This window comes from Phodopus roborovskii, unplaced genomic scaffold (genome assembly GCF_943737965.1).
Source record: "Phodopus roborovskii unplaced genomic scaffold, PHOROB, whole genome shotgun sequence".
Lineage (NCBI taxonomy): Eukaryota > Metazoa > Chordata > Mammalia > Rodentia > Cricetidae > Phodopus > Phodopus roborovskii.
This window is the reverse complement of record NW_026126459.1, coordinates 13,407,311-13,551,489: the sequence shown is the minus strand read 5'-3', so window position 1 is coordinate 13,551,489 and position 144,179 is coordinate 13,407,311. Positions and strand designations below refer to the sequence as shown.

The 144,179-nt window shown below is 45.2% G+C and overlaps 3 protein-coding genes, 1 long non-coding RNA gene and 1 pseudogene across 11 annotated transcripts; 3 read left to right on the top strand and 2 right to left on the bottom strand.

The window, feature by feature from the left end:
• Nucleotides 1-6,326: 6,326 nt before the first annotated feature.
• Nucleotides 6,327-12,862, top strand: LOC127225634 (septin-7-like; annotated as a pseudogene).
• Nucleotides 12,863-56,824: 43,962 nt separating this feature from the next.
• Rabl2b (RAB, member of RAS oncogene family like 2B) lies at nucleotides 56,825-66,652 on the top strand. Of its 3 annotated transcripts, none has more exons than XM_051189669.1 (8): nucleotides 56,825-56,919; nucleotides 60,779-60,808; nucleotides 61,969-62,048; nucleotides 62,850-62,929; nucleotides 64,732-64,843; nucleotides 65,121-65,218; nucleotides 65,491-65,574; nucleotides 65,744-66,652. In XM_051189669.1, the coding sequence occupies exons 2-8, from the start codon at nucleotides 60,783-60,785 to the stop codon at nucleotides 65,819-65,821; spliced, it is 558 nt and encodes a 185-aa protein (XP_051045626.1). In that variant the 5' UTR covers nucleotides 56,825-56,919; nucleotides 60,779-60,782; the 3' UTR covers nucleotides 65,822-66,652. The 3 variants fall into 3 exon arrangements, with proteins under 3 accessions (XP_051045626.1, XP_051045625.1, XP_051045624.1); XM_051189668.1 differs by lacking the exon at nucleotides 56,825-56,919 and adding an exon at nucleotides 58,458-58,602 and having other exon boundaries at nucleotides 65,124-65,218; XM_051189667.1 differs by lacking the exon at nucleotides 56,825-56,919 and adding an exon at nucleotides 58,458-58,602.
• Nucleotides 66,653-73,838: 7,186 nt separating this feature from the next.
• On the bottom strand, nucleotides 73,839-79,953 carry Acr (acrosin). Of its 3 annotated transcripts, none has more exons than XM_051189664.1 (5): nucleotides 79,813-79,953; nucleotides 78,727-78,933; nucleotides 78,239-78,522; nucleotides 75,148-75,293; nucleotides 73,839-74,591 (listed from the first exon to the last, which is right to left on the bottom strand). In XM_051189664.1, exons 1-5 carry the CDS (start codon nucleotides 79,887-79,889, stop codon nucleotides 73,992-73,994), a joined length of 1,314 nt encoding a protein of 437 aa, XP_051045621.1. In that variant the 5' UTR covers nucleotides 79,890-79,953; the 3' UTR covers nucleotides 73,839-73,991. The 3 variants fall into 3 exon arrangements, with proteins under 3 accessions (XP_051045621.1, XP_051045622.1, XP_051045623.1); XM_051189665.1 differs by having other exon boundaries at nucleotides 79,817-79,915; XM_051189666.1 differs by having other exon boundaries at nucleotides 78,727-78,993; nucleotides 79,813-79,908.
• Nucleotides 79,954-84,874: 4,921 nt separating this feature from the next.
• Nucleotides 84,875-143,806, bottom strand: Shank3 (SH3 and multiple ankyrin repeat domains 3). 4 transcript variants are annotated; one of them, XM_051189662.1, is made up of 24 exons: nucleotides 143,701-143,806; nucleotides 141,874-142,525; nucleotides 141,382-141,585; nucleotides 140,357-140,428; nucleotides 138,685-138,793; nucleotides 138,451-138,602; nucleotides 138,192-138,359; nucleotides 138,000-138,116; nucleotides 137,528-137,605; nucleotides 136,499-136,565; nucleotides 120,527-120,800; nucleotides 117,713-117,906; nucleotides 116,701-116,814; nucleotides 111,446-111,521; nucleotides 111,136-111,218; nucleotides 110,609-110,733; nucleotides 110,368-110,500; nucleotides 109,358-109,438; nucleotides 104,971-104,994; nucleotides 101,575-101,705; nucleotides 100,982-101,066; nucleotides 95,027-97,286; nucleotides 88,289-88,316; nucleotides 87,173-87,337 (listed from the first exon to the last, which is right to left on the bottom strand). In XM_051189662.1, exons 2-24 carry the CDS (start codon nucleotides 142,159-142,161, stop codon nucleotides 87,317-87,319), a joined length of 4,884 nt encoding a protein of 1,627 aa, XP_051045619.1. In that variant the 5' UTR covers nucleotides 142,162-142,525; nucleotides 143,701-143,806; the 3' UTR covers nucleotides 87,173-87,316. The 4 variants fall into 4 exon arrangements, with proteins under 4 accessions (XP_051045616.1, XP_051045620.1, XP_051045619.1 ...); XM_051189660.1 differs by lacking the exon at nucleotides 88,289-88,316 and adding an exon at nucleotides 89,897-90,013 and having other exon boundaries at nucleotides 87,188-87,337; XM_051189659.1 differs by lacking the exon at nucleotides 88,289-88,316 and having other exon boundaries at nucleotides 84,875-87,337.
• On the top strand, nucleotides 118,130-120,178 carry LOC127225966 (uncharacterized). Its single transcript, XR_007834844.1, has 3 exons — nucleotides 118,130-118,371; nucleotides 118,769-118,993; nucleotides 119,848-120,178. It is a non-coding gene; the product is annotated as an uncharacterized LOC127225966 (long non-coding RNA).
• Nucleotides 143,807-144,179: the final 373 nt, after the last annotated feature.

The following is a 144,179-nucleotide window of genomic DNA, read 5'->3' as shown; positions in this document are numbered from 1 at the left end:
GGAGATAGGAGGACTGGAGTTCAAGGTCATTCTCAGCTATATAGCTAGTTTGAGGCCAGCCTATGTGAGTCCTTGTCTCAAATTTTTAAAAGAAAATTATTTCAAATATTTAAATGTAACAAGAAATAATACGTGGAAATAATTGTAGAAAAATACAGATGCTAATTTGAAGGGGTATAATTACATTAAATGCTGCTATTTAAGTGTTTGATACATTTTAGTTTCTGAAATACTTTTAAAAATCAAGTTTTTACACATATACCACATTTCCTTTTTCCACTGTGTTAACTAAGAAAGAAGTATGCATAAATAGATGACATTTCTCTGTATTACTCATATGTCTAGGAGGCAAAATTGTAGATTTTAAAATTGTACAGTATCATTCAAGTTGAAGTTTAATACGAGGATTCACCTAAAGTACCACAGATTATCCTCTGCACAAAACACAACTAAAACTGGCCTGTCAGAGGCTTGATTGTGCAGTATGTGAATCCATACAATTAGATTATAGTGGAGCACATCTTCTCTAAGTGATCATTCTGACTTTAATCACAATTAATCGGGTAGAAGAGCAGAAATGAGCCCCTAAGATCAAAGTGAACATCAGGTGAGTCAATGAAAGATCAAAGTGAGAAAAAGAGCTTATTTCCCAAAATGAGAAGCAAAGGAATCTGTTGATGCTGAGTAATAGAATCATCAAAATGAAAAGAACATTTTAAATTACCTAATTTACCTTCCCAGAAGATTTCTCAGAGCACCCAATCTCAATTTGAACTGTTTCTGTGGTAAGGGTCTCTACATAACACATTTTCAGAAAATATGGGCTCAAATGTAATATTTTTATTTTATGCATATGGGTGTTTTGCACAGGTGCATGTCTGTGCAACACATATATGCAGTACCCATGGAGTCAGAAAGGGCATCAGATCCCCTGGGACTGGAGTTACAGACTGCTGTGAGCTAGTGCACAAGTGCTGGGACTTGAACCCAGATCCATGTCAAAAACAGCTAGTACTCTGAAGTGCTGACATCTCTCCAGCCCCTCAAATGTGCTTTGAATATTGAGCCAAAATATAAAGCCTTCTGCAGGTGGGAGGAGAGAGGTGGCTCTGTCACACTTGACTGGATATCACAAGGCTACCTCTATCAAACAACTATCCTCTAAGTCAGTGGTTCCTTGATTTGGGTTGCCCGGCAGTCATCACGAGGAAGCTTAATGCCCTAAGGTTGAGTGCACACCAGCAAAGTTCTGCTCCTCCTTGTCTTGGGTGTTGCTTAGACATTGGAAACTGTAACATCTCTCTCCTCAGCAACCAGAGTTGAGAATCATCATATTTGAAAAGAGATTTTTGCTTGCAATCATTTTTGATCCCTTCACCAAATAAATCCTTTCTTCTTTCTTAGTTGTTCCTCACATGACACAATTTCCAAATGCCCTTACTTTACTTACCCTGAATGTTAGCCATAGTGTAATTTTTTTTAATCCTCACCTTACATATACAGGTGTTTTTTGCTGCATGTGTGTCTGGAATTGGAGTTATGAGCCTCCATGTTGATGATGGTAATTGAACCAGAGTCTTCTGGAAGAGCAGTGTTGATTGCTGAGCCACCTCTCCCATAGCTGAACTTTACAAGTACAAGCAGCATGTTCTCCAGAGGACTTACCAGTGTGAAATAACTTCTCTTTCTTTGCTGTCTAAGTGGAGTTCATATTGGAATAACCAGACAGCACTTGTGAGACTACAATCAATTTGTTATCAAAATCCTTTGCATGTGACTCAGTGCTGGGCCAGGAGCCCTTAAGCACCAACATTGAAGTTTATCTCCTAATTTGCTTTTATCCCACATAACTTTCATCCTGTTAGCTTACTTTCAGCCATCCCTATCTTACTAATTTCTAAATGCATTGTTATTTGGTGTTTCTATATATGTAATAAGCTAGGGCTGGTGTTAGTTTAAAACAAATAGCACACTTACCTTGAGCACAGACTCTGAAGGACACAAAAATACTCAGGAATCAAAACAATGACATTTCAATGCAATAATTTAAAACTTAAAAATCAATGCAAATGAAATCCATAGGAAACAAAATTATCAAAATTGTAAATGTAACTTTTGTTTCATGACCTGGTGCTATCGGGCAATGGAAGAGTCATTTCTAAGCAGCACAAACTAAGTCCATCAACCCCCTAGATGTGTCTCGGTGAGTCTATTGGGCTAACAATGACATGAGGCAATTGGACAAAGCAGTGTTTTGCAACACTGTCATGATTTCTGTTTTCAATTTCTTGTTCCTTTTTCCATTTTGTCCATAGTATGGGAAAATATTTTGATATGTGTATTATGAACACACATTTTCCCTTTTGCTTAGTACTTCAATAAGGTACCTCATGGTACTAAAATAACAATTTTCCACCCACCCAGATTCATTATTTACTTATAAATTAACACCTACAACAAATGCTGGCAAGGATGCCAGGAGAGAACCCTCATTCACTCTTGAGATCGAAAACGGATGCAGCCACTATGGAAATCAGTGTGAAGAATTCCCAAAAGGCTAAAATTAAATCTACCATATTCCTAGCTATACTACTCCCTGGCATATGCCAAGGGATTCAACATCCTACTCTGCAGACACTTGACCAGCCATGTTCTTTGTAGCTGTATTTACATAGCTGGGAGATGGAAACTTAAATGTCCTTCAGCCAACAAATGGACCATGAAAATGTGGTACATGTGAATCTGGAATACTACCCAGCTGTAAAGAAAATGAAATCATGAAATGTTCAGGTAAATACATAGAACTGGAAAACATTATACTAAGTGAAGCCAGCCCAACACAGAGAGACAAATGCTTTCTCTGGTTTGTTCTTCCCATTTGTTGTCATGTTTTCTTATTTGTGTGGTTCATAGCTCGAAATCTTCAGATTGAGTATATATCCTGAAGTAATTGCAGAAGCCAGAAAAGTTAAAATAAATACAGGGTGGAAAAGGAACTCAAGATAGGGCAATAGCAGGATATGAGTGATATAAAGGGGAAAATGGGAAGGGGGGCTTTAGGATATTACAGAAGGGGAGGGAGGAGGGGAAATACAGAAGGAAAAGGAGGATGAAGGGTAAGCAGCACTAAGGATGCTCAAAATAAACATAGGAAAATAATGTTTTATATTGACCTAAAATTATATATAAGCATATGCATGTATTTATAAAGCTACACTACTTGTATGAGAAATCTCCAAGAAATATAGAATATTACTACTGCCCCTGGTTGCTCCAAAGAAGATGAATGTAAGTTCTTGTTACTAAATATGCCACATACTTTGGACACAGGACTTGGAGTAATTGGTCTTGATCTAATCCATAAACCTACTCCCAATACTAGCTTTTATGGGACCAGAAGATGCTATGAAAGGTACCCAGGTATAACACCTATTAACCACCTCAATGGCCACTATGGCAAGATATCCCTAAGGAGCAATAGTGCCACTCATATATTGGTGGAAACCAACAGCTCTCTAACTGGACTTAAGACTCAATAAACAGGAGGGAAATGATGTCTAGTACAAGAGATCTAGCCAATCTGAGGACTAGTGAGGCTATGGGTTGTAGAGAACATACTACTGCCACCTCATAGGACCATAAGAATTCCTAACTGCGAGTAAAACATATCTTTATACCTCAAGTAAGTGTAGCTTTCATCCCTCATCAAAGAAGCTTCTCTTTTCAGAAAACAGAGACCATTACAGAAAACCACAACCAGTCATGGGATGCCCAGCCCCACTGGATTCATCTATAATACAACTCCTTTGCTGAAGACCTAAGAAACATTTCAGAAGAATGGGAAGGTTGTAAGAGGAAGATGATTAGAAAGTCTCCTGCAAAAATGTGCCCCCTAGAAATGACCAGGAGTGGGGGGATGGGATGGGAGAGGGGTAGGGGACATGGGAGGGAGGGAGAGGGAACTGGGATCAATATGTAAAATAAGAAAAAGAATAAATTTATATAAAAAAAGAAATGACAAGGAAGCTCCATCCATAAAACCTCAACCAAAGGTAGGGCTCTATAACAAAGTCTGAACGATGGCAACACCAGTTAACTTGCTGTTGTGATCTGAATGAGAACACCCTCTGTAGCTCTTCTGCCGGCTATTGGCCAGAGGTGAGTCTGGGCCCAATTGGGGCTGCCTGTCCCCTTCAACCTCTTTTCCCCCCTCCCCCGCCTGAACTCCCTGGATTGGCCCCTGATCCTGCTGCTCCTGTCTCCGGTCCCCTTTGAGAGCACCCTTGGAGCTCTGATACACCCCCACCCATCCCAACCTCCAGCCTACCCCCCCCACCCTGTGCCCTACCCCACCTACGGTCCTGCCGCTCTGGTTGAGCACTGGGACAGAGGGTGGAGCCAACAGTCCACCCTACTTCGGAGACCTCTCGGAGCAACTCCGAACAAAGGAGACCTGACTATCCACGTGGGACCACCTGTAATTTCCACCGGCTTGGTCCCTGACCCCGCCTCCAGTCCTCTGCTGGAGTCCCAGGCCCCTCCCAGAGATCCGCCTATCTCTGCGGGTCCACTTGGAGTTCCTGCAGGCAAGATCCTTGACCCACAAATCCAGGCCCCTGCCAAAGAACGAGGTCTCAGCTGGAGAGCACCAGTTTCCAGTGAGATCCCACTACCCTGCAAAACCTTCTCAAGTTCCAGTCCAGCCCTCGTCCTCTTCTGCCGGCTATTGGCCAGAGAGAAGCCTCCTAGAGAGCTTGGACCACACAGAGATACAGACATTGAATCTTTGATCCACATAAGCCCATCTGGGAAGGACCATAGAGAGAGGGAAGAGACACCACCAACACCTACAGGAAGAAACTATGGGAAGAAGGCAATACAAGAGAACACCTAACAACAGAAAGACAAACATGACACCACCAGAATCTAGGGAATCTACACCAACTAGAATGGAACACAACAACAAAGCAGAGGAAGCAGAAGGGTACGACTTAAAAATCACCATCATAAAAATGATAGAGGCCCTCAAAGAAGATATGAGAAAATCCCTTAAAGAAATAGAGGAAAAAACAAACAAAAAAGTGGAAGAAATGAACAAATTCCTTAAGGAAAGTACAGAAAGCCAAGAAAAAACAATTAACCAGGTGAAGGAAACGGTTCAAGATTTGAAAACCGAAATTGAGAAAATAAAGGCAACACAAATGGAAGGAAAGCTGGAAATTGAAAAGCTGGGCAAAAAATCGGAAACCACGGACACAAGCATAACCAACAGAATTCAAGAGATGGAACAGAGAATCTCAGGCGCAGAAGATAAACTAGAAGAAATAGATTCATCGACCAAAGAAAACCATAAATCCAACAAATCCTTAACACACAATATCCAGGAAATGTGGGACACCATGAAAAGGCCAAACCTAAGAATAATAGGCATAGAGGAAGGTGAGGAAGCCCAGCTCAAAGGTGCTGAAAACATATTGAACAAAATCATCGAGGAAAACTTTCCAAATCTGAAGAAGGACATGCCCATGAAAGTACAAGAAGCATACCGAACCCCAAATAGGCTGGACCAAAGAAAAAAGACCCCTCAACATATAATAATCAAAACACCTAGCATACAGAATAAAGAAAGAATATTAAGAGCAGTGAAGGAAAAAGGACAGGTAACATACAAAGGCAGACCTATCAAAATTACACCTTCTCCATGGAAACCCTCAAGGCCAGAAGGTCCTGGATAGATGTTCTAAAAGTATTAAGAGAACACGGATGCCAGCCTAGGCTACTATATCCAGCAAAACTCTCAATCACTATAGATGGAGAGAACAAGATATTCAATGACAAAACCAGATTTTCCCAATATGTATCTACAAATCCAGCCCTACAGAAAGTATTGGAAGGAAAATTCCAACCCAAGGAAGGTAACTACGCCCACAAAAATGTAGGCAACAGATAATCCAACTACACCAGAAACCTAGGGTGAAGCAGAACAAATATATTCACAATACCACTGCCAACAACAAACCTAAATCAAACAACCATCAACAATCAATGGTCCTTACTCACCCTCAACATTAATGGTCTTAACTCACCTATAAAAAGACACAGATTAACAGAATGGATACGAAGACAGAATCCATCCTTCTGCTGCATACAAGAAACACATCTTAGCTCCAAAGATAGACATTACCTCAGGGTAAAGGGTTGGGAAAAGATTTTCCAATCAAATGGAAATAAGAAGCAAGCAGGCATAGCTATCCTAATATCTAACAAGCTAGACTTCAAACCAAAACTAGTCAAAAGAGATGAAGACGGTCATTTCATATTCATCTCAGGAGAAATCCATCAACACAAAGTCTCAATTCTGAACATCTATGCCCCTAATACAAAGCCACCCACATTCGTAAAAGAAACACTACTAAAACTCAAAGCTCATATAAAACCTCACACACTTATAGTGGGAGACTTCAATACACCACTCTCAACACTAGACAGGACCACAAATCAGAAACTCAACAAAGAAACAAAAGAATTAACAGAAGTTAGGTCTCAACTGGGGCTAACAGACATCTATAGAACATTCCATCCAAAGACAAAAGAATATACCTTCTTCTCTGCTCCACATGGAACCTTCTCTAAAATCGACCACATACTAGGAGACATAACAAACCTCAACAGATACAAGAGAATAGAAATAGTCCCCTGTATCTTATCGGACCACCATGCTTTAAAATTGGAATTCAACAACAATACAAATAGCAGAAAACCTGCAAACTCATGGAAACTTAACAATGTGCAATTGCACCACTCCTGGGTCAAAGAAGAAATAAAGAAAGAAATTAAAGACTTTCTAATATTCAACGAGAATGAGGATACAACATACCCGAACTTATGGGACACCTTGAAAGCAGTGCTACGAGGGAAGTTCATTGCACTAAGTGCCCATATGAAGAAAACAGAGGATAGTCACATAAATGAATTAAAAGCGCAACTGAAAACCTTAGAACAGAGAGAAGCGAATTCACCCCGCAGGAGCAGACGCCAGGAAATAATCAACTTGAGGGCTGAAATCAACAAAATAGAAACCAGGAAAACAATACAAAAAAATCAATGCAACAAAGAGTTGGTTTTTTGAGAAAATCAACAAGATTGATAAATCTTTATCCAAATTAACGAAAAAGCAGAGACAGAACATGCAAATTAACAAAATCAGAAACGAAATGGGGAACATAACAACAGACACAGAGGAAATCCAGACAATTTTCAGGTCATACTTCGAAAATCTGTATTCCACAAAAATTGAAAATTCAAAGGAAATGGACAAGTTTCTGGATAACTATCACTTACCAAAATTAAATCAAGAACAGACAAACAACTTAAATAGACCTATAACCCGAAATGAAATAGAAGCAGTCATCGAAAGCCTTCCAACGAAAAAAAGCCCAGGGCCAGATGGATTCAGTGCAGAATTCTACCAGACATTCAAGGAAGAACTAATACCACTACTCCTCAAACTGTTCCACAAGATAGAAACAGAAGGTTTATTGCCAATCTCTTTTTATGAGGCCACAATAACTTTGGTACCCAAACCTCACAAAGACACAACTAAGAAAGAAAACTACAGACCAATATCCCTGATGAACATCGATGCAAAAATACTCAATAAAATAATGGCAAACCGAATTCAAAAATACATCAGAGAAATCATCCACCATGATCAAGTAGGCTTCATACCTGGATTGCAGGGATGGTTTAACATACGAAAATCTATCAACGTGATCCACCATATAAACAAACGGAAAAAGAAAAACCATATGATTATCTCCCTAGATGCAGAAAAAGCCTTCGATAAAATTCAACACCCTTTCATGATAAAGGTATTAGAGAGGTCAGGGATAACAGGAACATACCTAAACATAATAAGAGCAATATACAGCAAACCAACTGCCAACATCAAACTGAATGGAGAGAAACTTAAGCCAATTCCTCTAAAATCAGGAACAAGACAAGGCTGTCCTCTCTCTCCATATCTCTTCAATATCGTACTAGAAGTTCTAGCTAATGCTATAAGACAACAAAAGGAGATCAAGGGCATCCAAATTGGAAAGGAAGAATTCAAACTGTCTCTATTTGCAGATGATATGATAGTTTACATAAGCGACCCAATAAACTCTACCAGGGAACTCCTACAGCTGATAAACACCTTCAGCAAACTAGTAGGATACAAGATAAACTCAAAAAAATCAGTAGCCCAATTTTTTCAGACGACAAAGAGGCAGAGAAAGAAATCAGAGAAACATCACCCTTTACAATAGCCACAAGCAACATAAAGTATCTTGGTGTAACGTTTACCAAACAAGTAAAAGATCTATATAATAAGAACTTTGTGACTCTAAAGAAAGAAATTAAAGAAGATACCAGAAAATGGAAAGACCTCCCATGCTCGTGGATAGGTAGGATAAACATAGTAAAAATGGCAATCTTACCAAAAGCAATCTACAGATTCAATGCAATCCCCATTAAAATCCCACCACAATTCTTCACCGACCTTGAAAGGATAATAATCAACTTTATATGGAAAAACAAAAGACCCAGGATAGCCAAAACAACCCTATACAATAAAAGAACATCAGGAGGCATCACCATTCCTGACTTTAAGCTCTACTAAAAAGCTATAGTTCTGAAAACAGCCTGGTATTGGCATAAAAATAGACAGGTAGACCAATGGAATCGAATTGAAAATCCTGATATTAATCCACGCACCTATGAACACCTGATTTTCGACAAAACAGCTAAAATTATACAATGGGGCAAAGACAGCATCTTCAACAAATGGTGCTGGCACAATTGGATGAGGGTGTGTAGAAGACTGCAGATAGACCCATGTCTGTCGCCATGCACAAAACTCAAGTCCAAATGGATCAAAGACCTTAACATCAATCCAGCCACATTGAACCTCTTAGAAGAGAAAGTAGGAGGTACCCTTGAACAAATTGGTATAGGAGACTGCTTCTTGAACATAACTCCAGGGGCACAGACACTGAAAGAAACAATTAATAAATGGGACCTCTTCAAACTTAGAAGCTTCTGTAAGGCAAAGGACACAGTTGACAAGACCAAACGGCAGCCCACTGACTGGGAAAAGATTTTCACTAATCCTATATCCGACAAAGGGCTGATCTCCAAAATATACAAAGAACTCAAGAAACTAGTCAACAAAACACCAAATAACCCTATTTAAAAATGGGGTACAGAACTGAAGAAAGAATTCTCAATGGAGGAAATCAAAAAGGCTGAAAGACGCTTAAGAAAATGCTCCACATCCTTAGCTATCAGGGAAATGCAAATCAAAACAACTTTGAGATACCATCTTACCCCTGCCAGAATGGCTAAAATTAGAAACACCAGTGATGACTTATGTTGGAGAGGATGTGGAGAAAGTGGAACACTCCTCCACTGCTGGTGGGAGTGCAAACTCATACAGCCACTTTGGAGATCAGTATGGCGGTTCCTCAGGAAAATGGGAATTAGTTTACCACAGGACCCGGCAATCCCCCTCTTAGGCATATACCCAAAGGATTCACATCAATGCAACAAAGACATCTGTTCAACTATGTTCATAGCAGCACTATTTGTAATAGCAAGAACCTGGAAGCAACCTAGATGCCCTTCAATTGAAGAATGGTTAATGAAGATGTGGCACATCTACACAATGGAATACTACTCTGCAGAAAAAAATAATGGTATCTTGAAATTCGCAGGCAAGTGGATGGCACTTGAAGAAACCATCCTGAATGAGGTAACCCAGTCACAAAAAGAGGAACACAGTATGTACTCACTCATATATGGATTTTAGACCTAGATCAAATGATCACCAGCCTATAATTCACATCACCAGAGGAACTAGGATACAAGTTGTATTCTAAGAGATTCATATAAAGTCCCTCACAGAACTGGGAAGGGACAAGTCCCCCAGACCTCAGGTATAGTGGGGGAGGACAACTAATGGAGAGAGAAGTAGGAGAAAATGAGAGGGAGGAGAGGAAGGCATGTGCGACCAGGAGGATTGAGCCTGGTTAGGAATGGAAAATAGGAAAGAGAGAGAGAGACAGAGACAGAGAGAGAGAACATAAAAGAGGGAGCCAATATTGGTTTGAAGATAAAGTTGAACACAAAGAAAGGTCGAGGGAACTACAAGACTGCTCCCAACTAACAATCTCAGCTTCCGTGGAAAGGCTATCATAAATGCCCTTCCCGGAGAGTGAGATCAACAACTAACTTCTCCATGGAGTCCTCAACTAATGCCTGTTGAAAACAGGAGCAAACACCCATACATAAACACTGAGTCAAACTAGAACCCAGAAGCAGATGGAGAGGACAAGACCATGCAGTAGAAGTACATAGAGACAGCTTACCTGAACAAGGAGGAGCTAAGGGCCACTAGACTGATAGCTGGGAAGCCAACAGGGGTCTGACTCGGACCCCCCTGAATATGGGTCTCAGCCAGAAGGTCTGAGCAGCCTAAGAGACCTCAGACAGTGGAGCCAGGATGTATCCCTGGTGCACAAAAGGACTTTGCAAACATATCCCCCATGGAGGGATAACTGCCTTATACTAGAGATAGGAGAGAAGCCCTAGTCCCTACTTCACAGGACCTGTCAGATCTACATGACCCCAACTGGATGGCATTCCCCTACATATTGTATTGTGGTGGGGGGTTGGGAGGGGAAGGTGTTTAGAGTGCATGGGAGAGGGTAGAGAGGGCAAAAGGGAGGGAAGGAGGAGGGAGGGAGGGCTTGGGGGGAGGGAGGGAGGGAGGGAGAGGGAACTGGGATCGACATGTAAAATAATAAAAAAAAAAAAAAAAAAAAAACGCTTTGACTCCAAAATTTAAGTTGAAGAACAAGTTACTGGGGAAAAGTATTTCTATTTTTGTTTCCACAGAAAATGAAAAGATGTGGATTCCTTCCAGACTAATGTGGTTTGATCACACCAGACCGCCTGAAACAGAGTACAAGCTGATCCTACATTCCAAACAGCTGGACAAAACAGCCCTACAGACTACAGCTAGGATATCTGAATCTTCTTCGAATCCCCCAAGACAGCGCCCCTTACCAGCAGGAAGTAGTTTGGAAAGAACGACGCCCAAATTCCCAAATATTGTGTATAAATGTTTGTTTTCATTTAATTGGACTTTGTTATATAAAATTAAATAAAAAAAATACTCTATATGCATAAAAAAAAAAAGAGAGAGAACACCCTCTGTAAGTATATGTTTGAATGCTTGGTCCCAAGTTGGGGGAACTGTTTAATAAGGATTAGGAGATGTGGTCTAATTGGAGAAGGTGTGTCACTGGGGGTGGGCTTTGAAGCTTTAAACACCCACACCATTCTTCTTAGTTCTCATTCTCCGCCTAGTGACTGTGGGTCATATATAAATTCTCAGCTACTGCCCATGCCTGTCTACTGGCATGGCCCCCTCCAAGGACTAACTAACCTTGTGAAACTGTAAGCAAGCCTCAATGAAATGCTTTCTTTTATAAGTTGCCTTGGTCATGGTGTCTCTTCACAGCAATAGAAAAATAACTAAGAATTATAAATATAGCACATTTAATCTTAGAGGTAGTGTTGAAGGAACATTCAAGATACCCTACTACCCACATCAACTTAAGTACCAAGATTCAGCCAATGTAGACATGGAGGTTAATGACATGCAGCAAATCTGTGTCAGTGCCAGTGAACTGTGCATAGCTCAACCAAATAACCTCAAAGGCTAAGTGGGATTTGCCAATCTCCAAATCAAGTGTGCAAAAAATTAAGAGGATTTGAATTCGCACTTAGAGTAGTAGGTGCATCTGGACTGGGAAAGTCAACATTAGTCAACTCATTGCTCCTTGCAGATTTCTATTCTCCAAAGTATCTGGGTCCTCATAGAATAAAGAAGGCTGTACAGGTGAAGCGATCCAAAGTTTTAATCGAAGAGGGTGGGGTTCAGTTGCTGCTGACCTCAGTCGATACCCCAGGGTTTGGAGATACAGTGGATGATAGTAATTGCAGAAAGCCTGTTATCAATGCCTGACAGCAGGGTGCAGTGTTCTTTATACTTCATTTCTCCAGGATGTGGACTTTAACCACTGGATACTGAGTTTATGAAACACTTGCATGAAAAAGTAAATATTATCCCACTAATTTCCAAAGCAGACACACTCACATTAGAGGAATGCCAACAGTTTAAAAACCAGATAATAAATCAAGGACATTAAAATATATAAATTTCCAGAGACAAATGATGAAAAAGTAAGACAGTAAGGTACCTCTTACTGTGGTAGGTAGTAATACTATCATCAAAGCCAATGCCAAATGAGTCAGAGGAAGGCAGTGTCCTTGGGGCATGACTGAAGTTAAGTAACACTGAAGACTGTGATTTTACCATTCTAAGAAATACATTAACAAGAACACACATGCAGGATATTGCTAATGATGTCCACTATGAGCACTACAGGGGCGAAAACCTAACAGTGGCGACTTACAATGAAGCAGATAATAACAAGAATGAAGGGCAGCTTATTAAGAGCCCCTGGCAGATGTAAGAAGAAATATGGAGCCAAGATGAAGAAGATGGAGATAAAATAGGTGCTTGAGATGACAGTTGAAGAAAAGGCTCAAAACCTGAAGGACTCAGGACTCAGAAACAGTGCCAGCAAAGCCAGGAGCAAGGGAAAAAGAATTTAAAAGTACAAAGAATTAGAGGGGAGACATCATCAGTTTGAAGTCATAAAAAGAAAACTGTGATGCTCAACAAAACATTTTAAAGCATCAGAACTCTTCAAGAATGTTGGAAAAGAACAAGAAGGCAACATCTTTTTAACTCTATTGACCACCAGTTATGTGTTACTTGCCAATATGCCAGCTTGGACATCAGCGTTTGCTGAATCCTTTTGACCAATTCGTATCCATTTTATCCATAATGATGGATTTAACGGCACAGCAAAAAATAATAATAATAAAAATAATAATAATTTTTGTTGTTCCCAAAGGAGATTAAGATGCCTTGAATTGTCTCAGGTATTCTATACTTAGAAATTAACAGCTCTAAAACCCTTTCTGCATTTCCTTTTTTTATTAAAAACATGTGTTAGAGAAACATTTTACTGTTGTATAATCATATTCTGATAGTTTGACTGTTTAGAGAATACTCTAAAATAAAAAGACTCTCTAAGGTTATTGTTGGTAGATTGCCATAATACAGTGCAAACCTCACTTCTCTATGATAATTATGATACAAAGGTTCCTTTCAATACAGGCTAGAAAATAATGTATTTAGTCTAACACAGTGGATCCTCTTTTTTGACACTTCTATTATTTAAAAATATACATGGAGGAAAAAAACCTATATATTTACAGTGCAGCTAAAGATTTTTACAATCTTGTTGATTTTTGTTGTTTTTGTTTTGTTTGGGGATTCTATAAATATATATAAAATTTAGTGCCCTTTTAGCCAGAATCTCATTACTGCTTCATTTTTTATTAATTGAATGTATTCGTTTATTTATTCACATCACAAGGACATTTACTCAACTATGTTTATAGCAACATTATTCATAACAGTTAGATCTTGGAAACAACCTAGATGCCACTCAACTAAAGAATGGATTTTAAAAAAATACAATACATTTACACAAAGAAATACTATTCAATGGTAAGAAACAATAACATCCTAATATTCACAAGCAAATGGACAGAACTAGAAAACAAAAACAAAAACCTGAGTGAGGTAATCCAAAACCAGAAAGCGGGTACCAGACAGACATAAAACAAATTATATCCAGCCTACAGTCCACAACCCCAGAGAAGCTAGAACCCTCTTCCAGAAACAGATGGAAGCAGATGCAGAAATCCACAACTAACTACTGGGCCAAACTCCTGGAGTGCAATTGAAGTGAGGGAGGAGTAATAATATGGCAAAGGAGTCAAGACCATGATGGGAAACCCACAGAATCAGCTGACCCAAGCTAGTGAGAGACCACTGACTCTGGCCTGACAAATGGGGAACCTGCATAAGACTGAACTAGACTCCCTTAATATAGGTGACAATGGTGTGACTGGAACAATATATGAGGCCATGGGCAGTGGGTCCCAAGATCTGACACTAATGCACAAATTGACTTAGTGGAGCCCATTCTATATGGAGCCATACATTGCTCAGCCTAGACACAGGGGTGTGGGGGGTGGAGAGGTGCCTTGGGCCTGCCTCAACAAGGTGATGGGACAGACTTAGTAGACTTCCTAGGGGAGGCCTTACCGCCTCCATGGAGCAGATGGGGGGGGGGGAGTGGGCAGAGAGGAGTGAGGGGGAACTGGGATTGGAATGTAAAACAATAAATTAATAAAAAAAGAAAATTTAAATGTATTCATTTGTTTTACATCCTGACCAGTTTCCCCTCCCTTCTTTCTTCTCTCCTCCCTTTCCCTACCCCCAGACTCCCACCAGCAGCAGCAAATCCACTCCTCCTCTGTTTCTGTTCTGAAAGGGGCAGGCCTTCCATGGTCTCAACAAAGCATGGCATATCAAGTTGAGGTGGAGCTAAGCTCCTCACCATAATCAGAAGCTGTACTTGTTGGTTTTTTTCTCTTGCTACTCTTTGCTCTTTTATTATTTTGGGGTCCTGCTACCCAACTCCCAAATAAATCACACACAGTCAGCAGTTCCTTTTTACTTATGCCTGGCCTTATCTTGCTTGTTTCAGCCAGCTTTTCTCCCCTTAAATTGTACCAACTATCTTTTGCCTCTGAACTTTTTTCTTTCTCTGTTTCTGTATATCTTACTTTCACTCTTACACTGTGACTGGCTGTGTGGCTGGCCGGCTATCCCCCAGCATCCTCCTCTCCTTGTTCTCTTGTTTCTTCCCCTTCTCTCCAGATTTCTCCTCCTATTTATTCTCTCTGCCTGCCAGCTCGGTCTATCCTTTCCCCTGCCTTGCTATTGTGGTTCAACTCTTTATTAGACCATCAGGTGTTTTAGACAGGCAAGGAATCACAGCTTCACCAAGCAACAAATGCAACATAAAACACATTTTTGCATCACTAAACTAATGTTCCATAACATAAACAAATGTAACATATTTAAAATAATATTCTACAACAGGGTGAAGCTTTTCTTTTGTCCCTACCTCCCACTCCCAAATAAACACAAAGAAACACATTAGTTACAAAAAGTTTAGCCTATTGCTCAGGCTGATCATTAACTAGCTCTTACTACTTAAATTAACCCATTTCTATTATTCTACATATTGCTCCTCAGTGGCTGACTTGTCTCTCTGTCGACTCTACCCTTCTTCATCCGGGTCCTTAGTTTGATTGTTCCACCTAACCTTATCCTGCCTGGCCATGGCCAACAGTTTTTGTTATTAACCAATGGGATTAATAGATATTCACAGTGTACAGAAGGATTATCCCACAGCATCTCTCCCTTTCTGTCTAAACAAAAGGGAAGGTTTCAACTTTAATATAGTAAAATTACATACAACAGAACAGTTATCAAGCAAGAATTACTGTTACAATATCCAGTCTATTTGTATTTGACCAAATTAGAGAAAATATTTAATTATCTATCTTATCTTGGTGAGTTTAAAGGTTTATATTTAATTTCATTTTTATCATAACTAAGAAAAACTATAATTATAGCTATCTAATCTTCAACTCTATCAAAGACCTGAGAAGGAAATTATATTTCCTGAGTAAGCAGGAAGTGAAGGCAAGTGACTTCCAAAAAATGTGAGAAATGACAGAAACAGCTGGTTGCCTGGAGAGTCACCCAAGCTCTCTCTGTAATGTTGTGGCATCCATCTTTGACCTACAGGCCTACCATATCTGACAGACTTTTCTGTGAAGCAGGGAATTCTGAAGGACTGTCCTACCTTGTCTTAGCATGCTTGGCAATTGCCTTTCCTGTGTCCTGCTGGCCTAGTTTGGATAGTAACTGTTAGCAATTGAGGCAAGGGCAGTTTCTTTGCTCACATGGCTAGCTTTTGCCAAAAAAGAAAATAAACTCCATATATAGAATTTCTTTGATGTCTATCATTTTCTCTGGAGTAGACATGTCTCACTGTCATGAAGCATCTAAGTTATTAAAACATTTTAAATGTCACATTCTATAGGTCTTTCAAATGTTTGAAAAATACCTATTTGTCTAAAATATATCTTTGTGTATCTAGAAAACCTAAAATAACTATAATTTTTTACTATTATAAATGACCAACTGTATTTTTGTAATTTTGTATTTAATTATACCTTACATTTTTAATTGAACTGTATAAACACAATACCTTAAACAAGAGTAGAAATATACATACAGGACAACAAATTAACTTTACAACTTGTTTAGTAATTCACTTCACATCCAAAATAAATATTAGAAAGCTTGGAGTGTTCTATAATTTGTATTGTCTCTATACCACTCACTTACATAGAGAAAAAAATTACTAATGGTTTTATTTATTTCCTTACAGCAATACCTCTACAAAAAGTTTTTTCTCCAGAGTAACACACAGACTCAAGATGTAGAAGCTATAGAAAGAACATGACATGTTTAAGAGAAACAATGAAAAATTTTCTATCTACTGCAGATGGCCGGACTCAAAAATGAGTCAGTGATTTCTCTATAACTAGGAATGTCTAAGCAAAAGATTACACTACTTTGGTGATATATCTCAGCTGATATTCTAAAGAATAAGGGAAGGTAAAATTGACTAAAATGGCAAGTTTCATGTGAAATACATGTTAATTCCATACAGAATTAGAAGGGGAAAAGCATCAGAGGAACCTGTGTTCTGTTGCTCTAGGAGTCTTGCCAGCTCTGGGATACGATGTGAGCAGAATCATAAATTTCTACAGAGTGAAATCAGTGGTCCTTGCAGCTTGCTTGTTTGTTACCTTGAATGAAGAAAGACACTTGGGAGAGGAAAATTCTTATTTTCTTGACTTCTAATCCCAGAGCCAAGCATACAGCTGGAATGGCTCCAGCTTCTTTCTAAACAAACCCACATGCATCTTATTGTCTACCCTGAGAATTCACTCTTTCTGCCTGCATTGCCTTTTGAACTGTAAATTCCATGAGCTGACTATATACACATAAAGTAATACACCATGTTATTCTATCTGTTCCAAGACTGCTTATTTCTCACCACAGTGGGAAAATGTCTCCATGATTCATTGAAGAAATTGAATTTAGAGACAACAATAAAATATTAATAAATCCTATGGGACAAAGGGGAGATCCAAGGGGAATCAACTAAAAAAAGGTGTTGGGGTTTTTGCTAGGTGGTCTTTGGCTATTGGAGAAGGAGTTTTCAGCCCAGGTAAGAAAAGTTCATTTAAACCATATTTACAGACAGAATTATGTGTGTTGTAGGTTTATGTTGCTAGTTAATAGTATGGTTCTTCCCCCCCTTCTGTATTTACATCCTTCTCCCCTCCCTAAAGAGTCCTTCTTCCCAATGTCCCTAGTCATATCACTTGTACCCTGCCATTCCCATCTCTATTGCATCACAATTCCCCTAATCTGGTGTGGTCCCTTTTTCCTTGTCTGGTTTTGCAATTACTCCAGGATATGTATTCACATCTGAAGATTTGGAGCTAGGAGCCTCTGATGGGGGAGAACATATAACATTTGCCTTCCTAGATATGAATTGTGACATTTGCTTTCCTAGATCTGAATTATATCACTTAATACAATCTTTTCTAGCTCCATCTGTTTATCTGCTGAGTTCATGATTTCATGAACTTTTTTCTTTACAGCTGAATAATAGTTCATAGTGTATGTGTAACACATTTTTATTATCCATTGTTATTGGTTGAAAGACATTTAGGTTGCTTCCATTTCCTAGCTATTATGAATAGAGCAGCAATGAATGTGACTTGAGTGTATCGCTGAAGTAGGATGTCAGCTTTGCCATATGCCATGGAATAGTTTAGCTGGGTCATATGGAAGATTGATTTATTTTTAGCTTTTTTAGAATTCTCTACACTTATTTCCATAGTGGCCGTGCCAGTTTAATGTCTCAAGACACTGAATGAGGATTTCCTCTTCACTACACCCCCCCCCAGCATTTGTTGTGAGATGTTTTGTTGATCTTAGCATTTCTGACTGGGGTAAAATGAAATCTCAAAGTTGTTTTGATTTGTATTTTCTTTATTACTAGTAACAGTGAAAAGTCTTGTGATATTCCTTAGTCATTTTTTTCCTTCTTTTGAGAACTCTCTACTTAGGTCCCATTTTTCAAATGGGTGATTTGCAGTTTTGTTTTGTTTTTTTTTTTTTTTTTGTTGTTGTTGTTGTTGTTGTTGTTGTTCTTTTGTTTTGTTTTGTTTTCATTCTTTGTTTCTTGAGTTCTTTATATATTCTGTGTATTGATCCTCTGTCAAATGCATAACTGATAAAGATTCTCTCCCATTCTCTGATATTTCTTTTCACCCAGTTGATTGTTTCTTTAGCTGTCCATAAACCTATTAGTTTTATGAAGTTCCACTTGTCAATTGTTGGCCTTAATTCTCGGGATAATGAAGTACTATTCAGAAAGTTCTTTCTTGCACCTACACCATACAGGGCCCTTTCAGCTGGGTAGAGGTAAGATGTACTGGCTTGGCTACATTGCTTCTCTGATATTCAGTTTGAACCTTGAACCCTAATATCAGTCTCTGAGTCTTTTACTTACTGAGTTACATTTCTGAGATGAGCTCACTCTGCTGCTCACTTTAAACTTCTCCAGAGATTCTAAAAATGACCTCTAGCAACGTCTCCTCAAGTGAGACTGACAGGTTGCTGGAAACATTTGCTGTTTGAGTTTATGAACTCCATAAGAAACTTTTATTTTCTTCATAAGTAAAAGAAACAGTGGTTTTATTATTAAAGTCATCTGTTACATCATTGGACATGTGGCCACCCATTCTTTTGCCATCATGCTGAGCCTGCTGAGGGGTTGCCCACTCTCCTGAAATGGAGAAATTTATGAACAAGAAATTATCATTGAAGTTAAATGGTGGCAGACATGGACAATGAATATTACGGGGCTTTGATTCCTTTATGAAATTTGTGATTGGTGAGTGAGTGGAGATGGCAAATAGTAGGCAACAGAAAACACCAAATAATTCTTTGGAAATTAAAAGCAAAAGTTAAGACCACTAAGTTGTAGATCTCCTGAATTTAGACAAATTCCTTCACTGTGTTAATTGCATTTTCTTAATAAAAGAAAAAAAAACAGCGCCAGGACTATTAATCAGTGGTAAAGCACAGGTCTACCATGCTCAGGGTCCTAGTTTCAGTCCCCAGAACCAAGGAAACATCAGGTTTCTTGTATACTAATCCCCAAGACAGAATGGCAGCATTGACTTCCTTAAAAAAAAAAAACGAAAAATGTTTTAAATGCTTCCTTTCATAATCAGACTGAAAATAAAATAGTCTCACTCAAAATGCAACACTTGCAACCTTTTTGCTATAATACACTGTTGAGAAGAAAGTTAACTGTAATGTAGGAAGCACTGTGTCACAGTCAGGCTGTCTGACTTAATGCTGATTACACCAAGAAATAAAATCAGTTAGTGATGACAAACAATGTTTTTTTTTTTTTTAATCCTTTTACATGTTGAATGGTCTTCATTTTAAGCACTCAGTTATGATTTGATTGCTGGACTTTTAAAAAAACAAATGTGTCCAAGAAGAAGCTGGAAATGGATCCCTCTCAACCCAATACTAAGAAGCTAAAGCGATGGGCAGCACACTAGAGTTGACCCTGTTGGTGGGACTCAGGTGAGCTGGCCCTGGGAGTGTGAGAGCAGGAGAGCTGACTCTGCCCCACCCCCACCCCCACCCCCACGCCCATTGGCCATGTGGTGGCATGGGTAAGGGAAAGAGGCCACCCACCCTGCCCCTTGCCACCTACCACAGTCCCCTCACCAACTGAGCACTTGGAGAAAAAGGCCCTGCACCTTACCTAGGCAAAACAGTAGAGCTGGTCCTGGTGGTGTGGGTCAGGTGAGCTAAATACCAGGGCATGAGAGCAAGAAAACTAACTGTAGGCCTTCCTTGATACCTCCTTGATGCCAGAGTTAGCCTGGGCAGTTCTGGAGAGCTCTCTGGGAAAGCTAGCAGGATGACCAAACCAGCTACCACCTAGGCCCAGAACCAGGACTACAAGGTAGCCCACCCCAACACCCACTTCATCTGTGAACTGCTGGAGCTTGTGGAGGGGCTGAACCTGCAGATCCAAAGCTGCAAGATCTCCAAGGCAACACAGGATATCCACGAAGAGACCCAGTGAGGGCACAGTATCAAAAGTGTAGCAGAAGCCAGAGGCCTCAAACCTAACCCATGACTCATTGCAATGAATACTTACAAGTAAAGATGTATAGACTAAAGGGTCTGTGTGGCTCACTGGGCCACACTACAGCTTGCATACTGTAGGGGTAGCGGGGTGGTTGTTTTAGTTTGGTTTGGTTTGGGTTAGGTTTGGGTTTGTTTGCTTTTTGTAAGGGGGTTTGATTTTTGGTTTTTCTTTTAAATTTTATTTTATTGGCACGGGGAGGTTGCAAGGGCAGAGGGTGGATATGAAGGGACTGGGAGATGAATGGGATCGGGATGTGTGACATGAAATCCACAAAGAATCAATTAAAAAGTTAAAAAGGAAAAAAAACTAAAGCAGGAAGATCATGAGTTCAAAGCCAGCTTATACTACATAACAAGAGTTTGTTATTAATGACAATCAATCCAAAAGTTCAACAATGGCAGAGTGATTAAAATAGATAATGAATATAAATTAGAGATATACTCAAACTAATGCAATTGTACAAAAATGTTTGGTTTTCAATATAGTATTAATACAATAAGCCCATTGTTATGAAAAACATACATTAGCTTTTAAGTTTATGTGATCTTTCATATATAGGTAAACACAAGTTTGTTTATGAATAGATATGAGTTGTAGTATGCTTACATATCTACATGATTTTCCATGCATTTGCTTTATATGTTGGAGTTAAAATTACTGGTGCTTCTTGCATTTTTGTTCCAATTTTAAATTTATATTTTATTTGCTGTATATTGAGCAGTGAATATTACGTTAATTGTGTAAGTAGAGAATTTTATAAGCCCATATATCTTGAAGTTTGCACCCATTTTTCTTACATGGCATACCAGATTCAGGAACCTGCTGGCATAGATAATTTTCAGAGACATGAAAAATACACAGGTATCTGTACTAAATTAATAATTTTCTACCTTCTATTTGTTTTATCAATAATGAAATCATATACTAGTTCTTATGTGAAGCAGTTATTTTGTTATACTAATCAAAAATGAGAGTGACAATACAGTGTGTCAGGAGTGCTTTTAGGCACAGTCTAAATGACATGCACAAGTTCTGAGTGTCCATTACTCAAAACATTAGTGCAGACTGTTTCAGACTTCAGAGTTTTGTCAGGCTCTGAAATATTCCCATTTACATAATGAGGCAACTAGAGAATGGAACCCAAGTCTAAACATGACACTCTCATTTTTCATATATTCTTTATACCCACAGCCTCAACAATGATATTTTGTGTATTATTTTCAGTAATTTTGTACACAAAACAAAGTTTCATGATGTATGATTTTTTTTCCACTGGGATCATCATTTTTTGTTACCCAGAAAGTTTCAAGTTTGGCCGAATTTGAATTTCAGATTTCCCATTAGGACCCTTTATTTGTGTCATGTCCAAAATCATCACTGAGATATTGAAGGATTTGATGAAAGAGAGGAGAATGGCACTGAATCTTAATCTATTGCTTACGGCGCTTCCATGTTTTCCTGTGGCCAAAGTGTACCACACAATCCACTATGTTCTCTCTCCTCCAAATTCTTCAGATGTTGTTTATGTACCACATTTAGAACTCAATCCAGCATTTGCCTATGCTGGCCTTTTGTCTTTCATATGTGCTAGATCACCTTTCCCAAAGATAACATAAACAAAGCAAGGTCAAGATAAAATTATGCACGAGCTCCTTACACAATCCTGTGTGCAGAGCTGGCCAGTTCCATTGGTACATGAGAAGATGATACCTTCACAATGGAGCTCGTTCTGTTACACTCAAATCATAGGAGATCCCACTTCCTCATAATCCTGCACTTACACCTGAATCCGTTCATTCAATCATTTGTCACAGCATTTTTGCCAATGATTCTGATATGCATAATCCATTGTTAAAATAATTTTTGAAGGGCTCTAGCAGGCTCTAGCATGGTAACCATGGCACCAGCAAGTTTTGCCATTTCCCCATCCCTCCTCCTTGCTAAACTGTTACATTAAATTCCTAAAGCTAGCCACCAAGGTCTAGTCCTTTAGTTGGCCACTTTGTTGTACCTGACTCATTCCTAAGACTGAGCACCAAGGTCCAACTATCAAATCATCAAGGTCCAGCAATCAAAATTGATTATTTTGACTAAACTACATTATTTTGACTAACCTAATTAAAATACCCAATCAGAACTTACCAATACATCCTAACTCATTCTTATACAGACCTTCCCTGCCATCTCTGGCCAAATATAATTCAACCACCTGTCTCTTTGCTTTGCTTAATAAAGAATCTCTTTGGTTTTGGTTTGTACTTAGAAATTGGTGTTTGGGTGTGCTCTATGCCCAATCCCGGGTCCAGAAGGGAGCACCTTGAAGTGCATGGATCCCTTCAATTATGTCTTATCTGATTGTGTGCATGTTGCTTAATTAAGCATAGAATGTATTGTTTAGGAAGCTATGAAAATCAAAACTAAAAGATAAATTTAGAACAGGTTTTCTTGACATTTGTTTTAAATACTATGGGGTCATTTTAAAACTCTGTTTTAAAAAGTAGGGAGCTCAGGGAGATAGAGTACTTGTGTTAGGACCAATTGTGATATACTAGATTCAATTAACAATATCACAAAAGAGGAGTGGGGTGAAATGGTTCTGTGGTTAAAAGCACTGGCCTAGCAAGTCTAATGACATGAATTTGATCCCCAGAAACCACATAATAGAAGGAAAGCACCAATTCATGAAAGTAGTCCTTTGACTACACTCATGTGCTTATGCAGGGTGCATGTGTGTGCTTGCACACACAAAATAAAATTAATTTTTCAAAAAGAAGAAGATGATGATGATTTCTATGGTCAAATAAGAATGAAAATTGTTGGTCTCCTGTCCCCATCGAGAGCACCCTTGGAGCTCTGATACACCCCCACCCATCTCCACCGCAAGCCTACCCCCCCCACCCTGTGCCCCACCCTACCCACAGTCCTGCTGCTCTGGTTGAGCACTGGGACAGAGGGTGGAGCCAACAGTCCACCCTACTTCAGAGACTTCTTGAAGCAACTCTGAACAAAGGAGACCTGACTATCCACACGGGACCACCCGTAATTTCCACCTGCTTGGTCTCTGACCCCACCTCCAGTCCTCTGCTGGATTCCCGGGCCCCTCCCAGAGATCTGCCTATCTCTGTGGGACCACTGTGAGTACCTGCTGGCATCTTCTACTGGATCCTCATCCTTGACCCCATCCCTGGGTCCCTGTCTGCGGAGAAACCTCCTAAAGAGCTTGGACCACATAGAGCTACAGATATTGAATCTCAGACCCACATAAGTCCACCAGGGAAGTACCATAGAGAGAGGGGAAGACCCCACCAATACCTACTGGAAGAAGCTATGGGAAGAAGGCAATACAAGAGAACACCTAACAACAGAAAGACAAGCATGACACCACCAGAATCTAGGGAATCTACACCAACTAGAATGGAACACAACAACAAAACAGAGGAAGCAGAAGGGAACGACTTAAAAATTACCATCATAAAAATGATAGAGGCCCTCAAAGAAGATGTGAGAAAATCCGTTAAAGAAATAGAGGAAAGAACATAAAAGAGGGAGCCAATATTGGTTTGAAGATAAAGTTGAACACAAAGAAAGGTTGAGGGAACTACAAGACTGCTCCCAACTAACAATCTCAGCTTCCGTGGAAAGGCTATCATAAATGCCCTTGCCAGAGAGTGAGATCAACAACTAACTTCTCCATGGAGCCCTCAACTAATGCCTGTTGAAAATAGGAGCAAACACCCATACATAAACACTGAGTCAAACTAGAACCCAGAAGCAGATGGAGAGGACACGACCATGCGGTAGAAGTACATAGAGACAGCTTACCTGAACAAGGAGGAGCTAAGGGCCACTAGACTGATAGCTGGGAAGCCAGCAGGGGACTGACTCGGACCCCCCTGAATATGGGTCTCAGCCAGAAGGTCTGAGCAGTCTAAGAGACCTCAGACAGTGGAGCCAGGATGTATCCCTGGTGCACAAAAGAACTTTGCAAACATATCCCCCATGGAGGGATAACTGCCTTATTCTAGACATAGGAGAGAAGCCCTAGTCCCTACTTCACAGGACCTGTCAGATCTACATGACCCCAACTGGATGGCATTCCCCTACATATGGTATTGTGGTGGGGGGTTGGGAGGGGAGGGTGTTTAGAGTGCATGTGAGAGGGCAGAGGGTAAAAGGGAGGGAAGGAGGGAGGGAGGACTGTAGAGGAGGGAGGGAGGGAGGGAGAGGGAACTGGGATCAACATGTCAAATAATAAATTAAAAAAAAAAAAAAAAAACGCTTTGACTCCAAAATTTAAGTTGAAGAACAAGTTACTGGGGAAAAGGATTTCTATTTTTGTTTCCACAGAAAATGAAAAGATGTGGATTCCTTCCAGACTAATGTGGTTTGATCACGCCAGACCGCCTGAAACAGAGTACAAGCTGATCCTACATTCCAAACAGCTGGACAAAACAGCCCTACAGACTACAGCTAGGATATCTCAATCTTCTTCGAATCCCCCAAGACAGCGTCCCTTACCAGCAGGAAGTAGTTTGGAAAGAACAACACCCAAATTCCCAAATATTGTGTATAAATGTTTGTTTTCATTTAATTGGACTTTGTTGTATAAAATTAAATAAAAAATTATATATATATATATATATATATATATATATATATATATATATAGAAAGAAAGAAATAGAGGAAAAAACAAACAAAAAAGTGGAAGAAATGAACAACTTCCTTAAGGAAAGTACAGAAAGCCAAGAAAAAACAATTTAGCAGGTAAGAAAACAGTTCAAGACTTGAAAACTGAAATACAGAAAATAAAGGCAACACAAACTGAAGGAATGCTGGAAATAGAAAAACTGGGCAAAAAATCGGGAACTACAGACACAAGCATAACCAACAGAATTCAAGAGATGGAACAGAGAATCTCAAGAGCAGAAGATAAACTAGAAGAAATACATTCATTGACCAAAGAAAATCATAAATCCAACAAATCCTTAACACAAAACATCCAGGAAATGTGGGACACCATGAAAAGGTCAAACCTAAGAATAATAGGCATAGAGGAAGGTGAGGAAGCCCAGCTCAAAGGTGCCAAAAACATATTCAACAAAATCATCGAGGAAAACTTTCCAAATCTGAAGAAGGACATGCCCATGAAAGTACAAGAAGCATACCGAACCCCAAATAGGCTGGACCAAAGAAAAAAGACCCCTCGACATATAATAATCAAAACACCTAGCATACAGAATAAAGAAAGAATATTAAGAGCAGCAAAGGAAAAAGGACAGGTAACATATAAAGGCAGACCTATCAAAATTACACCTGACTTCTCTATGGAAACCCTCAAGGCCAGAAGGTCCTGGATAGATGTTCTAAAAGTATTAAGAGAACACGGATGCCAGCCTAGGCTACTATATCCAGCAAAACTCTCAATCACTATAGATGGAGAGAACAAGATATTTAATGACAAAACCAGATTTTCCCAATACGTATCTATAAATCCAGCCCTACAGAAAGTATTGGAAGGAAAATTCCAACCCAAGGAAGGTAACTACGCCCACAAAAATGTAGGCAACAGATAATCCAACTACACCAGAAACCAAGGGTAAAGCAGAACTAATATATTCACAATACCACTGCCAACAACAAACCTAAATCAAACAAGCATCAACGATCAATGGTCCTTACTCACCCTCAACATTAATGGTCTTAACTCACCTATAAAAAGACACAGGCTAACAGAATGGATACGAAGACAGAATCCATCCTTCTGCTGCATACAAGAAACACATCTAAGCTTCAAAGATAGACATTACCTCAGGGTAAAGGACTGGGAAAAGATTTTCCAATCAAATGGAAATAAGAAGCAAGCAGGCATAGCTATCCTAATATCTAACAAGTTAGACTTCAAAATTAGTCAAAGGAGATGAAGACGGTCATTTCATATTCATCTCAGGAGAAATCCATCAACAACACAAAGTCTTAATTCTGAACATCTATGCCCCTAATACAAAGTCACCCACATTCGTAAAAGAAACACTACTAAAACTCAAAGCTCATATAAAACCTCACACACTTATAGTGGGAGACTTCAATACACCACTCTCAACACTAGACAGGACCACAAATCAGAAACTCAACAAAGAAACAAAAGAATTAACAGAAGTTAGGTCTCAACTGGGGTTAACAGACATCTATAGAATATTCCATCCAAAGACAAAAGAATATACCTTCTTCTCTACTCAACATGGAACCTTCTCTAAAATCCACCACATACTAGGTGACATAACAAACATCAACAGATACAAGTGAATAGGAATAGTCCCCTGTATCTTATCGGACCACCATGCCTTAAAATTGGAATTCAACAACAACACAAATAGCAGAAAACCTGCAAACTCATGGAAACTGAACAATGTGCAATTGCACCACTCCTGAGTCAAAGAAGAAAGAAAGAAAGAAATTAAGGACTTTCTAATATTCAACAAAAATGAGGACACAACAAACCCGAACTTATGGGACACCTTGAAAGCAGTGCTATGAGGGAAGTTCATTGCACTAAGTGCCCATATGAAGAAAATAGAGGATAGTCACATAAGAGAATTAACAGCGCAACTGAAAGCCTTAGAACAGAGAGAAGCGAATTCACCCCGTAGAAGTAGATGCCAGGAAATAATCAACTTGAGGGCTGAAATCAACAAAATAGAAACCAGGAAAACAATACAAAAAATCAATGCAACAAAGAGTTGGTTTTTTGAGAAAATCAACAAGATAGACAAACCTTTATCCAAATTAACGAAAAAGCACAGAGAGAACATGCAAATTAACAAAATTAGAAATGAAAAGGGGTACATAACAACAGAAACAGAGGAAATCCAGAAAATTTTCAGGTCATACTTTGAAAATCTGTATTCCACAAAAATTGAAAATTCAAAGGAAATAGACAAATTTCTGGATAACTATCACTTACCAAAATTAAATCAAGAACAGACAAACAACTTAAATAGACCTATAACCCACAATGAAATAAAAGCAGTCATCGAAAGCCTTCCAACCAAAAAAAGTCTAGGGCCAGATGGATTCAATACAGAATTCTACCAGACATTCAAGGAAGAACTAATACCACTACTCTTCAAACTGTTCCACAAGATAGAAACAGAAGGTTCATTGCCAAACTCTTTTTATGAGGCCACAATAACCTTGGTACCCAAACCTCACAAAGACACAACTAAGAAAGAAAACTACAGACCAATATCCCTGATGAACATCGATGCAAAAATACTCAATAAAATACTGGCAAACCGAATTCAAGAATACATCAGAGAAATCATCCACCATGACCAAGTAGGCTTCATCCCTGGACTGCAGGGATGGTTTAACATACGAAATCTATCAACGTGATCCACCATATAAACAAACTGAAAAAGAAAAACCATATGATTATCTCCCTAGATGCAGAAAAAGCCTTTGACAAAATTCAACACCCTTTCATGATAAAGGTCTTGGAGAGGTCAGGGATAACAGGAACATACCTAAACATAATAAGAGCAATAATCAGCAAACCAACTGCCAACATCAAACTGAATGGAGAGAAACTTAAGCCAATTCCTCTAAAATCAGGAACAAGACAAGGCTGCCCTCTCTCCCCATATCTCTTCAATATCATACTAGAAGTTCTAGCCAATGCTATAAGACAACAAAAGGAGATCAAGGGCATCCAAATTGGAAAGGAAGAAGTCAAACTGTCTCTATTTGCAGATGATATGATAGTTTACATAAGCGACCCAATAAACTCTACTAGGGAACTCCTACAGCTGATAAACACCTTCAGCAAACTAGCAGGATATAAGATAAACTCAAAAAAATCAGTAGCCCTACTTTTTTCAGACAACAAAGAGACAGAGAAAGAAATCAGAGAAACATCACCCTTTACAATAGCCACAAGCAACATAAAATATCTTGGTGTAACACTTACCAAACAAGTAAAAGACCTATATAATAAGAACTTTGTGGCTCTCAAGAAAGAAATTAAAGAAGATAACAGAAAATGGAAAGATCTCCCATGCTCTTGGATAGGTAGGATAAACATAGTAAAAATGGCTATCTTGCCAAAAGCAATCTACAGATTCAATGCAATCCCCATTAAAATCCCACCACAATTCTTCACTGACCTTGAAAGGATAATAATCAACTTTATATGGAAAAACAAAAGACCCAGAATAGCCAAAATAACCCTAAACAATAAAAGAACTTCAGGAGGCATCACCATTCCTGACTTTAAGCTCTACTAAAAAGCTATAGTTCTGAAAACAGCCTGGTATTGGCATAAAAATAGTCAGGTAGACCAATGGAATCGAATTGAAAATCCTGATATTAACCCACACACCTATGAACACCTGATTTTCAACAAAACAGCTAAAATTATACAATGGGGCAAAGACAGCATCTTCAACAAATGGTGCTGGCACAATTGGATGAGGGTGTGTAGAAGACTGCAGATAGACCCATGTCTGTCGCCATGCACAAAACTCAAGTCCAAATGGATCAAAGACCTCAACATCAATCCAGCCACATTGAACCTCTTAGAAGAGAAAGTAGGAGGTACCCTTGAACAAATTGGTATAGGAGACCCTTCCTGAACATAACTCCAGGGGCACAGACACTGAGAGAAACAATTAATAAATGGGACCTTTCAAATTTAGAAGCTTCTGTAAGGCAAAGGACACAGTGGACAAGACCAAAAGGCAGCCCACAGACTGGGAAAAGATTTTCACCAATCCTATATCCAACAAAGGGCTGATCTCCAAAATATACAAAGAACTCAAGAAACTAGTCAACAAAACACCAAATATCCCTATTAAAAAATGGGGTACAGAACTGAAGAAAGAATTCTCAATAGAGGAAATCAAAAAGGCTGAAAGACACTTAAGAAAATGCTCCACATCCTTAGCTATCAGGGAAATACAAATCAAAACAACTTTGAGATACCATCTTACTCCTGCCAGAATGGCTAAAATTAGAAACACCAATGATGACTTATGTTGGAGAGGATGTGGAGAAAGTGGAACACTCCTCCACTGCTGGTGGGAGTGCAAACTCATACAGCCATTTTGGAGATCAGTATGGCGGTTCCTCAGGAAAATGGGAATTAGTTTATCACAGGACCCGGCAATCCCCCACTTAGGCATATACCCAAAGGATTCACATCCATGCAACAAAGACATCTATTCAACTATGTTCATAGCAGCACTATTTGTAATAGCAAGAACCTGGAAGCAACCTAGATGCCCCTCAATTGAAGAATGGTTAATGATGATGTGGCACATCTACACAATGGAATACTACTCTGCAGAAAAAAATAATGGTATCTTGAAATTCGCAGGCAAGTGGATGGCACTTGAAGAAACCATCCTGAATGAGGTAACCCAGTCACAAAAAGAGGAACATGGTATGTACTCACTCATATATGGATTTTAGACCTAGAGCAAAGGATCACCAGCCTATAATTCACATCACCAGAGGAACTAGGATACAAGGTGTATTCTAAGAGAGTCATGTAAAGGCCCTCACAGAACTGGGAAGGGACTAGTCCCTCAGAGCTCAGGTGGAAGTGGGGGGGGGCAGCGAATGGAGAGAGAAGTAGGAGAAAACAGGGTGGGGGAGGAAAGGAAAACAAGTGCGACCAGGAAGATTGAGCCTGGTTAGGAAGAGAAGACAGGAAAGAGAGAGAGACAGAGACAGAGAGAGAGAGAACATAAAAGAGGGAGCCAATATTGGTTTGAAGATAAAATTGAACACAAAGAAAGGTCTAGAGAACTACAAGACTGCTCCCAACTAACAATTTGAGCTTCTGTGGAAAGGCTATCATAAATACCCTTCCCGGAGAGTGAGATCAACAACTAACTTCTCCACGGAGCCCTCAACTAATGCCTGTTGGAAACAGGATCAAACACCCATAAACACTGAGTCGAACTAGAACCCAGATGCAGATGGAGAGGACAAGACCAGGCTGCAGAAACACATACAGATAGCTAAACTGAACAAGGAGGAGCTAAAGGCCACTAGACTGATAGCTGGGAAGCCAGCATGGGACTGACTCAGGCCCCCCTGAATATGGGTCTCAGCCAGAAGGACTGAGCAGTCTAAGAGACCTCAGACAGTGGAGCCAGGATGTATCCCTGGTGCACAAAAGGACTTTGCGAACACATCCCCCATGGAGGGATAACTGCCTTAATCTAGAGACAAGAGAAAAGCCCTAGTCCCTACTTCACATGACCTGTCAGATCTACATGCCCCCAACTGGATGGCATTGCCCTACATATGGAATTGTATGTACATATGGATGGGAGGGGAGGGTGGTTAGAGTGCATGTGAGAGGGCAGAGAGGGTAAAAGGGAGGGAAGGAGAGAAGGAGGGAGGGAAGGAGAGAAGGAGGGAGGGAAGGAGGTAGGGAGGGAGAGGGAAGTGGGATCGACATGTAAAATAATAAATTAAATTACAAAAACAGTGCTTTGACTCCAAAATTTAAGTTGAAGGACAAGTTACTGGGGAAAAGGATTTCTATTTTTGTTTCCACAGAAAATGAAAAGCTGTGGATTCCTTCCAGACTAATGTAGTTTGATCAAGCCAGACCGCCTGAAACAGAGTATGAGGTGATCCTACATTCAAAACAGCTGGACAAAGCAGCCTTACAGACTACAGCCAGGATTTCTGAATCTTCTTCAAATCCCCCATGACAGCGCCCCTTACCAGCAAGAAGCAGTTTGGAAAGAACGACGCCCAAATTCCCAAATATTGTCTATAAATGTTTGTTTTCATTTAAATGGACTTTGTTATATAAAATAAATTTTAAAAATTTTTAAAAAAAGAAAAAAGAAAAAAAGAATGAAAATTGTTGAGTATCTCAGCAATTCTTGGAGATTTACATTGAAACACTGAGTGAATGAACTGAATTTTGACTTAGTATAGCATTTCTCAACAAAATTATCTTGCTGTGTAACATTTAATCTCATCTATCAAACATACTTTAGGTAATTCAGATTGTGAAACTTGTAATTCCATTCCCAAACTTCTTAAAGGTCAGACCAAATATTAGACTTTGTTGCCAGGTTTCTACCATATGGTTTATGGGTTAATTAAAGCAAATTAACATCCTAAGTCTGTTGTGTCTACCTATAGCTTTCCTTTGGGATCTGTTGTGTAGATCTTCCTAATCTTCAACATCTAGGGAACCAACTATATATACAATTTGTATATCTTGAAGTTCTTAACCAAGAGTCATTTCATTTGCCAGATTTGGGGCTGGCGGCCTTCCATTCACTCATGCGTTTCTCAGATGTTTGCTGCTTTTCTCAGGCTCAACTTTAGAATGGGAATACTTAAAATATTCTGTTCAAGAATGCATCCATCAACACCAAAAGATGCTGTAAATTACCCAGTGATACTGCTCACATACACACATACAAAAAGAGAGAAAGCAATGGAAAAGAACATCTATTTTGATAAAGAACAAAACCTCCTGGCCATACTTAAAACATTAAAATCTGATTTGCAGCTGCTTCTATCACTCTGCAGAAATAGAAAAGCAGTAAAAGCATAGAGCTGGAATAAGGTTCTGGATACCATAGCAACGGCATATTCCATGGTGGCATTATGTACCACCTGGCATGCTCCTGACTAAAGTGTAATGTTTTCTCTTAGGATTAAGCAAAGTGGGACAAAACATAGACATAAAACAACAATCACATTAAAGCAACCTACCAGTCAGAGCATGAGCCATCAATCATTTTTATTTTCCTAATAATGTCTTTTGTGCTACCAGATGTTAGCACCATATCAAGATTTATTAGTAGAACCAAACTTTGAAGTATTCAAAGAATCAAAGAAAAAAATGTGTATTATAGACCTACTAAGAAGACCTTACTTATCTCAGTAAGAAAGTCTACCTAAACCTTCAGTTTATGTAATCATCAGAAGGCAGGAATAGAAGAAACATAAAGACTGGCTATGACCTTTGACTAGACAATGTGTCGCTACTCTCCTACCTTCAAACACAGTGCTTTTGTGGCAGAAATACATGGCATTTCACAGTATTAGTCCTGAACCAAACAAAAAACAAAGGTCTTGGTAATTTCTATTTTCATATCAAAAGTAGGTTTTGACTATCTACCCAAGTAGAGAAGTGTGAACTTGAATTCAACCCCAAAAATATTGTTATATATTCATGAGCATCTATTCACTGAGAATGTATTCTATATAGAATACTACAAATGCTGTGGGGCATACATTCATTGTCTATCAACAAGCATCTCTGGCTTTCTCCTTTAAGAGTACATGGAGTTCCTGGATGAAGGCTCTGTGATGACAGTTAGGACATTCATCAATCTGATTACAGGGAAAGGCCAGGTCAAGCACCCTCTTCACTATTGCTAGGAATCTTAGCTGGAATCATCCTTGTGGATTCCTGGAAATTTCCCTAACACCAGCTGGGGAACCTGCATGGAACCTAACTAGGCCCCATGTGGGTAATAGTAGTGTAGCTTGTACTGTTAGAGGAGCCCCTGATAGTGAAGCCAGAATCTATCCCTGGTGCATGAGTTGGCTTTTTTGGAGCCCATTCCCTATGGTGGGATGCCTTGCTCAACCTTGATGCAGCAGGGAGGGGCTCCTGCCTCAACTTAATGTACCAGCCAACTTGTTGACTCGCCATAGGAGGCCTTACTCTTTCTGAGAGGTGGATATGGGATGTGATGGGGGAAGGGGAAGGAGGGACAGGAGAAGGGGAGGGAGGGGGAACTGCGATTGGTATGTAAAATGAATAAAAACAAATAAATGAATAAAAACTATAAGTATAAAAAAAGAATACATGGAATTCACACTGCTTGATTATTCTGAAGTTAAGCATGGGCATGTGCCTTGTTTGGACCAAGAGAATGTGAGTAATGAGGAAGTGTATCACTGAAAGGCAAACGTCATAACAGCCCAAGTCTCATTTGCCAAATTGCTTCTCTACTGTTTCTGTGATCAAGGATGCACATGTGGAAATAGGCTGTATCACTTTGTGCCCATGAGTCACTCCTTGAGAACTCCACACCCAGCCTGCCAATATTAGACCTGAAATCAAAAAAGGAAAAATCCTGTTGCCTTCCAGAGAGTTGAGCTGTTGGTTACCACAGCATAATTGAGCCTCTCTTGTATGATTGGGAAAATGATAATCCCTTTTTAAAGCAAAAAGTACATGCCACATTAAATATTACTCCACCTCCACTTCAGCACAATCCCACCATCACAAAGTCTTTCATTTCTGTTCATAAGAAAGAAAAGTGTGTGTGTCAGAAAGGTAAACTTGTCCAAAGGGAACAGATGGAAAATGACTAAGCCCGCAAACCAAACCAGGTTCTGAATCATGCTTTCCCACCATCCCTACAGCCTATTCTTGAGGAGGATTCTATCCAGATTAAATTTTAAAAATATGTATCATAAAATTGTGATGAAGCAATTGTGTAATTTTTACCCAAAAAATACTCAGTTTTTAAAAAAATCTTCCCATGAATGCAAATAGAAAAAAAAATGTCTTGGTTACTTGTGGTCTTTTGTGATCCCATATGAATTCTTGGATTGGTTTTTCTTGATCTGTGTGATATAGGTCATCAGATTTCTGATGAGTATTTCATGGAATCTGTAGGTTAAATTTGGTAGTGTAGTCATTTTCACAATATTAATTCTGTCAATCCAGGAGCATGGGAATTTCTTTCCACAGTCTTGTGTCTCTTTTAGTGACATTTTACAATGTCTTAAGGTTTACATTGTAGAAATCTTTCACTTCTTCAGATTGATTTATTCTTTGTTACCTTTTGTATTTGCTGGTTAATGATACATATTTTCCTAATTTGTTTCTCTGGGCTCACTGTTGGTAAGCATGAAGGCTGCTTTTAACATTGATTTTATATCCTGAAACTTCACTGTAATTAGTTATTAGATGTGAAAGTTTTCTAAGCAGGAAGAACACAGTTGGGGGCATGACAGTGCCTGACTTTACATTGTACTACAAAGCTATAATGACAAAGACAGCATGGTACCAAAATTAGGTCAGTAAACAAAATAATGATCCACAAATAAACTGACAAACCTGTGTCCACCTAGTTTTTGATAAAGATGCAAAAGCATATAGTGGGATAAAGACAACCTATTCAACAAATGGTGCCCATAAAACTAAAAACTGAGCATCTACCTACAGAAGACTGAAAATAGATCCATATCTTTCACCCTGTATAAAATCAACTCACAGAAGAGCAAAAGACCTTAATTTAAAACCTGAAACATTGAAAGTTCTAGAGGGAATAATCTTCAAGAAGTTGGGGTAGGAAATCACTCTGGAAAGAACCTGGGAGCCACCATGTTTATGAGGTACTCCCCTTCTCCCATCTTTTCTTCTGCTGCTCCCATCTCTACAACCACAGGCCTAGCTCCAGAACTGTGGTTTTGGAGACTTCTTCACCTGTTCCAATCAAATGGCTCATTCACCAGCTTTTCCTGGCCTTGCTCTAGTCATGCAGCTCCTACACTGACCCAATCTATGGAAGGACAGACTCTCTCATACCAGACACACAACCAATGAATAAAGTGCACATTCCCAGGTCAAGTTATAAAAGAAAAAAATGAATAATGAAGCCAGTATGTCTTCCATCAACTATTTCCCTAATGAGAACTACCAAGGTGAACTCTAGGACACAGAATTTATAAGAAAAATCATTAAACTTAACAAAGAAGTCAAGGAATTTAAGGGGACATGAACAAACACTTCATTTAACTCCAAGTGGAGATAAATGCCTTTGTGTTGTTTAAGAAAACGTAAATGCACAACCAAGCTAAACGATATTTAAAAAACAATTCAATAAATAGAAATATTCAAGACAACACAAGCTAAAACGATAAAACTCAATATCCCAATTAGAAACTTAGTTGAATGAATCAAGCAGAAGATAGAATGTGAGTACTTGAAGATAAAGACAGGTGACAAATGAGCAGAGAATGTAAAAAAAAAAAAGTGTTACAGCATGGGAATGGAGCACTCAGGAAGTGTGGAACACCATCGAAAAATCAAATCTTCATCATTTCAGATGATACAGCCATAAAGTCTCACCAACATGACTGCCTAAACATGATGTGATCAAGTACAACAAAAGACAAGACAAAGAGGACAGAGGAAAACAAGGAGGCCAAGGCATGCAGAGAGAAGGGGAAATGGTGCATTCCCCAGGGAAGTGCATGTCAGTTGGTTATCCACTATTTCACTGATGAAAATAAACACACAAGAAACATTATACAGACTGAGCAGCTATACTTACAAACATATATGTCTACAAACATAGATATATGCACATAACTACAATAATGAAAAAGGAGGCCAATAATTTGAAAGCAAGGAGGAGTTTATGGGAAGGCTTGGGTGGAGGAAAGAGAAGGGGAAAAAATTGAATCTTTGAATTAGAGACATAGATGAAGGATAAGATCCCAGAACAACAAGATGATAGAAAAAACTTCCCAAAACTAAAGAAACGCCCATACAGATACAAGAGACAGGCAGAACCCTAACTTGACAAGACCAGAAAAAGTTCTCCCCAAGACATATCATAGTTAACACACTAAATATACAGAAAAAAATATATATATACATATATATAGTTTTATATATATGTATATACATATATATACTGAAAGTTGCAAGAGAAAAAAAATATGTCACAGTACAAGAGGCAGACCCCCAAGGGTTTTCTTCTGACCTACACATACACACCATGACACACATGACCATACTCACCCCCAACACACACACACACAGACATCATGTATGTCTACCATCACCACATGTGTTCAAGAGGTAGCTGTATTTTGAGTCAATGAACAAGCAAGAAAATGTCTGCCATTCTCGATTTGCATCTGTGACCTTCAACTCTAATGCAATCTATTCACACTTTTTATATTAGTTTTCAGAAGTTGTTAAACTTCACAGTACAGACTGTCCTTATCACAAGTCAGGTTGTCACTATAACTTCACCTTTGTTCTCCAGTGGTATCTTTGAATATTTTTGTTTCATGATGCTTTTTTTTTTTTGGACTTTTTCCCCCTTATTAATGTTTTGCTTATGTACTAGGGTTTTTTTATTTTGTGTGTTAATGGTGTGTGTGTGTGTGTGTGTGTGTGTGTGTGTGTGTGTTTCTCCTGCTTTTTCTTTAATTTTTTTCCTTTTTATTTTATTTTTGCTTGTTTGTTTTAATATTCACCTGTTTGTTTTATAAAGAGAGAAAAAAGTGTAGAGCTGGATGGGTAGAGGGGATTTTGAATTAGATGAGGGAAGGGAAACTACTCAGAAACGATACAGAAAGTACTGTATGAAAAATGTTATAGAACCAAGGACCATCCTTATTTAGTTTGAAACCCACACCAGGGCATAGAACACATTAGCCACTGCTGGTGGCTAATGTCAAGAGAAAAATCGAAAAATCCCACTACTGCCATGGCCGGTGTCATTAGGCAAAGAAGCACACTATAGACGCACTAGACCTTGGAAGATCTTCCTGTGAAGTGATCCTCCTCTGCCCTCTCGTGGCAAAGAGCCACATCACACATGCTGTTAAAACAGGCAGAGGGGAAGGCTATTTTGAGGTGATATTTGTCAGTGTGACAAAGCAAGGGACAGAGTGATGTTTACAGTATGCTGCCGTTGTGGAGAAAGGCTGGGATGTATGTAATGGAAGCTCTGCTTGAGTCTGTGGAACAGTGAAGGAAATCCTAGAAAGAAACCAAAATTATCAGTGGAGCAGGAAAGGGTACAAGGGAAAGGCATGGTGAGCAAGGGGTATTTCCAGAGCATATATTTTAAAATTTAGAATTATGGAGCTGGAGAAATGGCTCCGTGGTTTAAGATCACTTACTGTTCTTGCAGAAGACCCAGGTTCAGTTCCCAGCAACCTCATGGTGGTGTTCAACCATCTGTAACTCCAGCTCCAGGAAAGCCAACACAAAAAAATGAAATTTTTAATTAAAATGTAGTATTACACACAACAAAAAAAAATTGCACATTGCATTTACCAATGTCAACTTGAAGCAACTTCTCCATATGGAAATAGAATGGCTCAGTGCACATTACATGCCTGAGCCACCAAGAACAATGCCTTGGAAGGACAGAGCTCTATGTACAGGTCCAGTATGTTTTAAGAATAAAATCACTGTCAGGTGGCCCACACCTTTAATACCAGCACTCAGGAGGCAGAGGCAGGAAGATTTCTGTGAGTTCTAGATCAGCCTGGTCTACAAGAGCTAGCTCCAGAACAGGATCCAAAGCCACAGAGAAACCCTGTCTCAGAAAAAAAGAAGAAGGAGAAGGAGGAAGAGAAGAAGAAGGAAAGAAAAAGAAAAAAGAAGATCATATGGTACTTGTATTCACTTGTACTATGGATGAGCACACACACACACACATACACACACACACAAACACACCACATGCACACATAGAGAGAAAGAGTAATAATAAATATAAATTTTAAAATGAAAGGCTATCTTATGAAATGTAAATAAAATTGATTTATTTATTTTCTGCTCTAATGCTTCTAAATAAAGTATTAACTAAAGATGTCAACACAACATTGTATGATAGAATAGGGTTCCCACGCCAGCTTCTAATTCATGCTTAGTTACAGGCCCTAAAATGTTACCTTCCCCCCTTTGACCATAACTCTGTGTTATGTATCAAAACAGTCCCCACACAACCGGTAGGGAACTGAAGGGTGGTATTTCTGTGATCTCTTTTGGTAAAAGATACTCATGTACTTATGCTGGGGAGTGAGGATATGCAGACCAGGCCTGGTGTGCCACCTTCTGAAAGTAAGAATTTAGTGAGTGCAGATCAGAGTTCCCCTCAACACAAACACATTGCTCAAAAAGCAAACCAATCCCACTCCCCATCAAAAAGGAAAGATTCCGTCGATCTCCAGTGAGATTTTTCCTCAACCTGGAAAGTCTACCAGACCCGTGATATGGCTAGAAACCCCAAGGGCACTGATGTCATTGGACAGCTCAGGCCATTATCTTCTGTCTAGTCAAATGGGACACTGACCTCATTAAAAGTTCTCTTTCAACAAGCCATGTCAGGTATCATAAAATTCAGTCATTATCCTGAATCCCAAAAATGAATGACATTTTTCATAATGAGATAATAGGGACTTAACCATTTGTGCCCTAAGAAGAAACCACCCAGCATGGTGATACATGCCTTTAGTCCCAACACTCGAGATCAGAGATAGCCATATTTCTGGGAGTTTAAGATCAGACTGGTCTACATAAATAGCTCCTGGCTAGCCATAGTAAGACTCTATATCAAAAACAGAAACAAAGTGCTATGTCCCTTCTGTGTGCAGAATGTAAAATCTAACTTTGGCATGCCATAAAAAACACTAATGACAAATTCAGAAACGTATCAACTAGGGAGTATATTGCAGAAGGGAATAAAATACATATTGATAAAGCCCACAAAGACTAATAGTTAACTACAATATTTTACAAGACACATTAAGTGAATGTATAATAATATTAGGAGAAATGAGCAGTTAGGAAATGCTTATGCATTTTGATTAATAAATTAACCTTTTACATGCATTCCAGTCCTATTTCAAGTAAAGATATCAATTGTTCATACTAATTAAAAACTCTGCAAAGGTCTCCAGTTCCTTTTGAGTTTTTTGTTTTATTTTGGATGTGGTGTCAAAAAAACAGGAGCTAACACCAAGATGTTTAAGAGGGAAAAAAATTATTTTACAGCTGGGCTAAACTTTCACAATCTCCTAGAAGTAGGAGAATGAAGAGGCCAAGACCAAACGCAAGAGAGCCTTTTTTATACTCAAGCTCAAGCCTGAGGTGCATAGCAAGTGATTACAAAAAGAGGAATTTTTGCAGTTAGTAATTTAGTTAGCTATCAGCCAGTTCCTGTAGCATACCATAAATCACTGGAAACAGTTTACAATGTGTAAATCACAAGATTATACAGAAAGAACAAATCAAAAGGACAAGTTGACCTTTAGCTGAGGACATGAGTAGAGAGGAGAAACACACCATAAGGAACAATATAGAAATAAAGAAAGTCTATGACTTTAACTAAAAAGAAGAAGAAAAAATGGAGTCAACTTATTCAGTGCCAAAGATTGAACCCAGGTCTTCATATAAACTGCATGAGCACTCTACCAACTGAACTACACTTCCCTCCTTATTTATTTTTGTATGTGTAGTATGTGTATGTGTGGGCAGGTATGCACATTGTCCATATACATACATTTGGCAGCCCAAGATTGGCATCAGGGGAACAAGTCAAGACAGCGCAGGTTTGACTAGAAGTTGATCTCCTTGATTGGACAACCCAAGGAAAATTACCCAACTCTATTCTAGGAACCTTAGGTCAAGATGTCCCAGCTAATTTATCTTAGCTTCTGTTAAACTACTTGTTTGTACAAAACCTCTCTCTGCAGCTGCCAAGTAAGATACCAAATATGGGTTTTGCCTTTAAAAATCCCTTAATCTAAATGCTCAGCACTACACTTGGGTCCCAAAATACCTATGTATGATCCCAGTGGCTGGAATAAGAATTTCAATTGGCTATAGGCTGTGTCTATGTGTTCTCCGGGGGCATCCTGTAACACAGGTGTCTCCTTCAATCAATCTCCTTCAAGGGTCTCTCACTTGAACTCAGAGCTCACCTGTCCAGCTAGGCTAGCTAGGTACTTTGCTCCCATGCATTGCCTGTCTGTAGCATGAATTCTAATTGTTCTTAATAATAAAAACTAAGAGACAGATATCGGAGTTAAAGCTGAAGATCAGAAAAGTAAAGTGGCAAACCACTAAAGAGTTCTTACCTCTACCATGGCTCTAGACCAAAAAAGTGATCCCATCCTAAGGCTGCATCACCAGACTGCACTGCCCCCCACCAAGCCTCAGATGGCACTGAGCTCTGTCTCCTCCTGCCTTCTATTCCTCTCTAGTGCTGGAATTAAAGGCATGAAATCCCAAGTACTAAGAACACCTTTGTGTGAGCTCTGTTTCTTTTTTAGGCTGGATCAATTTTGTGTAGCTCAGGGTGGCCTTGAATTAACAGAGATCCATCTGCCTCTGTCTTCTGAGTGCTGGGATTAAAGGTGCATGCCACCACTGCCTGGCCTCTATGTCTAACTAGTGTGGCTAGCTTTGCACTCTGATCTTCAAGCAAGCTTTATTTGTTAGGTCATAAACAAAAGTTCACCACACGTGTCTCTGCCTTCCACTGATTACAGGTGAGCCACCACACACTGCAAGCATTTATATTCTAGAGATTCAAACTCTGGTCTTCCTGTTTACATGGCAAGTTCTTTACTGGATGTACTAGTCAGGGTTATCTAGATGAACAGGATTTATAGAATAAATCTATATGGGAGCAGTTGTTAGATTGGCTTACAGGCTGTGTTCCTGCTAGTCAAATTGTGACTGTCTACCAATGGAAGGTCCAAGAATGCAGATAGTTGTTCAGTGCACATGGCCAGATGGAAGTTCTAATTCCAGTGAAGAAATGGACTTGCAAGCGAGGGTGAAAGTAGGCAGGCAGGGAGAGAGCAAACTTCCTTCTCTATGTCCTTTATATAGACACCTGCAGAGGGTGTGGCCCAGATTAAAGGTGGATCTTCCCACCTCAAAGGTCCAGATGAGAAGTGGATCTTCCCACTTCAAATGATTTAAGAAAAACTCCCTCACAGGTGTGCCCAACCTGGGTTTTAATCAATTACAGATGTAGTCAAGTTTGACAACCAAGAATAACCAGCACAGCAGCTGAGCTGTCCCCCAGACCCAGTTTTTGTTGGGGGCGGGGTGGGGGACTTTTCTTTTTTTTTTTTTTTTTTTTTTTTTCCTGGTAATATCTTGCTATATAGCCCAGGCTGAGCCTCAGACTTGCGGCACTCTTCCTGCTTCAACCTCCTGGCAGTATTACAGGCTTGCACCACCATGGCTATCTGAAAATGACATTTTGAAGAGAAAATAAAGAAGAGCTTCACCACTGGGGTTGTGGTGTCTGTTTAAAAGATCTGGTAAAAGAAAATATCTGCTTGTTTTTACCATCTAAGAAAGCCCTCATCTCCTGGCACAGGCAATATCTGGGTGGAGCAATGAACTGCTATCCCACTATTGATGGGAGATAATATTCTGTATATGTTTCTCTTATTGGCTGATGAATGAAACACTGATTGGCCAGAAAGGAAGATAAGTGGGACTAGGAGATGAGGAGAATTCTGGGAAGTGTAGGCAGAAAGGAGTCATCATGTGAGCCCTGGAAGAGAGGACTGGAGTCAGGCGTTCTCCGGTAAGATAAGATCATGTAGAAATACATAGATTAGTAGTTATGGGTTAATAATTAAGACAGAGCTAGCCAATAGAAAGCCCAAGCCCACTGGCCAACAGTGTCATCATTAGTATAGCATCTGTGTGTTTATTTGGGACTGACATGGCTGTGGGACCAGGCTGGCAGGAAAGGGTGCTCACTACTCCCAGGTATTCCAAAGGGTTGGTGTCCCTGCTTCTCAGTGGCAACTCCTCACTGACACATACCTACCTGTTCAGTGATTTGTTGGTCTCGCCATTCTCTCTCTCTCTCTCTCTCTCTCTCTCTCTCTCTCTCTCTCTCTCTCTCTCTCTCTCTGTTTCTCTCTCTCTCTCCTTCCTTCCCTCCCTTTCTTTTTCTCTCCCTCCCCCCTCCCAGGCAGCTGTGTGGACTGTTTTACCAAAACAAAAGAGGCTGAATTGTGCAAGACAAGTTTACAACCCAGGAAGGAAGAAACCAGCCTTCCCCATCCCCATGGCTGCACTTGGGTGGCAAAGCGGCTTCCTTGCATTTTACTAACAAAACAGGTGACAGACATTCATCTATAGACTTCTCCTTTGGGGAGCTCTGTTTATAGGCCGAAACACCTGCTTACAGGAAGACTCACAGTGAGGTTTCCACTTCCTGAGTTGGTTGGGGTGATTTTCACAATGTTCTGGTGTCCCCCAAAGCCTCTGTGCAGTGACTCTTGAGCTCATCTACAATAGTACAATTTTCAAGGCTGTGTGTTAGGATCTGGCGTTACTTTCTTAAGCCTGCAGCTGCTGCACATCTGCCTGTGAGTACTTGCCATGCAAGTATGAAGACTGCTAGCACCGTGTAAAAAAGCTGGGCATGCCTATAACCTATAATTGCATGTAACTGCAGTGATGTGTGGGATGGGAGCTAGACAGGAAGATCCATGGAGCTTGCTGACCCTCAGCCTAGCTTGATTAACATGACCTCCAGGTTCAGAAGGAGACACTGTCTCACAGGAAAAATTTGGAGAGTGATAGAGGAACCTTCCCCCCAGATGCACACATCATACACTCACATATTCACACATACACATACTCACACACACAGGCATACATGCACACACATAAATGAAGATGACCCCGACACAGGCCTCTAGCCTCCATATTCATGCACAGTCACATGTACATACATACCTAATAATAATGATAATAAAAGTAATCTGCACTTTTAATAGAACATTTTTGGTTGCCTATGAAAGAAATTAAGCTGAAGTTGGTCCCAGGGGATGAAAGGAAACAACTGACATAATCAAAACGTCAACAGAAAATCAGGAATGGCTGGATCAAGAGACTTGAGAGCATCAGAGTCTCAGGGCTCAGATTTCTTTGCAGTTGACTTTATTCTGAGGTTATACTCCCCGAGGTAATGAAAAAGAGCCCAGGCAGTTCTGAATGGTATGCCAATGTTTCAGAGAAGCTGTGAAAGTGATCCTCTTCAGTGCACTAGTAAAAATTCTGATGATTCTGGGAGGGGAGATGGGTGTTTGCTTTTGACATCCTAGACCAGTTGTGGGGATGCATATCTGTAATATCAACAGTCAGGAGGCTGAGGCAAGAGATCAGAAGTTCAAGGATATCCTTCTCTGCATAGTGAGTGGGAGGCCAGCCTGGGCTACACGAGACCCTGTCTCAAATCACAAGTAAAGACAACAAACAAACAAAATGCCTTTGATCTCAGCACTTTAGAGAAAGAGACAGTGGACCTTGAAGTTCCAGGCCAACCTGGTCTACATAGTAAGTTTCCAGCCAACCAGGGCTACACACTGAGACGCTGTCTCAGAAACAAAACAAAACAGGAGAAGGAGATGGGGAATAGGGGGGCCATTTCTTGCTCCTACAGTAAGAGTTACATTTGGCCAGCGGACCATGCTCAGTTCACTCCTGGTATGTTCCTGAATGCTGCCAAAACATCTGTTTTGTACCATGTTGGGGATCAGTCCTAGGGCTTCTTCCTGTGTGTTAGATTAGAGTGAAGTCCACAATGCCCATGACCATTTCTTAGTTTGTTTTTTGTCACAGCACCCACCACTTTGTGCTGGAGAATATGTTTACATTTCTTTTGCTTCTTTAAAAGAAAGGAAGGAAGGAAAGAAGGAAGGATGGAAGGAAGGAAGGAAGAAAGAAAGAAAGAAAGAAAGAAAGAAAGAAAGAAAGGAAGGAAGGAAGAAAGAAAGGAAAGAAATGGTAAGGAACACTTGCTGCTCTTAGAAAACAATCTGGGTTCATTCCTAGCACTCACAGTTACAATTGACTGTAACTCCAGTTCCAAGGGATGTGAGGCTTCCTCAGGCACAGCACACAATATATAGTACATTTACATACATGAAGGCAAAATAGTCACAAATATATGTATGGAAATAAATTAAGTACACATACATTATACACACAAGAATTTACATACATTAAAACTTCATTCACACACATAACATAATAATTTTATTAAAGTGCATGTGTGTTTAGACCTAGAGCAAAGGATCACCAGCCTATAATTCACACCACCAGAGAAACTAGGATACAAGGTGTATTCTAGAGATTCATATAAAGTCCCTCACAGAAGGGAGAAGGCACAAGTCCCCCAGAGCACATGGGAAGTGTGGGGCAGTGAATGGAGAGGGAACTAAAAGAAAGAGAAGGGGAGGAGAGGAAGGCATATGCGACTAGGAAGATTGAGTAGGGGTAGGAATAGAAGACAGAAATGAGAGAGAGAGAGAGAGAGAGAGAGAGAGAGAGAGAGAGAACATAAAAGAGGGAGCCATTATTGGTTTGAAGAGAAAACTGAACCTAAAGAAATGTCTAGAGACCTACAAGACTGACTCCAACTAACAATTTGGGAAACAGTGGAAAGGCTACCATAAATCCCCTTCCCTGATAGTGAGATCAACAACTAACTTATCCACCATCAGGGAGCCCTCATCTAGTACCTGTTGAAAACAGAAGCAAACACCCATAACTAAACACTGAGCCGAACTGGAATCCAGATGCAGAGAGAGAGGACAAGACCAGGTTGCAGAAACACATAGAGACAGCTGACCTGAACTAACGGAGCTAACGGCCCCCAGACTGATAGCTGGGAATCCAGCATGGTCCCCCTGACTATGTGTCTCAGCTGGAAGGACTGAGCAGTCTAAGGGACCTCAGACAGTAGAACCAGGATTTATCCCTGGTGCACAAAAGGACCTTGGGGACACATCCCTCATGGAGGGATACTCCCTTAACCTAGAGACAGAATAGAAGTCCTAGTCCCTACTTCAAATGACTTGTCAGATTTACATGACCCCACCTGGATGGCATTGCCCTACATGTGGAGGGGGGATGGGAGGGGAGGTTGGTCAGGGTGCATGTGAAGGGGGAGAGAGGGTAAAAGGGAGGGAAAGAGGGAGGGAGGGAGGGGGAACTGGGATCAACATGTAAAATAAAAAAAGAATTAATTTTTAAAAAGTGTGTGTGTGTGTGTGTGTGTGTGCGCGCGCGTGCGCGCGCGCGTGTGCGTGCAGAGTTAAAGGACTGCTCATGAGTATCACTTCTCTCCTTCCATTGATTCTGGGTATCAAACTCAGGTAGTCAACTTTTGCCACAAGCACAGAAATCTTATTTTGCATCTCACCTACCATTTTTTACTTCTTGCAGTAGTGCGTTTTAAGCCATCCAAGGTTACAGGGAGATCCTGTCTTAAAACAAAAATTCAGCAATCACGGGCATTCCCAGCACTGACGACAAAAAAGCAGAAGGATCCGGAATTCAAGATCAGCCTGAGCTAGTCTGGGCTAAGAGAGTTTTCTCTCAAAAACAAGCAGAAACCACCCCCAATGTTTACCATTTACTGAAGTATTAAAACCAAAAAAAGAGGGGGGAAATATCATGTTCCTTCAAAAGAAAAGAAAAAAATGCCAATGATCACCTTGTACCACTGTCCCATATCATACTCTTTAGTTGGCTAATGAGTAAGAATTTCTCTTGGATTCTGCTTCCCCACACTGACCTCAACTCTCAACTCTGACCTACATGCATACCCATTTAGATGCCCAGACCTCAGGAGAAACTGTGAATCAAACGGATGGAGGAGAGCAGGGTTAATGCGGAACATTTTGGACAGAAACCATGTTTGGCAAGTGTCAAATGTCTTAGGTTTCTTTTTCTGGGCACTAGAGTTGACAGCTTTATTTATGACCATGGAGATTATAAAATTGGTGCCATCTGGCCAGAGTTGTAACATCCCTGATGGCACAGATTTCCCCTTCTTCTGTTAGCACAGCAAAACCAAAATAGTGGCACACATCTGCACTCCCACTGGGGAGGTTGAAGTAGGAAGACCAGAAAGTCAAGGTCACCCTGAGCTACACAGCAAGTCTGAGGCTAGCTTGGAACACAAGAGACCCTGGAGGGTCCGGTAACATCAGAGCATAAACCCCTGATTTATCCTGTACTTTTACTCTGTAAAAGCAGGTGGCTGTGAACTATAGTTCTTAGGCTCTATTGCCACCTAGTGGTACACTGCTGTTATCTTGACACCCTGGCCTCCTCAAGGTAGCTAGCTATTGCTGGTAGCCACGCCAGAAGAAACTTGGGGAGGAAAGGGTAAATGTCCCTTACAGTTCCATGCACATCAATCACCAATTAAGAAAATGCACTACAGCCTTGTCTACAGCCCAGTCTAATGAAAGCATTTGTTCTCTCCTTTCTGGTGACTTAGCTTTATGTCAAATTGACATAAAACTAGTCATCACAGAATCTGAATGGGCAATCTTGTCCTCTTTTTGTAGTAACTTCCACAGTGCCCCCATTTCAGTTCCTGCATCAGAGAAGTCACCAGATCTCATCCACACACTGGTTTTGTGTCTTCCCTTTCCATTGTTCGGAATATTAAAGCAGCCATCTGTGTCCTGTCGAAAGGAAAATAGGAGTAGAGTCAGTGTCACCGGGGTAGACAAGCTACTCACATTCTAGGACCTCAGTTACCTCCTATTTTGGATGAGAATAGTAACATAGAATTGTTACCATTAAATCATATAAGACCTGGGGAGATGGTTCATTGGGTAAAGTGTGTGACTCGAAAGCTCAAGTACAGAAGGACAGACCCCACGTAAATGCTGAGCTCCAGGTTCTGCAAGAAAGCCTATTTCAAAAACTAATTTTGAGCACTGGAGAAATGGCTCATCAGAGACAAGTGTTAATCTTACAAGTCTTGTGAGCTGAGTTCCATCCCGCCAGAACCCACAGAGAAAGCCATATGCAGCAGTGTGCATCTGTAATCCCAGCACTCACACAGCGAAATGGGAGGCAGAAAAGGGGGAGTCACCTAGAAGCTTGTGAGCTGGCTAGCCTAGACTACACAACACAGCAGAAACAAGGAATACATGACAAAGACAGTAGAAAGAGAGATCCAGTTCCTGAAAGACCTTATTCTCTCTGTCTTAGAGTTTCTGTTGCTATGAAGAGCCACCATGACCACAGCAACTCTTATAAAGGAAACATTTAATTGGGGGCAGCTCACTTACAGTTCAGAAGTCCAGTCCATTATCATGGTGGGACATGGCAGTATGCAGGCAGACATGGTACTGGAGAGGTAGCTGAGAGTTCTACATCTTGTGCAGGCAACAGGAAATGGTCTCTGACACTGGGCGTGGCTTGAGCATATATGAGACTGTAAAGCTTGCCTCCACAATGACACACTTCCTCCAACAAGACCACAACTCCTAGTAGTGTCACTCCCTTTGGGGGCATTTTATTTCAAATCCTCTTTCTTTCAACCCCACCTCTCATACACACACAAAAAAAAAAAAAAAAAAAAAAAAAAAAAAAAAAACCAGAGACGTCATTGTTGTCAATATCTGGCCTCCATGACCCCAGCCTTTTTCATGGGCAAGCACATGCACACAGTGGCAGGGGTGGGGGCAGGGTAGAAAGAAAGGGAGATCCAGACAAAGGGAGGTAGAAAGGCAGAGAGAAAATAAGCAGTCAATAAATTTACTGAGCGCACAATAGTATCCAACACACAAACATTAAATGATATAAAACACTATAAATTAATAGCACATACTTCGGACCATGATAGCAAGAGCATCAGTGCTTAAGTGGGAAAACCCAAGAGTTCAAGTGCTTCATACTATTTTCCTTTTTTCTTTCTTCCTTTGTTTAATAATGTCTCATGTATACCATGCCAACAGCAACTCACTAAATAGCTAAGGATGACTGTTGGTTTTCAGTAAATTCAGTAGCTGCCCCTTAAGCAATTGCTGTCCTAATCAGCAATTGCAACTCATAGCTACAGTAGTGGTCCAGCTGCACTGGTCATAGCCAGGCCAGAATTCTGTTCCCTCAGGCACCAGCTCCCTCACAGCTGCTAAAGGGACCTTTATCTAGATCTCTATCTCCCTATGGAACTCAGGATTCAAAGGCTGAGGTGAAATTCTGCCGCTCAGAGAAGGTGAATAGCAAGTAACTAATCTCTCCTATTTTACATCTCCCCAAAAACATGGTCTCTTTCTGCTCAGCCCCCACTTAAGAACCTGAGCTACTCATGGTTCCTCCCTATCACTTCCTGTCAGCTAGTTGCTGACTCAGCCTCCTGACCCCAGGTTAATTTTATTTAATCAAACAAATGTAACATGTCTTTGCATCATTAAATAGTCTATAGCATAAAGGAATTAACACATCTTAGATTAGTATCCTACAACAGATGACCTTGAACTTCAAATCCTCCTGCCTCCATTGTACACCATCTTTACAGCGCTGAGGACGAACCCCAAGGGTTCAAGCATGCCAGACAAGCACACTTCCAAGACAATCTCCTATATAACCCAGGCTGGCCTCAAAACTCGCCATCCTCTTACCAGAGCTTCCTGAGGATCACACATGTGCAACGCCATGCCCAGCATTAAATAAACAAAATTCGCTCAATGGTGTCACAGTGAAGCATTGTGATACAGTATTTGAAGATTTATGATCTCACAGTGCCCCATGGACACTAGAATGTCCGCTGTAGCAGTACAGTGCTCTACAATGTGCCACTGTGATGATCACAGTAGCCTCATGTTACACTGGGTCAATACAATGCCCCATTGTGTCATCACCATGTGATTATGGCACATGTGACATCATAAGGAAACATCAAATGTTCAGTGGAATTTTGCTATGTCAGAATAATGATTTATGATTATCCCCAGGGAGCTTGGTAATATAATGGTGTACAGTGATGTCATAGTTTAATATTTTCATAAATTAATATTAGCAGCTCAACATTGTTGTGTCATAATCACATGGGGATGACACAATGGAGCATTGTATTGACTCAGTGTAACAGTAGGGTACATATGGTGATTCAGCACAGTGGCACATTGTAGAGTACTGTACTGCCTCATCGGACATTCTAGTGTCCACGGGGCACTGTGAGATCACAAGAACCCTGTGGTATCATATCACATGATGACGGACTTGAAATTAACTCATCTTACCTTTTTATATCACAATGAGTCATGTGATGTCATATTTGAGTATTGTTATAACACAATGGCACAATGTAATTGCCTAATACAATGCTGTGATGGAAAATGGATAATATGATTCCACAATTTATATTATGGTGTCTCTGTTTAATTTTACATGTATTTGTGTTTGTCCACATGTCTATGAACCACAAGTGTGCCTGGTATACTCAGAAGCCAGAAGAGGATGTCAGATCCCCTAGAACTAGAGTTACAGACAATTGTAAGCTATCATATGAGTGCTAGGAATTTGAACCTAAGTCTTCCAGAAAAGTAAGCTCTTAACCTCTGAGCCGTTGCTCTACCTCCCCTTGTTTTGTTTTACATTAGATAAATGTTTGTAGATGTGAGGGTTTTTCCTGCTATCTAAATCACTGGTAAGCATTGAGCTGTTAATATCTGTGGTGTTTGAATAGGAATGGCCCCCATAGGCTCATATATTTAAATGCTTGATCATTAGGAAGTGGCACTACTTGTTAGGGATTAGGAGGTGTGGTCTTGTTGGAGTATGTGGCCTTGTTAGAGAAACTATGTCACTATGGGTGAGCTTTGAGGTTTCAAAAGCCCAAGCCAGTCCCAGAGTCTCTCTCTTCTGCTGCCTTTGGATCTGGGTGTAGAATTCTCAGCTCCTTTTCCAAGACCATGTCTGCCTATATGCTGTCAAGATACCTATACCATACTGACAATGGACAAAACCTCTGAAACTATAAGCCAGCCCCAATTAAATGCTTTCTTTTGAAAGAGCTGCTGTAGCCATGGTGTCTCTTCACAGCAAGAGAACACTAACTTAGACGATGTCTATCTATAGTAAGATTTTGTTTCTCATCACAGTTAAGTACAAGTGTCATTCCCTGAACATGACTTCAAAGAGTGTACGTCTCACTCAGAAGACTTAATAGCATGTGTATGCACAGATTTCTATGTGCTTCCGCCATGTATATATAGTGTATCGATGTCATTTTGTGAGTCAAATGTTAGCTGTCAAAAACCACTTTATAGAGTTGAGAATATAGTTTGGTAGTGGAGTGCACAGGGCCTAGGTTCAAACCCCAGTATGGTGGGGGGGGGCTGTGCATAGCTGGAAGCAGGTACAGGAGGAGGATAAGAAGCTCACAATCACCCCCCAGTTACATAGCCTGGGCTACATGGAACTGTCTCAACAAATTAAAAACTGGGGCTACAAAAATGACTCTGCAGTGTCCTTGTCATGCTGCATGAGGACCTAAGTGTGATCCTCAGAATCTATGTAAAAAAAAAAAAAAAAAAAAAAAAAGCCAGACTTGGTAGTATTCCCATCCCTTCCATGAAGAAAGCAAGACCCAGGATCTTGCTGGCAAGCTCCATGAGAATCTCTCTCCAAAGGCTGTTCTGACTTCTAAATATGTGTCATGGCCTGGGTGATCCCTCCTCGCCCAATATCACATACATATAATGGAAGTAATGGAGGAAGAAATTATCTGGTTTACACACACAGAGAGACGTCATGGGCATTTAAGCAAGGACATTTTGACTTAATTCTAAATTTTCTTCATTAGCTTAAACAAACATTAAGGAACAAGTCTCTAACCAAAGCTAAGCACTGAAGTGTCAAGAGTTTGCTGGTGACTGGGAAGGGCTCCTTCCTTTCAGAACATGTTCACCTTGGTCCAGTCCTCAAGCTGCTCCTTGGTAAGGTCTAAAAGCGGGTTCACTAAAAACAGCATTTCAAATGCGCAACATACAGAGTGATAGAGGGCACTTGAGGCCCTGACCTCTCTCTCCCTCCATCTTCTGTCTGTTCACACACAGCATATACACCCCACAGCTGGATGAAAATAATACCTAATGGTGATGGCTACATTTATTTAACAAACCTGGATTAGCAATACAAAAACACAGAAATGTAATGACAGTTGATGAAGATATTTCTTCTTCTTGTTTTTCCCTCCAAAGTTCCTAGGTTCTACTTTCATGAAAATAAATTGTAGGAAGGTTTGTTGGTCAGTGTTTGACTCCTGAATATAAGTCAATACTGCTGTTTTGTTTTTTGTTTTGTTTTTGATATTCACCTGGATAGTATGTGGGCACTAGATAGCTTGGCCCTAGGCACAGCTGTCTGCCCTCTTCCTGATCGGCTGTGCCCCTGGTGTTTATGATTTCATGATTGTCTGCCAGCCTGAATCTGGGTGTCTTTGTTTTGCTTGATTAGCTGAAGCTCTGGCACAGCTGTTTGCAATTTCCTGATTACAAGAGGCGGTGGTGGTGCATGCCTTTAATCGAAGTACTGGGGAGGCAGAGACAGGCAGATTTCTGTGAGTTTGAGGCCAGCCTGGTCTATAAATCGAGATCCAGGACAAGCTGCAAAGCTACAGAGAAGTGCTGTCACCAAAAACAAAAAACAAGTAAGAAATTTCCTGAGTATGGCCCTGAGCACAGGTGTCTGCAGTTTCCCTGATTAGCTACCCTCCAGAACACACATGCTTGGTTTTTGTTTTTGTTTTTGTTTTTGTTTTCCTGTGGGAGGGGAGTTGAGACAGGGTTTCTCTGAGTAGCTTTGGAACCTATCCTGGCACTCACTCTATAGCCCAGGCTGGCGTCAAAGTTACAAAGATCTGCCTGCCTCTGCCTCCCCAGTGCTGGGTTTAAAGGCGTGTGCCACCAATACCTGGCTGAATACATGTGCTTTTGCTAGTCCAGATTAGAGGCATTCAAGAGCACAGCTGTCTGCACTTTTTCTGACTAGCTGGGACCTACCTGTACTTCCATGTGTGCTGCCTGACTGCAGAAGGAGAAATAGAGAAAACAAAAGGAGAGAGAGAAAGAGGACAGAAAGAGTGTGTGTGAGAAGAGGGAGAGAGATCAGAGAGACAGGCATCACAGAGAAGAGAGAAAGAGATGGAGGAGAAATAAAGAGGTAGAAGGAGAGGCAGACCACTTTAGTCACTACTGTAAGAGCACAGACTGTCCCAAAGAGTGGAATAGGAAAGGAAAGACAGGCTGTTCTCTGGTGAGGTAAATTCTCAACCTTCACCTGGGCAGGAGGAAACAGAGGGGTGTGAGGGGAGAGAGACAGATGACAGAGAGGAGGAAGAGAGAGACTGGGGGAGAGAGGTGAGAGATGAGAAAGACACTAAAGGGAAAGAGAAGAGAGTAACACCAGGAAGAGACTGGAAGAGAGAGAGGAGAGCAAAGGAATGAGAGGAGACAGGAGAGTGAGATCAGAGAGAGAAAGGAGAATGAGCAGTGACTGAGAAGATGAAGAGAGAGCAGAGTGAGGAGAGAGGGGAGGCAGTAAAGAAAGTGAATGTGTAGAGCAAAAGAAAAGATACAGAGGGTAAATGAGAGCAAACAGAGAAAATAGGTGAGAGAGAGCAGGGAGATAAGAGAAAGTGAGAAAAAGAAGAGAGAGGACAGAGATGGAGAGTAATGAGGGTAAGGAGAGAGAAGAGAGCAAGACAGAGGAGAGGGGGAGGAGACAAAGAGGGGAAGGAGAGATTTAAAAAAGAATAGAGTGCAGACAGAAAGGAGAGTGGGGGAGAGACAGGAGAGAGAGGAGAGATGTAGAGAGAGCGAGGTGTGAGGCATGTTCACCATTTTATACATTGCAATAAGAGCTCAGCACATGAGGCCCAGTTAGATAAGTTGGGAAGGCAGAGATGCTCTCGGGTAAGGCGGAGTCTCATTCCTCAACCAAGCAGAAGGAAAGACAGACAGGAGGCACTGGGACTGTGGAGACAGGAGAATTCTGTGGTTCACTTCTAGCCAATCTAACCAATGGCTAAGCTTCAGATTTAAAAAAAAAATACCTTCCATAGGCTGGAGAGATGGCTCAGCCATTAAAGGCTAGGCTCACAACAACAACAACAAAAATACCTTCCCTCTAAAAAATAAGCTGGAAAGTGAATAGGAGAGAAAGTCAGGATGGACCTCAGGTATTCACACAGAGACATTCATACACAAACACACATATTCACAACAACAACAAAGAATGAATTAAAAGACAGAAATAGGGCAATTGCAGAGTTGGGATAAAAAACCCATCACTTCTTCAGACTGTGGGCACATTGTGTGGCCCAGAGTGTCAAATATAGCTCAGAAGGACATTGTTGATTTGTGTGTGTGTGTGTGAGTGAGAGAGAGAGAGAGAGAGAGAGAGAGAGAGAGAGAGAGAGAGAGAGAGAGAGCCTATTAGAGAAATGGGAATAGCAACTGAGTATGGGTTTTTTTTTTTTTAATGTGTCATTAAAAGCCTTAAGAACAAACTCATGTATTTCACAAGTATGTTCACTTGTGATAGCATGAGCAGGAATAAATCCCTGATGAAGCCTCCTGTCAGAATTCTTAATGTGAATGTGGGTTGTGCCTTCATTTATTTAATAAAATTGGTATTAACAATGAACACAGCTAGCTGCCAGCCCAATAGTAAAAGTAGACCACTAGCTCGGCACCATGCAACTCTAACCTGAGGAAATGGGAGTGACTGGGGGAGGGAGTGGTTGCCAAACTAATGTTCTTCAGCAGACTCTGAGCAACACATTCCCCTGGTACAAACAAACAAGAGAGCTTCTGTGGAGAAAGAAACAGTGTCAAAGCTTTGGCCCAGAGCACAAACGTAGTACAGCAGCCCTGTGTCGGAAGCATTTCTGTCCCGGCAGCAAGCAGAAGTCTTACCCTCAAACTCACAGTAGTGCACCCCATTCAGTCAGTAAGAATGTTGGAGTCTACCATCATCCCTATGAAAATTTCTCTTAGGTCAAGGCTGCTTAGGCTGGTGAGCTTCCAAAAGCAAAGGTCCACCTTCCAGAAAGAAAATACAATTCCTTTTATTCATTTATTTATTCCTATGTATGGACAACATGCATGTCTGTATGCCAGATGCATGCCAGGTACCCACAACAGACAGAAAAAGGTGTCAGGTCCCCTGGAACTGTAGTTACAGATGGTTGTGAGCCATTATTTGGGTGCTGGAATTGGAGCCCAGGTTCTCTGGAACAGCAGTCAGTAACCACTTCTCCAACTCTCTAGCCCAAAGGAAATGCAATTCCTTAACAGCCATCAAAAGATCAGCATTAGGCCAGGGGGAATTGGTACACACCTGTAATCTTAGCTGAGGTAGAAGACTCAAATGTGAGGCCATCCTGAGCCATAGAGTGAGACACTGTCTCAAAAAAAAACAAAAAAACAAAAAAAGGTTTTAAATTCACAGATGAAATGCAATCCCTAATGAAAGACAGAATGCAGGACAACAACCTGGGAGTTTAAAGTGGCCTTGAGGTCATAGAAGCCACACTGCCCTGGCAGGAATGAGAGTATCAATCCATCAACTGGAAGGGCCACAATTTTCAAGTCCTGCCTAGTCCCCTCCCTCTAGCATTACAGGTGGCAAGTAACCGAACAACAAAAATATTTACCAGATACCTAGAGTCACCCTTGACATCACACCTCCCTGGCAATTTTACCTTTAAATATCTTTCAATCCACCCCACCAGTCTCCAAAAGATATACCTGTCTCCAAGGACCTAACAATCCAAATCTGGTCATAGGTTCCTTCCCTTAGTCTCCAAGGAACAACCTGATCTCAGGATAAAAATGGAACCACTATGCTGGTCAGGTGTTCCTTCACGCTCACTTGGAACACTTGTCCCCATTCCTCGAGAGCCTTTGTTTACAAAGTCTTGCTAGCACTTTCCCCATAGAGGGACCCTCCCTTAACCTAGAGGCAGGAGGCAGGGCCTGGTCCCTATTCCAAATGACTTGACAGATTTTGTTGACCCCTCCTGGAAGGCATCATCCTCCCTGTGGAGTGGGGGATGGGGGAAATGGGATGGGAGGGTGGTCAGAGGGCATGGAAGGGAGGGAGAGAGAGAACTGGGATCGATATGCAAAATATGAAAAATAAATAAATATTTTTTAAAAAAAGGCTTGTTAGACAAACTGTCTATGTCTGGCCTGCTCTGTTGCATCTGGTCCAACCCTCCAACCTTCACAGAGACTTGACTGCAATCACACAACCCTGTCACTTACTCTAGGAGGGCTCTGTAGCAGCAGATGCTAGGAAATACACAGCATTAAGGCCTGACTTCACAAACATCTTCCAGGGAAACCCATAACTGCATTGGGACAGGATGGGGTTCCGCTCCTAATTTCTGTTCACATAAGGCTAACACTTTTTACATTGTTTCTGCCCATGACCCCAAAAATTTTTATGTGAACCCCAGTATATAAGATAGGTATACGACTCAAAGGATGATACATCATATAGAACTTTGTTTTAACTTTATTTTACAACAATTCTCTGATACACATATAATTTTACCATTTAAGACAAAAGCAAAGTCTGGATGTGCTTGTTTTAGTTTTATTTAATAAAATATTAAATCTTGACTGAACATTTGCTATGACATTTTCATAGTCGATTTCATAGTTTAGATATTATGATCAATGCTGAGAATGCTGCTATAGCACAGAATGGCAGAAGTATGCTTGTCCTACTTCTAAGCCAAAATTTAGTTCTTTTTCCTTAATGAAACTCAAGTCAACAAAACACCAATTTCTAAAGCCAAATATTTTTAGCACAATACAATTCAAAGATATACTAATTTGACACATGCTGGTTAAAATAGTGACAGAATAACAGTAGAAATCTTGTTTTTGTTTGTCTCCTGAAATTACGCTGTTATATTCCATACGTACAGTAAAACACTGCAAATCATAGAACAATAGAATTGACTGAGCTCTTTTAAGCTTCAGTGAAACCACAAGAGGCCAGAGGCCACAAGGGGAAGTCTACCAGAAACCAGAAACAGATACATTACATTTTTATTTTGAAATAATTTTTGTTCATTGCTGTTAGGAACAAATGGCTAACTGGGATGCCTATTTAACACATCAAGGCAGACTGGCCACCATGTTCTCCCAGCATCTCTCTGTCCCTACATGTCATAGTGTATGGCTGGAATATACTGACCCTATCCTAAACTTCTCCAGCCCAGGCTGGGCTGCGCACTCGCCCCCCACCCAGACCCAGCGCCCTTCCATATATAACCCAGCCATTTTGATTGCCCAGCCCTTTGTCCAACCTTTAGTCTCCTGGAGTCCTGGCTGTCCTCTCTCCCCTCCTTCCTCTTCTCACATGGCCCAACTTGGGGTTCACTCCTAACTTCTGGCCAAGCTCTCCCTTTTATCTACAATAAACTTTCTCCACTGTACCTAGAACAGTCATGTCCTTCCTTTTTGTTTTTTGTTTTTTTTTTTTTTTTTTCATTCAATCGCGCGTTCAGAAACGTTATACAGTTATCAAATTTTTTCCCACAACCTACAGATCCATATGACCGCATCAATAGATTACAGTGACAGACCACAGATTACGAAAAGTAACTTGCTTAGGTTTATCCTATTAAGGTGTCACAACCTGCAGCAACCTGTGGCTGGTCAGATGCCTTTCCAACCTGCGGTTCCCACTCCCGCCCCTGTCCAGTAGCTGAGTGCACCCAAAGGAAATGATGTGCAATGCTGGCAGTTGCCAAGCAGCCAGGCAGCCAGGCACTGCGCTAGCCAGCCCGCACCCCGGCGGGGTCCTTCGGGCCATTGCCGGACAGCCCAGCTCGGGGTCCTGGTGCGGTCGCGTAGCAGCGGCAGGGACGCGGCCAAGCCGCTACCAGAGTACGGTCGCCTGTTAGAGGGTAAGCCTTTGTGACCCAGGGGCTGTGGTGGGCAAGCGCATCAGCGGTGTCCCGGGTCCCTCCAGGCTGAAGCAAGGACGAAGTGCCTGGGGAACCCGCCTGAGAGGAGGGGCGAAGGGAAGGCGGGGACCCGGCCGAGGCCCCACCGCAGTTGGCGAGTCCACGGGAGATGGTGGTTAGGCCTGGTGGGCGCCTAAAAGCGTTTGTCACACGAAGTAGAGCTTGCCCCCGCCCCCAGACCTGTGAGGACCGTGACAGTCACTGAGGGGTTCCTTCGCGAATCTATAGGCGGGGTTTGGCTATCGAACGGATCGCTGCCTGTGCAGGATGGAGGTGGAAGGGGCAATCCTCGCTGTGCTCACCTATAATCATTGCTGGAGCCTGAGTTCCGAGGCCGCGGCTGTGCGGAAATGCAGTCGTGCAAACGCGGGACCCTGTTGCTGATTTTTATACCAGGCTAGTGTCGGCGCCTGTGTCCTAATCCTCACTGCAGCCAGTTGAGCCCGCTTCAATGTCAACTCGAGTTAATTATCAGTGAGTGCGAGCTCCTACCCCTGCGCCTGCTGTGCTGTGCCCAGTTAGTGAAGAATCCAGATTGTTGTGCAGTCCTAGTATTGTTTGGGTCTTATTTGGGTCTGAAGCGATGGTGTAACACACCGATGTTGTACTTATAGAAATATGAGGAGTGTGAGTTTTCACAGAACTGAAGTACAGTTTGTGCTTGACACGTAACATCCTTGTTATGCCCCAGTGTCCTCTTTACAAACCTAATAAGCAGTGAAATATCTGAGTTGAGGCAGTGAAGGACAAAATTTTGGTGTAGGTATGGTTTGTATCATTTACCTTTAAGAAACTGTTGAAACTACTAGACCAGTGCTTCTCAATGTATGGGTCGCGACCCCTTGGAATTCAGATGGCCTTTTCACAGGGCTCACAAGACCATCAGAAAACATGGGTATTTACATTAGGATGCATAACCGTAGTGATATTACAATTATGAGGTAATTGTATGAAAATAATTTTATGGTTGGGTATCACCACAACATGAGGAACTGAATTAGAGGGTTATAGAACCACTGTACTGAAGGTTAAAAATAACACCTACAAAAAAAGTTTTGTGATGGCAACAAGATGGAAAGGGAAGGTAGGACACGAATATGGGTCAGGCATCATTTGTATGATTAGTACAAGCTCGTTTTTTTACCAAATATCAGACTTACCATGTGAGTTAGACACTATTTGTTGTTGTGTTTGTTGCTTTGTGTTTAACAAGTAAGAACACTTGTATGTTGAACTTGTAAATCTAGTATGGAAGGTAGGAGGAGGGGTGTGACACAGTTGCATCTGAAACAAGAAATGACAGGAGAATGTAGAGGCAAAGCTATAGCCCTAAGGCTCAGCAGATAGTGGCCAAGATGTCAGGTTGTGTATCCTTGGGCACTCTGACAGCTGTTCAGGAAAAAGAAGAAAGTAGCTTTAGTTGAAGGGAGATCTCATCTCTAACAGTGGCCTCTTGTTGACTTTTCCAGACAGTGATAAGACTCCAAGGCTGGCTCTTGTCTACAGCCAGGAGCTAATGGCAGGGGACAGAGCCAAGCATTGTGAGCTGGACCAGGAGAAATATGATGCACACAACAACGTGAAGATCATCTGCCTGGGGGACAGTGCAGTGGGCAAGTCCAAGTATGTTGGGAAATTAGGGGAAAAGACACGATTGCAGAATGCACTGATTAGCAAAGTCCTCCAGAGATGAAGATGTGATTTCTATGAGCTGATGAGGGGGAGCCTCAACTCTAGCCCATGTGTGTGGGTGAACATCAGGCTTGTGTCTATGATCCTATTGATGAAGAAATGGGAGAGAGAGTCAAAAGGATAGAACTCAGGGAGTTTTCTGAGTCCTGAAAGAAGTTGTAGAATGGGTCACCATGGGAATTGCTAGAATAGTACAGAGTATGGAGGTAGCAAGTGGGGATATTGCTGCATGTGTGAGGGTTGAGGGATTGCTAGAGGGGGACAGTGGGAGTGGAGGAGAGGAACGTGATAGGTAGAATACAGGCAGTAAAGATGCTTTCTTGGAGGGACTCCCTGAGTTGAAAAGCACAGGTAGCAATGATAATTGACTCTGATGGTGTTAAAGACCAGACTGTTGTTCTGCCTTGGGTGCCTGCCTGTGCAGGGTTAGAACTCTGCACCCGGAGGGCTGAAATCAAGCTCTGCCGTCCACTTGGCTTTATCTCCATCAAGCATCCAACCCATCCAGGGTGAGATAGCAAGAGTGCATGCCCATTTCTGCCTTCAAAGAATGAGGATAGTTGTTCCTGTGTAAATGTCTGGTGTAGTTTTCCACCCCAGCTGTTCCCAGATCACCACACGCTCTGCTTCAGACCCGGATAGCTATGAGGAGTTCCTAGAGGCCTAACTAATGTTAGGCCAGCTTCATGAATTCACATTCATTTCTCCACCGTATGTTAAAGCTCTGCTATTGTATTTTACAATTGCTTTAACCTCCACAGTATCCCATACAGTTAAGGTAAGAATTTGGAAGATTGCCCAGTAAATATCAGCTCTCTGTCTACACTTGAATTTAGAACTGACACAGAAAACTAAAGTGGCAGGGACCAGTTGTTGACTTGATAACCAATAGACCTTTAGGGAAATGTGGACTGGAGAGAAGCCCAAGGAGAGCCTACTAAGTCATCGTTAACCTAAGTCAGTGCAAGAAAAAAAAAAAAAAAAAAAAAAAACTAAGTTGTTAACAGAACATCAAAAGACTGACACAGTTCTGCCCTCTGGGACATTTTGAAGACGAGTTTCCAGCCCCTATTAGACCTCAAGCAGAATGTTAGAGAAAGAGAGATCATGGCAGAATCTGTGTCTAATGGAAGGTTGGTGGGTGGGAGAACCTCATTTCACTGTACTCAAGAATTCCTGGGCAGTTTTCAGTATTCCTAGGCCCTAAGGCTCCTTTCCAGGTGATTCTAGACTGCATCATGTTGACATTTGAAATTAACAATCATAGAAGTATTAAAATATGTTTGTTTTTATTTAAAACTTATATATACTGTTATATAAACCATATATATATATATATGTGTGTATATATATATATATATACATATATATATATATATATATATATATATGATTTTAACATCTTTCCAGGAGGCCAGAGGCTTGTTTTATTCTTTGTTTAGATTTACTATTTGGTAATAACCAAGAAAAGGTTTCAAGGCTACCCTGTGGCTCCAAACTGTATACTAAGTTAAGCTTGTTAATTATGCTCACACTCATGTATTCAGATCTGACTGGACACCGGTGCACTGCCTGGACTTTGGGACATAGCTGTAGACTAAAGATTCCCAAACTGCTGTGCCACATACTCTGTTCTGATTGATAGAGGTGTTAAAGTAAATCAGTTGTGTTTCTGTTAGGGTTCTGTGCAGGTCAGGGAGAAGCGAAAGAGTACAAGCGGGGCGGACCTTCTTAGCTATATCACACAGTCACTTTACTGCTCAGGTGACATCTGAGCAAAGCCTTAGGGAGTGGCTGAGTCTTGAGAAAATGACTATTGATTCAACAGTCTGCAGAGATGGGGTAATTCTATGTGTAGCACTATGTGAAATGGAAACAATGGGTCAGAGAGCCCAATATAAATTGGTGCATAAAAATGACACCAGTGGTTTGGCTGTGTGGCCTTGGTAATGGTGATTCCCCATGGCACAGGCTTGACTAGAAACTGTGACTGTGAAGAGATTGGAAACTTCAAGTGGCTTCTAGATTGTCAGCCCAGGGGTAATAAAGTAGGGACAAGAAGATAGAGATGGTACGTGACCTGTGACCTTGCACATTTCCCTTTCAGACTCATGGAGAGGTTTCTCATGGATGGATTGTATCCTTAAAGACTTGAAATGTCCTTTGTTCCTGTGGTTTTTCCCACTTTCATGCATCATAACCTCCAGTCCACTCCTTTATACCAGCAGCCCGGGAAAAACCAACAGGTTTCCTTCACACCAGATCCTTATATTGGGGTTTCTGCCAGGAAGGCAGAAAGAACAGCAGACAGCACTTAGTCTGTATCAAATGCCTGGATGCAAATCTTGCCTCCTTAGTAGTTCTGACCTTGAGTAAATCATTTCACCCCTTTCCTCAGAACCTAAAAAGTCTTTGTAGGAATAAGTTTTATAAAATGTGGGGTGTCCTCTTTTCCTTCATCCTGTGAACTGCTGCCCTGTACAGATCTGGAGCTGTAACTGGGAGCTCCTTAAAGGTTCCCTAAGTAGACCCCCAAGAGCTGCATGCAAGAACTTCAGGACCAATGAGTCTCCCCCGATCTTAGCCCCCAAAGGCTAATGTCACTCACTCTACATCAAGCCCCACTCTGTTGCTTCCACTTTGCTCATACTGTCCAGCTTATTTCAGCATCAAGAGATGCTGTTCCCCAGGTATTTTGTTAGTGTTTCACACACAAGTGAACTTGAGTTTGTAAATACTTTGCCAGCTGCCTGGTGTAGGTGCTTTTTACTGTGGGACAGTCATGATGCTCCAGCCTAATAAGAACTCTGTCCATGAAAGACTCAAAGTGTCCACAGTTACATTTCCTGGCATCATGACACCACGTAAGATGACTTTTCTATAAATTCCTGCTCTGTTACCTCACACTTAGGTATCCAGGGCATTCTCCCAGGTTCTTCCTTAGACCTTGTGTCACTGAAGCTGGCTGGCTGTCTGTAGGATTTATTCAACTCGAAAGCTAACTTCTTTATAGGGAGGACAGAGTCAGGAGGACAGCCACAAGTTTGAGTTACTTTGGAAAAACTGTCTCATTAAAGAAAAGACCAGTCATGGTGGCCTTTAATCCCAGCACTTGGAAGGCAGAGGCAGGCAAATCTCTGTGAGTTCTATCTAGGCAGCCAGGACTGCAGAGTGAGACCAGTCTCAAAAAATTAAGAAAAACTAAGTAAGGAAGGGGGCCCATTCTATCACATAAATGTCCCCTTCCCCATTTCTGTACCTCTTTTTACTCACCTTTGCTCCTTAACCTGCATCCAGTCAGCCACAGCAGCTGTCCACATATGCTCTGACCCTGTATAAGCACAGGGCCACAGTTGACGGCAAGACCATCCTTGTGGGTGAGCAGCATGGGCCCCCAGGCCACGCCGAGTGTGGGATGGGGTGGTAGGAAAGAAGGCTCAAGAGGTAGTGAAGGAAGAAGAAAATGGGAAGTCAGAGAGCGTTTATGGAGGCAAACAAGACACACAGTCTCGGGAACACCCATGCCAGTACTAGTGCACAAGGCAGGATTTAGAAAAGCAGACACTGGGGGCTGGAGAGATGGCTTAGAGGTTAAGAGCACTGGCTGCTCTTCCAGAGGACCTGAGTTCAATTCCCAGCAACCACATGGTAGACCATAACCATTTATAATGAGATCTGGTGCCCTCTTCTCGCATGCAGCCAGAACACTGTATACATAATAAATAAACAGGGAAGGAAGGAAGGAAGAAGGAAGGCAGGCAGACATGGGAAGACTGTCCCTGCCAGAGGGAAGAGGAACACAGAGGCCTTTGAGTAAACTTCCTCATTACCAGGGTTATCATGTAACCAGTATCAAGAAATAACATCCGTGGCCTGACCACTTCTCAAATGTAAGACATGACTGTCCACCATCTGTGGAAATTTCAATCTTGAAGGGCCCCATATCTTCATTGTGGGGACAAAGCATACCTACATTCTCCATTCTGAGACTTCTTTCTGCACTGACCTTCCTTCTGGTTCTTTGTCTTCCTACACACACCATTGCATATGCACCTCGCACAGTACATGCATGTTTCTGCACAGAGATCTGCATGGAAACACTTGGGGCATGTGGGGAATCTCTCTGTACTCCCAACCCCCAACCCCATTGGGCAGACAGAGTTGTGTTCATGTTGCAGACTTCTGGGATACAGCAGGCCAGGAGCGGTTCCAGAGCATGCATGCCTCCTACTACCACAAGGCTCACGCCTGCATCATGGTATGAAACCAGCTGGGTGATAAAAAAAAATGGTACTAGTCAATTCTGGCCCAAGGGGTAATGAGACAAGGGGCTCAATTGTCCTTGGCCCCACTGCCAAATACAGATGTGTAGAAGGTTCAAGGCCACCCAAACACTTCACCTTAGAGCTTCTAAAAAAGAATGTGCCAGAGGAGCTGTCCTCAGATGGGGACAGGTAAAAGAAAGGCCAAGAAGCTGGGCTCCTGTAGCCATTGTAGTGTCCAAGGGAAATATGGCTAAGACAAGGCCATAGCTGGTTCCTGACAGAGCACACCCACAGTGAAACTTCAAGAGTACCCGCAGCTATTACCTACTGCTCCTGAGACCTTTCCCTCTCAGACCAGCCCTCCCTACCCTCCCAGGATCTCACTGTCCTATTTAGGATAGTTACCATGGGTCCACCCAATGATGGCTTCAGGTAATAGACTGCACAAAAGTCCCCAAAAGTCAATGTGCACAGGGCTCAAGTGAGATTGAAATCCTATCTCCTGGGAGTTCCTGCCTCCCAGCTCCCAGGCTCATTTTCTAGGCCACCACTCTTATATGCTGAGAAGGAATATGTTTTTCTTTTAACCCACAAATGAAACATTCACATGAACACCATACCAGGCATCAATAGACTGATTGAGGTTTGATTCAGTTTGGTTTGGATTGGGTTCGGTATTAGGGAATAAACCCAGGACTTTAAGCATACTGAATATGTGTTTTCCCATTGAGCTGAACCCCAGCCCCATAGCCTAGTTCTCTGAATTATGAACCGTAGGGATTGTCACCAAGTGAGAACAACACTGTCAGTAAGAACTGGTGTGGACTTGCTCACAGAATGACAGCTAGACCTCAAGCTGAGTGCCCAAAGAGAACCAGGTAGGAGCCATATTGTTTGGTGACAGCTCTGTAAGTCGCTCTGGCTCTAATCACAAAGGAAGGAAACAGGTGCTACATCTCTGGTAAGAACACATGGTGTGAATAACTAGACCCCATTGTTATTTGCCCTGGCATTTTATAGCATTTGACACCACCTAACCTGTCTAGCCCTACCTCCTACAACATGCATACCACTATTTTCATTATGAATGGATACCATCTCACCCATAAGGAGTAGCACAAAGGGGACACAGAAAGGACTGGTCCATTCTCACCATCCCCCATCTGTTCTTCCCTCTACAGTTTATACACATTCAATGGAAATGTCACTCATTCAGTCTCTGCTTAGATGCCACCATCCCTCAGCCTCCTCTGATGGTTTAGAGTCACTCTTTCAGTGTCCACGCAGGGGACTCTTGGCTACTTGTGGCACTAGACTGAAAGTGGTGTACACATAAAGGCCACCTGGAGGGCTTGCCAGCTGGTAGAGGAGGACAGTGAGAGGACATTAGAAGGGACTCATCACCTGTGTCTCCACAGTCCCTGAGGCATAAAAGTCCTTGAGAATTTAAAAATTCTCAATTCTAATAAACAAGTCTACTAAATAAAAGAGTGAAATCAGGCAAATGGAACAATGTAACCCCAGAAGTCACACACATACACACATGGGGAGGGGGGGATGGAAGGAGGTGGACAGAGAGAGAGAGAGAGAGAGATCAGCCATTTTAGTTTCAGTCCTGCTCTGGCATTTAGTATTTGAACTTACCTCTTTTCTGTCTGAGACTACCAACTTCACCTGTGGTACATGCCCATTGGTTTCTCTATGGCCCTTTTCTGGTGCTGGTCTGAGTTTACATACACCTATTTGGGTGTGTGTTATCTTTAACACACCTAAACTGTCTTTCTACCCTCCATAGGTATTTGATGTCCAGAGGAAAATCACCTATAAGAACCTGGGTACCTGGTATGCAGAACTTCGGGAGTTCAGGCCGGAGATCCCATGTATCCTGGTGGCCAATAAAATTGATGGTGGGGCCATCCCTGCACCAGGGTGACAGTAATTCCTGGGGACCCAGCACCACACATTTCCTCCTTTCAAAGCATGGGTAGCCTTCAGTCACTTTCCCTTCCCAATGGGAATGCCAGCAGCAAAACCTGCCCTCCCAAGACAAATCCCTGTTAACTGTTTCCAGGGAAGTTCTTGATTGTCCCTTCCCTGCTTCCTAGCACAGAGCCCCAACTGACCTTCCCTCCAAATTTTCCCCTTCCCTGAGTGGACAGGTCAGTGCTCTGCTTCTCTCTGCAGCAGACATACAGATGACTCAAAAGAACTTCAGTTTTGCCAAGAAGTTCTCCCTGCCCCTGTACTTTGTCTCAGCTGCTGATGGTACCAATGTCGTGAAGGTAATGGCAAACCAGGGGCAGTCTGCCGAAGTGGCTTACCGGTCCTGGAGTTACAGGGAGGAGGGAAAGGAAAGAGGGAAAACAAGGACAGTGAGTGGCTAGGTGCAGCAGGGGGCAAAGAGGCTGGGAAGAGCCCATTTTGAGACAAAGTCCACTGACTGTGGGATCAGAGTGATGGAAAGGTCCAGTGGAGGGTGAGACTGCCGATTATGAAGGTGGGGTCCAGGATCCTGCCCCCTGCTATGTTTCTGCCATTTCTGCCTCACTTGCAGCTCTTCAATGATGCAATTCGATTAGCTGTGGCTTACAAGGAAAGTTCCCAGGACTTCATGGATGAGGTTTTACAGGAGCTTGAGGTAAGTCAGGCCCAGTTTTCAGGTACAATAGGAAAAGTAGATGGTGTCTTTCGAGATGTAGACTATAGCCCAACATACAGAGTGTTGCTTGCCTGTGCCACCCCTCAATGCCTCAGAACTACAATTGGACAAATGCAGGGTCAGGCCTCACCTATGGCCTTCTTCACAGAACTTCAAGTTGGAGCAGAAAGAGGATGCACCAGACCAAGAACAGAGTGGCGTGATCAAGAGCCCTTCTCCTTCTTAATCAAGAGGACACCCCCATGTGGCTGAGCTGGGATACTGGGGAGCCACTTGGAATACCTGACATCTCTGGAGAGCCTCTCTAGGTTACCTCTGCTCAACTTCCTACAGACCCAGTGTTCTATGATCCATGATGAGGTCAACACAAACACACTAGACAGACATGACATCCCAACTTCCTGCAGCAGGATGAGGGATCATGTCTTTCACATCTCCCCACCCTACCAGCAGCCTAGCAGTGTAGAAGCCGTGAACATGCTCATATGTCTTAATAGACATTTGATGTTTGTTGTCTTTCATCCCAAACTGACCTCAGGGACTGTCCTCACACTCCTGCTGACAGAATGACTGCTAGCCCCTGACTCCGCTGTGTCCTGCAGAATCTGTGACACCTCTGTCCCTTTTCCCTCTGAATCTCCCAGCCAACTTTTTTAACAATATTTTGGGCAGACAACTGTTAATTGCAGATTTTTAGTGCTAGCTGTTTCAGGAGCTCTTCTAGGTCAGGTGGAGAACACAGGGCTCTATTGCAGTCACGTGACAACAGGGCAAGTCTAGCCATATCTGGTCATATACACACATCACTATTCCCCACCACGTGAACAACAGCTTCTTTTAAAGCCTCCATCTCAGGGTAGAAAGCGTTCCTCCACTTCTCTAGAGCAAGTTAAACACTGCATGTTCTACGGTGGCAGGAAATGGCAGGAGAAGAGGTGTGCTGCTTCCTGCAGCTTGCTAGTTTGCTTTATGATTATCTTGAGCATCATTTGCATTGTCTTTATATTTTGTTTATATTGGTTCCTTTTTTTACAATAAAGATTAAATTTCATAAACATTAAGTGTCTTAGTTACTTTTCTATCGCCATGGCAAAACACCGTGACCAAGGCAACTTGCAGAAGAAAGCCTTTACTGGGGGCTCACGGTCTCAGAGGGTGAGTCCAGGACCATTGTGCTGGGGAGCTTGGCAACAAGCAGGAAGGCATGGAAGCAGGAGCAGTAGCTGAGAGCTTACACTTGATTCACAAGAACAAGACAGAGAAGCAATAAGCCCATCCCCAGGGACACATCTCTTCCAAGACTACCTCTCCTAATCCTTCCTAACAGTTCTACCAGCTAGGAACCAAGCATTCAAACATGAACTAATTGGAGTCATTCTCATTCATTCCTCCACACTAGGTACCTATGTGTACTCTGTGGTCTGAAATTACAAAGAAAAACATCAACCACACTGAAGGAAGACTGCCTTGATCTGCTACCATGCTGTAGTCCAAGTTAAGTCGTTATTGACTACAGGAGACCATTTCAGTGGAATTTATTGTTTGTGGGGGTTTATTAATTAAATATTGATTTGAGATCTCAGCAATAAGTGTGTTTTCCCCTTGAAGTAAAGTGATACTAGTATCTTCTACTTGGACTCCTGATCAGGAATTTTCAGAAATGGCATTACTCAGAGGAGGTAAGATTTCTAGAACAAAAATAAAAACTTGTTGCTGGGCATGGTGGAACATGCCTTTAATCCCAGTACTCAGAATGCAGAAGCAAGTGGATCTCTGAGTTCAAATTCAGCCCGGTCTACATAGTGAATTCCAGTCTATCCAGAGCTACAGAGTAAAATTCTTCCTAAAAGGAAAAAAAATAGATACTGTAAATGTTTATTAAGCTGGGGAGGAGGCACATGTGTGTTGCAATTTTGGGCAGCATGAGCTCATGAGCTAGTTAAGTGCTCTACCACCAAACTACATTCTAGCCCTGTATTTCCTTTTATGTAAATAGCTTTGTTGAGATAGACTTCATGCACTAAAAAATGTACCAGAATTGATTTCACATAGCTGTCATGTACAAGGCAGAGCCTGAGAAGATAATTTTTAGATGGCCTACTGGGGCTGCTTTCTCAGATGACTAAGGGGAACACAGAGTGAGGTGAGAGACCAAGCAAGGTTTTGATCTCAGCTGGAGGCCAACTTTACCACCACCTCCAATCCCACCAAACTCTGAAGGACAAACTGTCCCAGATTTGGTCCTGCCTGAAGACCAGAGGACTGTCAGCAAGTACATGAAACACAGGAGACAGCTTGTATCCTCCAGGGCAAAGTGGCTCCTACTTTAACTCAGACATTTCTCTGGGGAAAGAGGAAACTGCATTTATCCATTAGCACTAGTGTCGGGGTAAGGGGGCTCATAAGATACCAACTACTGCACAATAGCTGTCACTATGCTTTATGATTTAGCTGGTTTTTGAAGGGACCGAATTAAATAGAATAAATAGGAATGTAATATCTGAGATGAAATTCACATGACTAACCCATTCAGTTCATTTCATACTGTCACAATGTGGTCTAACTGCCAAGTCTACATAGTTCCATCACTCCAAAGAGAAATTCTTACTAATGATAAGTCTGTGTTTCATATACGTGAAAACATACAATGTGTGACTTTTCATGTCTTATACTTCAAAGATTCATCCAGAGCAGGGCACAGTGTTGTGCCACTTGGGAGGCAGAGACCAGGCTACATAGTGAGTCCCAGGTCAGCCAGGGCTGGAGGAGGAGAGAGAGAGAGAGAGAGAGAGATTAATCCATGTATCATGTATTTTATTTCTTTTATGGCATGATCATGTTTCAAAATTTATATACTCAACAATTTGTTTACTGATAAATATTTGAGCTGTTTGCAACTTTTATCTATTGAGAATACCATGGAGCCAGCTGTGGTGGCACACACCTTTAATCCTAGCAGAGTCAGAGGCCAGCAGATCACTGTGAATGATCAAGACCAAGCTGATTCATATCGTAAGTTCCAGGATAGCCATGGCTACAAGGTAAGCCCTTGTCTCAAAACTTACAAACAAACAAAAAAATACAAATTTTATCACAAGTGGATCTCAGGAATTTTAGTAATCTATTACCATCAAACAGATCAGCCTTAAGTCCCATTCTCCACAGACCTTATATAATTTATTCAAACCTATGGCTTGGCTTTAAACGTCAATGGTTTTGTCCTTTCTGTGGTTTGAATGAGAATGGCCCTGTAAGCTCATGTATTTGAAAGCTTGGTTCCTAGTTGGTAGAACAATTTGGGAAGGGCCTGGGAGGTATGACCTCTTTAAAGGAGATGTGCCACTAGAGGTGGGTTTTGAGATTTCAAAAGCCCAAAGACTCCTCTCTCTGTCTCCTGTTTGACAAAAAAGGTTATAAGCTCTCAGTTAATGGCCCAACACCATGCCTGCCTGCCTGCTGCCATATTACCCACCATGCTGGTCATGACCTCACTGTCTTAGTTACTATTGCTGTGATGAAACACCATGACCAAAGGAACTTCCACATCAATGTTCATCATTGAAGGAAGTCCGAAATGGCAGGAACCTGGAGGCAGGGGCTGATTGAGAAACCATGGGGGGATGCCACTTACTGGTTTGCTCCACATGGCTTGCTCAGCCAGCCCAGGGATGGACCCACTCACAACGGCCTGGGTTCTCCCCCATCAATATCTAATTAAGAAAATGCCCAACTGCTGGTTCTTATGGAGACATTTTCACAACTGAAGTTCCTGCCTTTCAGATGATTCTAGCTTGTGTCAAGTTGGTATAAGTCGAGCCAGAACACTCACTCACCCTCTGAAACTGTAAACCCCAATGAAGTCTTTCTCCCATAGGTTGCCTTGGTCATGGTGTCTCTTTGTAGCAATAAAACAGTAACTAAGTCCTCATCTTTTTATTTTTTCATTCCAGGGACAAAAGTCTTGTTTTATTACATAAAATGAATCCTTATCTGAAATATTTTTAAACACTTTTTACCAAAACTATGAACCCATACTTACATTCTTCTCTTTAATCCCTTCATATACATTTACCATTTCTTTCCCTAAGAATCAAATTCAAGTAACATACATGGCACATTATATCAAATTAAGATTACCTATACACACACTTTTAATTACCAAGCTTTTTTCCTGTTGCAAGTCTCAAGCAAACTTTTTCTCCCTTTGGACTTTTATGTCTTTTTCCCCCTCCCTGTGGTTAGAAAAAAAAAACCAAAATTTAACAAGAGCCTTGGGCACATTATCAAAATGATCTGGATGTGAGGGATACTTCCTGCTAACAAGGCAGAAAGAAAGCATATACAGAGTAAAACTGCCCACATTAGCCCTGGAATTGCAGTTTGAGATGACAAAAGATATTTATCAATGTTTTTCAATCCTTTGCAAAAATCATGGGATATTACTTCTTGTTTTCTTTTTAAGACTGGGAATTCCCTCTTGAAACTTCCCTTCTCCCTACATTTTCCTGCATTTGTAGCATGGATCTGCCTCTAGAATCTTCTATCCTTTCAAACCTCAATCTTTTGTAAATATTTACTATGTTTGGCCAGCTCCTTACAAAGTATAACTTTACCATCCCATGTCCCAGTCGATCTTTCATATTTAATCCCAATACTTCCTCTGAACCTTTAGCCTTTCTAGAGACACTGTGGGCCATTCGTCTTATTGTTGTATATTAAAAGTTTTATACATAGTCCAGGACTGAAGTACTGACTTTCCAATCCCTCTAATGGCCAAGTTTCAAAGATCCCTCATGTGGCCTCGATGACCCTCACTGTTATTATTCCAGGTGTGTTGTTGGTTGGGATGCTTTTTTAAATCTCTTGCCATCACACTCTACCCAACCATAGCACTCCTTTTTTATTGTTAGTTTTTTGGTGGAAGAGGGTAGATTTATGTGTAAGTATTTTGGCAGCATATATGCCTGTGTATCACGTGGGCTTGGTGTCCTCAGAATCAGAAGAGGATGTCAAAGCCTCTAGAACTGAAATTCACCAGTGGTTTTGACTGGGGACCAAACCCAGATCATCTACAAGAACAACAGTGCTTTTTAACTGCTGAACCATTTCTCCAGCCCCCAAAAGGTTGTGACCTCCACTTGACAGGAACCTTATCTTTTTAATATTGTTTGTGTGTTTGCCTAAATATATGTATTTCCAGACAGTCCTTCTTGGCATCCCCTGTTCACCAGAGAAGGCACCACTCAATATTGACATTAACTCAGGCCAGGTATAAAGTTGGGGCCCAAGGTTTTGATCCAGTTGACCAGACATCACATATATGTGTTCTATCACAGACATCACATATGTGTGTTCTATCAAAGACTTCATTTCCATTTATGATTTAAGGCCTCTGAACTTGGAGGATGTTGACAGTACTATCCTTTTTCCACCCAGGAGACTGTTTCTGAATGAGAACATCAATTGAGGGGATTCCTTTGTTGACAAGGGAAGGTTTGGGGTATCATCCTGTTATTGTCCAAGATTCATTCTTAACTTAGATATTGAGGGATAAAGAAGTGCTGGAAGTCAGAGCTGGGGCTTCCAGCACTGATGAAAAGAGAAGTTATCAAGAGGACCCCACTTAGAAGGTGCTCTTTATTTTCATTTACTTTATTACTGTTGTTTCAGAGAAAAGAGGGCCCCTGGTCCCTTTCTCCAGCAAAGATCATAATCATCTCCTCCACACTCTTGGCCTTATATCATTATATTCACCTACCTAGTGTGCTGGCTGGTTTTTGTCAACTTGACACAAACCTATGTATATCTGAGAAGAGGGATCTTAAGAACATGCCTTCTTAAGATTGCCCTATAGGCAAGCCTAATGGTTGATACGGAAGGACCCAGATCACTGTGAGTGATGCCATCCCTAGGCTTGTGGTCCTGGGTGCTAAAGAAAGCAGGCTGAATGGACCTCAAGGAGCAAGCCAGAAAGCATCACCCCTCCTTGGATTGCTTCAGTCCCTACCTCCAGGTTCCTGCCTGCTTCAGTTCTTGTTCTGACTTCCCTCATGATGAAGTATAGACCTACCTAACTATAAGGTAAAATAACCCCTTTCCTCCCCAGGTTGCTTTTGGTCATGGTGTTTAATCACAGCAATAGAACCCCTAAGACACCTAGTTTAAACCTGTTGTTTATTATCCCCTTTTGTTCTAACTAACACTGGAGCACAGGCTTTAAAAGACACTTCATTCTTATTGGTCTCAGATCTTTTATATTTCTGCTTTCCCATAGAGGGAGCCTGGCTCCCCATCCTTGTCTTGTACTGTGATGTCTTTCTTGATCAGAGGCTCAACCACCTCTCTTTCTTATAGTGAAAACCCTTGAAAAACATCAGAAGCCATGCTTAACTCTTAGAGTTTGAGTGTGTGGACACCCTTATATCACCGGCACTCTACCCAAACTGCTCACACACACACACACACACACACACACACACACACAGAGAGAGAGAGAAAGAGAGAGAGAGAGAGAGAGAGAGAGGAAACTAAAGCTTCAGGCTGGGAATCCACACTTGTTTCCCATTGGGTTAGACATTTCAGTCACTCTCATACAATCTCCAGGATGTCCCACCCACCAAAGCCATATCAACACATCCAAGTTTTGTTTTTGTTCTTCTTCTCCTGGTTCAGCTCTTCCCAGAACCTCAAAATTCACCCTGGTGGACTAAATAGGGAACAACAGACAAAGAATATTTATTTCTCCCTTTCCCAAGTCCTCCCTGCAGTTACTCAAACCCCCTGCATTGGAGGTTTCCTGTGTTCCCCCTGGACCTTCACTTTTCCACTTTGAAGGAGCCTGTGACTGACATCTCAGTCATATTCTCACCCTCCAAAAAAATACCCAACAGCATGACAGTATTCTATAGTCAATTTTCTTACCTTGGTTTGTGGATGGAAGTTACCTCGTTGCCGCCATGCTCGTTTGAGGCCCTTATCTCAACTGCTGATTTATTTTCCAATTTGGGTTTCCATTAATTCAGGAGCTTGGAAATGTATCCATATCCAGGGTCACTGCCTCGGGCAGCAGGATGCATCTCCCAAGATGGGAACCAGGTCCCAGGACCTTTGGTCACAGAGAAAGAGCCTCTCACATTGGGTGCCAGGCTTTTAGAAATAGGTCTGGGGGTCCCAAGAAAGTGACCATGCAATCCAAAGTTTAACTTCTGCACACGGGCACATAACTGTATCAAATCAAGCAGGCAAGCATACCCAGAAGACATCCTACTGGGTTTTTATTCCTAACACAAAGGGGTCAGAGTGTGGTCTCACACTCATACTAATTCCAAACAGCACAGCTAAAAAGCAAAAGTATGACCTTGAGCACATTGTGATTTCAAGAGGTGTTGTCTCTCTCTGCCCTGCCATCTTTAAAAACACAAGTAGTTAATCCAAACACCAGGCTTGGTTCTTTATCAGAGTGAACAGAAGAACAGAGCCCACCAGGACTTCCTTCCCAGGGCTTTACAAACAAATATGATTTGGCTAAAGACCAACACCAGCCTCAGGCCGTGTGGAGCAAGTCTGATGCCTAAACTGGGCATCCAACAACCACTCTGAGAAACTTCAGCCCTTGCCCATGACTTTCTGGGCTCTCTGACCCTTGAAAATGCTTCTGGCCCTTTCCTATTGGTTCTGTAAATCTTTTTACATTAAAAAGACTAGTTTCTGTCCCTTACCACAGATGTTCTTAAACATCTAATGATGGTAAGAAAGCCATTCCAAACTCCAGATACCCCTCCACCAATGATAGTCCTGGAAAGGTTTAGTGTTTAGCCAGTAAGTTATTATGTGCTTGAATCCAGGAACTAATAAATTAGCTGCAGGCCAGTAATAACCCTGAACAGGTGAGGTTCGATCAGCCACAAGGAAGGCTATTTGGTGGTAGACACTGGTTTGGATTGCCAATCAGCCTTGTCATTCCTTATGCTCTGAGGAGCCTGGCCTTTCACACAGAAGCATCTCTGTGGGCCAGTCCCATAATAGGATTAAGAGAACATGGCCTCCTCGTGGAAGCCTGTCCCTTCTTTTCCTGTCAGCTCAGCTGGTAGATCTTTTTCATCCCACTCTCCAGTTACATAAACAGAGGCATACAACGCCTGCCAGCATCATTAAGTATGGAATAAGGACCATGCGTTGGCCTATGGCCTAGGTTTGCCTCATTCAAGCGTTAAAATTCAATGTTAAAAAAACCAATATGAAAGTATGAGCAATTTCATTTTATTGGAGAGTGAAGGGGGGGGTAAATTTGATGAAAGGAGGTTTGGGTGGAGTTGGGGAAGACGGAAGTCCAGAAAGCATGTCCTCATGTATATATATTTATATACAAATATATGCTTTATTTCATTTCTCTTTTCTCAGGAATGGAGGAGGGGCTCACTGGGTTTGTTGGAGAGAGGCTCAAACGTGGAGTAGTGGTGGTAGTTCATTGGACCACGGTAATGTGAGGGATCATGAATAGGGTAAGTTCTCACCTTCAGGGCCTCTATTAGATGCTGTACACGCTGGGCAAAAGACAGTGTTGTGTGGTGTCTTGTGCGATGTGTACCAAAAGTAAAGGGTACAGGTTGCATTGGGGTTGGGGGTAGAGGTAAGGGTGAGAGTGGTGATTGGACTTGGCCTGGAGATGGACGGTGTAGCAGAGGCCGAAGTGGTCGTGGCCGAGGTGGTCGAGGTGTCATGTGTTGGAAATACCAAGGAGGGTGAAGAGCAGGAGGGTGGAAAGAGACGACCTGTGGCGGCGGAGTAGTAGTAGGCTGGGGAGGGGTGGCTGGTTGAATCAAGTGCAAGGCGGTAGGGCCGATCTTGGAAGCAATCCAATCCAGGTAATCCCAGGTAGCTGTGTAGACTCCAGGACGTTTAGCACGGGCACAGCCTACCCCCCAGCTCGTGATCCCCACGACCACAAAGGGGCTGTCGACGTTGTCTCTGCACATGAGAGGCCCACCACTGTCCCCCTGTCCAGAAGGACAGAGGGGTCACTTTCAGCCTGAGCCACTCTCCCTTCCCAGAAGGGTCATGGGGGCTGTGGGAGAACAATGCTTGTAGCCACATAGTTTCCTGCTGCCTTACATACAACTGGTAAAGTTAGAGCTACCAATATCCACTGGGATGTGAAGGGCAGGGGGACAGTCCTGAGATGCCCTGCAATAAGATGAGCTCACATGTACATGCATGTAGTTTAACTGCATGCAAAAAACACAGTGGCTTTGGGTACTTTGTGTTCTGGGGAAGAAGAAAACTATAAGGACTGGGTTTGAGCAATGGATTCTGTGTGCTAATGTTGGAATCAAATGCTCAAGTGTGATAACTGGTTCTCAGTAAGGACAGATGGTAGACAGCATCCCCATACTAGTTATGATGGTGGATGTTAGGAAAAGGGTACCAGGGGAGGAGTCACTGAAGTGGGCCCTTGGGTAAGGAGAGGATGATGACAGGGGCCTAAACTGAGGTTTTCTCAGGGACTATGATCCTTAGAGGGACCCAGGGGTCTGGGCACCAGAAGGAAGTTACCTGGCAGGTGTCAATCTTGCCTTCAGGATACCCTGCACACACATTAGTTGATGTGACACGCCCATTGTACCACTGGGTTGAGTTACACAGGTCGAGGTCAATGAGATCCACACGTGCCTCCATCAGGACAGGCGATGGCCTGGGGGCTGCAGCCAGGGCACACAGTGGTCAGTGCTCAAGGAGGACATGAAGAAAGCCCCGCCTCCTCCCCACCATGAACCTTCATCCATCCTATTTAATGCTGTGGTTAAACAAAGACCCCTCGGGCTCGCCTCACACTCAAGGGGAGGAAATGCACAGTGAAAGGGCAGGTGGGGGTAGAAGTAAAAGGAGTTTGCCTGGATGAAGAAAGGAAGGATAGATGATGCCTAGATTAATGATGGATGAGGGGCTGTGGAAGTTAGTTGTAGCTCTCACAAACACAACTAGTATATGCCAAGCACTAAGTCCATGGTCCTGTTACTCCCATTTTGGATGAGGGATTGGAGCACCACCCACCTACATCAAGAATTTGGCCAGGATTGCCCCTCTCCACACCCATGACTGAGACACACCTTTCATTCTCCACTGTATGTCTAGAAGTCACCCTCCCTGTTTTTTATCCTCCATTAGGACTCCTCCACCCAGCTTCAGACGGGATCCTCCCATGTGTCTCAGATCTGCTTTGAGGAGATTTTTGAAAGAGGAGAGCTGAGTCAGGGCCTCATTCACTACCACAGACCCTATCAGGGGGTGGTTAGGGAAGACACAGTTATGCTTCAGCTCATACAGCCTGCGTGCATCTGACAGAACCAGCACAGCCATCTTCATCACATGCAGCCAGCAGGGCCCTTAACAGTGGCACCTCTGACAGCCCCCTCCCACAGCAGTGCGGGTGTGTATGTCACGGGCAGCACAGATGTGCAACACCCTGATGCAAGGCACACGCAAAAGACAACCATGTGACTGCAGGTGGTGAGATAGGAAATGTATGGAGGCAGGCAGGAGGCATCTGCTTAATACATATTTCCTAGGATTTGGGGAGGGTGCAGGGGATGTTTTATTTCATTTTCCGTTTTCAACAGAACATCCACCTTTCCTCACATCCAACCACCAGTGAGAGGTTTGTACAAGCACTGTTTCTGAGGTGGGAGTGGCACTATAATAACACCAACCCTAACTGGCCAGCCATTAAGAGAACTTTTTAGGTCTCTGGCCTAGGCCGTTGTCCCGAAAGTCATGGCCCTCACTGTGAGAAACCAGATATTCTGAGACAGAATGTTCTCAATACCAGACAATTTAAATAAGAGGCCTTTAAGCACTCAAAATCCCAGGGAAAGGAACAATAGCTAGGTAGCTCTTCCAGACCCAGAGCGAAGCACATATAAACAGGCCATGGGAGTTTGGGACCTGGGGATTTTTAAGACTGAGGCCTTTATAGGAAATATGTGTTTGCAGGACAAAAATGAGAGATACCCCCGCTAATTTAAGGGGATTCTAGAACCAGAGACCAGCTACCCAAGGACCACAAGAACACAAACTGCATGTATGATCAGAGGGAAGCTAAGACGGGGCTGAATAACATGTGTCCTCATGCTTATGAGCCACAGGCACCAGCAGATGGGATGGGGTACCCACTGGGGAGCTCAGATAGCTACCATCACATGCCAGCAAAGGCCAGCGAAAAATAAAGCAGCTAGGGTTAAGACCCCCTTCCCCGAAGGATAGGACAGACAGTGAACCTCTAAAGCAGTGGTTCTCAGCCTTCCTAATGCTCTAACACAGTTCCTCATGTTGTGGTCACCCTCAACCATAGTTATTTCATTACTACTTCATAACTGTAGTTTTGCTACTATTACAAATCATAATATAAATATTTTGGGAGACAGAAGTTTGTCAGAAGAGTCATGACCTACAGTTTGAGAAACACTGCCTTAAAGAATGAGAACACCTCTAGGAAAAGGGAATAAGATTGAGGGGGGCAGGAATTCCAAATTTAAAAAGGGGGGCTGGGTTGTACACCCCAAATGACTAAATTGCCCCGAACTGGAAAGCTTAAACTCTCCAACAACAATGAAGAAACTGACGGCTCAGCTAATTCAGCCACATTTCCACATCCCTGATGAAATCTGTACAACCAGTTATGGGAAGCTGAAAGCACTGCCCATGACAAGGAACACATGCTCTTTGGCCTTGTCCCACTGACAAAGCCCTGCTGCCTGTTGTTGTGACTTCAGGATGTGACATGTGACTTCTGGTACCACCAGTGGCCCTAGATTTAAGGATGTGGGGAGGTTGTCTGGGACTCAGGCTATAACTCTGGAGTCATTAACAACTCTAAAACATTTTCTGTACCCTTGTCAGCCTGTCTACTACAGAAGACATTCCTCTACTCACCTGGTGTCATGTGGGCCAGGTAACATCGGTGCATGCAAAGGTCCGAGCCAGGGAAAAGGCACACTTTGAATAAAAGATCTGCTGCACAATTCCTAGGGCCTTGAACTAATGACCCAAAGAAAATTATACCCACTACCCACGTCCTTCCCAGTCTACATAGAGAACATCAAGTTACTTGGAAGGAAATGGTGAGTCTTGGTCCTATGACTATCCAAGGAAGAAAAAAAAGTACCTAGGTACCTGCTGCTGAAGGTAAATTAAGGCATCCCTGAGACCACAGAAGTTGGAGATGCTCAACACCAGAGTCCAGCCCTTCCGTGGCAACAGAGCCATATCCAAAGGTCTCTTGCAAATACTGCTTCGGTTTTTAGCTTCCAATGCCCGTAGTCTAGCAGTTGGGCCTCCAGCTGACAGACACACACAGCTTTGCTATGAGTATGTCAAGGCTCTACCTATACCTGCCACTCGGCCTTTCTATAGGTAGGTTATTGCCAGTCATGCCCTCTGACACTCAAGACACCATGATCTTAGACACTGAACTCAGCTTCTCTCACACTGTGTTCTCCAGTTATGAGAGGGCCTATGGTAGGCTCTATTCGTGATTCCATGAGAACCAAAACAGCTAAGCCATGCATCAATGCATGACCCTGACCATGAAAAGACCGCAAGGAGAATGGGCGCCAGTGCCCACCAAGGAGTCCCCACCTATACTCACCCTTCTCTCTTATGTATCCCCACCCAGTCACGTAGCAGGTCTGGGGAATTTTGGGAGGACCAGCTTTAAAATGAGGTAGGCAGCCGGGCCCAATGAAGCTCCCACATGCAACTGGAGGAGTGATCTTCAGGAGAGCAATGTCGTTCCCCTCTGTCACAATGTTGTATTTTTCATGAATGATAATTTTCTGCACATATCTCTCCTGCAGAGGTTCTTTCACTGGCTTGTTTCTTCCATATTCAATTTCCTGTGCTCCAAAAACCAGTCTCCAGTCATAGACCTTTCTGTGGGCACAAAGGTAAGCCAGTCGTTCTCATTTACAGACTGCCTAGACAAAACCCTGTAGTGACAGTGACCCTCAAAGCCCTGCCACAATCTGGTGATCATGTGGCCCCAGAGCTCCAGAAACCCTGGGCATAGCCCCTAGGGAATGTCCCTTTCCAGTAGGAGTATTCCGGAGACCTCCCTCTTTTGAGTCCCACACGTACTTTTTGTTATCGAAGCAGTGTGCAGCTGTAAGCACCCAGTGGGAGTTCAGTAGGCTGCCTCCACAGGCATGGTACCTGCGGCTGTTATGGGACATGAAGATCTGTAGGCTGACCATCCAAGGCCAGGCCCCACGCTGCGCAGTCTGCCCTCCGACAATCCGGATACCTGCTTGTGGGTTCTGCCTGAATCGTAACCCACAGGGGCCACTAAGGAGAGACCAGGACACTGCTCAAACCCAGAAGAGGCATCCAGTCTTTGTACCTCACCTGGGGGGAGGCAGGGACATAGGGTTGGGAAAGATGGGGAGGAACTGTGGGGAAAGAGAGGCAATCAAGGGTGGGTATGCAAGAGGCCACAGTCTCCAGGAAATATCTATACAGGCCCCAGAGATACTGAGGGATCCCTGCACATAGTGGTAGTCAACGATGCTATGGAGGCAGAGGGGTGTAGTGACTTTAAAGAGCCAATCCTGGATGGGAGTCTTAAGCAAGTGTCACATGACTAAGGAGGTCTTAGGGCTATAGCACTAAGTAGCTGCAAGCTAATAGATACAGTGGTTCACAAGCATTGGGGTCACACTAGAAGCAGTGCAATTCCTGAGTGGGAAGTTCTGGAAACTGTGTCACAGTGGAAAGACTCCCAATAGTTCTGGAGCTGTTTGCATTGTGGGTCCATTAGGAGGAAGAGTGTTCAGGTAGATGGCGTATGATACTTTTGAATTCATGCACAAGACAATTTACCTCAATTGTCCATAGGAGGACGGGGACTCCTAAAGTTTAGGACCCAATGCTTGAAAGGCAATTAAGCCAGTCACTGGAGAAGCAGTGGGAACAGAGCTAGGTAGGGGTGAGGGGTCTCTTTCTCTGGGAAACCATGGGCAGCTGGGAGCCTAGTGATTCTGAGATCATGGTTCTGGAAGCAGGGAGGGTCTGAGTTGGTGATGTGGGTCATGGGAACTGTGAGACTATCCAGAGCCTGCTACAGCTAAGCTTACTTCTCATTCTAGCCATGGACAAAGGGAGTCTAGGTAGGACTTGTTGCTCACAAAATGCCCTTACCCCCACCAAGGTGCCCCTGACACTTACTCACACGTGGTGTTATCTTTGGCAACCACAGACACTACCAAGACCAGCACGACGACAGTTAGGAGCATCTCTACCATACTCCTGCCCTAACCTGGCCTGCAAGCTGTGACCTCACAAAGCTCCACGGCCTTCTGGCCAATCAGCAAGATGATCTCCCACCCCCACCTCAGCAGTTAGGCCAGGCAGGCCTCCTTGATTAACTGATTCATGCTGAAGTGACATCCCAACTTCCTGTGTAAACTCTCCTACCTCAGGATGCTGAGGGACTCATGTGAAACCCATTTGCTCTGTCCTAAGACCTTTGTTCATCCTTGGTGAGTCTCCTGAAGTCTCACTTTATGAATGTTGGGGATATGCTCTCTGGGGGCGGAGCCACTAATGACTCATGGACTGCACAGCAGCTTGGCCCTCCTGTAATGAGGTAATACAGTATGTGCAGGTCTAAGGGAAGTCAGGTTCCACTGACTGACAGATCTGCGGTACATGGTGAGGGGAGAAGTGTATGTCATCAGAACACTTTGTAATCGCCATTTTGAATTTCCTTGACGTATGACTTCAAAGCCCACCTTCCTGTCCACTGCTGAGTATCACAATGTTTCCTGAAGGTCTCCAGTCTCTTCTTTTGAACTAATTGCAGCCACATGTGACTTTCACCTAAACATGAGCAGCAGGAATTTTCAAGACCACTGTCTGCGTATCAAGTGTCTTTTTTTATATAGTCAGAAGATCTTATGACATGAACATCACATACTTTGATGTTCCACCTTCCCTGCAATGTCAGAAGACTTCATCTCCTCTGAGTGTAAGTTTCCACCAGCCTGCCAAAGGATAGAATGGTGACAGCCCCTTTAAGGGCTGTCACAAGATGCCCCCTCCTACCCACCAAGCCATTTTATCCCCCCCCCCCATGTTGAGTTCTTGGAGTATGGGATGATCTTGATTTCTCCAGGTATTTTCTCTAACTAAATGTCATACTTCCTTATATAACTTTTAGGAGGTCACATCTCCCTCCCTAGGCTGTATGTCATATGTCATAAGATGACCCCTCCTCAACCTGAACGTAAAGAAGTCAACTTCAGGGTTCTCAGGAACATTTGACCATCACTGGGAGCTTTTATCTGGATCACAAAGATACGTTTCTTCTCTGTATCAGGTTGTCTGTCCTGGATCAGAGTGTAAGGTCCCTCTTTCTCAACCTTTGTTAGATAGTAAGTCTCACCATCCCCATAGGAAAGTTAAATTGTCGTTTCTCACCAACCTGAGAGTTAACAGGTTTCAGCTTAACCACTGAGTATTAGAAGGCTTCCATTACTGTAAATTGGTGCCAGGTTTTACCTGATGAGCAGCCCCCAAGGCTTGGGAAGTGGTCAAGAACTGGAGAGCAGCAAGATGGATCAGCATAAAGGTACCTACCACCAAGCCTGATGATCCAAGTTCAATCCCAGAACCCACATGAAGGTAGGAGAGAATGGACTCCCACAAGTTTTCTGCTGACTTTCATAGGCACAACATGCACACAAGCTAACACACATACACACAAAATAAAGATGCAATAATATGATTTAAAAACAAGAAATGGCACCAGATGGTGATGGTGGTGCATGCCTTTAATCCCAGCACTCGGGAGGCAGAGGCAGGGGGATCTCTGTGAGTTCAAGGCCAGCCTGGTTTACAGTGAGTTCCAGAACAGCCAGGGCTGCACAGAGAAACCCTGTTTCAAAAAACAAAACAAAAAAAAAAAAAAAAAGAATGAACTTATTAGTACAGCAGATAACAAATCAGTATAATAATAATAAAACTTTTACAGATAAAAGTTTACTCAGGCACTTTAAAAGAATTTTAATAGGTATAAAGTTGTGAATATAACAAACATTTAGAAACTGCTTTTGCTTTGGGGCCCACAAGGTAACTAAAAGCAGAATGGAAGCCTAGCATCTCTGTCTTCATTTTCTATGTCTGTTTACTTTGGGTCAGATACCTGCCTAACTCTGCCCATAGGGATATCAATTGGTGTCTAAAAACCAGTGATATGTACCTACCTCATCTCAGCCTTCAAGGCTGAAGGCACAAATATTCACTGAGCCCTGTGTGTGTGTGTGTGTGTGTGTGTGTGTGTGTGTGTGTGTGTGTGTGTGTGTGTGTGTGTGTGTTGTGTATTGCTATGTATAAGAAATTGAATGCCCCCAGTACATGTATGACTATCAGAGGATACTCTTGGGCATCAGCCCTTGCCTTACCTTGTCTAAGAGTCCTTTTGTTGTTTGCCACTATGGATATTAGGAAACCAGCTGGCCAACAACCTTCTAGGAACCTGTCCCTGCCTCCTACTTCTCATTATAGAAGCACTGAGATTACAAGCACCTGCTCTTGTACCAGCTTTGCATGGCCTCTGGAGGTTGGAACTCAGGTCTTCCTGCTTTCGTGACATACTTTTTCCACTGACCCATCTTCCCAGCCTCTTACTGTCAGTTTTATATTGTCTTGCTCCAGACCCCCAAAAAGGGCCCCTGAAGGTCCCCAGTCATTATTTTAAGCCTACAGCCACCCTGGGTGCTCCATACAGCAAAGCCCTGCACACACCACTCATCAAAGAAAAAACGTATCTGTGATGGTAAGGCCATGCCCTAAAGTGGGAATAATCACCATGCTATGAGAATCTTTATCTTTACTTTGCTTCCATCAATATTAAGTACTTCTTTTGCCTCCTCGGAATTAAATTTGAGACAGTGATCCATCCAGTGGATAACCCAGACTTGAGCTGGCCTGCTTAATATACATGCTTCTTGCCTACTGCCCCACATAAACAAGTTCATGTCAGAGCCCCAGACTTGGTTCCCCTTCCCAATATGCCACTTGGTTAAATTTGCTTTCTCTACTTTTCACTACAGCTCATCTGTTCTGCTGGCATATGGGGGACAAGTGGCCCAATTGCCTGATGGGGCCCCCAGAGATGGGGCCTCTGCCCTGTATTTAAACCCATAATTACTTAAAAGGGAGTTTTTATTTTAAATGTTTATATATGCAATTTTGTGGCATCACGGCCTTATAACTACTTAGCATGTAAGGTGAATGTGTTGAACATAACTTTAAAATTGAAGATAGTTACCTAGTTTAAAATATTTAAGAAGTTAGCTGGACGGAGGTGGTGCACATCTTTAATCCCAGCAGTAGGGAAGCAGAGGCAGGTGGATCTCTGTGAGTTGGAAGCCAGCCTGATCTACAAAGCAAGTTCCAGGACAGCCAAGGCTACACAGAGAGACCCTGTCTCAAAAAACCAAATATATGTGTGTATACACACACACAGGGGGCGGGAGAGAGAGAGACAGGAGACGAGAAGCATGGAAGGGCTGACTCTGGAGATCTAGTGTCTACATCCTAGGTGATTACAAGAACTGCAGAATGAGCCTGCTCCAATTCTAGAATGGGCTATAAGCCTGGTACCTGCCCTGGCGTTACAGTGACTAGTGAGGTACATTGCCCAACCAAGTTTAAATTTGTCATTAAGTTTCAAGGAAGCACAGGCATTTCAAAGTAAGTATGACTTTAGGCCACCAGATCTTCATCTGCTCCCTGAAGCTACCTGGGACTCTTTCTTTCCCTGGGTAAGGAGGCCTAGGGGGCTCCCCTGTCATCTGGGATTACTTTTATTCCCCAATTTCCTAACCAGCTCCTTCCTAGCCCTACCCTTGACCCAGACATGACTTTTAGAATCTGCCATCCCTGTTCATGTTGCCTGAGCCACTAACCCGCTTGCCTCTCTGGAGCTCCTCCCTTTAGGCATGTTCCATCTCTTGATCACTTCTCTGTCTCTCTCTCCAACTTCTTTCTGAGTGGGATCTGTCTGCCTGCCCTCCTGGCTGTGCTCCTGGCTAGACACCTGTCCCACTGCCACAAAGTGTGGGCTCACTGCCATGTGACTGGCTAGTGACAGCTAGCTGCTCACATTGCCTGTAACCGTGTCCTTGAAGGTCAAGTCCGTGTTTAGTGCATGGCTCAGAGTAACAGGAAAAGGGCAACGTCACAGCCTTGAGAAGCCAGCTCGGGCCTTTGAGGGAGTAGAGATAGGGAGTAGAGATAACCCAAGGTGAGAAGCAACAATTTCCTCTAATTTGAGACAATACCAAGAGCTGTGAGGATCCAACATGAACTCTGGAAAAAGCCAAACAAGGAGAGCTCCTGGGAAGCGGGGAGTAGCACACACCCAGGAAGAGTGGTGAAGGGTGGCCAACCTAGGCAGGAAGTGAAGGTGAGTAGACAGTGAGCCCTGAAGTGCCTCCACAGTAGTCAAGGACTAGAGCAAAGCCAGGAGCAGCAGGCCAGCCCCAGACAGGCGAGGGAAAGTATAGGAAAGGCTAGAAGGGCACTTGCCATCTGCGCTGGGGGGGGGGGGGGAGCGCACAGACAGAAGTAGGAATGGAGCCTACTGCATCATCAACCCAGGGGGAGTGAGACTAAACACAGCAGTCACGGATGAGCACAGTGGAGAGGGTGTGGGATTGGATATTTAAAGTAGATTTTATAAGCAACTAGACACTGAAAGATGGTTTCCAATCTTAGGTTTAAAAGTGGGGTGGGGTGTACTTTCAGTGGCAAAGTACTGGCCTGGGTCCCGTTTCCAGCACCAGAGGGTAAAGAAGTGACACAGGGATCTCAGAGGACCATCAGTCTAGGGGTTGTCACCCAGAGCTGGAGAGATGGCTCTGCCGGTGAGAGCACTGTGTGCCCTCGAGGAGCACTGGAATTTGGTTCTCAGCACCCACACCGGAGGGAGCTCACAACTGTCCCAAGTGCCAGCTAGCTTCCAAGGGCATTCTCACACAAGTGGCATACATTTACGCAGACGTAGACAGGCATAAAAATAAATATTTTTAAAGTGAGGTGTTAAAACAATCTGCACAAAGCCTCAGCCAGGGTCTAGCAGTCCAGAGGAGGCTGGTCTAACAGGAAGACCTACAAAGGATTGCGCCACATAATACTGCTGAGTCGACAGTACACTGGGTCAAGGCTGTAGGCTTGTGTGACTTGTCCACTCCCTAACCCTAAGCAAGCAACCGAGACATGGTTTCATTTCTTATAAATTTATTACATAATATTATAATAATTATTATTAATAATAATAATATAAGAAACATAGATCTCTGTGGGGTGTATCACAACGTCAGGGTCAGGAGGCCTCAGGACTGGAGCAGGGGGTGAAAGCCCCCAGATGGAACTCCATACAAAAGGGGGGTTGAAGCAGAACTGACCCTGTAAGTTAAAAACCCAAACTGAACAGAACCAAAAACCCACAGGCAAATGTGAGACTGTGTATGTGGCAGTCTGTTACAGTGACTGCTGCTGTGTGTGTGACCTGGTCTGTTGGCGAAAGGATTAGTGGGTGTGACTCTGTCTAGGGAATGGGGCCGGTGGGCCAGCACAGACCGGCGTGCCAAGCCCCTGGGCCATGAAAACATCTGTTTTCTGTCTTTTTTTTATTTTTTATTAAAAAAAGCTAGAAATAGAAACAGAAACTTGTGAGTGACGTGGATGGAGCTTAGTCCAGACTCCAAACCCTATGTTTAAAAATGCCCCAGGGCCCCCCACCCCACAGGTCATTGCTGAGTGTGAGGAGTCACAGTAAGGGGGCCAGGGTACCCTCAGGAGCCTTTGCCTCTCTCCAAGGGCTGTTGTGGCCTGATATTAGTGGTCCCCACAATCTCTCTAGAAGCCCAAAGAGGGTACGGCCTGCAGGGGGCCCTTGAGGCCTCCTGAAGCTGACAGGATTCACCAAGAAACCCTGCTTAAGCTGAGTGAGGCTCGGGCAGAACCGGCTGAGGAAACAGCACAACCCGACCGGACTGACCGAGAGCAGCTTTCTTTGGAGAAGACAGGGCACTTTCACAGGCACACACCCATGCATGCACCCTGTGCGAGCTTCTGCAACCTCCCACCCATCCAGAACAGCCCCTGGGGACCACTCCACAATCAGGCACCCATGCACTCAGCCACACCCAGTTTTCACAAGCACACAGGCGTGCACACACATGTGGCACACACACAGAGCAGGAATGGGGAGTCTTTGGGGTGCGAGGCAGGGAGGCTTCTCTGCTGTAGTTGCCCAAGAAGTGGAAAGGTTAGACCCCTCCTTTGGGAGAGACCCTGTGAAGATGATGGCTGGGGTTTGGGTTACCGGGGCCCAGCCCCAGGGCAATAATCTCCCAGGCCACCTGGCCCTGCTAGTGCCCAGCAGGCAATGCCTGCCACCCGTCCCCCTGAGCAGCACCTAAAGGGTGGGTGGGGCATACTATAGCTCAGCGAGGGAAGGGAGCTGAGCCGGGGTCCCCAGGGTGGGCTGCCAGGACCCTGGCTAACCCCAGGCCAGCTGGAGTGTCCCCTGCCCTGTATGGGGTGGCAGTGAGGGGCCGGAGATGGAAGACTGGGCAGCTGTGGCGGGACCAGCGAGAGGACTAGAGGGGAGGAGGGTGGGAACTGTTACGGACAGAGATATTTGTTCCTTTTCTCGTTCCAAATATAGAGTGGATTAAAATATGTAAAACAAGGGGCTCCTTGCCCCCATCGAGAACCCCAATGTCTCCCCCCTCCCCCCCGAGTCACCAAGGTGTGTCCTGACCTCGCATGCTGGACTAAGTTCCCCCTCTGGGAGAATGGCCACCAGGAGCTGTGAAGGAGGTGGTCAGGCCAGAGCACCCTGCCCTAACCCCCTTCCACCCAGTCCCCCTGGTCCGCGCCCTTACTGTGTGCTGGGTGGGGTTCAGCGGCAGGGGAGGGCACTAAGCAATGTACAGGGCAAGTCTCCAAGCAACAGCAAACGGGACGATTCATGCAACATTCCTGGCCCGGGGCGCCGTGGTAGGGGGCGAGCCGAGCCTGCGGCCTGGAATAGGGGTGGGGGCCCTGCCGGCAGGGCGCAGCAGGAACGGGAGAGGGAGTGGGGCGTCAGCTGCCATCCAGCTGCCTGAGTGCACGCTCGATGTTCATGCGGTGACCAACGCGTGTGACGCCCAGCTCCACGAAGTCGTCCTTGGTGAGCGCAGGCAGGTGTGCGCCTTCGATCTCATGGTCCTCGAAGCGGTCTCGGTGCTCGCCTAAGTGGATGCTCTCCAACCAGTCGCCCACATCGAACTTGCTCCAGAGCTGCAGGGGCTTCTGCTGGAATGGCCTACGCGGGCCGGCACTGGGGCCAGAGCCGGGAGAAGGTGAGGGCAGCGGAGATGGCGAGGGGGAGCGGCTGCGCGCACTCACACTTCGCACCACGAAGCGCACTTCCTTGGGTTCGTGCGGGATGGAGAGGCTGGACGACTTGAGGATGGTGGGAGGCGTGAGGCCGAAGGGCCGCCCCGCGCCTCCCACGCCCGCCCCCAGCCCCTCCACCCGCTCCAGCGATGCGGGCTTCACTGGGCTTGGGGCTCGTCTCGCCACGGGGTACCGGCCGCTGGGCCGCACCGAGTAGGAGGCCCCTCCGCCCGGGCCCCCGGGGCTGCGCTGCGCTGAAATGGTGCTCAGCTCACCGAGGCTGCTGAAGAGCCTGCGGAGGGAGAGTGGGTGAGGGCCAGGTGAGGGGTGGAAAGTAAAGGGGTGGACAGAGGGGAGCAGAGCCAGGAGGACCAGGGCTGGAGGAATATCCTGTGGTCACTCTTTTTTAGAAATCCAAAGATAAAAACCAAAAACATCCTGGCCTGTGCCTTGATCTGGGGAATTCTTAGACTGACCAGAATCTAAGGAGTAAGACTAGTCACCCACACAGCACTCCATGGAGGCCCCAAGGGAAGTTCACCAAAGGAAAGTTTCTCATGGACAAGAGCAGCCTGCCCTTCCCTGCCAGCCTCTAACAGTCTCTAGGCATGGGTTCCATCCACAGATGCTCTGGACTGTAAGATTAGAACAACATCTTGACCACTCCCCTCATAAAGGTCTGTTCTCAAGCATAAACAGACCCAGAAAACCTAGGCCAGTTTGTTTCAGGGATAGCCGAGTCATGGTAAAGGCTGGCAGTGGCACAAGACAAAACAGGTCCATGAACACTGGAGACAAACACCAGATAAGGCTCACACCCACAAGAGGTTGAGGCAACAGCACACCATAAACAGAAAGGCAATCTCCCTGCACAGAAGAGCACACCACAGCAGCAATGGTGACTACATGTGCCGCCAACATGCAGCAGTAATGACAGGAATGCGGTAGCACATAGGCAGACACACAAGGCAAATGGGACCTCAATTCCCATCCTCACCTGGCAGTATCGTGGACATCCAGCCCTGCCTCAGCTTGCCTGGCTGGAGGGGATGCCAGCCTGAGGTGGCCAGTCTAAAGGAAGCCTACTCCCATAGCCTTCCCATCTCTACCCCTTACTATGGCCAAGGACAGTCTCAGTAGCTGTCAGTAGCACCAAAGCCCCACACAGCCATGCAGAGCAACCAGGGGCGGCCAGGCACAGCATGTGGTCTGTGAGAGGCATGGGATGGGCATGCTCACTTACACAGCCGGCACTCGGGACCACCGCGCAGCTAGACAGAGCAGCCACATGCAGATAGATGGGCAGAAAAGAGCAATGAGAGAGAGTGTTAGCAGGCCCACAATGCCTTCAGTCACAACCACACAATGGGCAGCCAGGTTCAGGGACCCCTGTGGGACACTCTATGGAGGTTGGAACTCAGAAGGTAAGGCACATCTATGTAGAGGTACTGGGGAATAGAAAGTGCCTAGGAGAGCTAGGCTAGGTGGAGTCTGATCTGCCTGCCCTGGAGTGGCTCTTGGGCTCTCTCCACTGTGCCATGTGTTGCTAAGTGTTGCTTAGCAGTGCCTAGCAGTCTGATAGCCTCTCTGCTGTCTGACTAACCTCTCCAGCTGCCATCTCATCCCCTACCCCCACATTGCCTTCTTTCTTAAACTGGCCTTAAGTTCCTACCCACTTGGCACAGAATCAGCAATGCCTAGTCCACACCAGCCAGAGTCCCCTCCACACTTCTCTCTCCTTGTTATATTTCAGCTATGCAATATTCCCCTAAAAGGCTTTTGTTTTGAGAGTACAGTGGTGGGTCCAATCATTGAGAGGTAACTGGATCACCAGGGCTCTAGCCTACTCAATGAATCAATACACTAATGGGTAATGGGTACTGGCTATGGTGGATGCACCTTTAATACCAGCACTCAGGAGGCACAGGCAGGCGGATCTCTGTGAGTTTGAGACCAGCCTGGTCTTCAGAGTGAGCTCCAGACCAGCCAAGGCTACATGTTGAAACTCTGCCCTCCACCCCCCAGAAAAATCAATGATAATGATCACAACAACACTGATAAATTCATAATTTGATGGTCTTATTCCTTTGACGTCTTTTCCCTTCTTCCTGGCTGCCATGAAATGATTTCACTACATCCACACCACTGCCCCATTATAATGCTCTCCACAACAATGGGGTCAAAAAACCATGGACTGAAATCTCAGAAAGTATAAACCAAAGTTGTTCCTGTGAGGTAAAATCTGTCACAGAGAAGAGAAAGCTAACTAACACGTTCCCTTAAAGCAACTTTCAACTTCTACCTCACACTGACAAGCCCTTCCCTGGAGACCTCATTGCCATCCCTTTTATTGGCTCTCCCCTCAACCTGTCCCTATTGTTTCCTCCCAACTGCTCAGACCCAGGGCAGGGTTCCCTGAAGAAGCCAGACAGTGCCTGCAACACAAAGATTCCAAGAACTCTGAAGTGTGTTCAAGGAACAGGCAAAGCCCCCAGAAGAAACTTTCACTCCTATGGAACCTAGCCTCATGGAGCCATCTTGGCTTTTGGGGGGAAGTGGGGTAGCAACAGAGGTAAGATGGCGAGCTCAGACTGTGGTCACACATGGAATAAAACAAAGTTAGGTATGTCCCCTTGTCTGTCTGTCCCCCTGAATTCATGCTGACTCTAGCCCAGGCATCTGTGTCACAGCATAGACATCTACACAAGATCTACCCCAAGGGTTAGGTTTCAGCGTCACACTGCTAAACTGGAGGCTACAAAACAGCTGTCAGGCAGTACAGGGGGAGCTTCAAGCAGAGATCAGAGGAGAGTCTGGGTCCAAAAGTCTAAGCTAAGCCAAGTAGCTATACCTGTCTGGATAGCATCAAAGACTTCCTTCCTGGCTGGGGTGACCGGAGGTCTGGGCTGAGGGCAAACTGGCTTCAGAGGCACCCAGGGTCTGGAAACAAGAGTCTGTAGCCAGTGGCCTGGGAGTAGAGAGAGGGACCGACATATATCTCAACAACCTCCACCAGTGTTGGAGATGCTGGGAGGCCTAGAAGAAAAGCCCAAGGAGGGTGTGTACAGGAAGGGATAGCCAAAGTATCAGTGTCTGTCCCCTGCCCACCTCTTGGGGAAGAGCATTACCCACGTTGTCCCCAGGGTAGAAACCCCAATAGTGTGCAAATCTGATTTCAACACGTTTACACACATCTCTGCATACTTATCTCTGCCTATTGCCACTAATAGCTAACCAACCCACCACCTAATGATCAGGCTGCATCCACCACAAGGTCACCTCACAGCATCTGCTACCCTCCAAAGTGCTCCAGGCTGGCATACCCTCTAAGACCTTGCTCCCAGGAACTCCCAGCCAGTAAGATCTGACCTTTGCTCCTGACCATCATCAAGGCTGTAGGCAAGGGCCCCCTGGCTGACCTGTTCATCTGTTTCCTTGGAGGAACCCTTTCCTTGGCATCTCCCTTCCTGGATTTCCTAGCTCACACTCTTTCATAATCTGTACTTTCTGAGGCCATATCATCTACCCCCATTCTATGCTATGACTAATAAACCCAAGGAATGCCATATGTGAGAACCCGTCGTTTTCTTCTGAGCTCCAAGTTTCCACTGGGATCTCCAAACACCTCTTAACACACAGGATGCCCAACCCTGCCTCAGTGAACAGCTCCTCTACCTTTTTATCTTGGGCGAATGTCACCAATTCCTCACATTAACCCAGGTCTGCCTCATCACTGGAGTCCAGGCCCCTCATAGTTTCAGGTCCTTTACCTTCCACCCTCCTTTCCTTTCACCTTCCTCTTCCTCCTCCCCCTCTCCCTTTCTCTCTGCTAGGGATAGAACACAGGCCTCATGCATCTGAGACACGCCCTCTACCACCAAGCTACATCCCAGCCCTTCACTTCCTCCTTCAAAGCTTTCCCTGGTCCCTGGAACCTGGCACACACTCGGGAATATTATACACACTGACAAAAAGATGTCACCCTACAAAAACACCACAGCATCCTTCTCCTGAGACTGCCTTACCTCTGTCAGTTTACTGGTACCAACAGGCAAGAAATGGTTCATACCCAGTCCTGGCCTGTACCTCAGGCCTCCTGCCTTTGCACTCATGTGGGTCAGGTCTAGGCCCATGGACTTTGGAGGCCTCATTACAGGACAACTCTTAATAGCAACACAGACCAAGCAGGACTCCAAAGATTCTCCGGGAGTCTTCTCTGATGCCTTGGCCTCACTTCTCAACACCTGGCCAGTCCAACATTGATATACCCAGGGACCTTATGTCTTATGATCTCTTTCTGTTCCCTAGCCGAGTTTGGGACTTTTGAGGATGCATCTGCATGTGACCTCATGCATTTGATCTGAAGGACACAATGCATCCTGTCCCCAGTTTCCAACTGAACTCAAAAACCTTCATGTATGGTTGCCCCAGCACACAGGCTTTGTCCATATCTTTAACACAAAGGCAGGACCTATATCAAACAGACAGGGCAGGGCTTTGTAGAGCAACCTAATTAGAAAATGGGTCTTCTTTGAGATCTCATTAGTGACCTCAACAGGTCTAAAGAACAGGGCATACTCTGACCACCCACACACAAGCATGTGGGGGGAAAGAAAGCACTCAGAAGTACAGCAAATTACTCAAAAGCTATTTCACCATGACTTTTTTTTTTAAACAGATGTGAAAATTGAGGCAGCTGTCATGACAGCACACACCTGTGATTCCAGCACTTGGGAGTTCAAAAGTAGGAGGATCTTAGGCTTAAAGCCAAGTTGAGCTACACAACGAGTTCAACACCAGCCTAAACTATATAGAAAGCCTATTTCAGATTGGTGAGATGGCTCAGTAGGTGAAGGCACTTGCAGCCAAGCCTGATGACCTAAGTTCAGTACCCACAAAGTGCAAAGAAAATATAGATTCCCCTAAAGCTGTCCTCTGACTTTCACATGTACACCATAAAATGTGTACACATGTACACACACACATAAACATTAAAAAAAAAGAAAGGTCCCATATCTCAATAAAAACAAAGCAGGTGATGTAGCTCAGTGGTTGACCACGTGCCTCATATGCACAAGGCCCTGTGTTCATTCCCCAGCACCAATGCCTCCCACAGAAAGCCAAGGCAAAATGGCATTGCTGTAGGTTTCAAGCCACACATAAAATTCAAGTCCAAACACGAGACTCAGAAGAGAAGTGGAATTTGGAGACAGGTGTGGGTCTCAAGACAGACAGGGGTAGCTCCACAGTAAGTTGTGAAGTCCAAAGTTGGGTTTTCAGCGATGAACAAATAACATGCAATCCAAGTCAGGCCCTCTCAGACATAAGGAACTGTCAGGTGGGGGCCAGACCTGCAACCTGAAGTGAAGTACAGGTGGGAACATAGACCTGTACTTCAGCAGTAGCACCAAGAACAACACACCTTCTAGCTTCAACCCAGATGCCAACAACGGCCCCAGAGTAAATGCGCTGATCTACAGGTTACTGAGCTTTTGTCCCAAGATACACAGGGACATTTAACTCATCTTCAAAAAGCTCAGGATGTTGAGCACCCATAGCTAGACTACATCACTGCCTGGACTAAGTCATCTGTAAAGAAAGTAGACAAAGGGCCATTTCCTTCTGGATGGAATCCATGAAAAGAAGAGACAGATGAGCCTGGTAGGTAAAACTCGGGAACCACACACAGACCAAAGATGCGGCTCAAGGGTGCAACCTCTTCTGGGTCAGATCCTGAGAAGGACACAGTCAATCTAGACATCAAAATGTCACATACTTTAGACACTTCTCTAAGAGAAAGGCCCATTAGTGATTTTATCCCAAAGACAGACATAAACACTAGATTCCAGCCCCCACTGGCTTACAAGGCCAGTGCTGAGGTAGAGCCCCAATAGACATCAAAGCCAGAGTGTCCACAAAGACCAGACAAAAGACCAGGTCTGAAATAAGCTAGATGTTCACAAAGCCACAGGTGCGCCATGCCCGCAGCCAGAAAGGAAAGCACTGTGGTAGGCAGGAGGACACACTCCGGGTGGCCGTTGTTTCACCCAGGTATGGTGAAGTGATAGCTCATACTGAGGAGACACAAGTAGGATAACTGAAGCCAGCTCAGACTGCATAGCAAGACCCTGTCTCCAAAAACAAACCCAAAAATAAGGGGCCCAAAAGATAGGAAAAAGTGAGTGGGAACAGAATGAAACACAGGGTAAAAGCAGTTCAGTGGCACCAAGCAGACTGAACACTCAGTATAATTTATTACTTATAGATCTAAAAAAATGTCATGAGTAACCGCTATACAGCACAAGTCTACCTCTGCTATGTGAAATTACGGTGTAGAAACCTAAGAGATCTTTGCCCATCTGTCATCCCATGAATCTGCCTTAGGGCACCCTTTTGGATTTCAAGTGACAATACAGCACTTGCATTAAAACTCCCTTCTTTTATTGGCTTAATACATGTTTACTGAGGCCCTGCAACAGGCTAAACAGTATGCTATATATAACCGTAATCAAGAAAAGAGACAGAAAGAAGCAGAAGGAAGGGCTGGTGGTGGGCAGAAAGACAAAGAAGGAAGAAAAGGGTCCAGTTGAGGTTGTATCAGGGTACCTCCTATCTTTGAGGGTCCAGTTCTGAAGATAAACCTGGGACCCCAGCCACTCATCCTGACTGGTCCATATCCACCATGCTCACTCCAAGGGTGCCTTCACCACTGAACTACTGAGAAGGGCTTTCAAATTGGGCTAAGAATTAGAAGAGGCCAAAAAGGGAGAAGGCCTAAGAATGAGCCACTAGAATGCCATGAATGTCCCTGAACCTCTCAGCAGAGGCAATGTGAACATGTCTCAAGCTCCCATTAATCTTGTGGATCCTAAACTGAAAGAATGTAAAAGCAGGCCCCTTGAATAAGACCTGCAGTTCTTAAGCTGTGCCCTCATCACCACTCTGTGAACCCCTGTCTTCCACAGCTGCCAGTGAAGGGCATCTAAGAAAAAAAGAGTGAGGAATCAGGAAGTGGCCTCACACCCAAACTCAGCATATGGGAACCTTGGAGCACAGGCAGAAGCAGCTTGAGAAACATATACAAGAGGCTGGCAGCTGGCACAAGAACCCATGCAGTCCACAAGGGAGCCCCAGGAAGATTCCCCAGAAAGGACTTGAAGGGGGTCAACCCAGGGCTCAGGCAGCTTCTGCCTACAAAATTATAGCAACAACCTTAGCAGCACCCAGACCCCACATCAGCAACCTCCCCCTACCCTCACCATCACTGGGGGGGAGAGGCAGACATGACAAGAAAGGAAAAAAGGCTAGAGAGAAGATGGTGTGATTTGCAACTCTTCGTGATGGAGTGTTATAAATCACGTCCAGGAGTCTATATTTAAGGGTCCTGGGAGGTGCCACAAGACAAATGTTTCTAGGGCACAACATAAATTTGTATGAAGTCCTTAAAGAAAAGGAACCAATCAATGTACTCTGGGCCGAAAAGGAAGCAAGACAGAAGGCTGCTCCAGGAGAGGTGACACCAGCCATATGGGGCAGCCATACTATCAGAAAGAGAAACAAAATGGAGCCATGGGGCAGTAGACACAGAGCCAAATAGCTGCTGAGAAAGAACAGCAGCTCCAGAGTACAACATGAAAAGATCCTTACTAGCAGAGGCATCTTGGGTTAGAAGCCAGATTGTAAACCTGCAAACCTGCAGCAGGGCCTCCAACGGGTCCTGGGAGGCCTCCTGACATACCTAAGTCTCATAGGCACCCAGTCCCACTGCCTGTGCCAAAATGGGCACAGAGAGCAGCTGCACTAAGACGCCTTTTACCTCAGACAGCAAAGCAAGACCAGACAAAGATAGAGGGTGGATAAGAGAACCCGTGTCACAGACAGATGAGAGATGGGACTGAATGAGATAGAGAGAGGGAAGCCTACAGATGAACAGAAGAACAAAGACAGGGGGACAGGCCCCTCCCCACATCACCCTGCTCACCGAGCTGCTGCAATGGGCGAAGACTTCTTAGCAGGGTCCAGCAGGCTGCCCAGGCCACCAACCGGTTCCTCCCCCAAGGAGCGTGTATCTTTGTTCAGCTGCTGCAGACGGGAGCTGAGCTCACTGATCACAGTTGGCTTGTCATCTTCAGGCCCAGGGAGCCCCCGACTCTCCACGGGGTCCCCCCACAGCTTGGACCTTCTCTGGAAGAGGTAGCGAGGGCGGGCAGGCCCAGCAGCAGAAGCCAACCCAGTAGAGGCAGCATGGTGCTGCTGGGCCATGAGCTCACTGTCCGAGGATTGCTTCAGCAACGGGTCCCTGAAGGTCACCGGCCCCTTCCCCAGCGGGGACTTGAGCTTGGGCTTGGGAGGCACTGGTGGCTTCTCGAGTAGAAAAGTGTGTCCATCGGCAAAGGAGGTGTGGGTGTCAGTGAGTTCCCCACTCTCCGAGCTCAGGGTGGACATGCTGGACACTGTGGAAATGGTGCTTGTGGTCTCCAGATGGGGGTCACTGGAGCTTCGAGTGTCAGCCTCCTCTACTCCAGAGTCAGCTGCAGACTCAGGGGCAGGGGGCAGCTCACTGCTGGGCTTCCCTGAGGCCGGGCTGGGTACCGTGGTGGGCAAGGGACCCGGTCCAGGGGGTGGGGTGGCCAGCAGGATCCCATTGGCAAACTCTTCAGGGGGTGGCACTAGCCCAATGCGGGCCAGCTCCTCCCTAGTTTCTTCATCGCTGGAGGACAGTTGAGCAGGAGGCAGGTTCACAGCAAATACCAGCTCTGGTTCCTCCTCTGAGCTACCTTGGCCTGGCCCAGAATCTGCTGGAATGCTGCCAGGGGGCTGGGCCCGGGGACTTGGCATAGGCTCTGCCACAGCCGTTGCCTGCATGGGGGCTGGGGCCAGCTCCGGAGTACCGGGGCGCTCCTCTTCAGCCCCTAGCCTGTTGGGCTCCTGTCCATTGCTGGTGGCATGCACAACAATGAGACCAGCTGGCCGCTGCAAGGATGTGTCCAAAACGCTGAGGATCATGGATTTCTTATCCTCTGGTGACTTCCTCTCTTCCCTAGGGGGCTTCTCGGCCTCTCTGCGAGCAGGCACTGGAATCCAGGCTGGGCTCCGAGGAGAGAAGGCTGGTGAAGCCAACGGCCCTCGCTCAGAGTCTCGGGTTTGCACATCCACAAAGAGGGGTCCAGGGCGGTCAGCATCAGGGCTGTGCACAGGTGTGGGGGACCGGGAAGGTGCTTGCGAGGCCAGAGCCCGCTCTCGGGCAGCCAGAGCAAGGGCTAAGGGTGAGCTAGGATCCAAGGGTTTGCCAGTAAGAGGGTGGATGAAGGTGGAGCCTGAGGGCCCAAGGCTGGGGCCACTGACCAATGGCTTCAGGGCAGAGACGGGGGAGGGGAGCAGCAAATCGCGGCCAGGGGTTGCGCCTGTCCCCAGGAGGCGCTCATCAATGGAGCGGGAGGGTTGAAGGGATGGCAGATCTGGGCTGGGAGGGCTGCCCTCGATGGCACCCACAGACAGGAACACAGTGGAACGGCGTCTCTCCTCCAGGCGCCGCTCCTTGCCGGGGCCAGGGCCAGGGCCGCCAAATGTGAGCCCCATGCCTTCTCCAGAGCCGTAGTCAAGGCCACTCGGCCGGGGCCCCCGGTGCGTTGGGGAGGGATCTCGTGCAAAGCTTCCACCAACTGGGCCCGGGCTACCCACGGCCAGGGCCGCACGCTCCTGAGCGTCCTCCACCTGAAGCTGCTTCACCAGCGGGCTCTTGCGGCGCTGTGGTTTCGACGGAGCAAAGAGGCTGGCACTGAAGGCGCCCAGGTTGGCATAGGGGCTATCAGGGCCAGAAGGCCGAGGCCGGCGCTTGGGGCGCTCAGGTGGTGTAGCTGCAGGCACAGGCCGGGGTATGTCGCCCATTTCTGGTGCTGAATCCTGCAAGATGATCATGGAGCGGGCACGCTTCTGACGCTCAGGGTAGGGCAGCGGGCCCAAAGGCGCGCCAGAATCATACAGACCAGTGGCCCCGGCACCCAGGCGAGCCTCCAGGCCTGGCTTGAAGCTGGAGCGCACAGTGTCATAGGCCCGGCCAGGCGGTGGCGGCGGTGAAAATGTGGGAGGTGGCCCAGAGTCGAAGTAGTAGGGCGCCGGTGGGGGTGGTGGGGCAGTCTGCGGCGGGGGCGGAATGCCACGACCTTCACGCGCTGTGTCCTGCATTGATGTGCTGCGTGGGAAGCGCCCTTCCAGTAGGGATGCCAGCTTCTCGTCCTCCCCTGGGGACGGAGGGGCCAGGTAAGTCTGGCAAGGATGTCGGCCGTTGAAAGGCCTCTCTGGACCCAGTACCACTGGCCAGTCCTATCCTGCCTGCATCCCTGAGAGGACACAGCCCCACCAAGGAAGATGGGATCAGGGCCCATGGAAAGCCAAAGAAGAGAGCAAGAGCCCTGAGTAAGCCATCCATGCTCTGTGCCAAATCTGTACCGGAAGGGAGAGCTCTGTTGGAGGGTCCAGAAGCCCCAACCACAGTGTGGAGGGCTGCTCCTACAGAGGAGCTGTGGGACAGGACCCAAACTCTGACTGCCTGGACTGAGGTCAAGATCTATCTCCCTAACCCCTGTGGGCATGGAGCAGGCCATGAGAAGACACCAGGAGGGTATAGGCAGCCCCACCCCCCACCCCCACAAAATTGTTGAGAGGAACCAGGGGGGTTAGTTAGGGGCTTCCCACACAAGGATGAGCAAACCAACTCAAAAAAATTCAGTGCTCAACAAGCAGGAGCCAACAGAGGACCTGATGGCAACTAGAGATGGAAAGAAATGTGGTCAGAAAGACAACCCCTACCCCCCCAACACCCAAAGTATAACATAAATGAGGGAATGCAGGATATTGGTAATGGACCCTTGCATCTGGAAGAAGTGGTACCGATAACCAGGGTAGGAGGCTGGAAAATGAGCTCCATCCGTTCCTTGGAGAGACTCTCAAGGACTGGCTGCAGGGCACTAAAAAGTTGGTACCCTAGTCAGAGGCTAAGGTTTACAGAGGCTGGATAGGTAGATGGAAGGAAGAATGGATGGATAAACTAAACTAGAATTGAAGGTCAAGCACCCAAGGCATGTGTCAGTATTACCCCACTGTCTTATGTTACCCCCAAGCCAGGGTATAAGGCCCACTTGGGCCGGTTCTCTCATAGGCTACCCTCATCCTCCTATCTAGAGATGTCATTAGGCTAGACCCTTACAGAACCTCCTTATTATTTCAGCTATAATGTAGACACCTGTGCAGAGTTCCATACAGTGAGACTTGTAAATACTGAGCAGCCGACCTTAAAAGTAGTGACACACTATGTCTCAGGGCTACCAGCAAAGGTAGGTTTGTGCAAATTTAGGATTGAATTTCAGCTTCACACAAGTCACTTTTAGGAACCTGTTTCATCACAGGACCTTACTTGCCCCTGTCATGGGGCTATTAATGGTTTACAGTTCAAGGTTACAGGTAACCAACACCAAGAAAGACAACTGAGGTCATCACTGGTTATTTCAAGGTCTGCCTAGCTGGCCTTGGGCTTTTGATGTCATTCCCACACAGCACAGGAATATTCACAAGCCTGTGTGCTCGGTGGAGCTATGTAGGAAGAACTTACATAGATCTTAAGGTTACAGAAGGCAGGAATGATGTGTGACAATGAAAGAGGGGGTGGAATTTAATACTAATGTCATGGTAGGCTGCACCTGAGGGTAAAATCACCTGCCTCGAACAGAATAGGGGTCTGTTCTGACAACAGAATAAAGAAAGACCCTCTCTGTCTGTCAGTCCACAGCAGAACTATTTCCTAGGTACTGGTTGTGTGCTCAAAAAACACAGAGCCTGGGTCAAAGGGCTGTTGCAACTACTTCGACAATGTTCAAGGAAGAACCTGAACAGTCCTTACTGGTAGTATTCATGTTTGTAGACTATGGTCCTGGGGTTCCAAAAGTTATATGCCCAGGAGCAAGTAGCCAGATCTGAAGTGGGAGTCCACGGAGCCTAAGAATTTAGCCAATGGCCATGCTGGCAATTGGCAATGTGCCAGCCATGGGGAACTAAAGTTGAACACCTGCTACCTCACTGGCCAACTATATCCAGCTAGGAGGAGTTGGTCGGCTTATCAAGGAGCTTGAGGCTTACATGACAAGTCCATAGATCTGAGTCTACAGTAGTCAGCTCTGGGAAAGACCATCCAGAAGAGTGAAAGCAGGCAAGGAGCAATAAGCGTAGCATGACTCATGCCACAGAGTCAGCAACAGATATCCCAGATGAAGCAGGGCAGGGCTATTGCTGCTCTGAGGACCCTGAGACCACAGGAACTCACACAGGACCAGATGGAGGGATATCAGGTGATAAATATACTACAGAAAGCTTCCTTTGCCAGAGAGACAGGACTAGAAAAGAGATTCACTGCAAGAGGACATGGGGAAGACAAGGCTGTGGACCCAGGACAAGACAAGCCTGTCCTGAACACAGTTATAAGGCAAGTGAGGCAGGAAATAAACCATAGAAGATGGCCACAATGCTTGGGAGAGCAGAAAGTAGTAACTGCAGTCTCTCACCAGCTACCTTTCCCTACCCCACTCTCAGCCCATGAAGGACTCTCCCACAAATACACCCATGCTTTTTACACACTGGCCGCCATCAGACATTTGCCCCACCATCCCCAGGAAACTTCTGCCCTGTTATTCTAAGTGTACATGCTGATGTTCATGTGTGTCTGAACCTCCCCACTCAGTCTCCATTTCTATGTGTACTTTGACATCCACATTATAACTATTCAACTGACCTAACTATAGACATGTCACCTTCCAACTAAGACGCAGATCTAGCCTAGGGCTAGCTTAGAGTAAGCAGAAATTCCAGAATGGGTAATGGGCACAACTGGATAGCTGTTTGGCTTAAGAATGGACAGGAAGTACAGGCATGGCAGCTATGTGACTTTGGGCAACTCATTTTAACTCTCCTTAAGTAAAATACCCCCCAATATGGTTGCTATAGGTATTAAGTGAAAGTGTGCATATAAACACCTCATGTCTGGCCTGTCCTTGTGCTGAGCAGGAGTTTATTCTGATATGGAATAGACAGTGAATGTGGTAGGATGTATATGAACAGGTAGATGATGAGTCAATGTGTCAAGGAGCATAGATGCCTGAGAAACATAATAAGCAGGGTTTGTTACAGATCCTGGCCTGGGATTAGAAGAGGCAACCAAGTGTGGAGTGTGATTGTGGCCAGGGAATGATGAAGTTCCACACTTATGATGGACAGCCTTGAGCTGGCCTGCTGCTTGGATATGCTGAACAAAAGCAGGCAAGAAAAGAGGGGGCAGCAAGAAATTCACTCCCACAATACAAAGAGTTTTGCAGAGGAGGATGCAAAGAAACAAATGCCAACTGAGGTCAGTAAGAGGAAGGCTAATCGTGTCTGCCAGGGGAAATGCCCTGAGGCTGCTGGTGACCCAAGTGGGAACAGCTTCAATTTGGCTGTGGAGAGACCCAGCTGCTTCCAACTTATGAGCATATGGGGATACGACAGCAATTATGAGTGACCTTTCGGGTCTGACCGTGAAGGGATGGGGAGAGAGGATACTACCTGGAGAGATGGAGCAGGTTCAAGGAGAGACTAATTTTAGGATGAAAAACTAGACCTGCACTCTGGCTGACAGGACAGGAAATAGCTGTCCTGGTGGCAGTTGTTATCTGTATAAGGCAGAAGAGATAGATAGGAAGGACCAAGGGTGCCCATGGATGGAGAGAGGCAGGCTGGGACAAAGAACCTCAAGGGTGTCTTCCCACAGCACATCTCTAAGTAGAACAAACTCAGATCCATAAACAAATGGCATCCTTGAGCCTTGCAGAGAGAGATGGGGTCCTCCAACCCTGAAGCCGCCCACCCCAGCCCAGCCATCCCAACCCCAAGCGGTCCCTCAGCCCAGCCATACCTACAGATTTGGTCCGTGGAATCCCCTTCCGCAGAGAGCCCGGCAGCTTCTCTGGGCCTGGGAGGCCCTGGCGCTCAAACAATGACTGTGGGGGGGTCAGGGAGGAACATGGAAGTTCCTGGGCACTGGAACCCAGTTCTCCATCCAGCCCACCCATCCTAAGCTAGACCAGAGACCCACACACCAGACACCCCGAAGGCACTAGTGCCCAGGCTCAGTAGGGGCCTTCATAGTCTGAATAGAGAGAGAGAAAGAATCCACAGTGCCAGATGGGCTATGGATGCCTTCTAAATAGGCATATGCTGTGCCATAAGCTCAGCAAAGTCATGGACCCTTGTAGTCCCTGGGTGACACAGAATCTGACCGAGGTCAGAGGCACTAAAAGCTGCAACCATAGAAGCAAGTTGAACTACAAATATTCTATGGGCTGAGATGGTCCTGGACATCTCCCAGAGAGGCTATGGAGAGCTCCACCTCCTCTAGAGAAGGGCTCCAAATAAAAAAACTCTTACCTCAAAAGAGAGGCGCATGACCCTCTGATCCCCAGGCCCTGGACCTGACCATCCCAGAGCCCTGGCCCAAGGCTGGCTTACGGTGATCTCGGCAGGGGTAATCCTCCGGCTGGTGGGCCGCTGCTTGACAGTGGCTGCCCTGGAGTCAGCATCTGCAATGTCTGGCCTCAGTGTCGGCTCCGCAGCAACTGCCAGGATCTCATCCAACTTTTCTGCACACAACCAAAGAGATGCAACCTCAGCCCCAGAGCCACCTTGCCTCACTGCCACACTCACAGGTGCCAGCCCCATGGCACTGATGATCCAATGAACCCCTCCACCCCTAGTCTCTCACTGCCTGGGGCCCTAGACCATGCATCCCATCAACAGCCTCAGACCTCAGGACCCAGTTCCCGAACCAGCCAAAGTCTGCCCTTAAGGAGACCCTGGGTATCTCTGTGGCCACTTGGAATGACACAATGACTGACCATAGGGAGATCAGACTCAGAGACAGACCAGTTAGATCCATTTCCCTGTCTCTCGCCTCTCCCTTTTGCCCAGTGCCTTTTCTTGGAACACGGCCTATCCTCTACCACTCTCTACGGGAAGCTATTTCTAGTGGGAGCACTGTCCCAGGGACAGATAGATATTCATAAGCTTGATAACAAAGGAATGAAAGGACAGATGGGAAATATCTCCTAAGAACAAAACTGGGGCTGGGTATCAAGAGTGGTTCACTACAAAACAAGAGCCATAGTTCCTTCATCCTTGCCCATACAGAAAGATGGCATCAGTGGGATGGGAGGTGAGGAAAGTGGAGAAATGGGTGTGGTGTGGAAAGGACTTTCCTCACTGAGAGCCTACCCACCCAAACTCCTCAGACTTCAGATCCGTTTAAGGCTGATGCCTAAGAAGGGTTTGGATGAGAGCACCAGGCGGCCTCAGGCACATTCCTGTCACATCTGTTATAAAATGAAAAGCTTTGTGGAATCATTTTTTTTATTAAAGTTACTGTTTTAAAAATGGGACTTTGGGGGCTGGGGATATGGCTCAGTCAGTAAAAATGCTTGCTGTGCAAGCACGGAGGCCTGAGTTCAGATCCCCAGTGCCCACATCAAACACTGAGCCCGGCAGTACCTGCCTGTAACCTTAGCACCAGGAAGTAGAAACACACAGGTCCTCCGGACTCTCTGGCTACCTACTCTAGTCCCAGTGGTAAGCTCTGGGTTCAGTGAGAGAACCTGTCCCAAAGAGTAAGACAAAGAATGACTGAGGAAGAGACACCCAGCAGATAGATCTCTGACCTACACACACACGAACAGATATATGCATGTACAAGCACATACTTACATACACCACACTCCCCTCAAAAGAAAGAAAAGTATTATTTTATCAAAAAAAAATGTAGAGAATCTGGTGTGGTGGCACACCATGTATGATGGTTAGTGTGGTCAACTTGACAGAGAATTCAGAATCACCCAGGACACAAGCCTCCAGACACACTTGTGAGGGATTATCTTGACCCTGTCCATTGATGTGAAAAGGCCCACCCTAAAAGTGGGCAGTACTATTTCCTGAGCTTGGGTCCAAAACTGCTTAAAAAGGGGAAAAAAAAAAAAAAAAGAAAACCAGCTTAGCAAGAATATTCATCATTCTGTTCTTCCCAACTAGGGATGGAGAGGCCTTCAAACTGAGAGCCAAATAAATCCTTCCTTCCTCAAGCACTGTACTTTATCCTCACAGCAGGAAAAGTAGAGAGAAAAAAAAAAAACAACAACCCTGTCATCCCATTCTTTGGAAGGCTAAAGCAAGATTACAAAGCTGGGATCAGACAACTACAGGGGGAAACCACTTCGGCAGGGGAAAGGATTTTCAGAAACCTTTAATGAAGCTGAAGGCTGTCTGAGATATGGTTAAGTACCTCTGGCAGAGCCCACTCAGGGTCACTGTTCAGGTGTATACCAGAGGTTAGGGGAGTGCTTTTATGTGCCTGTCCTCACTCAACAGCCTCAGGCTCCAACTGTCTCTACACCATATTCAACTCTTGAAGGTTGTGCCCACCTTCAGGGGATACTTGTCCTAGACACCCTTCTATTCTCAAAATACCAAGTCACACTGTCACCTGAGCCATGAACTTGGAGAATGTCTCATAATAATAATAATAATAATAATAATAATAATAATAATAATAATACAGAACCTGTTCCAAGAGTTCTAAGCAGTTACGTTCCATTAGATTAGTGGTAAGGCCAAGCAAGAATTGTTTCCAAGAATTCTACACATGAAAAGTTGACCACTTTTTCCCAACATAAATCCATACCAAAAATTAGAAAACATAATCCTAGATTATTTTACATATTTTAAAAAATTAAATAAAATCCACTAGGAACCAAGTGTAGTCATCTCCACCAGCATTCCAAGGGGCCAGCCATCTGGGTTCAGGGCAAAGTACACTAGAAACCCAAGCAAGGATGAAAAAAAGCACCCATGGAGGTGACAAACCAGCCATTTCCCCCACAGCTGGAAGAAGTGCATGACCACAGCATAGCATCCTGGGAGCCCTACAATCTCAGTCAGAGGAGACTGGGTGGGGTGGGGGGCTCTAGTATCATATGATAACCACTAGAGAATCCCCCTGCCCAGGCAAAGCCCAGTGCATCAGAACTTAAGAGGGGAAGGGATGCTGGATACACAAATCCACATACCCTGGGCTATGAGCATATCTCAAGAGGCAAAGGAAGCAGCAGAAGCTGGGGAAGACTTCCCCAGATGCTGGACCTCAGCCTCAGCCCTAGAGTCTCTGGCCCCATTTGGACACTGTGTCCTCTGCAGCCATGATGGACACACAAATCTTATGAGAAAGAGCCTCAAAGGACACAAGGATGGAACCAGAAGAGGGGATACTGAAGTAAACAGCCTGGGGCAGGAGAGGAGGTCTGAGCAGAGGAGTCCAGCTCCCTTCCCAATGCTGACAGATTCCAATCCCTATTCTGAAGCAGCTCTCCTCTGGGCTCAATCCTACAACTCATCAGCATTAAGTTGGCTTGGGCAAAGAAAAGGACAAAAGATACTGCACAGAGCAGAGCCTAACACCCTAATACCACCATTCCAACACAGCCTAGGTATCTGGCTGCCCTGAACTCCATGGTCTGACCCTCAGACCATGCCCCTCCCCAACTCCAGGCCATGACATTTGCAGGAGCCCCCACCATGAATTTTCCCACCATCTCCCCACAAGACTATCTCTATAGGTCACATCCCTGAGCTCACCTGAACCCACAAGGACTACGGTTGTATTCCCTATTAATCCCAGTGACACCCCTGGGAACTCCCCATCCATCCTTCCAAGGCCCTTCACCTGTCCCTACCAAATCCCCAGGCAGGAACAAGAGCGTATGCCAGATTCCAGACCACTCTAACTTGAACTGGACCTCATCACACACCAGTGCCCCCTTGGTAGGGACAGGCAAGCCAGGCCTAAAAACATAGAAGACTTACCCCCTTTTCTTCTCCGAATGGAAGCTTGGAATTGAGAAACAGAACAAAGGGAGTAAGCGGAAGCTTTTATTCCACAGCACCTGGGCCATTTGTCCGATGGTTTCCCCACCCTGTTCTCCCCACCCCTTCCTCCCAACTATCAGGCCTTCATAGGTCTGTCCCCATCTATACCTCCTTAGACCAGGAGCACAAGCCTACCAATGCTCTAAAACTCTAGAAGAGAACAAGCAAAAGCAGGAACACATGCTGTGTGTACATGCACATTCACACACATGCACACACAAACATGTGCACAATTAAACTGTACTTGGAGCAGCCAAATATCTGTTAAGAATGAAGATATGTAACTATAAAAAACAAAGTTCAGAGTCTGCTATTAACTAAAGTGGTCATCTATGAACATTCTTCACTGAGATGTCGGCTGGGTTTTGTTTTTGCAGTACTGTAGATGGAACCCAGGGCCTTGAACATGCTGGGCAAATGCTCCACCACTGATACACATCTCCATATTCCAAAGCAGGTTCCTAGCAGCAAGCAGATATAAGCAGCAAAGCAGACAATACATGTTTGGTAAAGACATCTTTTCTAGACTAAGATAGTAGCAGGGACCCACCCTGACCTTATCACAAAACAAAGTCCCAGAAATTAAGGAACGTCTTAATTTTACCTAAATTAATGAACAGGAACAGTATGACCACGTTAGGGCCCTGACATGGGTCCCCATTAACTGATGTCCCTGATTCAAGCTGATATATATATGTGTGTGTATGTGTGTGTGTGTGTGTGTGTGTGTGACATACATACATATACACGCTAAATGAGCCCCAGACTAGAATGAGAGTGAGAATGCTTTTTCTCCACCTGACTCTTATGAACAACCCTTCTCTTTTGGAGACAGGATCCTGCTACATAAGCAGGTTGACCTTGAACTCACTCTGTAGCCCACACAGGCCTGGAACTCACAGCAACCCTCCTGCCTCAACCTCCTGAGTGATAGGTATGTACTATACTACAGAGTTCTCCCACTGATTTCTGAAAGCCACCAACAATTTCACTTTATTTAATCTTGGATCAGCCTCTGCTCACTCCATTAGTTCTCCGGAACTCATCCTCTTCTTCCTGCATCGCCTTGCCTCACCCTCTACACCTGCACAGGCCTCTACCTCTGAGCCCACATCCCCCTCACCTCACACTTTTTTTTTCTTTCCAGGAATTCAGGTCATCTTTTTGACAAACATGGCTCCTAGAGGGTTCTATCAGTGAGTGGCAGGATAGGCATGTTTATAACAGTGCTGACTCAACATGTCTTATTTCTAACTTTTAAAAACACAAACAAATCCAGGCACGGGAGTATATGCCTGCAATCCCAGAACTCAGGAGGCATAAACAATTCAACAGCAGCCTGGGCTACAGAATGATCCTGTCTCAAACAAACAAACAAACAAACAAAAAACAAAACCATTGGATTGTGGAATGTTCTGTTGGATACTTGGAGAACTCTATGTTGCTCTGGCTTCTTCAAATCAGGCACTCCCAGAAGGACCAGATCACCTCTTAAGAGAGGTGTCTTTGAGTTAGAGAAGCTTACTGGGTCCCTGACTGTTGGGTCTTTCTCTAAACACAGTCCCATTGTGAACCTGGTTCCAGTTTCAATAACTACAATTCTGGGCCCAGAAATGAAGGCTGAGGTTCCTACTGAACTACCCCCACACCCCTTCCAGACACTACTCAGAAATATGATACCCCGCTCCTCTGGCCCACCAAGGACTATAATGTAACTGGTGTGACCCTCTCCCAAGGCTTCTGGAGCAGAGGGGAAAACTCAACTCTTCTGTTCCCATTTCTACAGGCAAAGGCTGTAGCCAGACACAGCTCTCCTGCTCTCACAGGGCTGCCTCTCAGTTCCAAGAGTGCAAAGTAGGTAGGGCCTTTCTGAGCTGGTTATGGGACAGCTTCTAGCAAGAAACTCCAGGGCCATACTGATGTCCAATCAGACCCAGCTGTCTATTCATACTGGTGTATTGATCCATGTCATGGGTCTGCTCCCTAAGATTAACCCAGGTTAGATTAAAACCTAAGGTCAGACATCTGCCAGTGCCTCTGTTCACTCTTGTCAACAAGTTTGGCTAGTATGAGTGATTAGTGGGCACCCCACTTTTCACCATCTTCTTTCTACCTTCTAGCATCAAAGTCTGAAAGCAAACCAGCACTCATTTCTAAGCCAATTGGCTCCCTCTGCTGGCTCTGGGAAGATTTTTCCATGGTATTCTCAAGTTTTACTCTTAACCGATTATTCTGAAGAAGCATGTTGCAAAAAAAAATATAAGTCTCACATTTCTGTTTACTTGTGGGAACACCTTAGCCTGTCTATTATTTTCCTTTGGAATCCCTATCAAGTAGATGTTGAGGTCTCCTTGAATGTTCTCATGTCCTTATGTCCCCTGACTGGTCCTTGTTCTATCTCATCATCTGCTTCCTAAACTGATTCTGGGTAGGCTGGGCCTAATCTTCTTACTCAGTGCTATGTTTTTTAATGAACCCTGGATACTGTGTATCCAAGCCACAGACTTTTCTCATCTGTAGTTTTTTGTTTGTTTCACTTAGTTAAAGATTCTGGAACATGTTCCTCTTACGCTGTTAATTACATTAATTCTGTTAGTTTTCTTGCCTTTTATAGTAACTTTAGCCTTTTACTTTACTCTCATACTCTTATCTCCTGTTATTTTATTTTTTTTTTTTTTTTTGGTTTTTTGAGACAGGGTTTCTCTGGAGCCTGTCTGGAACTAGCTCTGTAGAGCAGGCTGGTCTCAAATTCACCTGCCTTTGCCTCACCAGTGCTGAGATTAAAGGTGTTCGCCACCAACACCCAGCATTGATTTAGCTATTTTTCAGATAAGTAGATAGATAGACAGACAGACGGACAGATATGCATACTACATTCATGCCTGGTGCCCCCCACTGCCACCACCCAGAGGTCAGATGAGTTGGATTCTATAGAACTAGAGTTACAGATGGTCATGAGCCACTATGTAGGTGCTGGAAACCAAACCTGGGTCCTCTGCAGGCGCAACAAGCACTCTTAAGTACCGAGCCATCTCTCCAGCCCCTCCAGTTCACCGTATGCTAACTGCAGTGCCTGTGGTTGTCCCTGGCTTTCACAGGTCCACAGCACAACTTCCAGCCTCATTGACTGAAACTAGACTCAAACCACAGAAGCAAAGAATGTTTCACTCTGTCACATGTGTTACAATATACCTACCATAAAACTGTTAACCAATAACCACTCACAATAAGGCTCTTAACAGTCAATATATTAGCACATGCCCACAATAACAATAAAAATCACATACATCAGCACATGCCTATGATGAGACTGATAACAGTCCTATGTGTCAAGATGTGATCATGCATATAGCACATACCTATGACGAGGCTGGTAAATATCACATGTCAGGACATGGCTGTGAATATGAGACATGTCCATGACAAGGTTAACTGGCATATGTGTCAAGATACAGTCACGCATATGAGACATGCCCATGACAAGGCTGGTAACTGCTATACTTGTCAAGATATGGTGGTCATGTACATGGGACACGTCCATGACGAGTCTGGTTACTTTTATCCATGTCAGAACATTGTAGTCATGTACATGAGACCTGCCTGTAACAAGGCTGGAAATTGCCATATATGTGCACATGCATATAAGGATGTGTTATGCATAAGGAACATGGCCATGATAAAGCTGGTAACTGTCATATGTCAGGACATGCCCACAATGAGGCTGTTTGAGGCTGTTTGTAGTCAACCTGGGACTGTATCAAAGCCTAACATACTTTGTTCCGCCTCCCACAGTTCACTAGGCCCCATCCCCTCACTGTGTTAGAGGTGCTCACAATGCCCCCGCTGGGTCAGCAGACTCACTCTGCAGGTAAGTGAACAGGTTATCAACTAAGAAACACAAACATGACCCAGCTCGTGCCAGTCAGACCCAGTAGCAGGTTGCCCTACCACTGCTCTTTGCCAGCTAGGTTGAAATGCAAGAGCAAAGTCTTAGTGGAAAAGCACAGAACCAGGGAAAGCACTCACACACATGCATGTGCATGCATGCGGGCATGCTACAGGGCCAGACGTCGTTCCCCAGCCATCTGTCCTGATTGGCCCTGCCCAATTCCAGCAACTCGTTCTTCACCACACAGGTACCCAATTTTCTTCCCCATCACTCCAGTCCATTCCCTAAGTAACTGCTGATCTGTCTCCACAACCATCTGTCTCTACCTGGCCTTAGCTCCAGTTCAGCACCACTGACCTCCCGAATGGCCTGTGCCCATCCCACTCTGGCCAGCCCCTTGTAGACCATCCACCCCTGTCCACCCTCAATGCTCACCGAGTTCCTCAAGCTCAGCTGTCATGGACTTGGAGCGCAGGGTCAGTGTGGTGCTGGGGGCCCTCTTTGGGGGTGGTGGGGCTGCAAAGAAGAGGGAGGCCTTGGCCCTCCTGTCTAGCAGCAGGCGGCGCGGCGTGGCCAGGTGCAAGTGCCACTTGCGCTCCACTGCCTGGATTTCCTCGTACTCCCTTGAAGACGAGTCACACTGTGCCAAGATCTTGTTCAGGCTGCGGCTAGATGCAAACTTCTTCATGGCGTGAGGCGCTCAGGGAGCAGTGGGGCCAGGGCAGCTGGGCCCCTAGGGCCCTTAAGACTCCCAGAACCAAGGCCTCAAATGGTAGTAGGAGTACCAGCAGAGCTTAGGAGGCTGGCCGGCTCTGATCTGAGCATCCACCCTTCGGGCTCCAAGGCCCCAGTGAGTGGGCACCACCCATGGGGGGCTGGGTGGATTTCCTGCCAGACTACCTCCTGCTGCCTAAAGCACCCAGGCCCAGGTACCACTGCTCTTTATGAGACCACAGGGTGGCCTGGCAAGCCGTACACCTGGGCTGGGCCAGCGGCAAAGCCTCTTAGGCCCAGGCTGTGCCGCGTCTTTGGCGTCGGCGCGGGGAGAAGACGCTTTTCCTCTTCCCTCAGGTGCCGCCTCCCCCTTCCCTGCACAATAAGCAGCAGCAGCAGCAGCAGCGTCAACCTCACAGTTGCCATGACAACCCGGCCTCCAGGCAGCTGCTGGCAGTCGGGAAGGAGGGCTCTGCCACACCAGGGCTGGGGGATTCATAGAAGAAGGGGACAGGGATCTGAGGAGGGGGAATCTTAGATCAGGGATCAGAGGCCTGGCCTGGGGGTCAGGCATCTACCACCAAGGACCTGTGTGCAGCAATAAGGATATTTTATCTCATCTCAGGCAGGAATGTGATGTCAGCAGATCAGAGATGGGGAGAGGAATGGACCTGAAGTCAAAGGGCTAGGGTCAAGTACCAAGGGTAGAACCCAGAAGACTGGGCCCTCACCTCTGCGCCGAGCACCATCCTCTTCCGGTTTCCTGGTCACAGACACCACTTTCATGACCAGGCGGTTGCCACCCTGACGGATGAGACCCACTACTTGCTTGTGTCCAACCTTCACGACATTCACTCCATTCACCTGGGATAGATAAGCAGCCAGGGCATGTACCCAAGTGTCACCTCCCTCGGAGCTCAGGAGTTAGTAACCCCCTCCCGTCCTGCTGGGCAAGGAAAGGATGAGCCTCACCTCGATGAGGAAGTCCCCAGTTCGAAGCCCAGCCCTCCAGGCTACACCTTCCACATCTACAGACTCAAGGTATTGGAGTGCAGGGAAGGCAGGTGTGGGTGTAAACTCCTCAATGGGGGTCTCTGCTGCAGGGAGAGCAAGATGCAAGGCACTCACTCACAAGCACAGCTCTTGTTCGAAAGCTCAACAAAGCAACCCCAGCCACCTCAAGGCACCTGAATACTAAGGCATAGAAACCTGGAGTGGAGTGGGCAGCAGATGGGTTACCCAAGCCAGTGTACATTCCTCTGCGAAGCCCTCCACTTACCCTCACCAAATGGATCTCTACTGTGTTAGACTTCCCACAAGAGAATGGGAGGCAGAAAGAGAGGGGCCTGCTGCCTCGTCGTGGGACATTCCAAACCAAGACATACAACCACAGTTGGGGGCGAGGGGGGGCTTAAAAGGCGGTAGGAAGGGGCAGAGGCAGAGCACAGAAGACATCACCAGCAATGCAGCACCCTCCTCATGAAATCCACACCCCTTACCTTTGGCTCCCCGGAGAACGAAGCCAAAACCCTCATGGTCCCGTTTTTGCAGGATAGCCACCTTGTCATCAATGACATAATCACTGACAGGGGAAAGCAAGGTTGAGTGAGGGGAGCTTGCTGGAAGCCTAGCAGACAGGCTGACCCTACAGGGTCCCATAAGCACAAATCAACTCAGAATAACAAAAACAGGGGCAGCTAACCACCCACTCCCTTCCCACCCTCCCACCTTCCCATACCTTGTCTTCCCCTTTCATGGGATATACTAGGCCCAGATGGTATCCCTGTGTGTTCATGCCCCTGCCAATACCTGTGTGAAGTGAGGCTGTCATATGAACCCACAGTGTAGTGACGAAAGAGACGCTTGGTCCGGTCCTCTCGGGTTTCTGGAGGGAGCATTAAGGGCCAAGAAATGGTCATGGACTGCACCTAGCTGAAGTTCCCCAAACTGCGCAATCAATCTGTGTCCCCATACACTCTGAAGCAGAGATGTGAGTGGGGAGGGAGGCGGGGGCAAATCCTGGAGCTCAAGGCCCAAAAGTGCTAAGGCAGAAAGGCTCAGAAAACCATACAGAGAATTCTGGCCTCTGAGAGTTAGAGCCCAATCGGAAAGCAGTCGTTCCTCCCACCCCACCCTTCACCCCTTACTAACACCCAGCTAGACACAGAAAACCAAACAAGAGCAGACTGGTCCAGTCAGCAAGCCTTAGAGCTGAGAGGACATGTATGTGTACCTCACAGTAAAATATAAATGCCGTCTGTGTTGGTGCTTTGTGTGTCTGTGACCCAGTCACATTGTGAAAGTGAGAGCCTTATCTGTTATCTGTACATGACTCCAGTCGTTGTATAACCCACAGTGCATACAAGTGTTGGGCTCACGCACATGCGTGTGTCTGTGCTGTCAGCGCATGTGCACTGGTGTGGAAGCATCCCAGTGTGCCCACTAGTTTCTTCACAACAGCAAGGTACACAAATTCAAGGGATAAGGAAAAAGGATTACAGAAAAGTCTGTCTCCTACCCTAACTTCACTGTATTCCATGGAACTATGTTAATATAATAATAATGTCAATATCACTGCATCCCATGGAACTATGTTAATACATTCCATAGAATGTATTAATGTGTCCTTTGATCTCAAAGTTCTTCATAGCCACTATGGAGGTGGCCAGGACATACCTCCTGCTGAACCTTACTTAGCCTTGCACATGCCCTGAAGGCTCAGTCTACAACCAGACCTTAAGATTCAGAATGGCTCCTCCTCTGGTTCCACTTGCAGTGCCTCAGAAGGCCTCAAGATGGCACCACCACTGTTTTCAATTTCATCCTTCAGCACCTCCCTCCTTCATTCTCTCTAGCTATATAGCACTTCTCAAGACTCAATTTTTTACTTCAACAACCATTCACTAAGCTTCTACTACATGCCAGGCGCTGTTTATTTTTAAATAGAGCAAAGTCTCTGCCTCTGAGGAGTTAACAAGCTACTCTAAGAAGTGGAATGAACAAGCAACAAATATAAAATGTTAGCTAAAAGGAGAAAAGCAGGCAAGAAAGAAATGTAAAAGTACAGTTCTAGGAACAGCAAAGGCCTCACAAAAAAGAAGAGTTGAGCAGAGGTCCAGACAGTTGAGGGAGCAGACAGTAGATATGAGGGTACAGGGCTTCTGGGGGTAAGGCAATCAAAGAAAACACGCAAATGGCATTAATCTGAAGCAGATGGGAACAGTGTAGAGTTGATGCAGCAGGAGCAGAGGGAGGTACACTGATAGAAAGTGAGATCAGAGCCTGTGGTGGTGGCGCATGCCTTTAATAATCCCAGCACTCCAGAGGCAGAGGCAGAGGCAGGCGGATCTCTGTGAGTTCAAGGCCAGCCTGGTCTACAAAGTGAGTTCCAGGACAGGCTCCAAAGCCACAGAGAAAGCAAAAAAAGAAGATGAGATCAGAGGGAACCGATGAGTTTTGAGTTAGGTTCTCTACTGTTGGGTTTTTTTTTTGGGGGGGGGGTTCTTTTTTTTAAGATTTTTATTTGGTTTTACTTTATGTGTTTCCCTGCATGTATATATGTGTATGTACCACATGTATGACCGGAGCCAGGGCCCCTTTGGGATAACTGGAGTTGGATAACTATGTGGCTGCTGGATACTAGAGTTCTACAGGACCCTGTATTGACTCTTTTTTTTTTTTTTTTTTTTTTTTTTTTTTTTTGGAAACAAGATTTCAATTCATATAGCCTAAGCCTTGAACAAGGATTACAGGCATGTGCCACCATACCCAACAAAAACAGAATTTTTTCTGACCTGTCTTATCGGTAACTATGAACTTCTTAAAGCAAAAGATAAGCTGTAATTAGCCCTGGGGTCCCAAGTGCTCAACATAGCGCCTGGCATATAAGAGATGGAACACAACTGGCTAAGTGAGTGGGTGAATGTATGATGCATGGACAAATGGGCAGATGAGACATAAAATAACGCAAAAAGTGTGTGTGTGGCTGGATGGGCCGATGAAGGTTTGAAGGGATGGACGGCCGGACGGATTGATGGATGGATGGATGGATGGATGGATGGATGGATGGATGGGTGGGTGGGTGGGTGAGTGGCTGGATGAGATATGTGGGTGGAAATAAGGGGAGACTAGATCGGTTGCTGGATAAATAAGATAGATAGACTAATAAGTAAATGAGCTAAAAGACAGACGGACACATACAGGAATAGAGCAATGGTTAGATGATCAGATGGCATGGCTATCAAGAAAAGTACTCGTCCAAACTTCAGGTCCCTGTCAGTGTATGTGAGGCTCGAAGTAAGTGAGCTATTACATCTGAACCTCTCTTTACACAGCAGGAGAAGCCACCCTGGAAGACTCTGGTTTTGATAGCCTATCACATTCTAGCCATATCAGCTTGCATACTTAACTCCCATTTGTCCTACTCTAAGTGACAAACCTCCACTTAACCACCCCTGTTCCCTAGACCAGTGCAGGTGATGCCTCACCATTATGCAAGCAGGGCCCTGATCCCTCCTAACCTCCAGCATATCCTTCTTCAAGCTGACCCAGTCACACATATGCTGTGCTAGCTGAGCCCTACAGTTGACCCTCCAGTCCCACCACTCTCACACCAGCTACTCTGAGACCTGCATCCTTCTCTGTGACCTGGGCTAACACTCCCCACCTCTCTGCTCCATCCTCCCCTGATCTTAGCCCTGACCCTAAAAGATCTGCACAGTGAAGCAGTCCTATCCTGGTCAGCTCCTATTGAAAGCCGCTTGTTTTGTACATTTTCATCAACCAAACAAACTATTTATTATGTAACACAGATTCATGTTCTGGTTTTATTAATCACACACGGGAAAAACCAGCTGAAAGGAATATGCCCAGCACCAGCTCCCAAGCAGAACACTCTGGAAAAGAGAATGTAGACAGCATGGGAAAGTATGCTGGTCCTCTTCTCTGGCCTCTGCATTTCCTACCTTCAGCATTGCTCATTGTGAGAGTACTACAGGTGATCTTCTCTGCTCAGTTCATGCCCAGGACCTGCTAGATATTGACCTAACCTGTGTACCTCAGCAGCTGTCCTTCATCTTTAAAAGCCCTCCTCTGCTCCCACTCTGGTTCCTGAATTAAAGTTTAGGGGGGGGGGCTGTTGGAAACAGGTTCCTGTTGCTAAGATGCCCTCTGCTCTCTGGCACAACTCAGCCTAAATCCCAGGCATTAAGTTCTGCCCAGACCAGCAAGTCAGGCACTGTTGCTGAGGTCAGAGGGAGGCCATGACTGCTCCTAGCCCCTCCCAAAAGGCAGCCATAGTAAAGCCCACAAATGTAGCTCCCATCCACCTAGGTACTTTTGAATCCCACTCCTTCAGGTCATCTATAACAGCTGTGGTCCTGCTAAGGAGTCCCGCGCTTGATAGAAAGCCCCCAGCCCCATGTCTCCCCTTGTCATCATTTCTCTGTGACTTTGACACATCCTACTCACTGCTCTGCCCTGCCCAGATCTTAATCTTGACCCTAAAATATCTGCTCGGTCAGCTCCTACCGAAAGATTATTCTTTACCTTGACCCCAAGGACTGGTGATTAGATTCATGCCCCCTCCACCCCACTCACCCCACCACCCGCTCCAGTTATGCCATTCCTCACAAAGCTAACTGCATGTGCCCCAAAATAAAAAGCAATTAAACATCCCTGCCCCTTGTGGTGAATGATATCCCATAAATATACTAACCACTGGCCCCATCTCTGAGGATTGCTGGGATCATGTTCACAACTTCATTCATATAAAAATACTAAAATCATGTCTGGCAATGCTCAAATACAGAAGTTGGCAACAGGCATAGTTCTAAAACACTATGTTGGATCCCTAGAAACTTGTGGGACCCATCTGCAAACTACCTAGGGAATTCAGTCCAAACAACATCTCTGTTTTGAAACTCTCTTTGGCTTCCTCAAGCTAATGTGGATCTCCCACTCTCAACAGCCTATGCATCCGCAGATGGGGTGGGGAGAAATGGCGATGTGGACACTTGCCATAGCCACTGAGAGTCTACACAAGGTTCAACTTAAAGAGAAACTGACAGACATCTGCCCCTCTCCAAGTCTGACTCCAACTCTCCCTTTCTGAGCTTCAAAACAAATGTTCCTGGAGCCAGTGTTCTCAGAACCTTACCCCCATAAGGGAAGGCACAAGACTAGCTCCTCCTATTCAACAGGTGTGCAGCCCCTAATCGTTGTTCCTTACTTGGTCTTACTGGAACTAGGGCCCAAACCTGTGAAATCAGTTTCACCCAGATCCCACTCTGTCTACTCTCCATAAGCCATGAATAAGTGAAACTACTCAGTGAGAGGGTATACCCCAGACATGTAACCAGACCACACGGGGGCTGCAGAGGACCAGCCACTGTTTTCACCAGCACCTAAAGGGACCGTCCTTCCTAGATATTGGAGCATTCAGCAAGATTGGACCACAGTTGCTCAGCGGCCCCAGGAGCTGCAGCCCTCACCTTCACATCTCTGTAAGAACAGAGGCCATCCTTCATCAGCTAGCTGCCCTGAAACCATATCAACCCCAGGGTACTCCAAACCACTCGTTGGAGCCCAACTGGCCTCATTTCCTCTTAGCTGGTCCAGGCCTCCTGCTCTGCCCACTTGGACAATCTGTCCACTTTGGAAAAACGCCTCTTTTCTCACATTGACCTCCTTACTTATCTACCAGTCGCTCATGAACTGGGAGCTCCAAGTACCTGGTATTTCTGGGAAGATTGTACCAGAGGGGTGGTCACCATCTCGGGAAACTCATGTGCCCACATTGGGACAGAGGATGGCCTTGAGTGCATACCTCCTGTTGGCATGGCAAAGGTTCTTTGCTGTTTAGAACATGTCAGGTTCACACACTCATGTTCCTAGGGACATGTATGTTTACCTACCATGTATATACAAATCTGTATGTATCTTGAGTGTAATTGAGTTCACTCCACAGTCTCAGTGAATGTCCAAATTTGTTACCGAGAAGACCAAAGAGAGACTAGAAGCACAGGCCCTTTGAGGGCTCCCTGGGCAAAGCTGGGGTCACTTACCATGCCGTGTATCATACTGTCGCATCTGCACTTCCTCCACACAGTCAGCTGGGAACCAGCCAGTGCGGCCCTTCACGGTTCCCTCCCAGAAACCGCCCTCCCCAATGCTGAGCACTAGGGAAAGAAGCCAGACAGGTTGTCAGTACAAAGCAGAGCAGGGGGGCTCCCGCTTCCCTGCCACCTGAGGCTCAGATGTGCCTGTGACCCTAACCCTTGCTCTCTTTCCAAGCCCACAGCCTCCTAGCATTTTCCCTGGGGAGATTCTGAGATCCACAGAGAAGAGAGGGTTGAACAGATGGCCTCAGTAAAGGATGGGCATGTGGGAGATAGACAGACACAGATGGACACACTTGAAGAGGACAGAGGCAGAAGCAGGGGCCACGCTCCTGCTCCGGCCCACAGTGACCACTTCCCCCAACCTTGGTCACTGCCAAGAGCTCAGGGTCATCAGGAGGCAGCCAGTGGAGTGAGCCACATGATGTACCGGGAGGGCCGATCTTCACAACTACTTCCACCTCACAGAGTGCCCAAGGTAGGAGCCCAATAACGACAGAGAGCCCTATGATGAGAGGGACTTGTCTCCCCCAACAGGCATCATCCGTGGAAGAAATGTGCACTGTACACAGGCAACCACAACTGTTACGGACCCCTGAAGATGGCAAGCCCCCCCCTCACCTGTATCCCAAGGATTTCCAATGAGGAACCCCACAAGGCGTGGGAGCTCCGTCATGGGTTAGGGTCCTGCTAACACAAGGACCCAGGTGCCAGTGGCCCCCATCATAACAAGAACCGCCCCACAAGAGCCAAAACCTCTACCATGACAGAGCTAGAGCTTCATGCCAGGAGCCCATAAAACCAGGGCCGGTGACAGAGACCCCAGCACAGCAGCTTGCTCTAATGGTCCGGGGACACCCCAACCCCAGAGACCCCAAAAATGGCATGAATCAGGCCGCGTGCCCCGGGGCCCGCCCCCTACCCCGCTCGCGCCCCTCACCCCGCCCGCGCCCCTCACCCTTCACGGCCTCGCCGCGGTGCAGCGGGATCTCGCCCTCGCCCTGCGGGCTGTGCGCCTTCACAGCGATGAACTTGCGGCCGGGGACGGCACTGTAAAGTTTCCGCTTCGGGCCCCGGGGCGGCGGCGCGGGGGGCGCGGGAGACGCCGGGCCGGGGCCGGGCGCGGGGCCGGCTCCGCCAGGCCCGCTGGGGCTGTAGACGAACACGTAGGTGACGGACGCGATGCCGGGGGGCAGCGGGCACGCGAAGCCGGCGCCCGGGGCCTCCATGGCGCACGGCCCGGCCCCGCCGCCGGCCTCACCGCAGCCGCCGCCGCAGCGCCCACCGCCCGCCCGCCGCCCGCCCGCCCGCCGGGGGCCCGGCCCGGGGCCGCTCCATGGGCCGCGCCGCCGCGCCCGGCCCGCTCCCGCCAGCGCACGAGCCGCGCCCGCTCAGGGCTCGGGGGCCGCGGGGCTGCGCTCCCGGGCGCGCCGGGCTCGCTCCAAGCCACGGCCGCTCCGCGCCCCGCCTCCTCCGCCAGCTCCTCCCTCTGCGGGCGGCGGCGGCCAGCTCGCCCTGGGTCCGCGGTGCCCCCAGCAGACCGACCCCGTGCGGGCGGCTGGAGAGAAACGAGGGCCAGAAGGTGGGCGCACGGGGGACGCCGGGCAGAACTGGCAGGTAGGAGCTGGAGAAAGGCTGGCACCGAGGCTTCGGGCACCAGGGAAGGGCAGGCGGGGCGCACCCTGGCCACCAGCGTGCACTGGGCGTCCCAATTCTCCTGCCTCTGCGCCTGTCTCCTCTCATCTCAGACACCTGTCCCTAGGCCCATGTTCACCACCTTCCCCATGCCACTTCTCCGGGCTTGGGTAGAGTCTGAGGTCTTGATCTTCCTTTCTGCCCAGAAGCCTGCTTGGGCTCCCTAGTACCCAGACAGGCCAAATTCACCTGCTCTGCCAATGACCAGCACTTTGCGACTTAGAAATATGCAACACTGTTAACACCACCTAAACAACTATAATCTTGGCTTTTTGACCAGAGATTAAGTTGCTGAGTCGCTTCAAATTTGCCCTTGTAGGCTCCACTGTGGTGCCAGGGCCAGAACCTATAGACCATATTTCTGGGCTCCATGCCAGCCTTGGCCAACAGGGAGCAACAAGGAGCTACTGCAGCCCCACCAGGGTCCATGAACACCATCGGTTTTGTTTTTAACAACAGGCAACCTGTGTCTGAGAGTATCTTCCTTCTCAATGCACCCAACTTGGTCTGCCACATCCTGTCTGGCAGACCACTGTCACACCAGGTAAGCTGCCTTAACCTGTATCACAACTCATCTAAGTGCTTCTCAGCTCCAAGCCCAACTGTCCACTTCCTCAGAACCAGTCAGGTCCACTGCTGTGAGAATGGGAGGGGGGTGGGGAGGTAAGGACACGCAGAGGCAAGCTGTGCACACATATGTATGCACATACTCTCATTTGAGCACACTCACAGGCTCGAGAGCACATGAACACACACACATATGCATATCTGACATTCCAGTCACCTAATGAATATGGAGAAGAAAGAATTCTGCCCTCCCAAAGAGCAGGTGAGCTGGAGACCCTAGAATAGAGGTATTTATTCTGTGCCTGCTGCAAGTGTAAACAAGCACAAAAGAAAGGGACTAGTGGCAGCCACAATATTCCACTCGGAAAGCAGCCCTCCTGCCAAACTACAACATCCTAGAATGCACTCTTCAGCCACCAACCCCACTCCATTCTTAGAAAACCCAAGGGGCAGTGTAAATGCTTCAAACAGGCACCCCTAGGGGGAGAGGAGTCCAACATGCCTACAACATGAAAATCAGGCAGTATACTGGCACAATGCAAAAGGGAAAACTTCATGTGAGCTGCATCAAATAATACCTTCTACCAAACACCTGTACCCAAGTCAGCTGATTCCTACTCTCTGTGACTTTAAACAAGTATCCAACCCAATCCCGGCATCAGGACCCCAGCCTGCACAATGACATTAGCAGACACAGCCTAAGTAATAGAGGTTAACTGAGTAGCAAGAAATTGCTGCTCAGCCCAGGCATGCATCAACCCGTAGGGCTATAAGAGCTGGCCGACACTGTGAAAAACAACATGCTGCTTATGTAACACTTTCCTCCAACAGACTTCCAAACACCTTCTCTATACCTGGCTCTGGAGAAACAGCAGGAGGCAAGAAAGACAGCCCCTGAACACAAGGCAAATTTAAGACTACAACCAGTGTTTAACACAGACAGTGCACAAGGGTCCAAGAAGACAAACCCTCACAGGCACTCCAGAAAGCATCTCAAAGGAAATACCTTGTACTGTATGGGTGAGGAGCCGGCAAGGTGCCACTCTTAAACCTACAAATGCTAAGAGCTCCAATCTATGCTTCCTACTCTTAAGTTATGGGGAAGTCAGTACTGCAAATACCCTGGCTTCTCAGGGTCCCAAGACTCAGGAAGAAGGTAAAAAGTGCTGTAGGTATATAGGGCTGGGGGTCAGAGGAGGGTAACTCCCACCTGTAGGCTTTGAACCTACACAGAAAGACATTCCCAACCAACTTACTACCAGTTTTCATGCTACAAATGAGCTTTCTAACCACAACTTGGACCATACCCTCTCCATCCACAACTCCCTCAGCTGCCTGCTATCCTCAAGCAAGCCCCAGTTTCTTCTGGAGATCAGCTTGAATAAAACCCACCCAGGCACTCCTCAGTAGGTCTCAGCCCATCACAGGTACCTTTCCCTGCCTTTCAGCTCTGGTTTGTCAGAGCTCTCGACACACCCTGACCCCTTCAGGACCTCTCATGCCCTCCTACCTGATCTTGTTGTGGCTACCCCTGCCTGCTGAGGAGCCACTGATGTCCTTTTCCTGCTCACCATCCCTGTCCCGATCTTTCTCTTCCTGAAGCCGCTGAAGCAGCAGTTGATGAGGGAGGCTTCGGAGAGTGGGCCCAGGAGAAGCTGCAGGCTGTGCATCACCTTTCAAGTTGATGTCACTGGCTGAGCGCTGTAAGGGCCGGGGGGATGCCAAGCCACTTGGGCCAGCCAGACGCCGTCGCTTTGCATAGCTTGGGGTTTCCCTGAATGGTACTAGAGTAGATGGGCACAAGTTAGACTCTGAAGACTAATTGACTGGGGGTGGGGGTGGGGTAGAATTACAACATTTCTCCTTTCTTTTTCCTCCCTCCAAATCATTTCATATTCCCTTCCTTACTCTCTTTCAAATTCATGGCCTCTTTTATCATTGCTATTACATGCATATATGCATATATATTCCTAAATATAAGCAGATCAATACACATAATATTACTTATATGGATGATTTTGGGACTGATCATTTGGTATTCAATAAACAATTAGTGTGCTCCTCTCTGGGGAAGACTGCTTCTCACACTCCCAGCATGCCTCAGTTGCTATCTATAGTTCTTTCTATAGGGAAATTGATTTTTTTTTTTTTTTTTTTTTTTTTTTTTTAGTGTTTCAAGAGAGGGCTTCTCTGTGTAGGCCTGGCTGTCCAGGAACTCACTCTGTAGCCAGGCTGACCTTGAATTCACAAAGATCCACCTGCCTCTGCCTCCTGAGTACTGGGATAATTAAAGGCATGGGCCACCACTGCCAAGCTGGGCAATTATCTTTTAAAACAAAAATACTGGGCTAGAAGATAGCTCAGTCATTAAAGTGTTTTCTGTGCAAAACTGAGGACCTGAATTCAATCCTCAGCACCCACAGAAAAAGCCAGGTATATTGGCATGCACTTGTAACCCCAGCACTGGGGACATGGACAGGCAGATCCCTGGGGCTCACTGGCCATCCTGCCTAGCATAATTGGTGAGCTCCAAGCTTTAGTGAAAGACTCTGTCTCCAAAATCAAGGTGGATAGCTCCTGAAGAAAAATACCCAAGGTTGGCTTTCAGCACACATATACACACACACCTACCTATATATATAAATCCACACAGAGAGAGACAAATGAGTAAATCTATAATGTGTTCTAAGAAATGCCCTATCCCAGGAAATCAGAACAGTTAACCACATTAATGAAGTCTCCCCTGGATGACCACATCTCAGTCATGCTGCCTCCAACCCTAACTTTAAGGCAAGAAGCTTGCTCCTCTCTTCTCAGCCAGCTTAGGCCCTGGAATGCCCAGATCTGTTGTCAGAATTTCTCACTTTGCAAGGTTCAGGATAATGCAGGCTACATGTGATAAATCTCATCAGGCTACTGCTATGTGAGACTATGTACTATTGACTATAGCCAAGAAAACTAAAAAAGACATTCTAGACCAGAGTCAGTAAACACCCTAAAAAGAATCAGGCAGTAACTATTTCAGGCTCTGCAAACTACAGAGTCTCCACTGCCATGTCTCAAACACTATCACAGTAACATGAAAACTGCCACAAACACATATAAATAAATGGGCCTATCCATGATCCAATAAAACTTTTAAAACAGATGAAATTATCAAACTGTATGTTATGTATGAGAGAATCATTTTAGATCAAAAGACATATATATATATATATATATATATAGAAAGGTAGAATGTTTTTGTTTGTTTTGCTTTGTCTCAAGACAGGGTCTTCACTATGCAGCCCTGGATGTCTGGAACTCACTATGTACACCAGGCTGGCCTCCAACCCTCAGAGATCCACCTGCCTTTGATTCCCAAGTGCTGGGATTAAAGGTGTGTGACAATATGCCTGGCTAAAGTTAGAATACATCTTTAAAAATAATGCATGTAAGTAGTAACCAAAAGAGCAAAGTAGCCATATTAATAAACTTTAAAAGATAAAAAAAAAATGTAAGCCTGGGAAGATACTGTATATGGTAGAATGCTCGACATACAAGCATGAGGACCTGAGTTCTATCCCCAGTATCCTCATAAAGTAGTATTGTAGAATGTACTGTCCTAGAGCTGAGGAGGCAGTGACAGCAGATCACTGGCCAGCTAGCATAATCTAATGAGCAACTCAGTCCAGTAAGAAACCATGTCTCAACAAGCAAGATTCAGGATGACTACCAAGGAACACCACTGGAGGCTGACTTCAGGCCTATACAGTCATACAAACACACACACACACATATCAAAAGTCAGAAAGCTACATCAGGAAGAACAGCAGTTCATCAAGAATATTAATAATTATTAACATATACACACCAAAGAATGTAAAAGAAAACATATGAAACAAATACTACTGCTTGAAAAACAGAAATACACGTGGAGCAATGGTGGTGCACACCTTTAAACCCAGTACTTGGGAGGCAGAGGCAGGTGGATCTCTGTGAGTCTGAGGCCAGCCTGGTCTACAGAGTGAGTTCCAAGACAGCCTCCAAAGCTACAGAGAAACCCTGTCTCAAAAAAACAAAACACCAAGCCAGAGAGAGAGAGAGAGAGAAATCGGCATTCCACACTAATATCCAAAAACTTCAATACTCATTTCCAATAATGAATAGAAGATCTAAAAAGATGAATGAGAACATAGGGAACAAGCCAATTAGATCAAACACATCTAGGACATCTCACTCAACAGCAGTACTTATGGATAGCTAACACCTACATTTAAAAAGCAGTATGAAACTGGGAGGTGGTGGCTCACGCCTTTAGTACCAGCATTTGGAGAGCAGAGGCATGGGGATCTCTGTGAGTTCGAGGCCAGCCTAATACACAGAGTGAGTTCCAGGACAGCCATGCTACACAGAGAAACTCTGTCCCGAAAAACCAAAAGACTAAATAAAAAATAAAACAGTATGAAAACAAGGACACAGTTCAGTGGTAGTTTGTCTAGCGTAACTAAGTGTCAGGTTCCACCCACAGTATTAGAAAAGAAAAAAAAAAAAAGAAGAAGAAGAAGTTCAAAGACCTAAGCATGGTAGCACATATAATCCCAACACTGGAGAAGCAAAGACAAGAAGATCAATCCAAGTTCCAGACCAAGCAGGGCTTTATAACAAGACTTTGTCTCAACAATAACAAAAGCATCATCAGCACACTGGGTGTGGTGGTACATGCTTTTAATCCCAGCATGGAAAACAGAGGCTGTATTACCTCTATGAACTAGAGGCCAGCCTGGTCTACATAGTGAGTCGAGTCCCAGAGCAGTCAGAGTAACATAGACCCTCTCTCAAAACAAAAACAAAAAAACAAAAAAAAAATTTGGAGTGTTAGGGAATATAGCTCAGCCATTAGGCGCAGTTGTTCAATTCCCAGTACCCAGATGGTAGCTTACAACCATCCATCACTCAAGTTCCAGGGGATCCCCAAAGTCCTCTTCTGATCTTTGCTGGCCAGGCACTCACATGGTGCACAGACATACATGCTGACAAAATCTTCATACACAGAAATAAAACAAGTCAACATGCTTTTAGTCAGACTGACTTTTAAGGAAAAGAATGTATATTTTAGAAAAGACAGCTAAAATCAGAAATGACTTAGGGGATTGTTACCAACTTTCAGAAATAAAATACAAAATGACATTATGCAAAATCATTTGCCACCAAATTAAATAAGCTAAATAGGTGAACAATTTTTTTAATTCACCAGTTACAAAAACTGACTCAGGAAGAAATAGAAAATATCAACAAACTCAAAACAAAGAAACTGAGAAATCACAACCTTCCTACCAACAGCAGAAAAGTGGTAACGGATAGCATTGCCACAAACACTTAAAAGAATCAACATCAGTCCTTCTCAAACTCGCCCAAAGAAACATGAAAGAAAACAATTCCTAACTGATTCCGAATTATACATAAAGCATTCCAAGGATAAAGACTTCAGTAACCAACATAATGCATCAATAAAACAAAAGAGAAAAACCAACACCACTATTTTAGTTGATTCAGAAAAAAAAAATCACTAAAAGTCCAACATCCTTTAATGATTAAATATCAGGAAACTATTAACAGAAAGGAACTTCCTCAGTGTGGCAAGGGTTCTTTGTTATAATTGATTTAAAATCATTGGGAAGAGCCAGGCGGTGGTAGCACACACCTTTAATCCCAGGCAGAGGCAGGCAGATCTCTGTGAATTCCAGGCCAGCCTGGTCTGCAGAGCGAGTTCCAGGACAGGCTCCAAAGCTACACAGAGAGAAACCTTGTATCGAAAAACAAACAAATAAACAAAAGAACAGTGGGAAGAGAAGTCAGGCCATAACAGGGCTCACATAGCAAGTGTATTGGAAGAGAAGAGAGAAGGGGCAGAAAAGGAGACAGAGAAAGGGGCAGAGAGGGTATAGGGGGACAAAAACCAGTCCCTGGGGACAAGAATGGCAAGAGATGGGGTGGGGGTGGGGGGGTGGTGAGCTGAGGTGAGCAAGGCCTGCCTTTTATAAGGAAATGTAACAAATGTGTCACACAGCTGAGGACTATCCTGTCAGGACCCCAAGAGCAGGCCAGTACAGATGCCTGAATACTAATAACCCACAGCTAACATCACACTCAATGGTGAAAGCCTAAAAAGTTTTCCTAGAACATGAGGAACAACAACAAAAGGTAATGAGGAACGAGGCCAGAATGGCCACTTTCATGACTACTATTCAATACAGTAGAGAAGTTCAAGCCAGAGCACCAAGGGAACAAAAACAAATGAGGCTGGGTATGATGGTGCATGCCTTTAATCACAGCCCTCAGGAGCTCCAGGCCAGCCAAGGCTACATAGTGAGACGACCAACAAAAAGAAAAGAGGTGCTGGAGAGCACTGCTGCTCTTCTAGAGGACCCAGGTTCAATTCCCAGCACCCACATGGCAGCTCACAACTGTCTTCACACCAATGCACATAAAGTTAAATAAATTTTGAAAAGAAAAGAGAGCCGGGATGGTGACGCACGCCTTTGATCTCAGCACTTAGGAAGGCAGAGGCAGGCGGATCTCTGTGAGTTTTGAGGCCAGCCTGGTCTACAAAGTTACACAGAGAAACTCTGTCTAGAAAAAAGCGAGAGAGAGAAAGGAAAACAAATTGAATGCATCCAAATTAGAAGAAGTAAAGCCCTTTGCAGACAGAGTGACCCTATATATAGGAAATCCCAATAATGCACCAAGAAAGCCACCAAAATTAATAAGCAAATACAGAAAAGTTGGTAAAGACCAGTGTACAAAAGGCTACTGCTTCTATATACCAGCAAGGAAAAACCAAAGAAAGAAGAAGACATCCTTCAACACATACTGCCAAACAACTAAGATCCAAATGACAACAGATTCTGAACTCACAGTTTATAAAAAATGAAGCTACAATTGACTATTGACCTAAATATAAAAGCTGAACCCATGAAAGTTAGAAGAAAACTCACTGGCTGGTGGGGGTGGTGTCACTTGGATGCCATTAAATGTGGTGACTCTCACACTTTAAATTCCACCTGAATAAACCAACATCTAATATAAACTGTGAACTGGAACTAGAAATCGTACAGTTAGAAAGCACCGACTAACTTCTAACGAATCAATTGGGGAGGGGGGGTCCAAGACAGGGTTCCCCTGTAGCTTTGGAGCCTGTCCTGGCACTCACCAGGCTGGCCTCTGAGTGCTGGGATTAAAGGTGTGTGGCACCACCTCCTGGCCAAAATTGTATTTTTTGTCTTGCTTCTACAAATACCTTGAAGTTTCTCCCTTCTTCTGGAAGTGTTACTTTGCTCCCTCCCCCCCCCCAAGTCATGAGTTACACAATAAAACTCAACCATGCTTAAGGATTTCTTTTATCAAGGCCTTACTGGGGCCACACAAACAGCAGCAGCCACCAGCTGAGCCCTAGTGGCCACCACTTAGAACCCTCTTGTGCTCAGATTTTATGTGAAATTCTCTGGGTTTATCTGAGAGATAAACTCACAGTGGTGCCTAAAGCCATACTGACTTCTGAAGTTGAAATAAAAACTATCATGAGTCCTGTAGGGAGTCTTCAGGTGTCTTAACTGGGTTGTATGAAAAGAGATCTCAGTAGAAAATTCCCAGGAAGATGGGAAATAATAGGTTGTTTAAATCTAGCAACTGAGACTCTATCTCAGAACTTGCTCTTTTCTAGACAAAGGGTAAATCTTACCAAGTAAAGTTACCAGCTTGGAAACTAGAGAGAGAGAGAGGGAGACAGACAGAAAGAGAAACAGAGAGAGAAAGGGAGTGTGTGTGTGTGTGTGTGTGTGTGTGTGTGTGTGTGTGTGTGTGTGTGTGTCTTGCTTCATAGCCTAGGCTGGCCTCAATCTCCTATATCCCTATTGGAAACTACTCTGTGTGTTGCTTCATAGTGTGTGTGTGTGTGTGTGTGTGTGTGTGTGTGTGTGTGTGTGTGAGTGTATGAGAGTGTGTGTCTTGTTTCATAGCCCAGGCTGGCCTCAGTCTCTATTCCCCCTACCTCTACCTCCAGAATTACAGCATATACCACAGTCAAGTTCTTCAGTCTGCTTTTTAACCACTGGTAGACTTTCATCAAAATCTTGAGCTCAGAAATAAACAAGGGTATTCCTATCTAAATTTAAAAAAAAAAAGTTTTGCTACCAGGCAGTGGTGGCACACACCTTTAATCCCAACATTTGGGAGGCAGAGAAAAGCCAATCTCTGAGAGACTAGCCTAGCCTACTGGGCAAGTTCCAGAACAACCAGAGCTGTTACACAGAGAAATACTGTCTTGAAAAAACAAAGAAAAGAAAAATTTGCCTTTCTCATAGGTTCCAACCTGAGATCTAGTGTAATCTAAATACATTGATAGGACCTGGGTATCACCCTGAGGATTATCCCCATTGCCACAAGCCCCTCTGAAGTCCACATACAGGCTATATATAAATTAGAAAAAGCTAGAAACCTACTGAAAGCCATTCCTAGTGTATTTCTTACCCATGCTACTAGTCAACTAGAACTAAGGACAAAAGAAAAATATGATACTGATTTCAGAGTGCACTAGGTAATTTGGAGGTTTTGTTTGGTTTGGGTTTGTTTGTTTGTTTGTTGAAACGAGATCTCACTGTGTTGCCTTGAATAGCCAGGAACTCACTGAGATCTGACTGCCCACCTCTGCCTCTCAAGAGCTGGGATTAAAAGCCTGAGACACCATGCCTGGCTCCTTGATTTGTTTTTAATCCTAAACTAACTTTGGACAATCCAGAAAGGGCCCTGTAATGTTACTGAATTAATTAAACTTGTCTGATGTAGTAAGCTGTATGGAGAGCATTGTCCCCAGAGTACTACTAAACCTCTTTTGGGGTTGGGGGTGGGGATAAGCACAGGAAATCCCTATTTAGCCCAAGCTGACCCCAAACTTGTCATTATCCTGCCTCAGCCTCCAGAGTACTACGTACGACCATAGGCATACACCACCCAACTACCAAATTTTAAACTATCTATTCACATAATTTCAAGATACAAATATTCTGAAAGTGTATAAAATTCCTGGAAGTTGGAGCTGGCTTGGTACAGTCCTAACAATCCTATCAGTTGTATAACTCTGGTTGTGTTAAAATCTTGTAAGCAAAAAGAAAAAGAAAAGAAACCCAATCCCTTGCTGACTTCATCATCAGATTTCAACCATAGCCGTCTGGAGTCTTGCCAAGCATACAGTTATTATTGTCATTCTTCTCTAAAAGTGTGTGCAGTTAGCTGCAGCACTAAATTACTTCTCCTTCAAAGACACTGTTGGGCTTTAGACAAGTACTATGGAATATAGGTTTCCAGTAACTTTAGGAGCATACCATTAGCTTGGATAAGAATTTTCAGAACTGCTTAGAGGTGGTGCAAATGCCTTTAATCCAAGCACTTGGGATGCAGAGACAGGCAAATCTCTGTGAGTTCAAGGCCAGCCTGTGTTCTATACAGTGAGTTCCAGGACAGACTCCAAAGCTACACAGAGAAAACCTGTCTCAAAAGAAATGAAAGCCTGGAGTGACAACATGAAAGAAAAAGCACATGAGAGAGAAGGAAGGAAAGAAGAGAGAGAAGAGAAAGTCAGTCTAGAGGAGACAGAAAAAGACTAAAGAAGAAGAGGAGGAGGAAGACATTCCTGGTAGTTTGTTGCATCCACTAACCAAGTCCAAGCAAAACAAGAACTGGGGACGTGGGCCTGAGATAATGGTTCACACCTGTAATCCTAGCGCTTGGACGCTGCGGCAAAAGGATACCGTAAGTGCAAGATGAGCCTGGACTACACAGAGGGTTCTAGGTCTTCTGGAATGCAGAGTAAGACCCTGCCTCAAAATAATAAACAGACAGAAAAGGAAATAATGGCACAGAACTAAAATACCAATGAGGTAGCTGAGATTTTTTTTTAAGTTTTTTTTTTAAACTGAAAAAAAAAACTGAGGTGAATGATTTTGTTTATTTGAATTTTTTCACTTTAATGCTCTAAATTTAAGTAATATGCTTTCCTTTTGTACTATCTGTGGCCTATTGGTTACTCTTTAAAAATCAAAACTGAAATATTTTTTTAAAAACTGAAATATTTGCTGAGCGGTGGTAGTGTATGCCTTTAATCCCAGCAATCGGGAAGCAGAAGCAGGTGGATCTCTGTGAGTTCAAGGCCAACCTGGTCTCCAGAGTGAGTTCCAGGATAGCCTGGGCTACACTAAGAAACCCTGCCTCGAAAAAGAAATTAAACAAAATAAAAAAAATAACTGAAATATTTACTTCTCCCCACCTGATCATTCCACATTTGCAAAGCTAATTGTGGATATTTTTATTACATGATAATATATTATCTGCAGGAGTTCAGTAAGAAACTGTTCTGTTTTTATAGAGTACAATTAGAAAAACTGATTCTATGACCAAGGCTTTGATTAGAATATGATTTGAGAATCTGTTAAGGGCGCCAACCAGTAAGAACTGTTCCAAGCCTTACTGTGAATAAAATGTCATTTCCTGCCAGGTTTCCTCCAGAAACCTGAAAGTATTTGAAAGACCCAAAAAAAAAAAAATTACTATTATGGAAGTCTAAAATATTTCTGAGCCTTGAAAGATTTTTAAATCCAAACTAAGGCCTCTCATTAAAAATTTCAGCAAAACAAGCTCAAGAGCCTAACTGCTTTTCTTACTAAATGTGTTGCTGTACTGTTTTTGTTGTTGCTGGAGACAGCCTCATGTAACCCAGGCTGGCCTCAAACTCATTTACACTGCAGATGACTTTGAACCTCTGATCCCATCTCCATTTCCAGAGTGCTGGGGTTACAGATGTGCTCTACTGTGAGTGCCTTATCCAGTGCTAGTGCACAGCTGGGCAGGCACCCTACCAATTTAAGCTATATTCCAAGCCTTTCCTACTACATTTGTATAAATAGGTTCAAAGACTAACGTGGCCACAGAGAAGGAAAGTATGGCTCAGAGAAAGCTGCAGGACACTGTTCTGAGACTACGGGCCTGCTCACTGTTTTAAAATTGTAATATTATTATTATTATTATTATTATTTATTAGCTATAGACTGACCTGGATAATGATCTTCCTTTTGAATGCTTTCCCACTTTTCCAATACAGAATCACTAAGAACAAGAACTGCTCCTTTCTGAAACTCCAAAGCTGGAGAGGGACGCCTTGATGCAATTCCAGGGGATAACCCTCCCTGAGGGCTGGCTACCACAGGAGGTCAGCCTTCTCCCAGAAATACAGGCATTTGAGATGCAAGCCAGGACACATGCTCTGAGCTCAACTCCAGAAATCTTGGCTAACTTCTTTCTGGACCCTGACTGATTCGATTTGTCCTAATGATTCACCTTTGAAATGCCTTTGTTCAATAAAAATATTATTCTGAGCCAGGCACAGAGAGCACACACCCTTAATCCCAGAGGCTGGTGGATCTCTGTAAGTTCAAAGCCAGCCTAGTCTACATACTGAGTTCCAGGATGTAGTTAAGGACATACTCTAGTCTTGGGCATCTGTCTTACAGTCACCATAATTCTCTAGTGTGCTACATTTTCCCCCTAGGGTCTCAAATGTGTCTTCATAGCCATCCACAGTACACTAAAAACAAAAATGAGATCAATAACCACAACAGAAATCTTCAACCTCTTACTTAACAACACAATTTGAGTCAAAGACATCAGCCATGACACATTATGGTGACATTAATGTGCAAGTTCTGGTCAAAGTGGACAACTAGTTTTGTTGTTTTGCAAGTGCCAGGGAACTGGAGAGATGGCTCAGCAGTTAAGAGCACTGGGGGAGTCTGTAACTCCAACTGTCTGTAACAACTGTCTGTAACACCCTCACACAGACATACGTGAAGGCAAAACACTAACACAAATAAAATAAAAATAAATAACTTTTTAAAAAGTGAAAGGCATTGTGGTATATGTCTTTAATCCTGCACTTGGAAACTCTCTGTGAGTTTGAGGCCAGTCTAATCTACATAGTGAGCTCCTGACCAGCCAGAACTACACAGTGAGACCCTGTCTCAAAAAATAATTTTTAAAAATCATCTAATTGGGATGCTGTTAATGAGAGTGGTTCTGGCACCTTACTACCAAACAAAGCAGAATCCACAGTAAACCATCCATCATCTGAAGCCAGAAACTACACTGATCAGAGCAACCAACTAACTTCAAAAAAAAAAGCTTTTCTTGCCTTGTCTCTACAAATACTTTCCCTCCTTCCAGAAGAGTATAACCTCCACTTAGGAGCTTTGGAATACTCAAAAATTTAAGCATGCTTAAGTTTTTTCTTGTATCAATGATAAATTATGTGACCTTACATTTGACGATGGATTCTTAGATACAACATCAAAAGCATGAGCGATTTTTTTTTTTTAACTAAAAAAAAGAGAGAGTATGATGACAAGTGCCTAACCCTGCTACACAGAGGCTGAGGCAGGAAGATCACCTGTGCCCAGAACTCAAAACCAATCTGGACAAGAAACAAGGCACTACACAGTAGCCTTGTCCTGTAATTCCTGTATTCAGAGGCTAAAGCGGAAAAACTCAAGACCTAGTGGCCAGCCTGGGACACATAAACAAGTTTAACACCACATATGGTATATTTTTAATTTGTTACACCTACTTATTTGTGCATGTATATATATGAACACAAGCATGTGCCATGGCTCTAGGAAGCCTGTGAATGAAGATCCTGAACAAATCTGCTCCCTCCTTCTACCATGTGGATTTCCCAGGGTTAGTAGCAAGCACATTTACTCACTAAACCATCTTGGTGGCCCTATCCTTTGTATGTCCAAAATAGATAAAGAATTGTTATAGTTCAACAATAAGGAAAACATTTTAAGTGAGCAAAGGCCTTCACCTTTCTCCAAAGACACACAAGTGAGCAACAAACTCATGGAAATATGCTTACTAGCATTAGGCATTAGGAAACCACAAAACCATAATGAAATACTACACCATATCCAACAGGATAACAACTTACAAAAGAAAAAAGACAGCAGGCAAGCATTGGGAAGAACATAAGGAAGTTAGAAACTTGTGCACAGCTGATAGACGTTTAGTAGAAAACTGTTTAGAAACTCCTCAAAAATATAAGCACTGTCACATCACCTAGCAGTTCCACTCCTCGGGATAAACCCAAAAGAAGTGTAAACAAGTATTCATATAAATACATGTACAAACATGTTTGTGGTAGCAATATTCATAAATCAAAAAAGTAGAAACCAGCTAGAGAGATGGCTCAGCTGTTAAGAGTGGATACTGGCTGAGTGTTGGTGGTGCACGACTTTCTTTAATCCCAGCACTCAAGAGGCAGAGCCAGGAGGATCTCTGTGAATTCAAGACCAGCCTGGCCTACAGAATGAATTCCAGGACAGACTCCAAAGCAATACAGAGAAACACTGTCTCGAAAAAAAAAAAAAAAAAAGAGTGGATACTGACTTATAGAGGGACACGGGTTTGGGTCCCAGTACCCACACTGGATGGCTCAATCATCTGTATCTCCAGCTTCAGCTGGTACCCTCTTCTGGTCCCAAAGGGCACCTGTATGTATGTGACACAAATACAGACAAGCAGGCAGGGACATACACAAAAAATATACAGTCAGAGTGTGTGTGTGTGTGTGTGTTTTGTTTTGTTTTGTTTTTGAGACAGGATTTCTCTGTGTAACAGCCCTAGCTGTTCTGGAACTCACTCTGTAGACCAAGCTGGCCTCAAACCCACAGAGATCCTGCCTCTACTTCCTGAGTGCTGGGATTAAAGGCGAGTGCCATCACTGCCTGGCATGTGTATTTAAAGTAGAAACAATCTATATATCTGACAGGTGAATGGATAACCCAAATACCATGCATACGACAACAGAACACCTTTTAACTATAAGAAGAATGAAGTGATCTTGTAAGGCAGATGAAGCTCAAAACCACAATGAATAAAAGAAGCCAAACACAGAGCAATGGTCATATTATAATCCCATTGCTATGAAACAGCAATTACAGGTAAATGCAAGAGAAATTACAGTCTCAGCTGACAGGTTAGTGGAATAGGGTAACACAGAAAAATTGCTTAATATATCTGAGGTATTCTTTGGAGCAATGAAAATGTTTTAGGACTCAACAAAACTAGCATACAATAGTGTAAATGTAAGGAATGCCGCTGGATTGTCAATAAAAGTAGTCAATTTCAAGTAAAGAACATTTCACCTTAATTTAAAAACAAAAACTATACTGTGGACAGGCTGTGGCCTGCAGCACTGCCTGCCAAGTTTGTCTACACCGATTATAAATAGAGCAGAGCCAGGATCAGCAGAGCAGGCTTCACCTTGAGTTGATGACCAGTGTAGACACGCAGGCAACACCCAGGCTCAGACTCAGAACCTACACTGAACAAGCTCTCCAGGTGACATCACCATGTTAGAGCATTTCCCAAGGCACTTACCAAACACATGAGGCAGACACATGAGAACATATATACATAGAATGTGCATAGGAGGTTGTCTGAAGGAGCACAGCCCATTAACAGAAACAGGAAGAAAGCCAGTGACAGAGCTGAGTCCCACAAATGTCTGTTGGTCCATAAAGAGAAGCAAGGATGCCAAGCACAGGAAGTATCTCTTGAAGCATGACATGAGTGCCTACCAGACACTACCCCAAGGAAGGAAGAAGAGGACAGATAGGCAGAGAGCTCCATACAACTCCTATGTGCAGGCCTCCGCCCAAAGACCCAGAGTGAGACATAATAACTTACAAATGTCACTCAAGACAGCTTGGTGGGGACAAATGTCAGTGGTACACCCCTTTAATCCCAGCACTCAGGAGTCAGAGGCAGGAAAATCTCAGAGTTCGAGGCCAGCCTGGTCTACACAGTGAGTTCCAGGACAACCAGAGCTGTTACACAAAGAAACACTATCTCGAAAAACCCAAAAACAAAAAAGAAAAAGAAATGTCCTCAGAGTGACTATGCACAGAGGGCAAAGGGTAACCTAGATCCTGAGTCCCCAGGTGGAAGGATAGCTTTTCTCATTAACCCTCTGAGATGTGGTTTCCTTTTCTGTTAAAAAAAAAAAAATCAACTTCACAAAAGAATTTAGGAAGGTGAACTGAGATAAAATAAAAGAGTTCACAGTAAACCTCATGACTACATCATACTACACAGGGACAACTTGTTGTGTGATGGTTAGTTTTTTCTCAACTATACACAAGCCATCTAGGAAGAAATTTCAGTTGAGAAAATGCCTCCACCAAACTGGCCTATAGGTAAGTTTGTGGGCTGTGGGGTACTGCTTTTACAATTATGAAAAATTGATGTGGAAGGGCCCAGCCCACTGTGGGTGCTGGGTACTGTGGTTGGTGAGTACCACCTCTGGGCAGGTGGGTCTGGATTTTTGTTTGTTTTGTTTTGTTTTCTGAGACAAGGTTTCTCTGTGTAACAGCCCTGGCCTTCCTGGAACTAACTTTGGAGACCAGGCTGGCACAGAGAACCTCCTGCTTCTGCCTCCTGTATGCTAGAATTAAAGGTGTGTGCCGCCAACACACAGCGTGGTTCTGGATTATATAAGAAAGCAAGCTGAGTAAACCATGTGAAACAAGCCAGTAAGCAGTGTTCCTCCGTGGCCTCTGCTTCAGTTCCTGCCTTCATTTCCTACCCTTGAATTCTCTTCATGATGGAGTACGATTGGGATATGTATGCTGCAATAAACCATTTCTTTCCCAAATTGCTTTTTGGTCATGGTGTTTTATCACAATAAAAGCCTAACTAGGACAGGCTGTAATATTAAAATGTGTGATGGTGTATAGCTATAAGAGCAGACGTCTACATCAGGATCAGATGACACAGATGCCCACTATACTCATTAATGATGGGCCTAACCCCAACTGAGCAAGCACACTTGGGTAAAATGGGCAGTGCACTTCAGTTGGTGACCCCCAGAATCCTAGGATGAAGGGCAGAGGTATATTCCTATGTCTTATCCTAGATATTACACAAGTTCTTCATCTCTTGCAAAATCAGCTACAAACAGGCCTAGAATTCCCGCCCTTCCAGGATCAAATGTTATAGGAGACCAAGGTGAAAAAAAGATGCAGCAACTATGACATATAAATGAATTTATGACAAAATGAGGCACCACAGATGTCAGCAATTCTCTCACGATTAGACAATCAGACAAAACAAAGACCCCCCCAAATAATCACAAGCGGGGCGATCCCAGAAAATACCATCTCTGATATTGCCAGCCTCAATCAAACTATAGCTATCGCCTCTGTCTATATCAAACCCAAAACTATACCCTGGTATTTCTACCTGAGCCTGGGCCCAGCTTTGTACCATGGACGGTGAACTCATTCAGCACTGCTAATGGGGAAGTCACTCGCCCTCAGTTCAACCACCATTATGACCCCACCTTGCACGGCTCCAGGGGCACATAACCAAGCCTTATTCGCAGAGAGCAGCTCCAAGAAGAGCCCTAAGCATGAAACTAGCTTTAATTTTAACCTCATCCAAAGACAAACCCCCCAGGCCAGACTGTCTTAGAACTGAGGAATATTCTAACCTTAATGCTAGCTCTAGCCCTTTGCTGCCCAATGTCACCACAAATTGAAACAAGAAATGGGGACACTTCAAGTAACACTCACAGAAGAAAAAGGAGCCTGGGGCTCTGTGTTCCAGAATCACACACAGAAAAGCCTACCCAGAACATTAAGGGATCCCTATGGCTAGAAGGTTTTTGCTGTAGCCAGACAGCAACCCTTTGCTGGAGGAGGGGCCTGCAGTAACCCTGCAGACTTACTCACCTGTACCCAGGATGAGCCAGCCTCACTCCAGAAACAAATACACATGTACACACCATATTCTCTCTCTCTCTCTCTTCTCTCTCTCTCTCTCTCTCTCTCTCTCTCTCTCTCTCTCTCTCTCTCACACACACACACACACACACACACACACACACACACACAGACAGAGCCAGGCTTGAAGCTAACACTATGCATGCAACTTCTGGCCCTCCTCCAAGGGCTTATACATATGCCAAGTCTCTTTTAGGCGCTACCTGCTGGGAGCTGAAATCCTCTGGTGAAGTAGATAGCTACAAGCCTTATTCCCACTTCAACCTTCTTCCTCACCATTGTTTTGTTCATGGGATCTTGTCACATAGAGAGCCACAGGAAGCTAAACACAGCCCTAGCATCTAGAAGGGAAGTACAGGCCCCGATCTAAATGTCAACTGCTAGTAGGCACAGAACTTATCAGTGCTTATCACAGCCTAGAGCCCACACATGCCCTTAGGCCCTGCCCAGAAAATTCTGTCCAGTCCACACAGGCCATTTTTCATCACATTCCCCATTGTCTGCAAGGGTCACTAGCAGACAGCTGTCTTGGCGTATGGGGGCCCTGTTACACCACCACTGCTTATGACAACCACAGCACATTCAGGCAGGATCTATGGGTGGGCAGAACTCACCAACATCCGAGTCTTTGTGAGTCTTGATTACCTCAGCAAGCTCAAAGTTCCCTGCAATGATGGCCACCTGGGAGAAAGAAGCCAACATATGGAGGGCAAGGAGGGAGGATCCGCAACCCAGATTTAACCCGCACCTCAGGTGCTCCTACTGGGGTCCTCAAAAAGCCACCCTTCTCTCAAGTCACAGCAGTCAATGTCTACTGGGACATCACTTCTAACGGACAAGAGACAGGATACTAGTAACTGGGGTTGGCCCACTGCCCTCATCTGCCTAAGTCAAAGGGTGCTTCTAGGACTCGAACAGATCTGTACACACTCGTAGAACTTTCAATCTGCCCCTATCTGCAGCCATAATTCCTGTATCAACCCTGGCCCCACAGCTTTTCAGCTGTGTCCCCAAACCTGGACATCTCATAGACCACAATGTATCAACTTCCAGATGTGCCCAAATCTTCAACCTCTGCCTCACACTCCTAGACACAACCGTAGCAGTTTGCCTTTCTGACATTCTCAGGGGTCCGTGCTCCCATTAAAAATAATAAACACCCCCTTCCCCGCTGCTTTCATGGTCCATAAATTCCCAAAATATCCTCAACTCCTCCAAAGCTCCAGGACACAGAGATGATAGCTAACTGGCTACCCAGTGCCAACCAGCCTGACAGACTAATGTCTCAGAAATATAACCTGAGCCAAGTCTAGCAGCGGTCACACACCCAGTTCAGGGTTGTCCTCACACTCCTGCCCGCTTCTGGGGAATCAGGCCCACCACACCTGTCTTTTTGTCCTCTCCATTTGGCCCTTCCCCAGAGTCCTGGAGTCACATGACACTTATCCATGGGAGTAGGATAGAGGCAACCACCACACCAAACACTCCCTCAAGTTCTGGGCACCACCCTAGCTCACTCACAGTGCCACCTTTGGTGGCAATCCTGAGAGTGAACACTCCCTTCTTGCCTTCTGAAGAAGAATCCAGGCTCAAAGTCAATCGGACATCCAAGCAACCCCCTGAGTCAGCCTTACATTTCGTACCTGGAAGGCTGTCTGGCTGTTGTAATTGCGGACATCCTTGTTGGCACCACGGAAAAGCAGGACACGAGCACAGCTCTCCTGTTGGGAGGCAGAAATAATCACACTGGGCAGCAGGAGAGGCAGGGCCGAACCATGTGGGGCACGCACACAGAAATGCTTATATAGGTGTGCAGGGCACAGGAATCACTCACACAGAGAGACACATGCCAAGGCTAAGAAGGACTATGTAAGCAGCTCTCATCTGAGAGCTAGTTGCTAAGAACATACACATGGACATATTGGTACATGTGTTCAGAGAATGGATGTGTTTAAGTAGGCCACCCAGTAACTGGACACAGGACATACACATGGGGTGTCCCACAAGCTGGGATGTACCGTCACCTGTGTGCAAGCACATACATACATGAAGTCGCACTTTACCACTCACAGAAAATGTAAATGAACCTACAGAAGGGTGAGACTCGATGTATACCTGGTTGTAGAGGGCACAGATGTGCAAGGCTGTGTTACCCGAGGCATTCTGGGCACCCATGTTGGCCCCATAGAACAGCAAGTGCTCCAAGTGCTGCACATGTCCAAAGCGGCAGGCCTGAGGAGAAGAGAGGTACTGAAGCCTCCGACACAGAGGCATACAGCCTGGACCCAGCCCCGGCCCCCTGCTCACCTGATGGATTTCTTGCCAGCCATTCTCATCAGTGGTCCCCAGCTGTGCATGATCATGGAGAAGCAGCTCGCAGCAGAGGGCATCCCCGCCCCCTAGGGCACTATGGTACAGGGGCGTCAGGCCGCGGCTGTCCTTGTAGTCAGGTGAAGCCCCCAGGTCCAGCAGAGTCTGAGGGTAAGGCACCTCAGGATCCATGCCAGGCCCAGCATTCTGCATGAGCCCATGAGTCCCTCCAGACCAGGGTCCTACCCTCACTGACCGTCAATGCCCCTGCATTCCGCTGGCGGGTGGCACAATGGACAGCTGTTAGCCCATCTCGGGTTCGGAAGTCCAGGTGAGCACCTCCATTGCGAAGAACCTTCAGGAGGTCAGTGGCGTTGTCCAACTGTGCAGCAAGGCTCAGAGGGCACTCTGGGTGTGGAAACAGATGAAAGTTAGGGTCCCAGCTGCTCAGAAAATAAACAAACAAAAAACAGCTTCCTCTTCTTCTCACCTCCTGAGTCAGGGTCATGGAAATTGGGGTCCAGCCCCTTGTCCAGCAGGCGGGCCACCTTGTCTGTGCTGTGTAGCTGGACATAGTCCATGAACTTCTTCAGGTTTGCCTGGAACACCAGCCATCCCAGTCAGCTAGGTGCCACAGCCATAGTCATGTTACCATCTATCACCCCCTTCCTCCAGCAAGTTCCCAACCACCTATAAGGTACACACTGTCCCTAACCCCAATCCATATAACCTGCCATTTGGCTTGCTCATCCTCAACCCATACCCTCACCTCAGCTCTAGTTCCATCTAGCCAAGGCGGAACTAGACCCATGTGCTTTCAACACCCTTCTTTGCAAATCCACAACAGCTGTCAGCCTAACCCTGGCCACTTTCACCACAGCCAGGTCACCTTAGTCACAGACCCCTACTGAGTCCCTTTCCTCAGCCTAAAAGAGCACTGAGTTCGTTCTGATAGGAGCCAAATACTAACAACTCTAGTCTCATTGCTCTGGCCAGGGTAGACCCCTGAAGTGCCCATGACATGGCTTTGCTTTTTCCTCCTTTGCCTAGCAAAACCTCACTAGCCTTGTCTGGTGGCACAGATGCCATTCACACAGGGCATGGTGTCCCCAGCCTAGGTATCTAGAAATAGCATGTATCGTAGAAAGGAGAGGTGCCTCATGGACCAGTATCATGGGTGAGGGTGATGACACCAGTGGAAGAATCTATGCAAATCATCTAGGGTGAACCTTAGACAGTCTCAAGGTAACAGAGGAAGAGGGTAGGGACAGCTGGACCCCAGGCAAGCAAGAGGACACAGATGCAGTGAGAAGTACAGATTCATCTGAAACACAGACAAGACTCACTGAAAAGCAAGTCATTCATGTCTTGTGGGCCCCTGAGAAAAGATCTAGAGAACCCACAGTGACATATGGGCCAGTGGAGGGAGACAGATACCTCTCTGATATGGTCTCTGACCAACAAGAGCCAGGGCCACTGGCTGTCATCTGCCCTGCAGTAGAGGAAAAGTCTGCCACAGAAGCCTAAGGATCTAGGACCATAGGTATGGTCTCAAAGACCTTTTCCAAAGCTCCAGAGACCATCAATGAAGTTCCCACAAGCAAATTCCCATTGGCCTACAAAGCTGGGGGCCTTAGTAAAGGGCTATGATACCCACCTTGCCCCTTGGACACTCACAGAAGTGTAGTGCCCCCTCAAAAAAAAAAAAAAAAAAGCAGGCCCACCTGGGAGCAGGTCCCAGAAGAAAAGACACTGTACAAGTGTACCCAGGCCACAGAGGGCCTACCTAGGCAGATCTGGGCCAGCTTCATTGGGCAGTCACAGCAGGTGACTCAATTCCTCTGCCTCACCTGTGAAATGTAGTAAATCCCTCCTGGGAGAGAATTAATGGGAGATCTAATTCACTGGACCTCTTGCACTAATGGCAAACACATTGAATGCTTATTTGTTTCCCTCTCCCCCAGCTTCAAACAAGGCACTCACCCCTACACCAGCAAAAAACTCTGATTTAGCTGGGACCTATCACTGGACCAGTCACAAGCATGGAGTCCGTGCCCAGCCCGGGACCAAGTCCTAAAAGCCACTTCAGGGAAAGCAGGCTGGGCCAAGGCAGAATAGGGGCACTGGTCATGGGAAGTCCCCTCCAGTGGTTACCTCTTTACCTTTGTGTGTAGCTTTGCAAACTGCTTGTCATCTATGAGGTTCTGGGCATAAACTCTCCGCTTGTATCGAAACTGCTCAGATAAAAGAAAAGGTGGAGAAAAGGTACCCACACAGGTCCAATGAGTAAGTAGTGGTGGCCCCCACCACGTGCTGCGCACTGCTCACCACCCTCCTGCCCACACTTTCACTGCAACACAGCCATGCAAGTCCCAGACACACACTTACAGAACGGACAGACAACAACTGACAGTACTCTGCCAATTCATGGCCTGGCGGGCCTGCAGCCTGTCTGTCTCATTCCCACCACCAGGTCTTGGGAAACTGCACTGCTCTCCCAAGATCTGGAACTAAGCTTTTATTCCTAGACACTTCCTCTCCAAGTAGAAATAACCCAGTTACCAGTTCTACCATGAGAATCAGAACAACCTTGACCTTGGTGCACATACATACATGCATACACACACGCATACACACACACACCTTCCAATTAGGACTCAAATCTCCATCCTGGAATGGCAACTCAAATCACCTTTATATGTCATAAATGGTGCTAGTATTTTGGGCCAACCTCAGAAGACTTGGAAGTGAGAGGTGAGAGACAAACGTGCACACGGATAACACTGTTCACACACCACATGACCCTTAAGGCACTCACTCACTCCTTCTCACACTCCTCCCTCCAGTATTCAAACTGCTCACACCACACATGCTGAGTGCATGTGCTGCAGGTGCTCATTGTATGCTGTACAAATTGCTCACTGCAAGCACTCTACACACTGCTCACACCGTTCTCCACGCTTAAGCTGCAACACACCACTTACCACACAAGCAGCTCACACTTCACCCTACCCACTGCACTCAGTGTACCCACCTCTGGCTCTAAGCACACTGCTCAGGCTGCACACAGCCCCCCACCGCTCCTGCTGCCAACTCCTCCCGGCCTGCCCTTCACTGCTCCAGCCACGGAGCTCAAAGATCACACCCAGTGCGCTCCATTCCACCCCCACCCTGGTCTGCCCAGCACCTCCAGATAGGGCAGGGGCGTGTCCAGGTTAGGCGGGTAGTCCTGTAAGAGCCGCTCTTCATCCAGGAACTTGCCGGCGCGACCCCGGGAGGGCGGCTGGAATAGCCCGTAGTTGAGCGCGTCCTGAAGGCTGTGGTTAAGGGCGCAGAGCACACGCTGCTTGGCGGCCCACACGGGCGCGGTTGGGTCCAGACGCAGGCACTTCTGCAGCGGAGCGAGTCGTGAGCCCGGACCTGCGAGCGCAGGGCACCGCGCCCCGGGCCCCGCTTGGAGGGCTAGTTGGGGAGCAAGAGCGGGGACCCCGCGCCACCGCGCCGAGGCCCCGCCCCGAGGCTGGGCTTCCAGGGCCCCGCCCCAGCAATGGGGAGGGTCCCGCGGAGGCGGCGGGGGAGGGGCGAGTGGCCGCGGCCAGGGGTCCTGGCGCAGGGCGCGCCCGGCAGGGGTCACCGCTAGCGGGGTACACAGGGGTACGGCGAGATCGCGAGGGCTCACCGTTTGTTGCAGGTCCGGGATGCCGACGCGCACGACCACGGCGCTGGCCCCGGGGCCGTCCATCCCGGTGCTAGCGCCCGGGCCCGGACTATTGCCGGCGGAAAGAGGAGCGCACGGGGATTCCGCGCGGCGCCCTGGCCCCCCCTGACCCCCCGCCGGAGCCCCGCCGACCGCGCTGCGCGGGAGGGGGCCGGGGGGGGCCGGGGCCGGGGCCAGCGCGGGGGACAGCGGCTCCGGGGGCTCCGCAGGCGCAGCGGCGGCGGCGACGGCGGCACGGTTTAGCTGCATCGGCCCCGGCTTCGAGCGGCGCCTGCCTTCCCCGGGGGCGGGGGCGGCGGGGGGAGGGGGCCCGAGCCCGGAGCGGAGCGGAGGCGGGGAGGGGGCCGCGCCGGAGGCGGGGACGGGAAGCCCAGGGCCGGGAAACTGGGGTCCCCCGCGGGGTCGGGGCGGCGTGGGCGTGTGGTGCAGAGGGCGGGGGCCGGGGGCCCGCGCGGGGGGGTAGTGGCTGTCGAGGGGGAGTGGCTGACACAGCGGGGGGATGGCACGCCGCGCTTCCGCTGCAGGCGAGCGTCGCAGACCACCGTACTAGGGTGACAGAGGGTTCTGGAGCTGGGTGAGGTACCTCTACGCGTCGGGGCTAGAGGACCACAAGCTGACCGAGAGGAAGAGACAAGCAGGAAAATTGGTGTCCCGGGGTGGAAATCTCTCCAGTCTGCCGACCCCACTCCAGATCCCAAGGAGGTGGTGGGATCAGCGGGGCACCGTGCTGGGTGGGAATCGGAGGGCCGCAGACCCCAGGCTCGAGCAAGGCGTAGCTGCTGTGCCACAGAGGCGCCCCCCAAATCAGCCCTTCTAACCGCACCCAGGGCGTTCATCTCGGCCCCCACCGCAGCCGAGTTTGGGGAGTCTGTCCGGACTCTGCGGCTTCCCCCCACTTTGGCTGGCCCAACCCTGCAGCTGGTCGCCCCCTCCCCGTCACCTTAGCGACAGTAGGATGGGGGCGCGACCTACGAGGAAGGGCTTAGGGGAGGGGGCGCCACTAGTCTCCACCTGCGACGGGGAGCTGAATTTTAGTTTCACACGTTGTCGTGGCAACGCGGGAGGGGGTGACGAGTGGGCGGGGAGGGGAGCGCTGCGAGTGAACCAACTCAGGCGCCGCCCGCGTGGCGTGCCAGTCTTAGCCCGGCGCTGCCTCGGAAGTGCCCAACGCGCGGGGACCCGCTCCCAAGGCCCAAAAAAGGTGCAGAAAGGCCCTGAATGGTTGAATTGCTCTACTAACACTAAGGTCTAGTCTTGCCTTCTACTGCTCTCTCCCACCTACCTTGACTTACGCCCCACCCCCTAACGGCCCCAGAGAGCCACTTATCGCTGGCGGTACACACTGGACAGCTTTTGCGGAGCAGCCTGGCCGGGAACTCTGCCAGTGGTAGAAAGCATCCCCTCAGCCCCAGCCTCCCCAACCCTCTCCATGAGCAGCCCTGGATCGCCCACAAAACTGGTTATTCCTGAACATCCCAGGAATAACCTTGGACTGCCCTGGTCCTATACATCATAGAGCCTAGCTTCACCAGATCCCACCCCTGAGCTCCCGGCTCACTTTAGACATGCCCTCACCCCACACAGAACAGTGATTGGTTAGACTTCCCCTCAAAACAGCCTGCGCTCCAAGGATCCATCACCTTCCAGAAGTGTCTCATGACTCCATACAGACAGGGCTTTCTGACCAATCCAAACTCCTCCATGGGCCACCTGGATCACTCCCACATCACTACCCTTGAAGAACAATCTCACCCTTCACCAGAGCCACTCACCACCAGAGCCACTCACCGACAGAGCTGTCTCCAGCGCTGCTGCGCCTCTGTTCCCAACTGCCCTCAGGCCTGGGTGGACCCCTCAGTGCTGGAGGAAGTGAAGCCCCATGAGGCCCTGACATTCAAGCCCCTCCCAAAGTCTGACTGAGTAGTGCAATTTTGGGTACCCTAGGGGCTAAGGCAGGATGTAAGAGCAGGAGTCTCTCTTATCTCCAGGAAGCACCTTGGGAAGCTCAGGGCTGGGTTTCCTGTGTCCCAGCACAGACAGGAAACTTTGCTTCCTGGCAGAGTTTCACTGTCTTCCTCCCTTGCCTCTTTCCTATCCGCCTTGACCTAGGCCCCCAACTCCCTTCTGCTAAACCCAACCCCTCCCATCAAAATCCCCACCCACCTTGATTTCCAGTCTCCCTTTTCCTAAACTAGCTGCCTACTGGTGGGAAATGATGACCAGAATCCACAGTGATGAGACTGAAACGGAGGACTCCTGTGCCCTCA

What these genes read in the sequence shown, in the direction of transcription:
- Rabl2b (XM_051189667.1), top strand. Translation starts at nt 58,496, where the DNA reads ATGGCAGGGGACAGAGCCAAGCATTGTGAGCTGGACCAGGAGAAATAT. An exon ending in ATGGTACCAATGTCGTGAAG is followed by an intron (nt 65,219 to 65,490) that starts GTAATGGCAAAC and finishes CCTCACTTGCAG; the next exon opens with CTCTTCAATGATGCAATTCG. An exon ending in AGGTTTTACAGGAGCTTGAG is followed by an intron (nt 65,575 to 65,743) that starts GTAAGTCAGGCC and finishes CCTTCTTCACAG; the next exon opens with AACTTCAAGTTGGAGCAGAA.
- Acr (XM_051189664.1), bottom strand. Translation starts at nt 79,889, where the DNA reads ATGGTAGAGATGCTCCTAACTGTCGTCGTGCTGGTCTTGGTAGTGTCT. An exon ending in CACTGCTTCGATAACAAAAA is followed by an intron (nt 78,523 to 78,726) that starts GTACGTGTGGGA and finishes TTGTGCCCACAG; the next exon opens with AAAGGTCTATGACTGGAGAC. An exon ending in GCAAGATTGACACCTGCCAG is followed by an intron (nt 74,592 to 75,147) that starts GTAACTTCCTTC and finishes CCTTCTGGACAG; the next exon opens with GGGGACAGTGGTGGGCCTCT.
- Shank3 (XM_051189659.1), bottom strand. Translation starts at nt 142,161, where the DNA reads ATGCAGCTAAACCGTGCCGCCGTCGCCGCCGCCGCTGCGCCTGCGGAG. An exon ending in CGCCCCTGCCCTATCTGGAG is followed by an intron (nt 140,429 to 141,381) that starts GTGCTGGGCAGA and finishes TTATCTGAGCAG; the next exon opens with TTTCGATACAAGCGGAGAGT. An exon ending in TCCACGGACCAAATCTGTAG is followed by an intron (nt 97,287 to 100,981) that starts GTATGGCTGGGC and finishes CTCCGTCCCCAG; the next exon opens with GGGAGGACGAGAAGCTGGCA.